Source organism: Haliotis cracherodii, unplaced genomic scaffold (assembly GCF_022045235.1).
Source record: "Haliotis cracherodii isolate W230 unplaced genomic scaffold, xgHalCrac1.p SCAF_12, whole genome shotgun sequence".
NCBI lineage: Eukaryota > Metazoa > Mollusca > Gastropoda > Lepetellida > Haliotidae > Haliotis > Haliotis cracherodii.
The window spans coordinates 19,709,125-19,819,345 of record NW_027266267.1 but is presented as its reverse complement, the minus strand read 5'-3'; the positions used below and the strand labels follow the sequence as shown (position 1 = coordinate 19,819,345).

Here is a 110,221-nt window from a genome sequence, read left to right as displayed (position 1 = left end):
CTAGTTTGACACCAGTGGGTAGAACTCTTGACCCCTTGATGCTGGTCCACCCCGTGGGGATTCCAGGCTGTGGGGATTCCAGACTAGAATAGATCCCCAGCAAAGCATGCTGGTCCACCTCGTGGGGATTCCAGGCTTGTGGGGATTCCAGGCTAGAATAGATCCCCAGCAACGCATGCTGGTCCACCCCGTGGGGATTCCAGGCTGTGGGGATTCCAGGCTAGAATAGATCCCCAGCAACCCATGCTGGTCCACCCCGTGGGGATTCCAGGCTGTGGGGATTTAGGGTTAGAATAGATCCCAAGCAACCTGTGCTGGTCCACCCCGTGGGGATTCTGGGTTAGAATAGATCTCCAGCAACCTGTGCTGGTCCACCCCGTGGGGATTCCGGGTTAGAATAGATCCCCAACAACCTGTGCTGGTCCACCCCATGGGGATTCCAGGCTAGAATAGATCCCCAACAACCTGTGCTGGTCCACCCCTTTGGGATTCCGGGTTAGAATAGATCCCCAACAACCTGTGCTGGTCCACCCCATGGGGATTCCAGGCTAGAATAGATCCCCAACAACATGTGCTGGTCAACCCCGTGGGGATTCCAGGCTAGAATAGATCCCCAACAACCTGTGCTGGTCCACCCTGTGGGGATTCCAGACTAGAATAGATCCTGAGCAACCTTTGCTGGTCCACCCCGTGGGGATTCCAGGCTAGAATAGATCCCCAACAACCTGTGCTGGTCCACCCCATGGGGATTCCAGGCTAGAATAGATCCCCAACAACCTTTGCTGGTCCACCCCTTTGGGATTCCAGGCTAGAATAGATCCCCAACGACCTGTGCTGGTCCACCCCGTGGGGATTCCAGGCTAGAATAGATCCCCAACAACCTGTGCTGGTCCACCCCTTTGGGATTCCAGGCTAGAATAGATCCCCAACAACCTGTGCTGTCCACTCCGTGGGATTTACAGACCGCCGTCCTATAACTGGAATATTGCTGAGTGCGGTGTTAAACAACAAACCAACCAAGCAACCAACATTTCTTAAGTACTGTCAGAAATGTCAGAAAAATGATTTTTGTAGTCTGTGCGTGAGGTCTTCGTCTCAGGACGGGTGTTAGGTGATTACCGCAGGCTTTAGGCCATTTCATACATGCATGACAACACACGAATATATCTTTTGATCATCATTTTACCTGTTTAAGGCTAATCACAGAGTCAGTTAGGATAGGCTTGATTAGGTAGATTGGTGTTATGTTGATGTATGCTATTTTCATAGCCCTATGATTCGTATTTACAGAGCTCCAGATAACGTTTGAGTTTTTACTCTAGGGTGTGGATTTTAATTGGGTTATTACATTTTTAATTTGGTAACCAATAATTTTTCACTCATCTATTCATCACTCTATTGGGTTTTTCCCAAAATTAGTAAACAATATAAGATTTAAAAAAATGATATAATGTTTAATGTATGTAACTGTTCTAAATATATAGGCTTGACTCTTAAATTAGCTCGTAATTGTGTTTTGTAAATTAGCTCCTTTGTATGAATGCTGAATAAGCTTCATTGGGTATTTTCTCGTGCTGTTTTTATATATTTGAGTTTTTCATTTAATGCATGCGTTTTTGTACGCAAGTTTATTGAAAGTAATTGGGTTTTGAATATTTTGATGGGGTATTTTACACAAATACGCTGCTTATCTGTAGCTCTGTATTTTATAAATGATGCCAAGAAAGCATTTCACTAGAATTTACGTCAGTACACCTCCACGCCCAATGACTGCTATTAACTTACTCTTCCCCAGGTACCCATCCAGAGTGTTTGTTGGGGACACGTTCTGCTACTTCGCGGGGATGACATTTGCAGTTGTCGCCATCCTCGGACACTTCAGCAAGACCATGCTGCTCTTCTTTGCCCCCCAAGTCTTCAACTTCATATACTCCGTGCCACAGCTGTTTAAACTGGTGCCCTGTCCTCGACATCGATTACCTAAGTAAGTACTACATGACTTGAGACAGATTTCTTACAGTTGTCAGCTGGTGCCCTACTCGCGACATCGCCTACCTAAGACATCGCTTACCCAAGTAGGTATTATATGCAGCGTTAGAAATTGGCACTAGTCCTGTAGTCCATGCCAAACTGCCCAATGGTAAAGGTATCATAAGGACTAGTAGAAATATGCCCTTTTTAAGTGTTTTGCTATATGTTATCATTATAAGGACTAGTGGACGAAAACTGTTAGTTTCTACCGCTGATATGACTGAGACCGATCTCTGGCAGTCTTTGGGTGGTGCCCTACTCGCGACATCGCCTACCTAAGACATCGCTTACCTAAGTAGGTATTACATGACTGAGACAGATCTCTTTCCTTTATTAACAAATGCTTTACCAACATAGCTTACCTAAGTCGGTATTATGTGACATCAGCACACCCATTGAAACAAATACTCAGATTCATAGGGGACAGAGGGGAAGTGTGTGGGCGTGGTTGCACCACGCCCACACTTCTATTTAGAATACTTACCATGTATATGTTTATAAAATCTATAGATTTTTGTTTATTCTAAGTGTAAACGTATCACAACACCATAGCTAAATCATTTCAAAATATGTTTTCAACCAAAGTAGAAATAAAAAACTTGTGATCCACACTGAGCCATACTGTTTACTAATCAATCAATGAGGACCAACAGATAGGTAGAAACAAATTTAAGTTATATGCCATCATGTCCCTGTATCCATTTGCCCTTCAGATATGACCCAAAGTCTGACAAAGTTGGCATGAGTTACACAACTTTCAAGAAGCGTGACCTTCACCCTGTTGGTGACCTGTGTCTAAAGGTCATGAGGTCATTGTTCCTGGTGGAGGTGAAGGACAGACAGGGGGAGGACGGGGAGTTGATTGAGTGCAACAACCTGACTCTCAATAACCTCATTCTCAAGTTTGTGGGGCCACTGCATGAAAGGACGCTGGTTGTTATAATTCTGTGTTTTCAGGTGAGTACAACTTGACATCTCTCACCACATCCTCCTGAGGCAAGGGCGTTAACTGACTATAAAAGTCCAGTTTCCACCCTTGAGCCTGCTCTAAGACATCTCTCACCACTGCCTCCTGAGGCAAGGGCGTTAACTGACTATAAAAGTCCAGTTTCCACCCTTGAGCCTGCTCTAAGACATCTCTCACCACATCCTCCTTAGGCAAGGGCGTTAACTGACTATAAAAGTCCAGTTTCCACCCTTGAGCCTGCTCTAAGACATCTCTCACCACATCCTCCTGAGGCAAGGGCGTTAACTGACTATAAAAGTCCAGTTTCCACCCTTGAGCCTGCTCTAAGACATCTCTCACCACATCCTCCTGAGGCAAGGGCGTTAACTGACTATAAAAGTCCAGTTTCCACCCTTGAGCCTGCTCTAAGACATCTCTCACCACATCCTCCTGAGGCAAGGGCGTTAACTGACTATAAAAGTCCAGTTTCCACCCTTGATCCTGCTCTAAGACATCTCTCACCACATCCTCCTGAGGCAAGGGCGTTAACTGACTATAAAAGTCCAGTTTCCACCCTTGAGTCTGCTCTAAGACATCTCTCACCACATCCTCCTGAGGCAAGGGCGTTAACTGACTATAAAAGTCCAGTTTCCACCCTTGAGCCTGCTCTAAGACATCTCTCACCACATCCTCCTGAGGCAAGGGCGTTAACTGACTATAAAAGTCCAGTTTCCACCCTTGATCCTGCTCTAAGACATCTCTCACCACATCCTCCTGAGGCAAGGGCGTTAACTGACTATAAAAGTCCAGTTTCCACCCTTGAGCCTGCTTTAAGACATCTCTCACCACATCCTCCTGAGGCAAGGGCGTTAACTGACTATAAAAGTCCAGTTTCCACCCTTGATCCTGCTCTAAGACATCTCTCACCACATCCTCCTGAGGCAAGGGCGTTAACTGACTATAAAAGTCCAGTTTCCACCCTTGAGCCTGCTCTAAGACATCTCTCACCACATCCTCCTGAGGCAAGGGCGTTAACTGACTATAAAAGTCCAGTTTCCACCCTTGAGCCTGCTCTAAGACATCTCTCACCACATCCTCCTGAGGCAAGGGCGTTAACTGACTATAAAAGTCCAGTTTCCACCCTTGTCGAACTAGGCTAGAATTTCCGGGCTCCATTGTAGCGCCACCAGTGGCTATTACGAATTATGTCAAATATTTGTTCCTCCTGTTGACCAATCAGATTCCATCTCTCATATCACTTGCATTTGCTTCATACAACATGACACACCCAGGTAAGATGATCTGATCGATAATCAAGATCTATGCTGTAATATAACAGGACTTACCTTGCGAAGTGCATCAATTCACTTGAGCACCTTGATTGAAAACATGAAAAGATTTGGAAAATATCTGTCGATGCCCAGTTAATGGTTACCATACTTTGAAAATCCTGCGCTTTAAGATCCATGCTGTTTATGAACTTGATATCTAGTTTGTTACGCGATTTTTATGGGACTGTGCGTAGACTCGTTAGTCCAGCCAAACAATTCCAGCTTAGTTCGGGAAAGGTGGAAACTGGACTTTTATAGTCAGTTAACTCCCTTGCCTCGGGAAGATGCTCAAGCCATGACTGATCAGGTAGATACAGAAAATTTAATGATGATGAGTGAGTGAGTGAGTGAGCGAGTTGGGTTTAACGCCGCTTTTAACATTATTCCAGTTATATCACGGTGTGTCAGCTTAATGTGGGAGGAAAGCCCGAGGTGATGCAGGTCTCACACGTTTACCACTTTCGTCGAACCCCACGAGCACGGGTATGGTGCTGACAAACCTAGAAACATAATCGGGGTGAACCGGGATTCGAACCCAAAATCATAGGTTTCTGGCGTGTCCAGGGGATGCAACTCTGCATAGCGAATCGCGGCGCCTTGGACGACTGGGCCCCCTTAATGATGATGTGACATGATTACAAACATTTCTCGCCCACGGGATTTAGTCTGCAAAGTCTGTAACACAGTGGAGGACATTTCCAAATTTGACGCATCAGTGACAAAAATAATGTCTGATGCAATTCCCGATCTTTACTTGACAAAAACAAATCAGTTCAGCAGAACTATTATACAAGAACAAATCAGTCCAGCAGATCTATTATACAAGAACAAATCAGTTCAGCAGATCTATTGTACAAGAACAAATCAGTTCAGCAGATCTATTATACAAGAACAAATCAGTTCAGCAGATCTATTATACAAGAACAAATCAGTTCAGCAGATCTATTGTACAAGAACAAATCAGTTCAGCAGATCTTATGTACAAGAACAAATCAGTTCAGCAGATCTATTGTACAAGAACAAATCAGTTCAGCAGATCTATTGTACAAGAACAAATCAGTTCAGCAGATCTATTGTACAAGAACAAATCAGTTCAGCAGATCTATTGTACAAGAACAAATCAGTTCAGCAGATCTATTATACAAGAACAAATCAGTTCAGCAGATCTATTGTACAAGAACAAATCAGTTCAGCAGATCTTATGTACAAGAACAAATCAGTTCAGCAGATCTATTGTACAAGAACAAATCAGTTCAGCAGATCTATTGTACAAGAACAAATCAGTTCAGCAGATCTATCATACAAGAACAAATCAGTTCAGCAGATCTTATGTACAAGAACAAATCAGTCCAGCAGATCTATTATACAAGAACAAATCAGTCCAGCAGATCTATTATACAAGAACAAATCAGTTCAGCAGATCTATTATACAAGAACAAATCAGTTCAGCAGATCTATTGTACAAGAACAAATCAGTCCAGCAGATCTATTGTACAAGAACAAATCAGTCCAGCAGATCTATTATACAAGAACAAATCAGTTCAGCAGATCTATTATACAAGAACAAATCAGTTCAGCAGATCTATTGTACAAGAACAAATCAGTCCAGCAGATCTATTGTACAAGAACAAATCAGTTCAGCAGATCTATTGTACAAGAACAAATCAGTCCAGCAGATCTATTGTACAAGAACAAATCAGTCCAGCAGATCTATTGTACAAGAACAAATCAGTTCAGCAGATCTATTGTACAAGAACAAATCAGTCCAGCAGATCTATTGTACAAGAACAAATCAGTCCAGCAGATCTATTATACAAGAACAAATCAGTCCAGCAGATCTATTGTACAAGAACAAATCAGTCCAGCAGATCTATTGTACAAGAACAATTTGGTGGGGTCTTGTGGACATTTATTTTGTCATATTTATTGGGTGATTCTTCACTTCCTCACTTTCACGTTGCCATTTTGTTTTCCAGGTAGTTTGCAGCGCAGTTGCATTTCTCATCCGATATCAGCTGTCAAGACTCTTCTATGATTCATGAATCATGCCAGGATTCATCTGTTTTGTTTTGCTTGTTTTGTTAAGCTTTCGAGGAGACTTTTACAACATTCTTTGACTACAACACTGTTGATTATTGTCAATCCTATTTATTGCGACAGTAGTTTATCATAGGGAATCATGCTAAAAATTGTGTTGTCTCATTGCGATGTTCCTCTTTCTCCCTTGGACATATTGTACAAACTTTTCTTTTATCCTTATTATTTGGTTCACAGACTTTTTAAAAAAAAAATATTGGGTTGGTTGTTAAAATAAGAAGTAAGAAAATATATTTTTTTATTATGGTATCGTACACTTGTTTTTGGTGAGGTGAACTAAAATTATTTGAAACTAAAGAAAAATAATTCAAATGGGTCAAAGTTTCCTTCCCTGTTGACTTTTGAATTAAAAAGCTAATTATTCCATTTCATTTGGGTTGACAGGTTCATAACTTATGTAAGATATAGCCATTTTGTCTGGTTTTCATGGTTGAAAGAAATGAGTGTCTGAATGAATTTGGAAATGATTGATAGTGAGAGCATCCACTTGAAGCCTCAGGGTATTATTCTACACTGAGTCAGCCAGGGTGCGGCTCAGCATTGATATTCTGTAATAGATCACATCACTGCAGTGTGGAGAGGAAGATCCAGGAGCTTGAAGATGGGGGATGATGACTGGTGTTGGCATGAGCGTCAGTAATATTAATATTACACATTCGTTAGTCCGACTGATGTGGTTCAGTGATTGTGTTTTGACAACCTGTAGTATGTTTGATCGACAGTTGCTCTTACTGGCTTGTGTGTGTCTCTAAAACAATGCAGTAACTGGGTCAGTTTTACCTCTGGCCACTACAACCTGGTTGACTCATAATTGACTTTCTGATACTTGTAAGATGTGTAAAGATAAACATTTGACAGTGCGTATAATATTTGCGAGCTTGCTCTTCGATGCACTCTTCAGTCTGGGCCCTCTGAGCCCTGTTCCATAAAGCCATCGTAGTAAGTCTCTGTTTAAGTATGGGAGTTACGATCGTTTTAGCACTACGACTGTTGTAAGTCCATGTTTAAGTATGGGAGTTACGATCGTTTTAGCACTACGACTGTCGTAAGTCTCTGTTTAAGTATGGGAGTTACGATCGTTTTAGCACTACGACTGTCGTAAGTCTATGTTTAAGTATGGGAGTTACGATCGTTTTAGCACTACGACTGTCGTAAGTCTCTGTTTAAGTATGGGAGTTACGATCGTTTTAGCACTACGACTGTTGTAAGTCCATGTTTAAGTATGGGAGTTACGATCGCTTTAGCACTACGACTGTTGTAAGTCCATGTTTAAGTATGGGAGTTATGATCGTTTTAGCATTACGACTGTTGTAAGTCCATGTTTAAGTATGGGAGTTACGATCGCTTTAGCACTACGACTGTCGTAAGTCTATGTTTAAGTATGGGAGTTATGATTGCTTTAGCACTACGACTGTTGTAAGTCCATGTTTAAGTATGGGAGTTATGATCGCTTTAGCACTACGACTGTTGTATGTCCATGTTTAAGTATGGGAGTTACGATCGCTTTAGCACTACGACTGTTGTAAGTCCATGTTTAAGTATAGGAGTTACGATCGCTTTAGCACTACGACTGTTGTAAGTCCATGTTTAAGTATGTGTTTTAGAAAATTATTGAAAAACATTTTTTCAGAACACTGTTCACTGGATGTCCTGAAAAAGGATTATTTGACTCCTTGTTATTCTGCCTTGAAGCTGACACCCAATATTTAATTGTCAACCCCTAAAGTCTGAAGAATCCCTATAGATCTAATGTTCATTAGTGTTACATGTTTAAGGGGGCTAGGCTCCCAGAAGATTGATTCAAGTCGGTCAAACACTTCTTTAATGATCTACTTACTCCTATGTAAACTATTTAAAAGACATGCTTTTTTTCCTATGACTATATAGTTTATCTGTCATAGCTGGTGGGTATTGCAACACACAGCCTTCTAATTGTGGGTGTTGTTTAACTTGTTTTGATTAGAATATGTCATAATGATGATGACAGCGACAGTGAGGTGAGTTTGAAGATTCACACACGAGGCTAATTACAGTGTCTGACCAAGACTGAATATTGACTCCAGACTAAGCAGGGCCCCAATCCAAAAGACGATCTCAGTATGGGAGCAAAATTGTCTTAGTGCTAAGATCGTTTTGAGGCATGGGGCCCAGAGCTGCAATTAAATTGATTTTTACAGAGGAATTGGTTTAAAAATGTATCATCAGACATTTGCCAATTTGATCAGTAGTTCATTAAAATATGAAGTCATTCAGAAGAAAGTAATGCAAAATGTCATGAATCAATGAGAGAATTATGAAAACACCAAGTTATTGAATATTGAATCTAGTATGAAGTATAATTTGTGTTTCACATCCTCACTCTACCTAAAGTGTAATTTCAATATAGGTGAGGTTCTGTAGCTGTGGTATTATGGTCACAAATGTCTGGAATAATAAGGTGAGGGGAAATGGGGTTTAACATCGCGTCCAAGATTATTGCACTTAAATAGCGATGTGCATGTACGTGTGTGTGTGTGTCTGCTTGTACTAGTCCGGACTGATGCCAATTTATAGTGCTAGCCCACTGAGATACCATGCAACAGTTTACCATGAATACCCCACTCAGACATAGTATACTGACTCCGAGCCGACCAGTCCTTGTTTTAGCCCCTTAATGCCGAGCGCCAGACAGGGTAACAACAAGTACCATCTTTTAACGTCTTTTGGTATGATGCGGCTGGGGATCGAACCCCGGACCTTCCGCTCTCCTGGCGGACGCTCTACCACTAGACCTCGGAGGCGGTCCTGGAATAATAAGAATGACCATGGCATGTCGAGCATGGTTCTCTCCCCCTGCTTGGATTGTTAAGTTCTTGTGGAAATCCAGCAGAAACAGGATACAGTAACAGGGAAGATGTTTGTGTGTGTGTGTGTGTGTGTGTGTGGTGCGTGCGTGCGTGCGTGGTGTGTGTGTGTGTGCATGAGTGGTGTGTGTCTAGTGTGTGTGTGTGTGTGTGTAGTGTGTGAGAGTAGTGTGCGTCTTGGTGTTGAATAATTCCTGTGATCACAGCTCAAGAGTTTCAGGTGTATCAGGACTCCAGAACAATCAAAAGTAGAAGTAGTTTTATAGTCCTTCCAGAGATTACTGATTTAGATAGTTATGTTTCTGTTGATATTGTGGTAAGCCAGATTGTCTCAGTGATTTCCTTTCCTGTCAATAGGCTGAATTTCATGAAACCTGTTGACAAAATTACAATTACTAGTATGACAACCAATGTTATATATCACAAATATGATGATGATGATGATGATGATGATGATGATGAATTTTATTATTATAAATTTCAGGATAAGCTTAACCCTTAAACAAGTAGATATGTTGGTCGGACGTTACATCATTTTGTCTTTTGGTATATTTGTTGTTGATATTTGTGTTTTTAGATTTATGATTCATAATCGGGACGTATTCAACAATTGTTTTCCACATGATTTCAGTATTTGTGTTCAAGACGGGTGGAAGGTGTATGTTTTATTGTACAGTGCCCTGTTCCACAAAACTCTATGAGGGACTCCCTTACTTTAACATGTAGCAGTTGAATCGCTTCCTCAAATGGCCATATAATGTCACGTGATAGTGTGAAGCATTCATTGGACAGGAGACACAACATTTGTTATGAATGGTGTTACAAGATTGTGATGATGATTTGGTTGATTTGTTATTTAGCACCGCACTGAGCAATATTGCAGCTATATAATAAAGCTATGGAAATAATAAAGAATGGATCACACAGTCCTGTGATTGATATTATGAGCAACAATCCACATCGTCAGGGTATGATGACACGCTATCAACTTGGTCACAGAGCGATCTTAGCGCTAAGATGATCTTAACGCCCATAATTTAACATAGGCTTACGATAGTCTTAGTGCTAAGATCGTTTTGTGCAAGTTGGCCCTGATGACCAGGAGCCCGTTCCGTGAAGCGATCTTAGCGCTACGACTGTCATAGAGCTATGTTAATTTATAGGAGTTATGATCACCTTAGCTCTGTGATCGCTTTGTGGAACAGGGCCCTGTGTATGATGATAATGATGACGATGATGATGATGATGCAAATTCACGTGAGGCCACCTGATCAATTAAGTCAGCTGTCACAGCCCTCAGTAAAGCGATCTCAGCGTTATAATTATCTTAAACTTACGTTTAATTACAGAAGTTATAATCACCTTAGCTCTGTCATTGCTTTGTGGAACAGGGCCCCGTGTACATTGATGATGATGATGATGATGATGATGATGATGATTCAAATTCACGTGAGGCCACCTGATCAATTAAGTCTGCTGTCACGGCCCTCAGTAAAGCGATCTCAGCGTTATAATTATCTTAAACTTACGTTTAATTACAGAAGTTATAATCACCTTAGCTCTGTCATTGCTTTGTGGAACAGGGCCCTGTGTACATTGATGATGATGATGATGATGATGATCTGTCATTGCTTTGTGGAACAGGGCCCTGTGTACATTGATGATGATGATGATGATGATGATGATGATGATGATGTGTTCATTGATGATGATGATGATGATGATGATGATGATGATGGGGATGATGATGATGGAACTTCACATGAGGCATTGCATGTACCACCATTGGTAAGTTTACACAAGGCAAAATAAAAATAAATCTTACTATATATTTCGATGTGAAACAGTTTTTGTTTACCAAGTGACATACTCACAGTATGGTGGTAATATGTGTGTTCCCAGATGTGTAGAGAAAACAGCTGTAAAACTGAAGAATGTTTGTCTTTTAACAGGCAGTGATGCTTGCAGGATTTGACTTTGGAAATGGACAGTTACCATATTTTCTCTCCTAGACATTCCGTTATTCCCGACTGCGAAGGATCCGATCAGTTCACATTATTTTACTGTTTTACTTGTATCTATTTACAGAAGAAAGACGGTAATTGACAGTAAGTCAACAACTGATGTGAGGGTTATGCTATTTTTCAGGGCATTATCATTTGCAGAAGCATTAACTGCCTGACGAAGAAGGGCAGTTGAAAAGACCAAGGGCTTCTGCAAATGATAATGCCCTGAAAAATAGTGTTACCGTTATTATAGCTAAATGGGTGGAACTTGTTTTCAAATAAAAAGAAACAACAATATGGGTTTTGAAACATTTACTGCAATCAACACAAATGTCACAGACCAACATTTACAAATATGGAAACGTCATAGAACAAACCAGATGACGTCACTATAATACGTGACGTCACCTATCCCTATTCTATGACGTCACCTAACAACGGGCGTGATAATGGCCCGTCGTCAAGCAATATGAGGGCATTATCAAGCTACAGTGGCCCGCTCATTTCTGATAACATGCGGGCGGTTTAATGATAATTCTATCCATTTTAGCTATAATGTACAAGACATGCCTGTATGCTGAAGATGTGAAACAATATTTGCCTCTGTACATGTTTTGCTAATAAAAGTAATACAGATTATTCAATTTCTTTCTGCTCCAAGCATTATGTTATTTGAGAAACGGTCGCCTCGGGGGCCTTCAGGTTTCGGAGTTGTGCCCCTTGACATTTCGTGGATCCGAGGATAGTGAGCCCACAAGCGCCTTTTACAGCTCTGTTTGTTTAACGCCACACACAGCAATATTCCAGATTTATGAAGGCAGTCTGTAAATATTCGAGCCGAGTCATACATATGTCATTATTTACATACTTATTATTTACTATACACCGACAAGGTCCACACTACAAACAGACATGCTGTCCTTCATCGCCTCTACAAGTATTACAGCTCTTGTGTATCACGGAGCACCCTGTATACACCGACCATGTCCAAAGTACAGACAGACAAGCTGTCCTTCATCGCCTCTACAAGTACTACAGCTCTTGTGTATCACGGATCGCCCTGTATACACCGACCATGTCCACAGTACAAACAGACAAGCTGTCCTTCATCGCCTCTACAAGTACTACAGCTCTTGTGTATCACGGATCGCCCTGTATACACCGACCATGTCCACAGTACAGACAGACAAGCTGTCCTTCATCGCCTCTACAAGTACTACAGCTCTTGTGTATCACGGATCGCCCTGTATACACCGACCATGTCCACAGTACAGACAGACATGCTGTCCTTCATCGCCTCTACAAGTACTACAGCTCTTGTGTATCACGGATCGCCCTGTATACACCGACCATGTCCACAGTACAGACAGACATGCTGTCCTTCATCGCCTCTACAAGTATTACAGCTCTTGTGTATCACGGATCGCCCTGTATACACCGACCATGTCCACAGTACAGACAGACATGCTGTCCTTCATCGCCTCTACAAGTACTACAGCTCTTGTGTATCACGGATCGCCCTGTATACACCGACCATGTCCACAGTACAGACAGACATGATGTCCTTCAACGCCTCTACAAGTACTACAGCTCCTGTGTTTCACGGATCGCCTTGTATACACCGACAAGGTCCACAGTACAGACAGACATGATGTCCTTCAACGCCTCCACAAGCACCCCACCGTGGCTGTCTTCCCTTCAGCTGTCGCCACTTGTTCAACATGGCGAATGTCCACATCACCGGGCTGCATGGTTGGGACAGCTGGCACCTCTCCACACACACGTAGGGCAGTCCCAGCCTCACCCCCAGCACCTGCAACCCTCCCCCGATATGCTGGGACACGAGGACCAGTGTCCTCTCCGTCACAACCGACCTCTGTCCTCTGTCAGCTGGTCCTCGTCCTCGTCAAGTAGCAGCAACTATAGACACATACAAAATATTTTATTATTATTTTTGGTAAAAAATATTTGTTTAAAATAACTACTTTCAAAATGTTTTTTTTCAATTGTTTGTTTTTAAAGCTAGATACTTTGAAAATGGTGAATGATTCACAGAATATGTGATCTTTATATTGTCTCATTTGTTCGGAACTACACGTTCTTAAACAGGGTGGGGATGGGGTTTGGTGGCTCTTCTCTGCAGACTGTCAATTCGTTATGTAAAATCATTACAAAATTTGACTTTGTAAAATGTATGATCAAACAATGAAGAAGAATTCTCACCTGAAAGTCTGGCCGAGCACAACAGCACCAGGTCCAAATGAACGTGAATATCCCCCTCCGGGTGGACCACCCGTTACCCCAGATATCTGTCATAGTCCTACTCAAGATGACCACCACTGTCCCAAGCACAAGACAATCGTTCATTCCCTGTGCAAGGCACAACATGTGTAGCTTCCCCCTGTTCCTGTCTAACAACTGGTTGAGTATATCAGGGTTAATAGAGGATATGACCCGTGAAGATTCCGGGGTAGAATAGGTCTTCAGCAACCCATGCTTGCCGTAAAGGTGACTATGCTTGTCGTAAAAGGCGACTAACGGGATCGCGTGGTCAGGCTCGCTGACTTGGTTAATGCATGTTATCGATTCCAATTGCGGTGGATCGATGCTCATGATATCGATCACTGGATAGTCTGGTCCAGACTCGATTATTTACAGACCGCCGTCATATAGCTGGAATATTGCTGATTGCGTCGTTAAACAACCAACCAACCAACCAACCAACCAACCAATATAGGATATTATAGCTAAAATGGATAGAATTATCATAAAAGCACCCGCATGTTATGAGAAATGAGCGGGCCACTGTAACTTGATAATGCCCTCATATTACTTGACGACGGGCCATTATCACGCCCGTTGTTAGGTGACGTCATAGGATAGGGATAGGTGACGTAACGTTCAATAGTGACGTCATCTGGTTTGTTCTATGACGTTTCCATATTTGTAAAAGTGGGTCAGTGACATTCGTCTTGATTGCAGTAAATGTTTCAAAATCGACATTGTTGTTTCTTTTTATTTGATAACAAATTCCATCCATTTTAGCTATAATAACGCTAACGCTATTTTTCAGGGCTTTATCATTTGCAGAAGCCCTCGGTCTTTTCAACTGCCCTCCTTCGTCAGGCAGTTAATGGAAGACCTCGGACTTCTGCAAATGATAATGCCCTGAAAAATAGCGTTACCTTTATATTATCATCCAAAACTGGCTCCCACAGGAGATATCGCTTGGATTAGATCAAGTGATATCTACACTGTAGATATCGCTGCAATGAAATTACATCACAATGCTTTGCAGACCATTGTGATGTCACCGGTTACCATGACGTCACAATCAAATGACATCACTAATGGCTCTGCTACTGAATCTGTTGGCAGTACTTTTTACACTGAAGACACTGCTAGTTACTGTCTACAAATTGAAAAAAGTTGGAAAAATGATGTTGGATGATAAATAAAATCTCACCCTCGTGTCTTTTGATATCAAATATATCAACACTCGTTGATAAAAGTGGAAAGAATCCTCGGCAAATCTCGGAGTTTTCCCACTTTTATCAACTCGTGCTGATATATTTGATATCAAAAGACACGAGGGTGTGATTCTCTCTTTGTCAGAACGTTACTGGTAATTGTCTAGGCAGGACCTGACGGATTCTGTACAATGCTTATTTGTGTAGCCACCTTCATTCTCACTTCCTACTACAACACCAGCTCGCACTGTACAACACCAGCGTGCACTGTACAACACCAGCGTGCACTGTACACCATCAGCGTGCACTGTACAACACCGGCGTGCACTGTACAACACCAGTGGGGTCTGTACAACACCAGCGTGCACTGTACAACACCAGCGTGCACTGTACAACACCGGCGTGCACTGTACAACACCGGCGTGCACTGTACAACACCATCGTGCACTGTACAACACCGGCGTGCACTGTACAACACCGGCGTGCACTGTACAACACCATCGTGCACTGTACAACAACGGCGTGCACTGTACAACACCGGCGTGCACTGTACAACACCAGCGTGCACTGTACAACACCGGCGTGCACTGTACAACACCAGCGTGCACTGTACAACACCGGCGTGCACTGTACAACACCGGCGTGCACTGTACAACACCAGCGTGCACTGTACAACACCGGCGTGCACTGTACAACACCATCGTGCACTGTACAACACCGGCGTGCACTGTACAATACCAGCGTGCACTGTACAACACCGGCGTGCACTGTACAACACCAGCGTGCACTGTACAACACCAGCGTGCAGTGTACAACACCAGTGTGCAGTGTACAACACCAGTGTGCACTGTACAACACCAGCGTGCACTGTACAACATCAGCGTGCACTGTACAACACCGGTGTGCAGTGTACAACACCAGCGTGCACTGTACAACATCAGCGTGCACTGTACAACACCAGCGTGCAGTGTACAACACCAGTGTGCACTGTACAACATCAGCGTGCACTGTACAACACCAGCGTGCAGTGTACAACACCAGCATGCACTGTACAACACCAGCGTGCACTGTACAACACCAGTGGGGTCTGTACAATACCAGCGTGCGCTGTATAACACCAGCGTGCACTGTACAACACCAGCGTGCACTGTACAACACCGGCGTGCACTGTACAACACCAGCGTGCACTGTACAACACCAGCGTGCACTGTACAACACCAGCATGCACTGTACAACACCAGCGTGCACTGTACAACACCAGCGGGGTCTGTACAACACCAGCGTGCACTGTACAACACCAGCGTGCACTGTACAACACCAGCGTGCACTGTACAACACCAGCGTGCACTGTACAACACCAGCATGCACTGTACAACACCAGCGTGCACTGTACAACACCAGCGGGGTCTGTACAACAGCAGCGTGCACTGTACAACACCAGCGTGCACTGTACAACACCAGCGTGCACTGTATAACACCAGCGTGCACTGTACAACACCAGCGTGCACTATACAACACCAGCGTGCACTGTACAACACCAGCGGGGTCTGTGTCATGGACCCGTGTGCATCTAACCAGCTGAAAATCTCGCACAGTCACGTTACATCCGTGCCAGATATGACGGACATTCTACCGGATGTTTTTAAGAAATTACGTATTCTGGCGAGAAGTGAAAAGAGGTATGACCGAGGTAAGCTATTGGAATGTGTCTCATGTTGTAAATACGAAGTAGTTTCTCTCAGTAAAACTTTGTTTTGCGTTCATTTGTCATATTGTTCAATGTTCTGAGATCACTATATAAATTATGCCAATCCTTTATGACCTGTTCTTTAAGATATTAGATACAAAGGTTGTACCAATTCTACTTCACGGCGCGGAAATATGGGAGAAGGTAATTTTAAACAACTGGAATCTGTAAAGATAACGGCATGCAAAAGGTTTCTGGGGGTAAAGAAGTCTGCTTCAAATTATGTTGTCCATGGCAAATGGGGCCGCTTCCCCCTTTACATATTAGCAGCTAAACCATTCGTCACCACTCGCCCCTTTCTGTAATGTGCAAGAAGACTCGTCCCCCTATCGATGAACGTTATGTGCGAAAATACGACAAACCAATCAGAATGCGCGTATGATTTCAAGTACTTCGTCAAAGAATCCCTCAGAAATAATATTTGATTTTACATATGTCTTGCATCTAAAAATACACTCAAGACACAGTTAAATGTGTTCAATCATACTGTAATATTCCGCACGTCCCGATGTGCTTTAAATTTCATCTGAAATATATATAATATATGGGGAAATATATGTTAACCATTACGCAACGAGTTGACAATTGTTTTAGGTGTGCCCGTTTGCGCTAAGACGGAAATGGCCACGAGTGGGGCACGAGTCGCTATTCGGCTTGTCCCGGAATAACACGAGTTGGTCACGAATGCAGCTAAACGTGTGAGTTTACAATGGTTTAAGTTATTAGTTATGCCAGACTCCAGACACCCTAGAAACTGTTACAATATGTTAATTCAAAGCGCAAGCCATGGTAAGATGAACTGGACTTCCAAACGTACATCTTTGTTATATCGTTTTGGATTTGGGTATATATGTGAAGATAAAACTGTTACAATTAGAGAATCGTTTATTTCAGAATTGTTGTGAGACGTAAATTGCTTTTGAACAGGACTGTCATTCCTCATAGTCAGACACAGGCCTGGGATCATGAAGAAGTCAGAATAGGTAGTATTCCCAGGAATATAATATGATTCGCACATTTTGACGAAACGTATAAAGGAAATTCATACTTTGTTAACAAATAATAAACATCACACTTTAGAAGGTTGGTTTATTTACAGTATTCCGCGGCGTGACGTCTAAATGACACCAACAAACACGGGTGTGGTGCTGAACAACCACGGATTGTAATCGGGGTGGGTTGAGAACACTGTTAAGTACAGTGAAATATGTGTTATTCGACGTAATAAGCGCCCCGCTCTAATAAGCGCCCACGGCGATATTTGCTAATATATTGGCTAGTGAACAAACCCAATTAGCACCCCTTCCGATTGATCAGTGTACACAGGACTTATTTATTCGCGTATAATACGCACTCATGTGTTATATGCACCCTTAATTATGGGCAAATACATTCTGGAAAAATATATCTGTCGTATATAAACATATCAGGCTGTCAGCATAAGCCACGAAATTTATCTTTTAACTCTGTTTTTTTCACCAGAATTATATTCTAATAAGAGCTCCCTATTTCTAATTTTGAGAGCGCCCTTGGCGCTTATTACGTCGAATACGGTATGTACATACTCGCATAAGAAAGGAAAATAAGCCCTGAATTAACCATTGCGGAAAGTAGTACCAACATAGATATTAATAACATTTGAAAGGAGTTATCAATATATACAATTTAATGATGAAATGCTTCGTTTAGTGTAACACTCGAAGAAGGAAATTCTCTGTGAGTCATATCTGTCATCGAATACCAACGTGAGTCGGTTATCACATCCTTGAAATGTACACTGAAAACACGCCGCTCAGCTGATCGACACACAGCAGGACCTTTTGAGTTGACTCAGTGCCATACAATTGTCACATTGGAAGTTTTGATATCAGCGCAAAACGTATCCCATTTGATGGATCGCTGAGAAGGTCTAGCTTACGATCAATGCACGACTTCATTGACAAGTCTAAATGTTAACACATCATAAAGCGATCAAACACCACGGATCGCCTTGTAATGTCAACAGCGGGATTCACGCAGGGCTTCAACGAAAGCTAGTCACATATGACGGATCCTTGTGTCATGTCTACAGTGGAATTCATTCAAGATTTCAAACAGTACGAGATTACAGCTCTTGTTTGTCACGTAGCGCCCTGTACACACCGATAAGGTCCACAGTACAGACAGACATGATGTCCTTCAACGCCTCTACAAGTATTACAGCTCCTGTGTTTCACGGAGCGCCCTGTATACACCGAGGGTGTCCACAGTACAGACAGACAAGCTGTCCTTCATCGCCTCTACAAGTATTACAGCTCCTCTGTGTCAAAGAGCGCCTTGTATACACCGACCATGTCCACAGTACAGACAGACATGATGTCCTTCAACGCCTCTACAAGTATTACAGCTCCTGTGTTTCACGGAGCGCCCTGTATACACCGCGGGTGTCCACAGTACAGACAGACAAGCTGTCCTTCATCGCCTCTACAAGTATTACAGCTCCTCTGTGTCAAAGAGCGCCTTGTATACACCGACCATGTCCACAGTACAGACAGACATGATGTCCTTCAACGCCTCTACAAGTATTACAGCTCCTGTGTTTCACGGAGCGCCCTGTATACACCGAGGGTGTCCACAGTACAGACATACAAGCTGTCCTTCATCGCCTCTACAAGTACTACAACTCCCGTGTATCACGGAGCGCCCTGTATACACCGACCATGTCCACAGTACAGACAGACATGCTGTCCTTCATCGCCTCTACAAGTATTACAGCTCCTGTGTTTCACGGAGCGCCCTGTTCACACCGACCATGTCCACAGTACAGACAGACATGCTGTCCTTCATCGCCTCTACAAGTATTACAGCTCCTGTGTTTCACGGAGCGCCCTGTATACACCGACAAGGTCCACAGTACAGACAGACATGCTGTCCCTCAACGCCTCTACAAGTATTACAGCTCCTGTGTTTCACGGAGCGCCCTGTATACACCGACAAGGTCCACAGTACAGACAGACATGCTGTCCTTCAACGCCTCCACAAGCACCCCCACCGTGGCTCGTTTTCCCTTCAGCTGTCGCCACTTGTTCAACATGGCGAATGTCTGCATCACCGGGCTGCATGGTTGGGACAGCTGGCACCTCTCCACACACACGTAGGGCAGTCCCAGCCTCACCCCCAGCACCTGCATCCCTCCCCCGATATGCTGGGACACGAGGACCAGTGTCCTCTCCGTCACAACCGACCTGATTTGGTCCTCTGTCAGCTGGTCCTCGTCCTCGTCAAGTAGCAGCAACTATAGACACATACAAAATATTTATAATTATTTTAGGTAAAAAATATTTGTTTTAAAAAACTACCTTCAAAATGGTACACGATTCACAGATTATCTCAAATGATTGTCTTGTCTCAGATGTTAGGGTCTACACTTTCTTAAAGGGGGGCTCTTCTCCATGGTTCCCATGTCGAGATCAAGACCTCATTACTAGTTTCATGTGCTATACTGAAGCATTATCTAGTTGTTGTTGGTTTGTTGTTTAACGCCGCACTCAGCAATATTCCAGCTATATGACGGCGGTCTGTGAATAATCGAGTCTGACCAGACAATCCAGTGATTGATATCATGAGCATCGATCCATGCAATTGGGATTGATGACATGCATCAACCAAGTCAGCGAGTCTGACCACCCGATCCCGTTAGTCGCCTCTTACGACAAGCATAGTCGCCTGTTACGACAAGCATGGGTTGCCGAAGACCTATTCTACCCCGGATCTTCACGGGCCAGAATATCTAGTAGTAATTAGGGAAATCAATAACCGATTGGAGTAAGCATACAATCAAAGTAGGTCAACAGTTACCCCATACCCACAGCACGTCCTGTAGCGATTCTACCAAAGCCTGTCTCCTCAACACTACATGTACATATGGCGGATCAGTCTCGTCTTACAAACAAAGTAAGTCAACAGTTACAACCATTCCCACAGCACGTCTTGTAGAGATTCTACCAAAGCCTGTCTCCTCAACACTACATGTACATATGGCGGATCAGTCTCGTCTTGTCACGAACCTTCACAAATGTAAACGTCTTTTGGTATGACGCGGCCGGGGATCGAACCCCGGACTTTCCGCTCTCCAGGCGGATGCTCTACCACTAGACCAAGGAGGCGGTCTCTAGACAAAAGACCGCCTCCGTGGTCTAGTGGTAGAGCGTGGTCGACCCCCGGCCGCGTCATACCAAAAGACGTCAAGAGATGGTACTTGTTGTTACCCTGTCCATCGCTCGGCAGTAAGGGCCTAAAACAAAGACTGGTCGGCTCGGAGACAGTATACTGTGTCTGAATGGGGTATTCATGTTAAACTGCGGCATGGTATCTCAATGGGCTAGCACTATAAATTGGCATCAGTCCGGACTAGTACAAGCAGCCACACACACACACACACGCGCGCGTGCATGCACGTCGCTATATAAGTGCAATAATCTTGGACGCGACGTTAATCCTAATTTCACCTCACCTCACCTCACCTCACCTCACTCTAGATAAAACGTCAACGCCAGAGAACAACCAGCCTCGTCCATCAAAAACACAAGCCGGATCGGTGCAGTTGGCCAGTGAGTGAGTGAGTGAGTATGGTTTTACGCCGCTTTTAGCAATATTCCAGCAATATCACGGCGGGGGACACCAGAAATGGGCTTCACACATTGTACCCATGTCGGGAATCGAACCCGGGTCTTCGGCGTGACGAGCGAACGCTTTAACCACTAGGCTACCCGACCGCCCCAGTTGGCCAGAGTGCATCTAGTCTGTTAACTGTCTCTCACAGTCACGCAATCTTCCCTACGTGTCTCCTAGCAGCATTTACCATTATTCAGTTATTCGCCACCTCCGTGAGTCAACAGTTACCCTAATACCCACAGCACCTTTCCTATTGCAATTTTACCAAAGCCTGTCTCCTCAACACTAGATGCACATTTGACGGATCAGTCTCGTCTTGTCACGTCCCTTCAGACTATGTTTTCATGATGAGATAAGATGTTATATTATTAAACGAATTGGAATAAATTTGTTGTCAGTTATGGGAAGGAAGGTAATCCTTAGTCTTGCACACGTCCAGGTCTTTGCTATAGCTTTGGTTTGTTTGGTTGTTTTTTTGTTTTGTTTTACGCCGTACTCAGCAATATCCCAGCTATATGACGGCGGTCTGTAAAATAATCGAGTCTGGCCCAGACATTCAATGATTGATATCATGAGCATCGATCAACGCAATTGGGATCGATGACATGCATTAACCAAGTCAGCGAGCCTGACCACCCGATCCCGTTAGTCATATTTTACGACAAGCATAGTCACCTTTTATGGCAAGCATGGGTTGATGAAAACCTATTCTACCCCGGATCTTCACGGGTCCTATGGCTTTGGAAATTTACTCAAAAATATAGGAGATAAATATTTCAAAAGAAGTCAAATGTCACAGGAAACAACTTTCCTCTTCATGTGCACCTGACCATGTATTGATGGATGTCATCCCGATCGGTCTTGTATATAATTACGAACAAGAAAATATTGGTCGACCGATCCGCGCAGTGTATTCAAGTATATTCGACGGATTACTATCTGGAGATTATCAATCTGAAAACAGAGCAGTTCACTGTTTATCAAGTACTGTGTCAGCACTGATTTATTCACGGTGGGGGGAGTTTTATTAGGATAATAGCATAGATTAAAATAACAAAACGTGATACAATTACACACGGGAGTTACGGGACACGGGACAGGATAGGTTCATCTTCACACGCCAAACTCATAGCATACGATGTATAGCGTTTGTCCCCACACACCCAGCAAGTTCGCAACATGATATTGTGTTAAACTGAGACGTTGTCTCCATGTAATCGGGGAAATCATTCGTCGCTTGGCTGACAACGTCTTGAACTTGGAGTAAGCATACAAACAAAGTAAGTTTTTAGTGACATGCATCAAACAAAGTGGGATTTCCAAATGCCCGGAACAAGATTCCCTTTAACGCTGATCAACTTTGAAATCAGTGTAAGTGTCCAATGAGGATCTGTCCCCTCTCATGAATTTACAACTCAAGAGGTCAATGGTAGTGAACAATAACGAATGATGTTGATTTAGTTAAAACCACAAATTAGGAGAGAACAGTTCCCACCTGATAGTCTGGCAGAGCACAGCAGCACCAGGTCCTGATGAACGTCAGGAGTCTCCTCCGGGTGGACCACCCGTTGATCTGGGCAGCGGCCATGGTAGATCTCGAGATACTATCCACTGTCCTAGGCTCAGGTGACTTCCAAATGTCCCAAGCGCACAATGTGTCACTTCTAACTGTGCCTGACAAAATATGTTGATATAACGTCCCAAGTACTAGAAGACTGATCTTCCACCGTTCCAAGAACACGATGTGTCACTTCTAACTGTGCCTGACAAAATATGTTGCTATAACGTCCCAAGTACTAGAAGACTGATCTTCCACCGTTCCAAGAACACGATGTGTCACTTCTAACTGTGCCTGACAAAATGTGTTGCTATAACGTCCCAAGTACTAGAAGACTGATCTTCCACCGTTCCAAGAACACGGTGTGTGTCTGTTCACTGTCGCGGTTCAAATGAGCTAGTTATGACATATGGGTGTTTCATATAGGTGATGCTGTATTTACCAGTAGGCAAAACATGACGGATCATAGTCAACCGTTATTTATGTCGTCACCTTCACATATATTAAAATCCATCAAATCACACGTCGTGAATGAGAATAGTCCTATCATGACGTCATTGTACACCCTCGAACATCAGAAACACAAGCCGGATCGGTGCAGAGGACCAGTGTGGATCTACCCTGTTGACTGTCTCGCACAGTCACGCAATCTTAAGCCCCCCCATAACCCCCCCCCCCCCCCCCCCCCCCGTGTCTCTTGGCAGTATTCACCAGTATTCAGGTATTCGCCACGTCTGTTAGCCAACAGTTACCCCAGTACAGACAGCATCTTTCCCAGACGTCGTCTGTCGCGATTCTACCAAAGTATATTTCCTAAACAACACATGTACACTTGACGGATCAGTCTGGTGTTGTGAAGTCTCTTCAGAAACATGCAGTTCATGTAAATTGTTAAACTATGACGAGATAAGACTTTACCTTATTAAACGAAATGAAATAAATTTATTGTCAGTAATGGGAACTCCTATTGTCTGGAATCAAGGGGAGGTAATTCTTAGCCTTGCACACGTCCAGGTGTTTGCTATTGCTTTTGAAATTTACCAAAACAATATAGGAGATAAATATTTCAAACGTCATATGAAACAAACATCATCTTCATGTGCACCTGATAATCTTTTAAGGGATGTCATCCCGATCGGTCGAGTATATTATTAAGAAATAAGAAAAACTTGGTCGCCCGATTCGCGCAGTGTATTCAAGAATATTCGACGGATTACTACCTGGAGATTTTCAATGTGAAAACAGAGCAGTTCACTATTTGTCAAGTACTGTGTCAGCACTCATTTATTCACGGTGGGTGAAGTTTTATTTAGATAATAGCATAGATTAAATAACAAAACGTGATACAATCACACACGGGAGATGACAAGATACGGTTCATCTTTACACGCCCAACTCACAGCATACGATGTATAGCGTTTGTCCCCACACACCCAGCAAGTTCGCAACATGTTTTTAGTGACATGCATCAAACAAAGTGGGATTTCCAAATGCCCGGAACAAGATTCCCTTTCACGCTGATCCACTTTGAAATCAGTATAAGTGTTCGATGAGGATCTGTTCACAACTCAATAGTTTGTTTGTTTGTTTGTTGTTAAACGCCGTCTTCCAGCTATATGATCGGTCTGTAAGTAATCGAGTCTTGACCAGACAATCCAGTGGTTGACAACATAAGCATCGATCCACGCAATTGGGATACGATGACCTGCATCAACCAAGTCAGCGAGCTGCAAGACCAGACATGTATTTACTTAAACTGTGGGCCTAGATATTTTTTTAAAGAAAAACACCTTGCAAAATGTAACTTTTGTGGCAGACAATTTTCTTTTTTTTCAGCAGCCTGAAGCATCATTATTTTTTTCAAGAATTTTCTAGGACAAAATTTATTTTTTTTCTACAAAATCCCAGTCCTCAGGTCTCAGACGTTTACCACTTGGGTGAAACCCACGAATGCGGGTATTCGCTGACAAACCTAGGAACATAATCGGAGCGAACCGGGATTCGAACCCATAACCATAGGTTTCTGGCGTGCCCAATGAACACAACTCTGCACACTGAATCTCGGCCTTAGACGATCCACAGCTCGTGCACGCCTCAATTGAATTCTCGGGGAATAGCTGGGTGTGTGACGAGATGGCGTTAATCAATAATTCAAGTCACATTAAATACACCACTATACCTGGCCTACAGGTGAAGATGAATTCACGTACGCGTGTACGCGTGCATTAGTTTGGTGAATATCCCACTCAGAGACCGCCTCCGTGGTCTAGTGGTAGAGGGCCGCCCGAAGAGCGGTAGGTACGGAGTTCGATCCCCGGCTGCGTCATAGCAAAAGACGTTAAAAGATGGTACTTCTTCTTACCCTGTCTTACCCTTGGCATTAATTAAATTAAGGGGCTGAAACAAGGACTGGTCGGCTCGGAGTCAGTATACTGTGTCTGAGTGGGGTATTCATGTTAAACTGCGGCATGGTATCTCAGTGAGCTGGGACTACAAATCCGCATCAGACCGGACTAGTACAAGCAGCCAGCCACACACACACACACACACACACACACACACACACACACACACACACACACACACACACACACACACACACACACACACACACACACACACACACACACACACACACACACACACACACACACACACACGTGATTGCACGTCGCTATATAAGTGCAATGATCTTGGACGCGACGTTAAACCCCATGTCACCTCACCTCACCCCACTCAGACATAGTATACTTACTCCTAGCCGACCAGACCTTGTTTTATCCCCTTACAATCCGAGCGTCAGACAGGGTAACAACAAATACTATCCATCGGCGTCTTTTAGTGTGACGCGGCCGGGGATCGAACCACCAAGCTTCAGCTCTCTGAGCGGATTCTATCAACTAGACCACGGGACGGTCCGACAAATCACTGGATACTGTATGATATTAAAAGGCCAACATACAGAATTATGAGATACAGAGTTTAATATTTTTGGATTTAATGATCGACAGGTCGCATCCCTTTGACGTTATGGCATATTGATATATGACATCTTTATCAGGTTTTGGAGACTTGGAGTTTCACAGAACGATCCACTACCTATCCACACCTGGCCACTGAGATGTCGGGGATCAGCTAGGTGTGGCCTGTGTTACCCCGTTGACTTCATCTAGCCTGTAACTCCATAGTGACATGCCCATGGAACAGATAGTTCGTATCATTTTTACACGTGATATTTTGTTGTGATGCAATAGACTTTGAACTTTAAGATGGTGTCAACGTGGTCAATACTTACACCATTGTTTTGTAGTCAATGGCTTTGCATAAAACAATGTTGATGATTACTAGCAGGTTTGCTTCTTTGACAGACTCATGCTGACATATTTGAAGTCACTGTACTCGTGTGTAAAACAATCCTGTATTTTGCAATGGGTTCCGCCTCAGTATTCTCTCCATACCCTACACATGGCACCTCACCCCAATTTCCACAGACCCAGGGTGGGTAACTAAACCCCACCCATGTTAAGTGTTCTTGAAGTTCATTGAAGAAATGCTTACAAAGAAATGTACATTTTTTCCACATTTAATCAAAACTTGTGCACCCCTGCTATTTATAGACCTTGCGAAATAAACAAAGTGTAAAACTGATAGAGCTTGCTTTGGACGAATATATTTGGCAACACCCTGATGATATTTTTTCTACATGTCATTCCAAAGGACTGATAACATACATACATACTCTGATTTTGTTCATGAAAGATGAACACAATTCATTGTTTCCTGTCCTGGAAGCATTAAGAGTCATAGTTATCAATCCGTAATGTACTCATACTCATACATATTCATGTTCATGCTCTGCTTGCATGAAGCTGATTGGTTCATCAAGTCACGTGAACATCCCAGTGGTAATTTAAACACACCCGAGCCTGTCTCACACCAGCCGGAACACACCTCACGAGTGTCAGTCTGAATGCGCCCGGTTCTCAAATAATCAACCTTCTCCTTTAAACGTCAGTAGGCTATATATCGAGAACCTTTGTGCGTAAATTCTGTAACGCTTCTGAACATTTTTGTTCTGTTAGAGAGGAATGGTATATTACTTTTCAAGTAAGATAAAAACATACATTTACCTGACTATTATTAAGAGACGCATATACAGTTTTTATTTATGAAAAAGAACAACATTTGTTCCTATTAAGAACTGAAATTGTTATCAGTTCTGGGTACCCTCGACCACTCACACCCTCATAATTTTGCAGTATACAAGAAGAGTGACTGTTGTTAAACGCCGTATTGAGATATATTCCAGCTATTTGATGTCTGTCTGTGAACATTTGAGTCTGGACCAGACAAACCAGTTTTATGTTCTTTGGAGAAATGACCCCCGCCGTGGGGGTACAATGACACGCCCTGAACCATGTCAGTGAGCCGGACCACCCGATCCATTTTGTTCATGGTGACCTATTCTAATTTATTATATAGGTCCCACGGGGAATCAGTTAAACACAAATGTTTCAAATAATGATCCCTGTCAGACAGCCACACTCAGCGTCACCTTACACAACAGTATACCCCAATCAGCAGTGTACGCACTCAGTGACTGGACTGAAATACAACACAACCGGGTAGGACGTCGCTGATTGGCCTATCTCGTCACGTTATCTCACCAGTCGTATATCACAAAACAGACTGCTTGTAGCAGTCATACCTGACGGATATCATTGATCTCAGAACAGACGTTACACAGTCGCTGGCTGTATATTCTGGCTTTAGAAATCCCCTCATGTTAAGGTAGGTTACAGAAATATTTCCTTCTTCGTCGCCATCTTTGTAAATATACTGTATGAGTCGACAAATCTATATATTATGCCGAGTTTATAACTAGGATTATTATGATGGTTATCGTATATGATGGAAATGTTTGCATTCAATTTGTTTATTTGCTGATTTGAAATGAATGATTCTTTTTTATAATCTCGCCGCAAAAGCTTCTGAAAGATATGCCTATTTGTGTAACATGTTAAATCATTTATCATTTTAAATGTTAAGTGATGACGCAAGTGTATTTATAGATGGGCACTCCAATCCTGTTCTACATGTAAATGTAGTAACATCGGCTGAATCAAGTCTACCAACAAGACGTGTTTAATTGTAGTTATCTAGAACAGAACAAACTCTACTAGGGGCGGTGAATTTTGAATGGGGATCTTATAACATTCATCCTGCGTGAAGTCACTGTCAGTGTTACGCTAGACATTGAACATCGATGTCTTGTCGCGTCTGATGCGGCGTAAGGCAATATGTATCCATGTGATGGACCTTGAACTTTAAGATGGTGTCAACCGTCAATAGTAAATTCTTTGTTTTACAATTAATGGCACTGCATCGACACCCTGGAGACATTTAACATCAAATGTTGATGATCACTAGCAGGTTTGCTTCTTTGACAGACTCATGCTGACATATTTGAAGTCACTGTACTCATGTGTAAAACAATCCTGTATTTTGCAATGGGTTCCGCCTCAGTATTCTCTCCATACCCTACACATGGCACCTCACCCCCATCTGCACAGACCCAGGGTGGGTAACTAAACCCCACCCATGTTAAGTGTTTTTGAAGTTCATTGAAGAAATGCTTACAAAGAAATGTACATTTTTTCCACATTTACTGAAAACTTGTGCACCCCTGATATTTATAGACCTTGCGAAATACGCAAATTTAAAACTGACAGCGACCGTTATGGAAGAATTTGTTTGGCAACACCCAGCTGTAAAGTCCACATCCACTCCAAAGGACTGATAACATACATTCATACACTGATTTTGTTCATGAAAGATAACCAACAAAATACATGTTTTCTTGTCCTTGAATTGTGGATTGATTCGCCTGTTGGACTTTGAACAGGAAACGGAAAAAGTCATAGTTATCAATCCGTAATGTACTCATACTCATAAATATTCATGTTCATGTTCTGCTTGCATGAAGCTGATTGGCTCTTCAAGTCACATGAACACCCCAGCGGTAATATAAACACACCCCAGCCTGTCTCACACCAGCCGGATCACACCTCACGAGTGTCGGTCTGAATGCGCCCGGTTCTCAAGTGGACGTCATTGAAGGTAGGTTGCTTCCACAGAAATTTCTTTGTTTGCTCACTACCCTACATTGGTGTAAAACTTTGTGTTTTAACACATAATCAACCTTTACCTTTAAACGTCAGCGTGCTATATATGTATCGAGAATCTTTGTGCCTAAATTCTATAAAGTTTCTGAACATTTTTGTTGTTAGAGAGGAAAGATACGTTGCTGTTTCAGTAAGATTAAAATGCACACATGCATGACTAGTATAAAGAGACCCCACACACGTTAATTCTATTTTAGAAGAAAAACACATGTACACCTATAAGGAACATACTATTAAGAACATACATAACACTGGTTTACAATATGCAAGTAAACACAACACCTTGACTGGGGATTCTCATACAGAGAGAGGGGCGGTCGGGTAGCCAAGGGGTTAAAGCGTTTGTTCGTCATGCCAAAGACCCGGGTTCGATTCCCGACATGGGTACAATGCGCGAAACCCATTTCTGGTGTCCCCTGCCGTGATGTTGTTGGAATGTTGCTAAAAGTGGCGTAAAACCATACACACTCACTCACTCACACGGACAGATGTTTGGCCTGTAAAATGAAAATCTGATAAGACACATCTTCTTACTTTTGTAGACATAACATCTTTTATAGATTTACATGGATCTAAGGTTGTTGGTTTCTATTTGAATGAGCAGAAATAGTCCGATACTTGGCATAAATCACAATAAGGACGATAGGGTTTAGCAGTCACACTGCATGAAATTTTTATCAGTTTTGGGTACCCTCGAACACCTACACCCTCATTATTTTGCACAATACAAGAAGAGCGTCTGTTGTTTAATGCGGTAATGAGCAATATTCCAGCTATTTGATATCGGTCTGTGAACTTTAGAGTCTGGAACAGACAAACCAGTGATGTGTTTTTTTGAGAATCGACCCACACCGTCGGTGTACAATGACACGTAGTGAAGCAAGTCATCCAGCCTGACCACCCGATCCATTTTGTTGATAGGGACCTATTCTAATTTAACCTGTAGCTCCCACGGGGAAGCAGTTAGACACAAATGTTTCAGATAATGATCACTGTCAGACGCCCACACTCGAAAGAACACTAGGGTGATTCAGCGTCACCTTACACAACAGTATACCCCAATCCGCCGTGCACACACTCAGTGACTGGACTGAAATACAACGCAACCGGGTAGGACGTCGCTGATTGGCCTATCTCGTCACGTGATCTTTATCTCGTAAATCACATAACAGATGGCTTGTGGCAGTCATACCTGACGGATCTCATTGATCTCAGAACATAGACGTTACATAGTCGCTGGCTGTATATTCTGGACTTAGAAATACCCCCTTGTTATGGTAGGTTACAAAAATATTTCCTTCTTGTTCGCCATCTTTGTAAACATACTATATGGTGGCGTCAAATCTTTTTATCATGCCATTTTTAAAACAAGGATTATTGGGGGTTCGCCCCAATTGTGTTTCTAGGTTTGTCAGCACCATCCCCGTCTGAGCTTTCCTCTCACATTAAGCTGACACGCCGTGATATAATTTGGAATACTGTTAAACCCAACTCACTCACAGTTATGCTAGACTTAGAACATCGATATCTTCACATACGTACATTTGACGGATCAGTCGTGTCTTTCAAGCCTGATGCGGCGTAAGGCAATATGTTTCCATGTGATGAACCTTGAACTTTAAGATGGTATCAACTGTCAATAGTAACGACATTGTTTTACAATTAATGGCACTGCATTGTTACCTGGGTGACGTGAGGTGAAATTGGGTTTAACGTCGCGTCCGAGATTATTGCACTTATATAGGGACGTGCATGTACGTCTATCTGTGTGTGTGGCTGCTTGTTCTAGTCCGGACTGATGCCGATTTATAGTGCTAGCCCACTGAGATACCATGCCGCAGTTCAACATGAATACCCCACTCAGACACAGTATACTGACTCCGAGCCGATCAGTCCTTGTTTTAGCCCCCTAATGCCGAGCGCCAGACAGGGTAGCAACAAGTACCATCTTTTAACGTCTTTTGGTATGACGCGGCCGGGGATCGAAGCCCGGACCTTCCGCTCTCCGGGTGGACGCTCTACCACTAGACCACGGAGGTGGTTTGTTACCTGGAGACATTTAACATCAAATGTTGATGATCACTTGCAGGTTTGCTTCTTTGACAGACTCATGCTGACATATTTGAAGTCACTGTACTTGTGTGAAAAACAATCCTGTATTTTGCAATGGGTTCCGCCTCAGTATTCTCTCCTTACCCTACACATGACACCTCAACTCCAACTACACAGACCCAGGGTGGGTAACTAAACCCCACCCATGTTAAGTGTTCTTGAAGTTCATTAAAGAAATGCTTACAAAGTAATGTACATATTTTCCACATTTACTCAAAACTTGTGCACCCCTGACATTTATAGACCTTGCGAAATAGACAAACGTAAAACTGATAGAACTTGCTATGGGTGAATATATTTAGCAACACCCAGATGATATTTTTTCTGCATGTCATTCCAAAGGACTGATAACATACATACATAAGTGATGACGCAAGTGTATTTATAGATGGGGATTTCCAATCCTGATTCTAAATGTAGTAACATCGGCTTTGGTGTTTCCCAGCTTTCTCTCTACCTTAAATCAAGCAGGAAGTCTGTCAAAAAGACGTGTTTTATTGTGCTTATCTAGACCAGAATAAACTCTACTAGTTCACGTTTTCTTCTCCTTGGATTATATATATCCATGCTGTTGCGCTCAGATAAGAAAACAACAGAAAGAATGTCACAGTTAACAATCCGCTAGGTACTCATACTCATAAATATTCATGTTCATACTCGGCTTGCATGAAGCTGATTGGCTCTTCAAGTCATGTGACCATCCCGGTCGCAGTATAAACATAACCTGTGTAGTCCAAACAGAAAGTAAGTCACCAACCGGATCACATCTCACGAGTGTCGGTTTGAATCAACCTTTATCGCTTCAAACGACACTGTGTTATATATCAAGAACCTTTGTGTGTAAATTATATAACGTTTCTGAACATTTTTTTCATCTTTTAAGAGAGGGGAGGTGCGTTACTGTCTATGTGAAACTAATACGTACATATGTGTATCTGTTGAAAAAGAAAAAGAAAACCACATTGTTCCTTTTAAGATAATATTTACACACGTAATTCTCACAAAATGACCATTTGGCGGGGAATTCGAAAAAATATATTTGATAATACATACCTTCATTTATATACGTGAACGGGATCGAATCACCTTTTACGTAATTTAATCATATCAAATAATTAACTATTGACACCATTCACATCCCCACTGACACTTTAGCGATATTTCTTAGTGTGGTCTTTCTAATTAAACAAATGCATGAATTTATTTTCATGGTAAAGCTTTTACAAACTGAAATAAGTTCTTTGATAGAAATACCATAAACATATATGCAAATGAGAATTTATAATTACCTCACAACACTACTGTTGTTCCAATGACCATCTAACATACTCTTTTATAAAATCTAAAATGTAAATGGCTGTACTTAACCCGGGTTTATGATCGATGACATATTCAGACATTCTATATGGGTTCACTTGATTTCAACAGTTTTCAGCTCTGAAGTTGTAAATATTATCATTTTGAACACAAAGATTCAACACAAAACATTTATTTTGGCTCCGTGTTGATGCCTGGCATCAATATTTGGACTGTATTTATTAAGTTTTTGTAAGCCTTAATCAGCATTTCCGGTCTTAAATGCATAACACGTGTACTCCACACCTTCATAACATAACATAAGCTATATCCCTTTATCCCTGTCTGTATTATCTCACATATCTACTATAGGAGCAATCGTGGACCTGTTTGGTACAAGCACGGGCTGAAAAAAATCTTAAAGGGGCACTGATCTAAAACAATTCCCCGGGACTGGTTGTTGCCTTTGTAATTGTTTTTTCCCAGTGAGTACCCGGATGTATAGCAGAAATCTAGACTAGTTCGCGACCTCTGCTGCGCCATTCGTAAGCGCATTAGTCACTTTTATGGGTAGTAATAAGGGTGTATGGTCACATTGATCAACAAAATGAAATATAAATTTCGAGATAATAAGGAAATTAGGTATCTTTGTGGGTAGCATCGTAATGGTGACAAGGTTTGGATAAGTCACTTGCTTGGTAATTTTGCGATTTTCGTTTACACTATTGTGTATATTTTTTTACTGTCAAAATGTGTAACATTTTCAAATTTATTAAACGCCTAAATATTCAGTTATTTTACAAAGTGACTGAAAAACATTTCCATCTATATGATTATGACAACGAATTCCAAACATTTTGATGTTTAATGTCATCACCAAGAGACTGAAAATGTTACGATGACAAGTACATTTCTATGTTGTTTGGCTTCTAATCCTACATTATAATCTGTTGTGATGTTTTTAGGCCCTTTTGATCGTCTTAATCAATTTTAGTCAATCTGGACAGATTTTTCAGTCAAAATGACTGAAATATTTACACATTTTATAAATTGCCTGAGAGAATCACATTTTACAAATTGACGGTAATATATACACGCTTACAAAAGAAAAGACTTGTGAAAACAACGTCTATCGCATATTGAAGAATTTCCCAACCAAGATGTAGAGGAAAAAGAACGAATCGGTTCAATGCTACAGCAAATAAAGGAAATCAAAATGCAAATACCATAACTACAACCTACCAAATGTATGAACATAAATTTTAAGCAGCTTCCTTGTTGGAGGAATTTATCCGTAAATATCCACACAAAGGAACAATATCCTACTCGTCTGCAGCTGTACAAAGAGACTTATTCGATGTCACGTGTCTCTGTAACAATCAAATATTTAAAAAGATATATATCGTTTCGGGATATTGATAACCCGTGTTCGTTTCTCACCTGATCACTTAGATTGTTTCAGGTGTTTCACATAGGTGTCAAGTCTCAATGGTCGGCTGAGAAAGCCCACGTGACAACTATTTTCATTACGTCCACGGTTCCTTTGAGTGATAGATAACAATGAGCAATCAATCAACGTATTATCAGTTAACCCTTTGAACAAAGTATGTTGTTTTTACATCGGCACTTCACGCAATGATACGATCGATTCCCTTTGTTTTCGTAAACCTAGACATGTAAACACTCACTTTTGACATATCCACTGTACAAGATAACAGTGATTAACCAATCGACTATTTGCTGTTAATCCTCTGATGACTAGGAACGATCCGTTGATTTACAAAAAAAGTAAATCAACTGATCATTCACCTCTTGCTGGACTGCCACGTGCATATTACATAACACACATTTCACCTCACTTCAAACCTGGATTTAGATTGAATAATTACCCCAGACACAATAAATGCCAAATGGGAACCTTTGTCAGGTAATCTAAGTGGTGCTACCACTAATTGTATCTGTAATAAATTCATTAACTGAGCATCAAGTGAATGACAACAAATACACAAGTGTAGGGTTATACCAGAAAACGTGGATGACAGCAAGGGGATAGTAATCGTATTATCGACGCAATCCGAAATCCAAAAATGCTTTCACTGCATGGATACTTGTTTTTATTATTAAACTATAACCATCTGGGTTATTTCCAAATGACGACATCCGATGAGCTCCGCCGTTCTTTTTGTCTGTTTGTTTAGGCTGAAGAAATTAATTAACATGCGCCCTTTGTCGAAATCTTTATAGATCACAGTTAAGCAATCCGTGTTCAAAAATGCGTAAAACAAATATTGCCTCTCGCCTCCAAGTTTATTTAGCTGTCCTTGCAGACGGTAGCCCAGTCTCTGGTCACGCTCAGTTGCGTTGCGTATCATCCGGGTACTCACGGGGAAAAAACAATAACAAAGGCAACAACCAGTCCGGGGAATTGCGTTAGATCAGTGCCCCTTTAAGATGTTTCCTCTGTAACATGTTATTTTCCAACACTGTAAGGGGCGGTCGGGTAGCCTAGTGGTTAAAGCGTTCGCTCGTGACGCCGAAGACCCGGGTTCGATTCCCGACATGGGTACAGTGTGTGAAGCCCATTTCTGGTGTCCCCCGCCGTGATATTGTTGGAATATTGCTAAAAGCTAAGACCATACCACTCACTCACTCACTCCAACATTGTACATGTACATGGTTTTTCTGGAAAATTAGTTTTTGACACAAAAAAGCTGTGTCTGTTTAAATTTTAATTAGATGTATCAACCCATAGTGTCTTTTTTTAATTTAACAAAAAATGAAATATAAAAAAAATTCTTTTAAATGAAAGTAACTTCTGAAAAAATCGTTAAACCTGAAAAAGACGCTAAAAGGAACTACAAGTGAAACACACTTTTACACAGCATTTGAACTTGTTTATGCAAATAATGTTGTATCTTGTCCTCAAACATTTATCTCTGCATATTTCTATAAACAACTATATGTATGTATGCACATCTTCCTTCAACACCTTCATATTTATCCACATCCATATTTCAAATACAGTAAACTACGGTTATAACGAACACGCTTATAACGAACTGACGGATATAACGAACTTATTTTTTGCTCCCAACTATTTGCTGTAGTTATGCTGTATATATGCTTATAACGAACTACGGTTATAACGAACTAAAATTAGTAGTCCCTTTGAGTTCGTTATAACCGTACTTTACTGTATGCAACTATTCGGTCAAGAGCCATACATATTATGTGCATGTTCTGTCAGTACACATACGGGGATATGTATTTCATTTGTCAACACCAAAACATGAATATGCACATATGTTCCTTCAACACATGTTCGACCAGTAGCTCCTAAATATGCACATTGTTCTCAGATGCCAGTGATATACCAGCACATTGAGAGGTCCTTCACTACAGAGGAAGTGCTGGGCATTCTCCACAACCCCGACTGGTCCAGAGTTATCCGAGAGCCCCCTGTCAAGCCCCGTGGAGGGCAGGTGTTCCTCTACCACTACACAGAGGAAAGCAAGATAGGTACATCTCCCATATCATGTGTTGATCATGTTTGATCAGGATCAAACGTGTCAGCTAACTTGGATTTAATAAATTTGTCATGTACAGATGATCACCGATGCAATACATGTAACTTCAGTACTCATTGTATTATTGAAATAGATAAGGGATTTCATAAGTGAAATTGAAAACTGCATATTGTATTTTACTGTTCTTGTTGTACTTATGATGTATTGCGAATCAGAGAATTTATGAGAAGGGAACAATTGAATGTTGACTTCCTCTGAGTTGTGTACGAGTTCAGTCAAACAATCTTGCTTCGTGGTACTGAGGCCATGGTCTGGGGAGTGTTATACATTCATTTCTTAGTTTCATAAGCATGATAAATGAACATAGGTCAGCTCGGGGTCATTATTTTGTGTCTGAGTGGGGTATTCATGTTAAACTACGGCATGGCATCTTAGTTGACTAGTGGACTATAACATGGGCATTTGTCCTGACTAGTACAAACAGGCTCTCTCTCTCTCACATCACCTCATTAATTGGACCCGTGAAGATCCGGAGTAGAATAGGTCTTCAGCAACCCATGCTTGCTGTAAAAAGGCGACTATGCTTGTCGTAAGAGGCGACTAACGGGATTGGGTGGTCAGGCTCTTTGACTTGGTTGATGCATGTCGTCGTATCCCAATTGCGTGGATCGATGCTCGAATTTACAGACCGCGGTGTCATATAGCTGGAATATTGCTGAGTGCGGCGTTAAACAACAAATAACAACAAACAGAATTTGTTAACATTTTGATTGTAGAAGAAATAGTTATCTAGATGTTAAGATCTTTTAAATCATTATACACTGGAAATACACATAAAAAGTGATATCATTTCTACAAATTCTACAAAAGTCTTTTGAAATACCTACATTTTTGCTTGTTCCAATAAACAGATCATGTGAGTTTCAACGCAAACGAGAACAAACTATTCTAAACTACGTAGATTTACTTTTAAAAGACAAGGTTCTAGTATTATAGTAGTCTTAAATATAGTGTACGAGTTACTGTTCTACCGTGACTGTACACTGTCTGTAAACATTCAGACAAACACGAAATATCAATAACAAAACATTTCTGTAACCGCATGCAACACACTGTAGTGATACATTCAACCTTTATACAATACTGTTTTCTATAGAATCACTTAGCATATTATTCCTATTTTAATGACTTATGTGTTTATTAAACTCAAACAAAACAGGAGCCTAGTGTGGTAGTCTAGTGGTTGAAGCATCGCTCGTCACGCCAAAGACCCGCGTTCAATTCCCCACATGGGCACAATGACCTGTTCTGGTGTACCCCCCAACCCCCACCCCCTCCCGAGCGCTAAAAGCAGCGTAAAACATCACTCACTCACTCCACAACAAACAAAACAATTCATATAATTATCATAGTTTCTAGCCAAATCCATATTTCAATGTTTGTTCTACTTTCCAGATGACTGGAGATGTGACCAGTATCACTTCAAACACGATGGCCTACGTAAACAGCCAAGAACTAATCCAAAATTCTATAAAAACTTCTTCATAGTCAGAACCAACCATAGCAAAGCGAAGGGAGACAAAAGGTTCAAGAAACATGCGTACATTCTGATTGGAGACCATAAGAACCTTGTGTTGTTCCAGTACCTTGGAGATGAAAGTGTAGCACAGGACCTTCCTCACGGGAACTCAAAGAATGCCTCCTTGCTGTATACACGTCTTTGTCCGTCAGTCATCGAGGCCATCAAGGACATCACCGTCCCTTCAAGGGAGGTGCTGCAGACACTTGAGGAGCAAGCCAGGTCCTCGGCAGTTCCTGAAGTCCATAAACCGCGGTCCTTGTTGCAGATTAGCAACACAAGGAGCCGTGTGAAGAGAAGGTCGAGAACGGGTAAAAAGAAGACGCGAAGAAAAAAGAGAAAGAAGAAAGAAGATCCTGGAACAAAGCATGAAACGGTTGTGAGTCCCTGTCTTGCGACAACGTACCTTCCTGACCGAATTTCCGCTAAGCCCAGTGCGGAAGCTGATGTCACTCTGTCGCCTGATGCCATGTCTCCACAGACCAGAATAGCTGCACTAGCACAACTGTGTGAAAATATCTATCAGGAGAATATGGTCAAGACTTCTAATGAGGAGGCTCAGAATTCAGACAGACTTGTCATTGACAAAGGATACGATCCAGCGGAAGCCATTGACGCAGAGCCATCTGCCCAGACTGGGAATGATGAATCAGGCATCAATAACATGTCAAATCCCAATACAGACACAGAGCTTGAGGTAACAGATACCAGCTTAGTGTTTGAAGTGGGAAGGACAGTGTGTATTCCGTTAGCCAATGAAGACAGAGACAGCAACAGATTAGCTGAAACACACAAAGTGTGTGACATTATTCAAGATAGCGGAATTTCATCAAGTAACATGTTGGTATGTGATGTTCAAAACTCAATAGACTCCGACACGAATTACACAGAGCATGGCGGACTTGGAACTCGTTATACTCCTGTCTGTTCATTGCCTTCAACTGCCGACGCACCCAACAACTTGGAACATCATATTGAAGTCATGGACAGCAACCAACTTCATCGGATCCTGGCATTGGTAAGAGAAACCCTGCAGATGGTTTCTCCTGGTACAGAAACCTGCCTTTCATCAAATACTAAGGTCACATCTACTGCGTCTGTAAATGAGTCGAATGGCGATGTTTCAACATTGCAGCAAGGGGGACCGTGTGCCGTACTTCAACAAGGAACATCACTACCCCACACTGCTGTTTCTCTCATCGCGCAAGTTTCCTCAACATGGGCAACTGACTTCCAAAGCATCAAGCAATCCTTACTACGGTCGGATTCCCTGGGATCTGTGATTCAGACTCACCTTGAACTTCTTGACTTAATTGCTGCTGTTATTGTTGGTGCTTACAAAACCAGCACTGACTGCCTTACTTTTGTCGAGACCCTGAAGAACTACCCATCTCATTTAGAGAGGCATTTGAGCAGGCAGTTGCCAACAGACGTTGTTGACAAGAGCACTAAGTATCGGATCGGTAACTACACCATATCAGGAACTGACATTTTGAGATTAGACGGAAATTCCTGGCTGGATGACAGTGTAAGCGATTTGACAGGCATTTGTTTTCCAAATAATCAACAGTGAGGTTCACAAGCTTAGGTTTAGGCATTATAAGTATAATATGAATCATTATTTATATTCTGAGTGCTTAATAAATGTAATGATTAATTAAAACTTATAGGGCTGTGTTTGACCAGTTTCATTATTCATAGGTGGAATGATGACAACTGTTCCACTGAACGAAACATATTGTTTGTTGAACTCTATCTTTACGCCAAAATTAATTCAATTTTAAGCATATATGAATAACCTGACCCTGCCATCTTTACACTTGCAGGTTATCCATGCGTTTCTCCATCTTCTCAAAAAGCAATACACTGAAGAGAGGCAGCGGGATGTGAAGATACTGGAATGCTTCCAGTATAAACTGTGGGAGAAAGGAAACTATTCTGAATGGCTGTATGGAAAGGTGAGACATACCATTTTACCCGGGAGGCAGACTTCTACGGCTATTGAGGCTGATATGTGAGAAATGTTTTTGTACAGACTAATTCATATTATTACATAACCTGATATGACACTGGAATCCTGCTAGTCTCCATGAAACCAGAGGGACAAAAAATAAATATGTATCTGGTTTAACATGGTAAATCAGGGGTTTTCAGTAACATACTCGTATGATAAAATCAATATATAAATCATCCGGATTAAGGGGGTAACTACCAAGTCATGCTTTTTCACGTTGTTGTTCTTTGTCGTTTAACACCGCACTCTGCAATATTCCAGCTATATGACGTTGGTCTGTAAAAATTCGAGTCTGGATTGGACAATCCAGTGATTGACATCATGATCATCGATCCACGCGATTGGGATATAATGACATGCATCACCCGACCCCGTTATTCGCCTTTCACGACAAGCATAGTTGCTTTTTACGGCAAGCCTGGGTTGCTGAAGACCTTTTCTACCCCGGATCTCACGGATTTCTTCATATGTGATCACATACCATTTCAGGATCAGTTCTCATCATTCGACTGTATTCTTATGCCGATTTGTGTCAGCAATCACTGGGTTCTATTAGCAGCCAATGTATCGAATAGAACAGTGTGTATAATCAACTCCCAAACATCAAGGAACCTTTCCCCACAAGTGACTCAGCACTGGATGTAAGTTGATTGTGTTTTACATCGTACATGTCAGTTGACCACATATACCCCATGTTCTCATTATTGATAAATATGCTTTTAGCCAGCTCTGCATATCATTGTGGTGTTAATTTGCTAAGAAACAATTGCATAACGTATCCAAAATGATTAGATGGTGGTTTCCAGATGTGTGAGTGTTTGAGTAGACACATATGGCTGCAAATCTTTTGGCACTTTATCATAAATGAAATGGTTCACTAAGGCTATGTATTCCTAAAGTATTGTCTACAGTTCCTGTAGTGAATAGCCATATTTGTTCAATTTTACTTTTTTTTAAGAATGTCATTATTTGGTAAAGAGATTAGTATTAGGAGGAAACAGGCTGGTGTTAGCCTGTTAGACAATGTAGTTTTTCCAGTGGGCCAAAAATCCCATCTGATCATTTCGGGCAGGAAGTTTATGCAGTTCCGCAGTCGGACTACAGGAGAAGAGCTGAGTGTATGGAGGCCCCTGCAGCAGCCTGTGTTCCCACAGACCGAGTGCAGCAGCTGTGGAGTGTTTGTGCTGATGGTGAGGATGCATGATATCACTGACACAATCAAATATATGTGACATAGTTCATATGCAATGTTTTGAATAATTTCATATATCATATTGTTATATCAATATTTTTCATTTTTCATGATCACATTGTACATGATCTGACCGAAACTACTGTAATGCTGATTTGAGATAACCTTTCTTTAACATGAGAGAAAAGACCAAAACTTGACGCATGACAATTTATTTATTTTCCCTATCAGTTTGTAATATATACTGTTGCTTGATATCTGCTCAAATTGAGCAGCCCAAGGTCAATGTGTGTGAAGAAGGCGTCACTAAACAACTGCACACGAACACTTTATTTATAATAAAAATTTGACTGGATATATTTTAATAGGATTCTTAGTAACCTCCAATGAAGGTGAAAGTCATCAGGAACCTTATAATCAAAACACCAGGACCTGATAATGTAATGATTAGTGCACTAGCACTTTCTTCTATGTTTCAAATTCATATCAAATGACAGATATTTACGCATTTATATACTTCCGAACAGTATCTTTACATTGTGACACACTTCACATTTGTAAGACCAAATTAAGATCGAAGGTAAAGGGCAATAGACCTGAGATCCCTTTTTGGGTAGCTAGACACATTGCACTTTCTGCTCCAAATTTGTTTTTCCAAAAAACATGTCGTAAAAGTGCTTATTAGTTTGGTATTAATGTAGCAAAATTCTTAATATTTTCTTTTTGAAAGTTCTACAGCATTTAGTGTGTTTGGCTAAATTCCAAGTGATAAAGACTAAGTTGTATGACATAATACTGCAAAACGGATAAAAGATGTTGTGGTCAAACTCATTCATGATTCATATTTCTGGTGGGAAACCTTTAAGGCCTTTTGTGGTGGGGATAGGGCTTTGTTTGTTTTTGCAGGTAATGCAAGCACCAATCTATAGTGTATATATTACAGACACAATAACGTATGTCACACTGCTGATGAAAAGTTTATGTCATGTCGACATATTTTTCTTTGTAACTTGAGAGCAATTAAATATTTCAAGTTCCTATGAAAAAACATTTCCACTCATTCTACCATCTCAAATATGATAGAGATTTAAATGAACATGAACAACTGATAAGTGAGTGAGTGAGTGAGTATGGTTTTACACCGCTTTGAGCAATATTCCAGCATTATCATGGCGGGGGACACCAGAAATGGGCTTCACACATTGTACCCATGTCGGGAATCGAACCCGGGTCTTCGGCGTGACGAGCGAACGCTTTAACCATTAGGCTACCCGACCGCCCCTTCAACTGATAAGTAATATATGTGATGTAACATTATGCCTACGATGTCATGCCGACACCTTTGCTTGAATCATGCAGGCTGCAGAAGCCCTTGTTGCAGGAATCCCTCCTGGCATAATGAGAACTTGCCACGTGGCTATGTACAGGCGCTATGTCAAACAGAGGCTCGTGTCAGCAGCGGAAGTAGTGCAGACCGCAACCATGGAGGACGTCGCCATTGCGGGTATAGATGGAGCCAAACCTGTCGATATGGTGGACATCTCTTCAGAAAGACATATTGATCACTCGCAGGGGTGCGAACAGGAAGACCTGACTGTACCAACTGATGAAGCATTGCAGATTACCACTGAAGCTATCAACTCCACAGAGGTCATGACATATGCTGCTCTGCCTTGTGATCATAGACCAGGTAATGCTCAGGCGGATCTAGCTGAGGGTCAATCTGAGGATGAGGAATCTGGAAAATCAGGATCTGACAGGGAACATGCAGATGACTGTAAAGAGACAATCACAGAAGAGGAAGAGATGATGGATGCCAGTACAGAACATGTCTCAGATGAGGAATGTGACGAGCATGCGGCACTGGGAAAACCTAACACCAGTGTCCTGATTGACTGTACACCACTACCAGGTAGGATTTCTCATTTACTTGGGTGGCATGGGGAAAACCTAACACCAGTGTCCTGATGGACTGTACACCACTACCAGGTAGGTTTTCACATTTACTTGTGTGGCATGGGGAAATCCTAACACCAGTGTCCTGATGGACAGTACACCACTACCAGGTAGGTTTTCACAGTTACTTGTGTGGCATGGGGAAATCCTAACACCAGTGTCCTGATTGACTGTACACCACTACCAGGTAGATTTTCACAGTTACTTGGATGGCATGGGGAAAACCTAACACAAGTGTCCTGATTGACTGTACACCACTACCAGGTACGAATTCACAGTTACATGGGTTCAGTTACTCTTAACATAAAACCTGAAAATGGATTGCTGGGAATCCGATATTGGCTCATGATAAGTTTGGTCTGTTGGCACCATGATAGTTTGTGTAGGTTTCACACAGACACATGTGCATATCCCGAGTCATTTAGAGCTTCCTCCAACATTTCGGGGGCAAGGGGTGACCCAGTGGTCTGAGGCACTGCAATTCACTATTATATGCAGAGTTGTGTTCCTTTGCCATGCAAGAAACCTATGATTGTGGGTCCGAATCCCGGTTCACCTAGCCTAGGGTTCTAGGTTTGTCAGCCATACTTGAGCTCGCGGGTTTCACCAAAGTGGTAACGGCTGTATCACTTCGGGCTTTCCTCCAACATTAAGTAGAATACGGCATTAAACATCCAAGCAGCCTTAAACCAAACTCACTCACTCACTCTTCATACAGTACACTTATAAACTAGTTACTCAGTGGTGTGGTGGTATTTGTTGTAAATGGGTTCGTACTGTACATTAAATATGCCCAGACTTACACTTTTTCTTTGCAGCACTGGCACAATGTGAGGCGATATATCGAAATGAAAGGCTGCATTTCACAGCTCTTACACTGCTTTGTATGGAGAAAGGACGACTGCATTTGTCAGACTTGACCGAGGTCAGTGAATCTTTACAGTCACACATCACATGGTCTTGTCAGTTGTCTGGAGTTGAGGAGCTGAGCCCAGTGCAAGTGAAAACATGTCTACTGGCCTTAAATACTACTGTCGTTACAATTGATGATGATGTTGTTCAATTTAGACAAGAGAAAACGCTATCTCACATAAAAGATATACTCACAAACACTTCTGTTGAATACATGGCGAAAGTAGATCTTGAGTTCATATACCTGCATGTAAAACTTCATCATACGGACGCTTCTATGGATGAAGAGCAAGTATTTACCCTCAGCTTAGATAGGGCAAGACAGAAGGATCTTGCACAACGATTTGCTCAGGAGATAATCAAGCATAATTTTGCTTTTACTTTGTCGCACCAAGCAGCTGGAAAGCACACATTTTGTGTTCAAGTGGCCAGGCTGATAAAGCAATATATGCAGACAGGCAGTATGACAGAATTATTTGCGTCACCTGATATCAAACATGGCGGAAACTTCCTCAACTGGTTGTGTTTTGGTAGAAATGCTGAATTATACAAAGTACTGTGGATGTTTATCCCAGAGGTGGCAAAAGAAGAGTGTTTGATCTACTGCTGCGTGAGTGGTAATTTAGACGTTCTTCAGCTTCTCCTAGAAGACATGGATATCAAGGATGTACTGTCCTTGAAACCAAAGATGCAAGAAGTGGAGGGTATTCATAGCTGTGGGATAAAGACACAAGCTCTTGCAACTCACTACTTGCCAGCCTTACACCTCTCCTCCTACTATGGCCACACAGATATTGTCAAATGTCTTCTTGAGTTGGGATGTGACATCAATGCCCAGCTTCCTGACGAGTTTGATGGGAGAGAGGGTCCTGTACCTCCAGGATCAACCCCAGCTGCAGCTGCCACATCTGGAGGACACACAGCTGTGCTGCAGTGTCTCATTGACCACCATGCTGCTATGAATCTTGTAGATTGTAACAATAACTCCCTCTTGCATTTAGCCTGCAAAGGAGGACATACAGATGCTGTCATGTTACTCATCAGTGAGTGTGATACGTCAGCCAGGAATATCGATGGAAACACACCCCTTCACCTGGCATGTGAGGAGAGAAAACTGAGGGTTGTTGAGGTCCTGCTCAAAACAAATGGAGATGTTACTTTGCTTAACTACCAAGCCTTCACACCTTTTGATATTATTTGCCAGAAGGGATACCTTGATATTGCAATATTAGTGTTAAATGCCACGTCATACCCGCTACCGCATGATGGTTACAATACACCGTTACATGCAGCATGTAGGGGGGGATACACAGAACTTGTGAAAATTTTGTTACGTTACAATTCAAACAGATCAGTTTGTAATAATACATCCCGTATGAATTGTCGTTTTGAGAGTTCCAGACCTTTGATGTTTTCAATGAGTGGCAATGATGTCAAACAAACACCATTTTTTGAGGCCTGTAAGAATGGTCATATTGATATTGTCAGACTGTTGATAGAGAAAGGCGCTGATGTATCTGCTGCTGCTGCTGATGATGATGATGATTGTTACACAGCTCTACATTTGGCCTGTAAGAATGGTCATGTTGATATTGTCAGACTGTTGATAGAGAAAGGCGCTGATGTATCTGCTGCTGCTGCTGCTGTTGCTGCTGATGATGATGATGGTTACACAGCTCTACATTTGGCCTGTAAGAATGGTCATATTGATATTGTCAGACTGTTGATAGAGAAAGGCGCTGATGTATCTGCTGCTGCTGCTGCTATTGCTGCGGCTGATGATGATGGTTACACAGCTCTACATTTGGCCTGTAAGAATGCTCATATTGATATTGTCAGACTGTTGATAGAGAAAGGCGCTGATGTATCTGCTGCTAGCTGTTTTGGTTCCACAGCTCTACATTTGGCCTGTGAGAATGGTCATATTGATATTGTCAGACTGTTGATAGAGAAAGGCGCTGATGTATCTGCTGCTGCTGCTGCTGCTGATGATGATGATGGTTACACAGCTCTACAGTGGGCCTGTGAGAATGGTCATATTGATATTGTCAGACTGTTGATAGAGAAAGGCGCTGATGTATCTGCTGCTAGTTGTTTTGGTTCCACAGCTCTACATTTGGCCTGTGACAATGGTCATGTTGATATTGTCAGACTGTTGATAGAGAAAGGCGCCGATGTATCTCCTGCTGGGAATGGTTACACACCTCTACATTTGGCCTGTGAAAATGGTCATATTGATATTGTCAGACTGTTGATAGAGAAAGGCGCTGATGTATCTGCTGCTGGGAATGGTTACACACCTCTACATTGGGCCTGTGAGAATGGTAATATTGATATTGTCAGACTGTTGATAGAGAAAGGCGCTGATGTATCTGCTGCTGGGAATGGTTACACAGCTCTACATTGGGCCTGTAAGAATGGTCATATTGATATTGTCAGACTGTTGATAGAGAAAGGCGCTGATGTATCTGCTGCTGCTGATGATGACGATGATGGTTACACACCTCTACATTGGGCCTGTGAGAATGGTCATATTGATATTGTCAGACTGTTGATAGAGAAAGGCGCTGATGTATCTGCTACTAATAGGCATGGTAACACACCTCTCTCCCTGGCCTGTGAGAATGGTCATATTTATATTGTCAGACTGTTGATAGAGAAAAGCGCTGATGTATCTGCTACTAATAGGCATGGTTACACACCTCTCACTCTAGCCTGTAAGAATGGTCATATTGATTTTGTCAGACTGTTGATAGAGAAAAGCGCTGATGTATCTGCTACTAATAGGCATGGTGACACACCTCTCTCCTCGGCCTGTGAAAATGGTCATATTGATATTGTCAGACTGTTGATAGAGAAAGGCGCTGATGTATCTGCTACTAATAGGCATGGTAACACACCTCTCTCCCTGGCCTGTGAGAATGGTCATATTGATATTGTCAGACTGTTGATAGAGAAAGGCGCTGATGTATCTGCTACTAATAGGCATGGTTACACACCTCTCTCCCTGGCCTGTGAGAATGGTCATATTGATATTGTCAGACTGTTGATAGAGAAAGGCGCTGATGTATCTGCTACTAATAGGCATGGTGGCACACCTCTCTCCCTGGCCTGTGAGAATGGTCATATTGATATTGTCAAATTGTTTGAGCAAGATATTGTGATGGCCGTAGGAAAATGTAATTCTGCACTTACAGCGCTTGTTTTGAAGAAAACTATTATGGATTTTGTAAACATCTCAACAGAAAGAAACAAGCCATATGCCATTAGTTGTAACACTATTCTTCAGAAATGTTTGAAAACGAACATATGTGTAATTTCTTCAATTTCCAACATGCTCTCGACTCTTAAGCAATATCAAGACAAGATGGTCCTGGTCAAGCTTTTAACTTCAATTTGTAATTGTGAAATAATTAAAAACATGTTAATTAAACTAAAAGTGACTAATTTTCCAGATATATTACATTATGCACTACTTCAAAAAGCTGTTGCCAAGAGTGATGCACATTGTGTATACTTTCTCACAAGAGGTCATGCATTGAGGTCATTTTCAGATAATCAGTTGTTGAACATGATGGTAGAAGCTGTTCAAAACAAACACTTCACTGTGTTTCAAATGTTGCACAATGTCCCACATGTTCATGATTCAAGTGATCAGTTGGTATTCCATGCATGTAAACATGGACAGGTGCAGGTTTGTAATGTTTTGTTGTCATGTGGATCCTGCCACAGTGGCAGATGTTTGATTGCAGCATTCAAAGTGAGGAACGTTGTGCTTGTAGAATTGTTACTTAAATGTGATGTAGACGTGAATGCCTACGATGGTAAGGGAAATTCCTCTCTTCATCTAGCATGTGAACTAGGAGATGACAAGATAGTAAAATTATTGATTGAAAAGGGTCAAAGTGTACATGGAACTAACGCACAGATGGAGACGCCTTTATTTGCTGCAAGTCGACATGGACACGTTGCCGTTGTGAAACTGGTGTTATCGCACGGCGCAGACATAACAAAGACAGACATCGAGGGTAACTCAGTTCTTCATTGTGCATGCCTCTCTGGTGAAGTGGATTTACTTCAGTTGTTTATACATCATATCTCACTTAAAACGAAGCATGTGCTTGGACAAGGGGGACCAGTGTCTCTTAGCCGTGTACTTTATTTTTCAAATAAAAATGGAGAATCGCTTCTCCATGTTGCTTGTAGAAATAAACATAATCAAGCTGTTGAAATACTGTTTCAAAACAAGATGTCAATTTATGCGAAAGATAACAAAGGCAATACGCCTGTTTCAATGACAGAGAAGCAGAAGTCTCTGTTTGTAGTTCTTTGTAACCTTTCTTGCGAGTTACAAGAAAAAGATTCTACTGGAAATACCCTACTACACATTGCTTGTGATAGGGGTTATATCGAATGTGTTGATGTACTATGTAGAAGAGGAGCGAATGTATCAGCTTCCAATAACAAACTGGAGTATGCTGTACATAAGGTTGCGGAGAGCGGTAGTGTGGAAATCATGGACATCCTTTTAGCACATGAAGCCGATATAAATGTGACTGACATTGACAAACAGACCCCTCTCCATCTTGCATGTGCTGAAAATAATTTGGAAATCGTGGAGATTTTGATAAGAAACAAAGCAGATGTAAATGTGTGTGATAAACATCATGTAACCCCCCTACACTTAGCATGCAGAGATGGGTTTACGGAAATTGCTGCTGTGTTGCTAAAGGCATTTGTAGATGATGGAGTAGTTTCTGAGAATAATGTTACACCACTAGTTTGTGCTTGTGAAGGCGGACATATCAATTGTGTCAAACTCTTACTGAGGGCTGGAGCTAATGTAAACGTAACGGGACATCGAGGCAATACTCCATTACATCGAGCTTCTGCTCAGGGCCATGAAAGTGTTGTGAAAGTATTACTTTCATGTGGAGCTGATCCACTGCAAGGAAATATCAATGGTAAACTTCCCCTTCATCATGCAGTTTTATGGGGCCATCTTGGAATAGTCAAAGTACTGATAGACAAATGCAAGTCTTATCTGATGGATTCTTCAAATATGCTCCTTTTGCTCGAATCTGTCTGCTCAAGAGGCTATGTGGAGATACTAAAAAGTCTGATGGAATTCTTTGATCAGTTTTTAATGCCACCCAAGAACATGTTTCATCTAATTAAGACTTCAATCATTTCAAACCACACTGAACTTCTGACTATTCTAGAGGGAAAAGGTTGTAATATTCAACAAAGAGACGACCGTGGATGGAGTATACTGCAAGTGGTGTGTGAATCTGAAGGCATTGATCAAACCTCATTGGACAAAGTTCTTGAATTAGGGTTTGATCTAAGAGAAATTACAGAACATGGGGAATCACTTCTTCACATAGCCTGTAAAATGGATAATATCGAAACAGTAAAGCATTTGATAGAGAAAGGTGCCAATGTTCATTCAAAAGACAATTCAGGTGACACAGTTCTTCATGTGGCATGTGCACACGGATACTTTGATACAGCTACCGTCCTGATTAAGAAGGGGTTGAGCATCAATGAAAAGAACTTGAAAGGCTTAACTTCACTTGACATTGCCATTGCAAATAAACACTATGGAGTGACCTGTTTGTATGATCCCTATTATGCTTTGTCCAACAGTCGACCTAGAATCAGCATGATGTCTCTTCACCACATATGCCGTGACAAAAAACCCCAGCTACTCTACAATTTTGAGATTGTGTTTTCCGAGGTGGACAGTGATGGGAATTCTGCTCTTCACATTTCCTGCTTGGAGGATTCAGATGAAATTGTACAACTGCTTGTAATAGCTGGAGCTTGGTTGAATTTACGAAATACCCTTGGGGAGGCGCCAGTACACGTAGCTTGTCGAGGTACATTTTCTTGTCTCAAAGCTATGACTGATGCAATAGTCAACAGGGATCTTTTAAAGACAGTGGTATCATTGCGAGACAGAAATAACAATACTCCATTGCACACTGTAGCGCATGAACGAAAGTTTGAACATCTATGTTTACTTCTGGAGAAGGGTGCTGATGTTAACTTGGCCAACAACTTTGATCAAACAGCTCTGCACATTGCTTGCTATGTTGGTGATGCGAACATAGTCTTGACATTACTAAACGCAAGAGCTAATATCTTAGCAAAAGATAAATGTGGAAACACACCTCTCCACATCATATGCACAGGAGGTAATCTGTCCTTGTTAAGACTGATAAATCACAATGAAGCAGTGATTGCCACACGAAACTATGAAGGAAGAACACCTCTCCATGAGGCAGTCAACCGTGGATATCATTCCATGATCCTGTACATGATGACTAAGTACTGGCACTTCACCCAGTCCGATCTGTCTGAGGAGGGGCTTCAAGACTTTATTATTAGAATGGGCAGAGAAGACTTTACAAAGTTGTTGATGGGCGAAACGATTTGCCCAGACTCTGAAGGCAATACACCTCTCCACCATGCTGCAGAGACAAAGAGTCTCGTTATTGTAAGGACGTTGATGAGACGAGGATACAGCTGTCAAGCTACAAATGAACTGGGAGAAACACCTCTGTTTAATGCATGCTTAAAAGGAAGTGCAGCTATAGTAGAACTCTTCTTGAAGGAAGGCTCTCCACCATATATCACAAATGACAACAGCATGACGCCACTGCATGTAGCCTGTCAGACAGGACATGTAGATATTGTGGTCCTCTTGTTTGACTATGATCCTGACCTAGGCGCCAGGACTCACCTGGGCCAGACAGTACTTCATCTGGCATGTATGTCCGGGAGTGCAGATGTTGTTGAAGTTTTGCTGAAAGCAGGATCAGATATAAATGCACGGGACAACAATCTAGATACTCCCTTGCATATGGCAGCCATACATGGTAAAGTTGACAGCATCATTCTCCTGGCTAAATGGGGAGCAAGAGATGTACAGTGTAACCAACAGGGTGATTTAGCTCTTCATCATGCGTGTCGTGAAGGTCGTTCTGATGCAGTGAAGACTTTACTGAATATTGACAGTGATGCTTCAGTTTTGAATCATCAAGGTGTATCTCCGGTTATGCTGGCCTGTGATCGAGACTGCGAGTCAATTTTGGAGTTGTTGCTTCAAAGGTTATTGGTTGAGGTGCAGATAGAAAGTGTACAACCAACTGACGACTCTGTCCACGAGAAATATGTCACTAACTTGAACTACTGCCTTTATTGTGCATGTAAACACAATTACCTCCGAATATTGCAGCTTTTAATCAAATACAATGTTGATATTTATCACACATTCACTGACGCTGAGTTAAAGCTCATCAATAGACAAAGCATTGAAGAGTTGTCACAAAGTGAGAACGAACACAGAACATTACAACCAACTGCCCTGCATATAGCCTGCTATAGAGGCCATGCCACCTGCGTAGAAACTCTCATGAGATCAGGTGCCCTCTCTGAATCAAAGACATCCTCTGGAGACACGCCTCTACACGTGGCTTGTATACACGGACATGACGATACAGTGGCATTATTACTCAATAAGGGCATCTCAGCATCCCCTGTTTCTGATAATGGCACAACACCTTTACATTACGCATGCAGGGGTGGGTTTGAAGATGTTGTATCGAGGCTGTTGGCGGCTGGAGCTGACCCTGACGCCGAAGATGGTGATGGGAAAACACCCCTGGCGGTAAGCCGAGGAGGAGGGGTAGCCGACATGTTCCTTAAGAGGTGAGTAGCTTGTGAATAAGGAAAGAGTGAGTGAGTCTGTGATTTTGGTCTAATGCCGCTTTTAACAGTATTCCAGTTATATCACAGCGTGTCAGCTTAATGTGGGAGGAAAGCCCGAAGTGATGCTGGTCTCAGACGTTTACCACTTCGGTGAAACCCACGAGCATGGTGCTGACAAACCTAGAAACATAATCGGGGCGAACCGTGATTCAAACCCACAATCATAGGTTTCTGGCGTGCCCAAAGGACGCAAATCTGCACAGCGAATCGTGGCGCCTGAGACTACTGGGCCACCCGGGCCCCCGAATAAGGAAAGAGAAAGATACGTGTGTGCGTGTTTGCACATGTTTTTGTAATGTCGACTTGGGGTGAAAACCTGACATATCTTAAATACTTCTTGTAAAAAATGTTATTGAGTTAAATATCTATGGGCTTTATTACACTATTTGAATCACCAAATGACCAGCATGACATCATCGTGTGTACTTCACATTCCATATCATTTCCTAGTCATGGAAGTTCACGGAAAAGGGGGAAGGACACATCCCAGGCAGCAGAGATTCCTCCACAGAAGGTGTCGAAGGAATAACTACGGGTATGGTGGTCTTTCTGCTTTTTACAGGAGGGATAGTCACCAGGGGTAGCCCAGCATACGGCAGTGCTTCAGAGAATCATCTTACCGAATAATGAACTTGGCATGTCATGTCCCCATTTGGAGGATTGTTCGTACGTATCTGAAGTTCACTCTCCTGCCACATGTAGACTAATCCTAGAAACTTTTGATAACTTGGGACCGCCCCCGAGGTCTAGTGGTAGAGCGTCTGCCTGGAGAGTAGAAGGTCCGGGGTTCGATCCCCAGCCACGTCATTCCAACAAACGTTAAAAGATGGTACTTGTTGTTACCCTGTCTGGCTCTCGGCATTAAGGGGTTAAAACAAGGACTGGTTGCCTCGGAGTAAGTATACTGTGTCTGAGTGGGGTAGTCATGTTAAACTGCGGCATGGTATCTCAGTGGGCTAGCACTATAAATCGGCATCAGTCCGGACTAGTACAAGCAGCCTCACACACACACATGACGCTATATAAGTGCAATAATCTTGGACGCGACGTTAAACACCTTTTCACCTCACCTTTGATTGATTGGCTTCTTAAACATCCCATTTTACAATGCATCATACATACCTGCTTTATAGTGAGTGAGTTTGACTTTACGCCGCTTTTAGCAATATTCCAGCAATATCACGGCGGGGGACGCCAGAAATGGGCTTCACGCATTGTACCCATGTCGGGAATCGAACCCGGGTCTTCGGCGTGACGACCTGCTTTATAGAAAATCGATGAAACAATTTGAATTTTCAAATCGTACATTGTTTTGTTTCAGGTGGTGGAGGTCATTCTGACCCAGGTGACCCCAGACAAGTGCCAAGTCAAATGATACTTCTGAGATCTGGAGACTCTCAGGGAACAGATGCCGCCTGCCCTGCCCTGATTCCGTCTGTATGTAGAAGGACAGTGCACACTGCAAATGTATTCATGTATGCGAAAATGGTGTTTCAATGGCCAGTTCACCATTTTGGGTAATTATAAGTGTAAATAGATATTCAAACAGATCCAATTGTTGTTGAAGTAAGTGTAAATAGATGTTTAAATGATTGACAACAAATACAATATCTTCTTTGATGGGCATTTAGAAGTTGGGAGTACTGAGTAAGGATAAGAATTTATAGATGAACAACTTCTTTATTACAATTAAGAGCGACGTTTCGGTGTAGGTTCTAACACCGTTATGAAGCAAGTGATATACAGAGGGTGGTTGACAAGTATATATATTGCCTCCTACTTGTATATATACTTGTCGACCACATTCTGTATATCACTTGCTTGATAACGTTGTTAGAACCTACACCGAAACGTCGCTCTCAATTGTAATAAAGACGTTTATCATCCATAAATTCTTATCTTTACTTAACAAATACAATTGTTGTTGATGTAAGTCTAAATAGATATTTAAATGATTGACAACAAATACAATTGTTGTTGATGTATGTGTAAATAGATATTGAAATGTTTGATAACAAATATGCATTTTGTTTATGTGAGTGTAGGTAGATAATCAAATGTTTCGCAACAAATACAAATACCTGAAAGTGTCATTAGATATTACTTTTTTAACAACAAATACGCATTTTGTTTATGTAATTGTAAATAGATGTTATATGTTTGACAACAATTACAGATTTTGTTTATGTAATTGTAAATAGATGTTATATGTTTGACAACAATTACAGATTTTGTTTATGTATTTGTAAATAGATGTTATATGTTTGACAACAATTACAGATTTTGTTTATGTAATTGTAAATAGATGTTATATGTTTGACAACAATTACAGATTGTGTTTATGTAATTGTAAATAGATGTTATATGTTTGACAACAATTACAGATTTTGTTTATATAATTGTAAATAGATGTTATATGTTTGACAACAATTACAGATTGTGTTTATGTAATTGTAAATAGATGTTATATGTTTGACAACAATTACAGATTTGGTTACGTCATTATAAATAGATGTTATATGTTTGACAACAATTACAGATTGTGTTTATGTAATTGTAAATAGATGTTATATGTTTGACAACAATTACAGATTTTGTTGATGAAAATGTAAATAGATGTTAATCTGTGTGGCAACCAAAAAAATTTTTCTTTATGTAAATGCAAATAGATATATTGATGTTTGACAACAAACTCTTTTTTCCCTTGTAAATGTACATAGACATGTAAATGTTTGACAACAAATATTTTGTTTATGTAAATGCAAGTAGATTTCTAACAGATGACAAGAAATGCACATAATGCGTCTATTAGTTTAAAACGATATTAATTTTGTTTATGTAATTGTAAATAGATATAACATATTTGACAAATACATTTTTATACAAATACAAGTTATGATTTTCTTTGTGTATATGTAAATAGATTTATAAATGTTTGACAACAAATGCATAATGTCTTTACCTAAATGTAAATAACCTTTTATGTTTGACAACAAATACAAATTTTGTTTATGTAAGTGTAAATAGATGTTAAACTGTTTGACCTAAAATCAAATCTTCTGTATTTTTAAATGTAAATGGTTTTAATAAAGGTTTTGACAACAAGCTCTTTTATCATATGACATATGTCATATACTCGTTTTTGACAAAAACTATTTTGTTTATGTAAATGCAAACAAATTTCTAACTGCTGACAATAATTACAATATTGTTTTTGTAAGTTTATTAAGATACTAAACTGTTTGACAATAAATACACATTTTGTTTCCAGAAGTGTAAACAGATATTACATATTTGACAACAAACACACATTTTGTTTGTGTTTTGTTGTTTGTTTGCATTCAGCAATATTCCCTAATCTCTATGAAGGCGGTCTATAGATAGTTGAATCTGGACCAGACAATCCAGTGATTGACACGTGTAAATGTAAAAAGATTTATAAATGATTATCAACAAACTCTTTTTCTATGTAAACGTAGATTCAATGTTTGACAACAATTACACATGTTATTTATGTAAGTGTAAATAGATGTTAAACTGTTTGGCAATAAAATAACATTTTTTGTTATGAAATGCAAAAAGATTTATAAATTTTTTACAACAAACGTTTTATACCAAATACACATTTTGTTCATGTAAGGGTAAATAAATATTACGTGTTTGACAACAAATACACATCTTGTTGATGTAAGTGTCAATAGATGTTAAGCTTTTTGGCCACAAAATCAAGTTTCCTTTATGTAAATGTTAACAGATTTATAAATGTGTGATAACAAAATCTTTTCCTCTATGTAAATGTAGATAGATATTTAAATGTTTGACAGCAAATATTTTGTTTATGTCAATGCACAGAGATGTCTAATAGCTGACAAGATATACACATTTTGTTTATGTTAGTTTATAAAGATATTAAAATGTTTGACATCAAATATACGTTGGGTATGACTGGAAGCGGTGTTAAACCCAACTCAGTCATTGACAGCAAATACACAGTTTGTTTATGTAAGTGTAAATATATATCTAAATGATTGACAACAAATACAGTTGTTGTTGATGTACATGTAAATAGATATTGAAATGTTTGACAACCAAAACACATTTCGTTAATGCAAGTATAAATAGATAAATAAAATTATTACAACAAATACAAATTAGTTTATATACATGTAAATAAATGTTTATCGTTTGATAACAAATGCCTATTTTGTTATTGTAGGCATTCATAGATAATTTAATGTTTGACAAGAAATACACATTTTGTTCATGCAAGATTAAATAGAAGCAATATATTTGACAAGAAATACGCATTTTGTTTATGTAAGTATAAGTTAATCTTTAAATGTTGCCAACAAATACATGTTTTGTTATTTGAAATGTATAAAGAAAATTAAATGTTTTACAACAAATACACATTTCTTTTCCAAGTGTAAGTAGATCATATATATATAAATTAAAAACCATACAAAGAATACACATTTTATTCATAAAAGTGGATGTATATGTTCAACTGTTTTGCCACAAAATGATTTTTTGTAGATGTAAATAGATTATAAATGCATGACAAGAAACATTAACCACTATTTTTCTTTTTAAATGTAGATTGATATTCAAATCTTTTACAACAAAATATTTTGTTTATGTAAATAAAAATAGTACCCATGGCTGACAAGAAATACACGATTTGTTTTTGTTACTTTAAAATGATATTAAAATGTTTGACAACTGATACACAGTTTGTTTAAGTAAGTGTAAATAGATAATTTAATGTTTGACAAAGGAATATGTAATTTCTTCATGTAAATATAAAGATATTTGTATGTTTGACAAAAATTACACATTTTGTTTATGTAAGTATAAATAAATGTTAAACTGTTTGGCAACAAAATAAATTTGTGTTTATGGAAATGCAAATTAATGTTTAAATGTTTGACAACAAATTCTTTTTCATTTTTAAATGTAGATAGATATTTAAATGTTTCACAACAGATATTTGTTTATGTACATGCAAGTGGATTTTTGATACCACAATTTCTTACTCTATGTAAATGTAGATAGATATTAAATGTTTGACAGCAAATATTGTTTTATGTAAATGCAAATCGATTTCTAATGGCTGACAAGAAGTACACATTTTGTTCTTGTTTATCTAAATACATATTAAAATGTGTGACAATAATATGAGTGGAATACTGTTAAGAGCAGCATTAAACCTTACTTGATCACTCATTGACAACAAATACACAGTTTGTTCAAGTATATGTAAATAAATATTTAAATGATTAACAACAAATGCAATTGTTGTTGATGTACATGTAAATATATATAGCAATGTTTGACAACAAACACACATTTTGTTTATGTAAGTGTAAATCGATAAATAAAAGTATCACAACACATACAAATTAATTTATGTAAAAGTGAATAAATGTTTAAATATTTGACAACAAATGCATATTATGTTAATGTAAGCGTACAAAGATAATTAAATATTTTATAACATATGCACATTTCGTTCATGAAAGTGTAAATAGAAGTTACATATTTGACAAGAAATACACATTTTGTTTATGTAAGTGTAAATAGATCTTAAACTGTTTGGCCACAAAATCAGATTTTCTTTGTGTAAATGTAAATAGAATTTTATGTTAGACAACAAAACACATTTCGATTGCGTTGGTTTAAATAGATATCGCATGTTAGACAGCAAATACACATTTTGTTAATGTAAATGTAAGTAGATCTTTAAATGTTGAAAACAAATATATATTTTGTTCATTTAAATGTATCAGGATAATTAAATGTTTAACAACAAATACACATTTCTTTTCCAAGTGGAAGTAGATCTTTAATTGTTTGACAACAAATGCATATTTTGTTAATTTAAGTGTATATATAATTAAATGTTTTACAAGAACTACTCATTTTGTTCATGTGAGTGTAAATAGATATAACATGTTTGTCAACGAATACACATTTTGTTCATGTAAGTGTAAATAGAAGTTACATATTTGACAAGAAATACACATTTTGTTTATGTAAATGTAAATAGATCTTAAACTGTTTGGCCAGAAAATCAGATTTTCTTTGTGTAAATGTAAATAGATTTTTATGTTAGACAACAAAACACATTTCGATTGCATTGGTGTAAATAGATATTGCATGTTTGACAGCAAATAAACGTTTTGATTACATATATTTTGTTCCTTTAACTGTATTAAGATAATTAAATGTTTAACACCAAATACACATTTCTTTTCCAAGTGGAAGTAGATCTTTAAATGTTTGACAACAAATACATATTCTGTTAATTTAAATCTAAATATAATCAAATGTTTTACAAGAAATAGACATTTAGTTAAATTAAGTATATATATAATTAAATTTTAAACAACAAATACACATTTTGTTCATGGAAGTGTAAATATATGATCAACTGTTTTGCCACAAAATGTTTTTTTTAGATGTAAATAGATTATGAATGTTTGACAAGACACTCTTTTTTCTATGTATATGTTGAGAGATATTTATACTTTTGACAACAAAATATTTTGTTTATGTAAATAAAAATAGATTTCTAATGGCTGACAAGAAATACACAATTTGTTTATGTTACTTTAATATGATATTAAAATGTTTGATAACTGATACATAGTTTGTTTATGTAAGTGTGAATAGATAATTAAATGTTTGACAAGGAATATGTATTTTCTTCATGTAAATATAAAGATATTTGTATGTTTGACAACAAATATACATTTTGTTTATGTAAGTATAAATGAATGTTAAACTGTTTGGCAACAAAATAAATTTGTGCTTATGGAAATGCAAATAGTTTTATAAATGTTTGAAAACAAATTCTCTTTCATTTTTTAATGTAGATAGATATTTCAATGTTTCACAACAGATATTTGTTTATGTACATGCAAGTGGATTTCTTATGGCTGACAAGAAATACACATTTTGTTTATGTTTGCTTAAAAGATATAAAAATGCTTGACAATAAATACAAATTAGTTTATGTAAATGTAAATATATATTTAAACGTTTGACAACAAATTCTTATTTTATAAATGTAAGTGTGCATAGATGATTAAATGTTTTTCAACAAATACACATTTTGTTTGTGTAACAGTAAATAGATGTCAAATGTTTGGCAACTATATAATATATTATGCGTCAACGCAAATAGATTTTAAATCTTTGATAGCACAATTTCTTATTCTATGTAAATGTAGATAGATATTTAAATGTTTGACAGCAAATATTGTTTTATGTAAATGCAAATAGATTTCTAATGGCTGACAAGAAGTACACATTTTGTTCTTGTTAATTTACAAAAATATTAAAATGTGTGACAATAATATGAGTGGAATACTGTTAAAAGTGGCATTAAACCTTACTCGATCACTCATTGACAACAAATACACAGTTTGTTCAAGTAAGTGTAAATAAATAATTAAATGATTAACAACAAATACAATTATTGTTGATGTACATGTAAATAGATATTGAAATGTTTGACAACAAACTCACATTTTGTTTATGTAAGTGTAAATAGATAAATAACAGTATCACAACACATACAAATTATTTTATGTAAATGTGAATAAATGTTTAAATGTTTGACAACAAATGCATATTATGTTAATGTACGCGTTCATAGATAATTAAATATTTTATAGTGTAAATAGAAGTTACATATTTGACAAGAAATACACATTTTTTTTTATGTATGTGTAAATAGATCTTAAACAGTTTGGCCAGAAAATCAGATTTTCTTTGTGTAAATGTAAATAGATTTTTATGTTAGACTTGTTAATTTAAGTGTTTATATAATTAAATGTTTTACAAGAACTACTCATTTTGTTCATGTAAGTGTAAACAGATATAAAATGTTTGACAACAAATACACATTTTGTTCATGGAAGTGTAAATATATGATCAACTGTTTTGCCACAAAATGTTTTTTTTAGATGTAAATAGATTATGAATGTTTGACAAGACACTCTTTTTTCTATGTATATGTTGAGAGATATTTATACTTTTGACAACAAAATATTTTGTTTATGTAAATAAAAATAGATTTCTAATGGCTGACAAGAAATACACAATTTGTTTATGTTACTTTAATATGATATTAAAATGTTTGATAACTGATACATAGTTTGTTTATGTAAGTGTGAATAGATAATTAAATGTTTGACAAGGAATATGTATTTTCTTCATGTAAATATAAAGATATTTGTATGTTTGACAACAAATATACATTTTGTTTATGTAAGTATAAATGAATGTTAAACTGTTTGGCAACAAAATAAATTTGTGCTTATGGAAATGCAAATAGTTTTATAAATGTTTGAAAACAAATTCTCTTTCATTTTTTAATGTAGATAGATATTTCAATGTTTCACAACAGATATTTGTTTATGTACATGCAAGTGGATTTCTTATGGCTGACAAGAAATACACATTTTGTTTATGTTTGCTTAAAAGATATAAAAATGCTTGACAATAAATACAAATTAGTTTATGTAAATGTAAATATATATTTAAACGTTTGACAACAAATTCTTATTTTATAAATGTAAGTGTGCATAGATGATTAAATGTTTTTCAACAAATACACATTTTGTTTGTGTAACAGTAAATAGATGTCAAATGTTTGGCAACTATATAATATATTATGCGTCAACGCAAATAGATTTTAAATCTTTGATAGCACAATTTCTTATTCTATGTAAATGTAGATAGATATTTAAATGTTTGACAGCAAATATTGTTTTATGTAAATGCAAATAGATTTCTAATGGCTGACAAGAAGTACACATTTTGTTCTTGTTAATTTACAAAAATATTAAAATGTGTGACAATAATATGAGTGGAATACTGTTAAAAGTGGCATTAAACCTTACTCGATCACTCATTGACAACAAATACACAGTTTGTTCAAGTAAGTGTAAATAAATAATTAAATGATTAACAACAAATACAATTATTGTTGATGTACATGTAAATAGATATTGAAATGTTTGACAACAAACTCACATTTTGTTTATGTAAGTGTAAATAGATAAATAACAGTATCACAACACATACAAATTATTTTATGTAAATGTGAATAAATGTTTAAATGTTTGACAACAAATGCATATTATGTTAATGTACGCGTTCATAGATAATTAAATATTTTATAGTGTAAATAGAAGTTACATATTTGACAAGAAATACACATTTTTTTTTATGTATGTGTAAATAGATCTTAAACAGTTTGGCCAGAAAATCAGATTTTCTTTGTGTAAATGTAAATAGATTTTTATGTTAGACTTGTTAATTTAAGTGTTTATATAATTAAATGTTTTACAAGAACTACTCATTTTGTTCATGTAAGTGTAAACAGATATAAAATGTTTGACAACAAATACACATTTTGTTCATGGAAGTGTAAATATATGATCAACTGTTTTGCCACAAAATGTTTTTTTTAGATGTAAATAGATTATGAATGTTTGACAAGACACTCTTTTTCTGTGTATATGTTGAGAGATATTTATACTTTTGACAACAAAATATTTTGTTTATGTAAATAAAAATAGATTTCTAATGGCTGACAAGAAATACACAATTTATATTAAAATGACAACTGAACTGATACACAGTTTGTTTATGTAAGTGTTAATAGATCATTTGTATGTTTGACAAGGAATTTGTATTTTCTTCATGTAAATATAAAGATATTTGTATGTTTGACAAAAAATTCAAATTTTGTTAATGTTAGTGTAAATAGATGTTAATCTTTTTGGCCACATAGAACTTTTGTGTTTATGGAAATGCAAATTAATTTATGAATGTTTGACAACAAATTATTTTTCCTCTGTTAATGTACATAGATATTTAAATGTTTGACAACAATTATTTTTTTATGTACATGCAAATAGATATTGCATGTTTGACAACAAATACGCATTTTGTTTATGTTAGCTCAAAAAGATTTAAAAATGCTTGACAACAAATATAAATTTGTTTATGTAAAGGTAAATAAATATTTAAATGTTTGACCACAAATTCCTATTTTGTTAATGTAAGTGTACAACAAATACACATTTTGTTTGTGTAAGTGTAAATAGATGTTTAATGTTTGGCAGCCATATGATATTTGTTTATGTGAGTGCAAATAGATTTCTAATGGCTGACAAGAAATACACGTTTTATTTATGTAAGAGTATATAGAAATTTAGATGTTTGATGATAAACACACATTTTGTTTGTGTAAATGTAAGTAGACATTTACATCATGCACAACAAATGCATGTTTGTAAATGGATATCAAATGTTTGACAACAAATGCAAATTTCTTTGGTTTATAGTAGGGAAAAAATATATTAAAATGTGTAGAAGCCCAAAGTGATGTATGCAATCAAGGTTCACAACACTGGTGAATCCTGTCGAAGATACACCAATGGGCAGGTCAATGTAATGTCTGTTGTTGGTCATATGTCAATGTGACACACGTTATTGTTGATATGTGAATATGATGAATCATATTGTTTATGTGTTATTGTTATGCATGGTATTGTTTATATGTCATTGTTTTGCATCATATTGTTTATATATCATTGTTATGCATGGTATTTTTTATATGTCATTGTTATGCATGGTATTGTTTATATGTCATTGTTATGCATGGTATTGTTTATATGTCATTAATATGCATGGCATTGTTTATATGTCATTGTTTTGCATCATATTGTTTATATGTCATTGTTTTGCATCATATTGTTTATATGTCATTGTTATGTATGATATTGTGTATATTGAATATGATGAATCATATTGTTTATATGTCATTGTTATGCATGGTACTGTTTATATGTTTATATGTATATTTGTTTATGCACCTGTAAATTGATATGTAAACATTAACAAATAATACAAATTTGTTAATGTTAGTGTAAATAGATATTTAAATATTTGCAAGAAATTCATAAATTTATTTTGTTTATGTAAGTGTAAATAGACAGTACAAGTGTCAATGTATATACATAATATAGTTTAAAGAATTAGTGGGAGAGTTGATAATTGTTTTATTTATCTGATGTGTTTGAATATTTATGTTAGTGATGTTTTCGTTTAAACTTTCGTTCATGTGTATTGCCATAGTTCCAGGAACTCATATGGTGCACGTTGCAACTATTGTATATATGTCAAAGTGTACATGAGTGTATTTAGGTTGGTGAATTTTGGTGCAATAAATTACTATTTGATTTGGTGGTGTTGTGAAGGGGTATCAGTTATAGACGAGAAACATCATGTTGGAAGAACATCTCATAAAACCAGGCTGTAGACATGTATTACTTCTGTGAGGCACATGGACAGGGGTATGTAGACTTGTATCACTTCTGTGAGTCCCATAGACAGGAGTATGTAGACTTGTATCACTTCTGTGAGTCCCATAGACAGGAGTATGTAGACATGTATCACTTCTGTGAGGCACATGGACAGGAGTATGTAGACATGTATCACTTCTGTGAGGCACATGGACAGGGGTATGTAGACATGTATTACTTCTGTGAGGCACATGGACAGGGGTATGTAGACATGTACCACTTCTGTGAGTCACATGGACAGGAGTGTGTAGACATGTATTACTTCTGTGAGTCACATGGACAGGGGTATGTAGACATGTACCACTTCTGTGAGTCACATGGACAGGAGTATGTAGACATGTATTACTTCTGTGAGGCACATGGACAGGAGTATGTAGACATGTATCACTTCTGTGAGTCACATGGACAGGAGTATGTAGACATGTATTACTTCTGTGAGGCACATGGACAGGGGTGTGTAAACATGTATCACTTCTGTGAGGCACATGGACAGGAGTGTGTAGACATGTATTACTTCAGTGAGGCACATGGACAGGAGTATGTAGACATGTATTACTTCTGTGAGTCACATGGACAGGGGTAGTGTAGACATGTATCACTTCTGTGAGTCACATGGACAGGAGTATGTAGACAGGTATCACTTCTGTGAGTCACATGGACAGGGGTATGTAGACATGTATCACTTCTGTGAGGCACATGGACAGGGGTATGTAGACATGTATCACTTCTGTGAGGCACATGGACAGGAGTATGTAGACTTGTATCACTTCTGTGAGGCACATGGACAGGAGTATGTAGACTTGTATCACTTCTGTGAAGCACATAGACAGGAGTATGTAGACATGTATCACTTCAGTGAGGCACATGGACAGGGGTATGTAGACTTGTATCACTTCTGTGAGTCACATGGACAGGAGTATGTAGACATGTATCACTTCTGTGAGTCATATGGACAGGAGTGTGTAGACATGTATTACTTCTGTGAGTCCCATAGACAGGAGTATGTAGACATGTATCACTTCTGTGAGTCATATGGACAGGAGTGTGTAGACATGTATCACTTCTGTGAGTCCCATAGACAGGAGTATGTAGACATGTATCACTTCTGTGAGTCATATGGACAGGAGTATGTAGACATGTATCACTTCTGTGAGTCACATGGACAGGGGTGTGTAGACATGTATTACTTCTGTGAGTCACATGGACAGGGGTATGTAGACATGTATCACTTCTGTGAGTCATATGGACAGGGGTGTGTAGACATGTATTACTTCTGTGAGTCACATGGACAGGGGTATGTAGACATGTACCACTTCTGTGAGTCACATGGACAGGGGTGTGTAGACATGTATCACTTCTGTGAGTCACATGGACAGGAGTATGTAGACATGTATCACTTCTGTGAGTCACATGGACAGGAGTATGTAGACATGTATCACTTCTGTGAGCCACATGGACAGGAGTATGTAGACATGTGTCACTTCTGTGAGCCACATGGACAGGAGTATGTAGACATGTATCACCCTAGTCACCCATCCGACCAACCACCCTAGTCACCCATCCGACCAACCACCCTAGTCACCCATCCGACCAACCACCCTAGTCATCCATCCGCCCAACCACACAAGTCACCCATCCGCCCAACCACCCTAGTCACCCATCCGCCCAACCACCCTAGTCACCCATCCGCCCAACCATCCTAGTCACCCATCCGACCGACCACCCTAGTCATCCATCCGCCCAACCACCCTAGTCATCCATCCGCCCAACCACCCTAGTCACCCATCCGACCAACCACACTAGTCACCCATCCGACCAACCACCCTAGTCACCCATCTGCCCAACCACACTAGTCGGGTCAGTGAGGTTGGTTGGTTGGTCGGTCAGTCGGGTGGCAGGGATGTTCGGTCAGGTGGGTGACTTGTGGTCGGATGTGGAATTGGGCTGGTCGGTCGGATTGATAACTGGGGCAGTCGGTCGGGTGGGTGACTAGACTGGTTGGTTAGATGGATAACTGGGGCAGTCGGTCGGGTGGGTGACTAGACTGGTTGGTTAGATGGATAACTGGGGCAGTCGGTCGGGTGGGTGACTAGACTGGTTGGCCGGATTGATAACTGGGGCAGTCGGTCGGGTGGGTGACTTGGGTGGTCGGTCGGTCTGTGTGACTGGGGTGGTTGGTTGGCTGACTGGGTCGGTCAGTCAATTGGATCACCGGGTCGGTCGGTCGGGTGTGTGACTGGGGTGCTCCAAGGAGTGGATGACAAGGGTGGCCGGTCAGTCGTGTGACAGGGGTGATCTGTCAGGCATATGGACAGGGGTATGTAAACTTGTACCACTTCTGTGAGCCACATGGACAGGGGTATGTAGACTTGTACCACTTCTGTGAGCCACATGGACAGGAGTATGTAGACTTGCATCACTTCTGTGAAGCACATGGACAGGAGTATGTAGACTTGCATCACTTCTGTCAGCCACATGGTCGGTCAGTCGGTCGGTCGGTCGGTCGGTCGGGTGACTGGGGTGATCAGTTCTGTGACAGGGGTGTTCAGTCAGGCCGGTGACTTGTGGTCGAGTGTGTAATTGGGGTGGTCGGTCGGGTGGATAACTGGGGCAGTCGGTTAGGTAGGTGACTGCGTGACTACGGTAGTCTGTCTGTCGGTCGGGTTTTGACTTTGGTGGTCGGTCGGTCGGATGACTGAGGTGGCCGTGCAGGGGACGCGGTAAGAGAGGGGACTAGGGTGGTTAGGTATGTGACTGGGGTTGTCGGTGGGTCTGTGTGACTGGAGTGGTTGGTCAGGTGACTGGGGTGGTTGGTCAGTTGACTGGGGTGGTCTTGTTGTTTACTTGGGTAGTCTGTCAGGTAACTAGGGTGGTTGGTCAGGTGACTGGGGTGATTGGTCAGGTAACTGGGGTTGTCGGTCAGGTAACTGGGGTGGTTGTGTTGTTAACTGGGGTGGTTGTGTTGTTTACTGGTGTGGTCGTGTTGTTTACTGGGGTGTTGGTCAGGTAACTAGGGTGGTTGGTCAGGTGACTGGGATGGTTGGTCAGGTGACTGGGGTGGTTGGTCAGGTGACTGGGATGGCTGGTCAGGTGACTGGGGTGGTTGGTCAGGTGACTGGGGTGGCTGGTCAGGTGACTGGGGTGGTCGGAAAGGTACCTAGGGTGGTTGGTCAGGTGACTGGGTTGGTCAGCCAGGTGATTGGGTGGTTGCGTTGTTGACTGGGTTGTCAGTCAGGTGACGGGTGGTTGGTCAGGTGACTGGGGTGGCTGGTCAGTTGACTGGGGTGGTCGGTAAGATACCTAGGGTGGTAGGTCAGGTGACTGGGGTGGTCGGTCAGGTAACTGGGGTGGTTGGTCAGGTAACAGGGGTGGTTGGTCAGGTGACTGGGGTGGTCGTGCGGATGACCAGGCTGGTCGGTTGGGTGGGTGAACGAGCTGGTAAGTCGGGTGACTGTGTAACTGGGTCTGTCAGATGGATGACTGGGGTGGTCATGTAGGTGGTTGACTGGGGTGGTCGGTCAGATGGGTGACTGGGGTGGTCGGATAGGTAGGTGACGGTTGGTCGGGTAGGTAGGTGACTGGGGTGGTCGGGTAGGTAGGTGACTGGGGTGGTCGGGTAGGTAGGTGACGGGTGGTCGGGTAGGTGGGTGACTGGGGTGGTCGGTCAGATGGGTGACTGGGGTGGTCGGGTAGGTATGTGACTGGGGTGGTCGGGTAGGTAGGTGACGGGTGGTCGGGTAGGTGGGTGACTGGGGTGGTCGGGTAGGTAGGTGACTGGGGTGGTCGGGTAGGTAGGTGACTGGGGTGGTCGGGTAGGTAGGTGACTGGGGTGGTCGGGTAGGTGGGTGACTGGGGTGGTCGGGTAGGTGGGTGACTGGGGTGGTCGGGTAGGTAGGTGACTGGGGTGGTCGGGTAGGTGGGTGACTGGGGTGGTCGGGTAGGTAGGTGACTGGGGTGGTCGGGTAGGTGGGTGACTGGGGTGGTCGGGTAGGTTGGTGACTGGGGTGGTCGGTCAGATGGGTGACTGGGGTGGTCGGGTAGGTTGGTGACTGGGGTGGTCGTTCAGATGGGTGACTGGGGTGGTCGGTCAGGTAGGTGACTGGGGTGGTCGGTCAGATGGGTGACTGGGGTGGTCGGGTAGGTATGTCACTGGGGTGGTCGGGTAGGTGGTTGACTGGAGTAGTCGGTGAGGTGGGTGACTGGGGTGGTCGGGTTGGTGGTTGACTCGTGTAGTCGATCAGGTGGGTGCCTGGGGTGGTCGGTCAGGTAGGTGACTGGGGTGGTCGGTCAGATGGGTGACTGGGGTGGTCGGTCAGGTAGGTGACTGGGGTGGTCGGTCAGATGGGTGACTGGGGTGGTCGGGTAGGTATGTCACTGGGGTGGTCGGGTAGGTGGTTGACTGGAGTAGTCGGTGAGGTGGGTGACTGGGGTGGTCGGGTTGGTGGTTGACTCGTGTAGTCGATCAGGTGGGTGCCTGGGGTGGTCGGGTTGGTGGTAGACTCAAGTAGTCGATCAGGTGGTTGACTGGGGTGGTCGGTCAGACGGGTGACTGGGGTGGTCGGGTAGGTTGTTCTCTGGGGTGGTCGGTCAGATGGGTGACTGGGGTGGTCTGTCAGATTGGTGACGTGGGTGGTCGGTCAGGTAGGTGACTGGGGTGGTCGGTCAGCTTGGTGACTGGAGTGGTCGTTCAGATGGGTGACTGGGGTGGTCGGTCAGAAACGTGACTGGGAAGGTCGGGTGGGTGGTTGACTCGAGTGGTCGGGTTGGTGGTTGACTCGAGTAGTCGATCAGTGGAGTGGTCAGTCAGAAAGGTGACTGGGGTGGTTGGGTGGGTGGTTGACTCGAGTGGTCGGGTTGGTGGTTGACTCGAGTAGTCGATTAGTGGAGTGGTCGGTCAGAAAGGTGACTGGGGTGGTTGGGTTTTTGGTTGACTGGAGTGGTCTGTCAGATGGGTGACTGGAGTGGTCGGGTTGGTGATTGACTCGTGTAGTCGATCAAGTGGATGACTGGGGTGGTCGGGTAGGTGGTTGACTGGGGTGGTCGGTCAGATGGGTGACTGGGGTGGTCAGTCAGATGGGTGACTGGGGTGGTCGGTCAGATGGGTGACTGGGGTGGTCGGTCAGATGGGTGACTGGGGTGGTCGGTCAGATGGGTGACTGGGGTGGTCGGTCAGATGGGTGACTGGGGTGGTCGGTCAGATGGGTGACTGGGGTGGTCGGTCAGATGTGTGACTGGGGTGGTCGGGTTGGTGGTTGACTGGAGTGGTCGGTCACATTGGTGACTGGGGTGGTCGGGTGGGTGGTTGACTGGAGTGGTCGGTCAGGTGGGTGAGTGGGGTGGTCGGGTGGGTGGTTGACCTTGGGTCTTTGTTGGTTGGGTGAGTGGGGTGGCCCATCGGTCAGTGACTGGAGTTGTTGGTCAGATTGGTGACTGGGGTGGTCATGATTTCCCAGCAGGGTTTCCAACTTTGCAATGAAATGTTCTACTTTAAAAGATGTAATTGCATTGAATGAAGCGGTCATAAAATATGCTTGACATGTGCGGTGCCCAACATACACGCTACCTGTCACATGTGAGTTCTTCAGTCAAGCTTCTAAATGGAGTGGTCAGGCAGATTGGTGACTGTGGTGGTCAGCTGAGTAGTTGTTTGGAGTGGTCGTTCAGATGGGTGACTGGAGTGGTCGTTCAGATGGGTAACTGGGGTGTTCTGTCAGATGGGTGACTGGGGTGGTCGTTCAGATGGATTACTGGCGTGGTCTGTCAGCTGGGTGACTGGGGTTGTTGGGTCGGTGATTGACCTGGGGTGGTCGGCCAGCTGGGTGACTAGGGTGGTCGGCCAGCTGGGTGACTGGGGTGGTCGGATGGGTGACTAGGGTGGTCGGATGGGTGACTAGGGTGGTCGGATGGGTGACTGGGGTGGTCGGATGGGTGACTAGGGTGGTCGGATGGGTGACTGGGGTGGTCGGATGCGTGACTAGGGTGGTCGGATGGGTGACTGGGGTGGTCGGATGGGTGACTGGGGTGGTCGGATGAGTGACTGGGGTGGTCGGTCAGCTGGGTGACGAGTGTTCGGATGGGTGACTGGGGTGGTCGGATGGGTGACTGGGGTGGTCGGATGGGTGACTGGGGTGGTCGGATGGGTGACTGGGGTGGTCGGATGGGTGACTGGGGTGGTCGGATGGGTGACTGGGGTGGTCGGATGGGTTGCTGACTCGAGGGGTCGGTCAGATGTAATTGCAAGCTTCTAAATCACAACACGGCTCTATTGTTACAAGGTTTCCCATTGTTTCTGTATGTTATAGACAGACACATAATCATACAGACAGACACAGAAGGCAAACAGACATACATACAGACATACATACAGACAGACATATAGACAGACAGTGTATTCAGTAATTTAAGCCCACCACAGCCCATAGTACAATGCAGATGGTTCATCACATTTGTCTCGTGATGTACATGATTAGATTTTCAATGAGGTTAGACATTTAACAGGCGTTTCAGAGTTTATCAGATTTATCATTTACTGACGGTCTATAAACATTCCCTGCAACATTGGGAGAATTGGATACCTTAATTGAGAATACAGTAAACTACGTTTATAACGAAAACGCTTATAACGAACTGACGGATATTACGAACTGTTTTTTGGTCCCGTCTATTTGCTCTATATGACCTGTATACATGCGGTTAACGAACTACGGTTATAACGAACTAAAATTACTGGTCCCTTTTAGTTCGTAATAGCCGTAGTTTACTGTACTTTTCACATATAAGGTCTGTGTAAACTGGGACACCGCCTTGAAATACATACCAGCTTATCTTAATTTATTTACGGATTTAATGTTTCACTTCTTTAGTTGACTACGGCCATTAATTAACTGGAATATTGCTGAGTGTGGCGTTAAACAACAATAAACAAACAAGCATGCCATATTAAGCGTCCCCATGTCATCATTGTAGCGAAATTAACATAACACCACTTCTAAATGCCACTGGGGGCACGGTGGCCCAGTCGTCTAAGGCGCCGAGATTCACTGTGCAGAGGTGCGTCTCTTGGGCACGCCAGAAACCTATGATTGTGGGTTCGAATCCCGGTTCGCCCCGACTATGTTACTTGGTTTGTCAGCCCCATTCCCGTGCTCGTGGGTTTCACCGAAGTGGTAAACGTCTGAGACCTGCATCACTTCGGGCTTTCCTCCCACATTAAGCTGACACGCCGCGATATAACTGGAATACTGTTAAAAGCGGCGTTAAACCCAACTCACTCACTCACTCTTCATTCTATATGCCACTGTCATTATACAATGTAAACAAAACAAACCCAATGTTTTATTGTTTTATTCAGAAAAAAATCGCATACACTTTATCGTTAAACTTGATACACTTCTTATTCCCAACATAACGTCACTGTTTTATTTATTAGCACTTGCCCTCCTTGCAACACTGGATTGCTGCAGTAGTCCTGGTGTCACTCTGAAGGGGGTGCGGGTGGCCCCGTCGAATAAGGCGCCGATATTCGCTGTTGTTGTTGAACCCAAGCCACTCACTCACTCACTCATGCATCAACCAAGTCAGCGAACCTAACCACCCGATCCCGTTAGTCGCCTTTTACGACAGGCATAGTTGCCGTAAAAAGCGACTATGCTTGTTGTAAGAGGCGACTAACGGGATCGGGTGGTCAGGCTCGCTGACTTGGTTGATGCATGTCATCGATCCCAATTGAGTGGATCGATGCTCATGATGTCAATCACTGGATTGTCTGGTCCAGACCCGATTATTTACAGACCGCCGTCATATAGCTTGAATATTGCTGAGTGCGGCGTTAAACAACAAACAAACAAACAAACAAACACTCACTCACTCAGTCTCACTTTGCATAGATATAGATTTAATATTTTCATTCTCATATTATCCTAGACGTATGACACAAACAGCAATAACATGGAAACAGTATGTCTACAATCGCATTTCCACACATCACAAGTGTTTAAGACATATGGACAAATAACAGTTTACCTGGGTTAGATTATTTTGGGAGTTAAGGGACTCAAAGCCTTTAATTGTAGAGGTACAAGGTTAAAAATGGGGGTCCCAATCTGCAAATTTGGAGTCCCAATCTACAAAAATGGGGGTCCCAGTCTACAAAATGGTGTCGCAGTCTAAAAAATGGGGGTCCCAGTCTACAAAATGGGGTCCCAGTCTACAAAACGGGGGTCCTAATAAACAAGATGGGGGCTCCAGTCTATAAAATCGGGGTCGCAGATTACAAATTGGGAGTCCCAGTCCACAAAATGGGGGTTCCAATAAACAATATGGGATTCATATTCTACACAATGGGGGGTCCTACTAAACAAGATGGGGGTCACAGTCTACGAAATGGGGGTCCTAATAAACAAGATGGGGTTTCCAGTCTATAAAATCGGGGTCGCAGTCTACAAAGTGGGAGTCCCAGTCAACGAAAAAGGGGGTTCCAATAAACAAGATGGGGGTCATAGTCTACACAATGGGGGTCCCATTGGACAAGATGGGGTCCCAGTCCACAAAATAGGGGTCCCAATAAACAACAATGGGGTCCCAGTCTGCAAAACGGGTGTTCCATTAAACAGAATTGGGTTACCAATCTACAAAGGGGGGATCCCAGTCTACAAAATGGGTGTTCCATTGAACACGATGGGGGTCCTAGTCCACAAAATGGGTGTCCCATTAAACAAGATAGAGGTCCCCTCCTACGAAATGGGGGTCTCAATAAACAAGATGGGGGTCACAGTCTACGAAATGGGGGTCCCAAATTAATTTCCTACACCGAATACAGAACGCTAACATTTGCGTAAGAGTGCGCATACCCAGAGGCCATTATCTAAAAATAGATATGGGGTTCCCAACCGTATCCACAAGTGTCACCGGAACACTTCACAGGTGATTAGTACAGTCGGAAAATGGAGCAGGACTTTGAGACAGACGGGTTTTTTCCACGAGCACTTTAAGATAGCACTCGTCTTGAAAATGTTGACAAATTAACAGTCAGGGCTTGTATAAAACACATTCTAAAGGAAGACATGATGTAATAATGTACAGTTCCTCATTATTGCAAAACCTTCCTATTCCGGACGATGGAACATTACACTCTCGATACACCAGCCAGGTTGTATCCGGAGCTCGCTTATATACCGGATTGGGCTTGCTGACCCCAAAATAATAGTTGATAATTTATTATTCTAAGACTCATAGGATTGACGACGTCAAGTCACGTGATACCGAAATTGAAACAGAGCAAGAGGCATTCATGATAGTCCGTGCCATTCAGACTGTTTCAGAACGACTTGCATTCGGAATCGATCGCATGCTAGTCCTCGAGATAAGTATGTGATGTCACACTTAAACGATTGAATGTGACTGAAATATGACTCAGATGTTTTTCATCACGTATAGAGTTAATCCAAATCGCATTGGCCAAATGTTCATGCGATGGGTTGACACATGTCTCTGGTATTCGTTACTCGAATTACCCTTCACATCATTTTTATCGAGCACGGGTATGCGGTGGCACAGTCTTCATAACATTAAAAACCGCAACAGTCATCTCCCCTTATGACCTTGACCTTAAACTTGAAAAACGTGGCGTCTGACGTTGTTTGAGGGCCACAGCACACACATCCAATGATCAATATTAAACACACACATGTCTTGTGTCGCAGGTCGCAACGTTAAAACGCTCCACGATTTTCTTAAAACGCATTCTGTAGATAATTGACGGAATACAACGTTTATAGCCGATCATGCAGCGTTGTCTTCCGTCGGCACTTCCGCCGGAACTTGCACCTCCTCCTCCACGGTGACGACGGGACCGCTACGTCTGAGGAAGGCGACGATGCAGGTGGAGATGAAGGAGACGACGTACATAGACCCCGCCATCATGAACGGCGACGTGAACGACCCAGTCACATCGTACAGCTTACCTGGAACATATAACAAGCACAATCTACATCAAGGGAGGTTTGCGTGCTGCGCATTGATTGGCTGACGTTCATCCATCAATGCTCTCGACACTCCCTATTTGGGGATTGGGTGTTGTCTACTTTGATCAAAGGATATTGAGTTCTTCCTGGCTGAAATAATGTCGACAACAATTAATGTACATTTAGAAAGACTAAGACTAAGCATGTCAATAAGTGTATATATACCTATGTTGTTTAGCCCTATCCATCAATTACTTGATAAAGGTGTTAGGATCTACACCGAAACGTCGCACTAATTGTAATAAAGAAGTTGTTCATCCATAGAACTCGTCTTACTTCATCACTCCAACTTCTAAATGCCACTGAAAGAAGTTAATGTACATTTGTTTGTTGTTTTACGCTTCACTCGGCAATATTCCTGCAATATGACGGCGATCTGTAAAAAATCGAGTCTGGACCAGATAAACCAGTGATTGACATCATGAACATCGATCCACGCAATTGGGATCGATGACATGCATCAACCAAGTCAGCGAGCCTGACTACCCGATCCCGTTAGTCGCCTTTTATGACAAGCATAGTCACCTTTTACGGCAAGCATGGGTTACTGAAGACCTATTCTACGCCGAATCTTCACGGGTCACAAGAGGATATGACATTAATTTATAGGAACTAATCTCGGATGTGTGATAGTTCCAATTGTTCCCTAATCAGCAAATTAGCTGCGAGGTGAGGTGAGGTGAGGTGAAGTGGAGTTTAACGTTACAAATGCGTGCGTGCGTGCGTGCGTGCGTGCGTGCGTGCGTGCATGAGTTAGTGCGTGCGTGCGTGTCTGCTTGTACTCGTTCGGACTAAAGCCGATTTTATAGCGCTAGCTCACTGATATACCATGCTGCAGTTTAAGCATGAATACCCTACTCAGACACAGTATACTGACTCCGAGCCGACCAGTCCTTCGTTTAGCCCTTTAATGCCGAGCGCCAGACAGGGTAACAAGAGGTACCTTCTTTTAACATCATTTGGTAAGACGCGACCGGGGATCGAACCCCCGACCGTACACTCTCCCACTAGACCACGGAGGCGGTCATTTTATCTGCGAAGATAATTTGGCCCTGTCATTTGTAAATAATTATTTCTACTATCGGGTTGGTTGGTTGGTTTGATGTTTAACGCCGCACTCAGCAATATTCCAGCTATATGACGACAAGCATAGTCACCTTTTACGGCAAGCATGGGTTGCTGAAGACCTCTACTATCAGGACATGCTAAGAAGGTGTTTCTTGCCGAAGACAGGAATTTTGTATAAGAACCTCAAAAGCAACATATGTGTTACATGGGTTGGAACATGTCAGCCAAGATTCTGCATTGCTTTCATTGTGATCAGAAAATCATTTGTCTCTCTTGCGGGTGTGCAGCAAGTTTTCATAAACAGTAATAATAATAAGTGCATTTATAATGCACCAGATTCCACTCTTCAAGTGCTACACTATTATTACCCCGGGCAATGGATCAGTGAGCACTCGATTTTCTTTCTCAGCTCCCTGAGGAGTTTACAACCCAAGCTGCCTGTGAGGCGCTAGAAGGGTAACAGGCACATATTACCCTCATCTTACCGGGTATCCACTCACTGCTGGGTGAGCAGGAGCACACGTCGAACACATTCTCTTGCCTTTAAACACACCGAATGTGGTACATGTGCTTCAGTGTGGGGCTGGACCGAAGCCCTAAACACTCTCAGGTGTCAAACTACTTAACGTGGTCACCCATCCAAGGACTCTCCGCGACCGACGTTGCTTAACTTCACTTGATTTTAGATCTCTGCGCTGTGCACAGGGCCAAAGTAGATAATTTATTTGGACCAAAATCTTTTAGGTGTGTAATAATGCAGCCTGTACCTTACCTTTTCAATAAATAATAATTTAGAATTATTTCTACTTTAATACTTGTGTTGAGAGTTTTCATTTTGTGCAAATGGCTGAAACTGAAATATTATTATGTTAGGGCGAGTAACATAATGTGTATGACGTGCATTTAGACTGCGTACAGATGCGTTTGACTCGGAGAGTAGAACACAAGAGATGCACTAGACAGGGACAATAGAACAAGAGAGATGTACTAGACTGGGATAATAGAACAAAAGAGATGCACTAGACTGGGATAATAGAACAAAAGAAATGTACTAGACAGGGATAATAGAACAATAGAGATGTTCTAGACAGGGACAATAGAACAAAAGAGATGTACTAGACAGGGATAATAGAACAAAAGAGATGTACTAGACAAGGACAATAGAACAATAGAGATGCACTGGACTGGGGCAATAGAACAAAAGAGATGTACTAGACAGGGATAATAGAACAATGGAGATGTTCTAGACAGGGATAATAGAACAAAAGAGATGTACCAGACAGGAATAATAGAACAAAAGAGATGTACTAGACAGGGATAATAGAACAAAAGAGATGTACTAGACAGGGATAATAGAACAAAAGAGATGTACTAGACAGGGATAATAGAACAAAAGAGATGTACTAGACAGGGATAATAGAACAATAGAGATGTTCTAGACAGGGATAATAGAACAAAAGAGATGTACCAGACAGGGATAATAGAACAAAAGAGATGTACCAGACAGGGATAATAGAACAAAAGAGATGTACTAGACAGGGATAATAGAACAAAAGAGATGTACTAGACAAGGACAATAGAACAATAGAGATGCACTGGACTGGGGCAATAGAACAAAAGAGATGTACTAGACAGGGATAATAGAACAATGGAGATGTTCTAGACAGGGATAATAGAACAAAAGAGATGTACCAGACAGGAATAATAGAACAAAAGAGATGTACTAGACAGGGATAATAGAACAAAAGAGATGTACTAGACAGGGATAATAGAACAAAAGAGATGTACTAGACAGGGATAATAGAACAAAAGAGATGTACTAGACAGGGATAATAGAACAATAGAGATGTTCTAGACAGGGATAATAGAACAAAAGAGATGTACCAGACAGGGATAATAGAACAAAAGAGATGTACCAGACAGGGATAATAGAACAAAAGAGATGTACTAGACAGGGATAATAGAACAATAGAGATGTTCTAGACAGGGACAATAGAACAAAAGAGATGCACTAGACAGGGATAATAGAACAAAAGAGATGTACTAGACAGGGATAATAGAACAAAAGAGATGTACTAGACAGGGATAATAGAACAAAAGAGATGTACTAGACTGGGACAATAGAACAAAAGAGATGTACTAGACTGGGACAATAGAACAAAAGAGATGCACTAGACAGGGATAATAGAACAAAAGAGATGTACTAGACAGGGACAATAGAACAAAAGAGATGTACTTGACAGGGACAATAGAACAAAAGAGATGTACTAGACAGGGATAATAGAACAAAAGAGATGTACTAGACAAGGACAATAGAACAATAGAGATGCACTGGACTGGGGCAATAGAACAAAAGAGATGTACCAGACAGGAATAATAGAACAAAAGAGATGTACTAGACAGGGACAATAGAACAATAGAGATGTACTAGACAGGGATAATAGAACAAAAGAGATGCACTAGACTGGAGCAATAGAACAATAGGGATGCACTAGACTGGGACAATAGAACAATAGAGATGCACTAGACTGGAGCAATAGAACAATAGGGATGCACTAGACTGGGACAATAGAACAATAGAGATGCACTAGACTGGAGCAATAGAACAATAGGGATGCACTGGACAAGGACAATAGAACAATATAGATGCACAGGGCAGGGACAATGGAACAATAGAGATGTACTAGACGGGGGCAATAGAACAAAAGAGATGTACTAGACAGGAATAATAGAACAAAACAGATGTACTAGACAGGGATAATAGAACAAAAGAGATGTACTAGACAGGAACAATAGAACAATAGAGATGCACTAGACTGGGGCAATAGAACAATAGGGATGCACTGGACAAGGACAATAAAACAATATAGATGCACTGGGCAGGGACAATGGAACAATAGAGATGTACTAGACTGGGGCAATAGAACAAAAGAGATGTACTAGACGGGAATAATAGAACAAAAGAGATGTACTGGACAGGGATAATAGAACAAAAGAGATGCACTGGACTGGGGCAATAGAACAATTGAGATGCACTGGACAAGGACAATAGAACAATATAGATGCACTAGACAGGGATAATAGAACAATAGGGATGCACTAGACAGGGACAATAGAACAATAGAGATGCACTAGAATGGGGCAACAGAACAATAGAAATATACTAGACAGGAATAATAAAACAAAAGAAATGTACCAGACAGGGATAATAGAACAAAAGAGATGCACTAGACTGGAGCAATAGAACGATAGAGATGCACTAGACAGGGACAATAGAACAACAATAGGGATGCACTAGACAGGGACAATAGAACAATAGAGGAATGTAGATGCACAAGTTAGAGCAATAATTGGATACAGTTGAACTATACATGGACAATAGAACAATAGCGACTGTAGTAACAAATGGCACAAGTTGACTCCCACCCAGACCCAGCCACCCTGCCACATTCTAATTCTACAGCCGTGGGGTGTCCACACAATATACAGTGTTAAGAGCTGCCCAGCCGACGATAACTACTTTATTTCAAACTAGATGGTCTATCTAACTGGGTCCTGTTGTCTGTCTAAGACGGGACGTCGGATTTGGTAAGGACAGTTGAACTCAACAGATGGGCACGTCAGACGTTTTTGGACAACAGCTAGAGATATGAAACCGCGGTCACTGACCGGGTATGTCATGGTGTCACGTGACCCAATGGATGTCATGACAGCACGTGCCACGGAAATTTACCGCAAGGTGTACAAGATTATGGTGGAATGTCAGTCTGATAGAGACTGGGCCATCTATAATCATCAGATAGAGTTCGACAGGGCATCAGGTCAACCTGATAAACCCCGGCCCTTGAATACCGTGCAGCGTGGCCTCGTTACGAACAGGCTATTGTCCTATCTGGGCACTAAGAAGCTGAATATATTCGAGCATTTGGCAGTCATAGCAGGTTGCTCAAACACCCAAGTGTTAGTGTGTGTACTTGAAGATCACGATGAAGATCGGTCTAAGATTTTCAGCAACCCAGTATTTCATATACAGACATTATTACGTCTTAGGCGAGACTGTACAAAGGTTTTATATATCCTGATACTCCCGATGTTGAAGATGATTGGGAGAATGGCAGCTCTTCAAATACTAGTATAACCTTAACTAGCCATCCAACATACATATTCAAAATCAATTCATCCTCGATTATCCAGTGTATTATTACAGGTTAACGAGGTGAAGCTGACGTCACTTCCGAAACGAAGCTACTGTTGGTTGTTTTCGTATTTACTTGTTAATTTTTGGAATGCCATCGATCGGGAAGCAATAATACGGTAGATAACCGAGGATAGTGGTCACTGGGGCTTGTTTTGTTTTTTTATCTGTGTGAAGTGCTTATATTTGTTTGTTCGTTGTTTAACTGTTTAACCCAGCAATATTCCAGCCCTTTGACGGCGGTCTGTAATAAGCGTGTTGGACCAGGCAAACCAATGATTGGCATTATGAGCATCGATCCACGCAATTAGCATACGATGACATGCATTAACCAAGATAGCGAACCTGACCACCCGATCCCGTTAGTCGCCTCTCACGACAAGCATGGGATGCTGAAAACAAATCCTCCCGGGATCGTCATAGGTCCTCTGTGAAGTGCTTGTTATGAGTGGTAATCGAGGATATTTGTCTTTTTTTGTCAAATGTTTATCTCTTTGAGTGACCTACTTTCCTGAGTTTATATTTTCCTGAATGGCGCAGCCTCGAGTGAAAATGTCAACTCTGTAGGCCCTAAGCTGACAAATGTCAACTCTGTAGGCCCCAAGGTGACAAATGTCAACTCTGTAAGCCCCAAGGTGACAAATGTCAACTCTGTTGGCCCCAAGGTGGCAAATGTCAACTCTGTTTACCCCAAGGTGGCAAATGTTAACTCCGTAGGCCCCAAGGTGGCAAATGTTAACTCCGTAGGCCCCAAGGTGACAAATGTCAACTCCGTAGGCCCCAAGGTGACAAATGTCAACTCCGTAGGCCCCAAGGTGACAAATGTCAACTCTGTTGGCCCCAAGGTGACAAATGTCAACTCTGTAGGCCCTAAGGTGACAAATGTCAACTCTGTAGGCCCCAAGGTGACAAATGTCAACTCCGTAGGCCCCAAGGTGACAAATGTCAACTCCGTAGGCCCCAAGGTGACAAATGTCAACTCTGTTGGCCCCAAGGTGGCAAATGTCAACTCTGTAGGCCCCAAGGTGACAAATGTCAACTCTGTTGGCCCCAAGGTGACAAATATCAACTCTGTAGGCCCCAAGGTGACAAATGTCAACTCCGTAGGCCCTAAGGTGACAAATGTCAACTCTGTAGGCCCCAAGGTGACAAATGTCAACTCTGTAGGCCCCAAGGTGACAAATGTCAACTCCGTAGGCCCCGAGGTGACAAATGTCAACTCCGTAGGCCCCGAGGTGACAAATGTCAACTCTGTTGGCCCCAAGGTGGCAAATGTTAACTCCGTAGGCCCCGAGGTGACAAATGTCAACTCTGTAGGCCCCAAGGTGACAAATGTCAACTCCGTAGGCCCCAAGGTGACAAATGTCAACTCTGTTGGTCCCGAGGTGGCAAATGTCAACTCCGTAGGCCCCAAGGTGACAAATGTCAACTCTGTTGGCCCCAAGGTGACAAATGTCAACTCCGTAGGCCCTAAGGTGACAAATGTCAACTCCGTAGGCCCCAAGGTGACAAATGTCAACTCCGTAGGCCCCGAGGTGACAAATGTCAACTCTGTTGGCCCCAAGGTGGCAAATGTTAACTCCGTAGGCCCCAAGGTGACAAATGTCAACTCTGTAGGCCCCAAGGTGACAAATGTTAACTCTGTTGGCCCTAAGGTGACAAATGACAATATTGATTATAGTGTTTCTTGGTTTTCCTGATCTTACTCTGAACACTGTGTCACTGCATAAAATAGACTGTAAAAAGCGCAGGAATGAAGTGTCCTTTCACTCAAGTGAAGTATCGTTTTTATGGGTGGGGTGGGGTGGGGTGGGGTGGGGTGGATATTCCGGGGGTCCGCTCCCTTTGAAGATGCTGGATACGCCTTTGTTGGGAGATTTGGGGGCGACCTGAGATGTATGGTCATAGATTCAGATAATGCCCGCTTTCACAGAAGAGTTATCTTCCCTTGTTTAAACTTACTGCCAAGGTTGTAAGTTATTAGGTGACTTAAGTATCTGACACCACGACATCATTAGTAACACCCTCGCAGTTAAACCTCAGACAGATTATCTCGAGACTGGGTCACAGATATTAGAGGTCAATGACCCAGGTTAACAGGTGGGGATTTATTAATCAGGGTACACTGTCGGGGCAAATATTGGACTAACCCGGAATATTTGTGTACATAACTCTCAGAACTAGGATCCTGTGTCACGTGACATATTGTGCCGTCTCGACAAGAATCCAAAAGGACAACATGAGCATAAGTGGCTCTATGTGTGTCAAGTGTTTAGACGTTTTAAAATGACTAAATAGAGTGAGGTGATATGGGGTTTAACGCCGCTTTCAAGATGATTACACGAATATGCTTAGTTTGTAAAAGATATCCCACTCAAACACAGTATACTGACTACAAGCCGGCCAGTCCTTGTTTTGTCATCTTAATGCCGAGCGCCAGGCACGGTAACAACAAGTACCATCTTTTGGTGTGACGCTGCCAGGGACCCAACCAAGACCTTTCGCTCTACGGGCAGACTCTCTATCAACTAGACCACGCTAGGATTGTACTAAGTCGGTGTCAAGAATAGTCACGATCATCTTAGCTAGGTTGTCCTAAGTCAATCTTGAAGTATTGTCACGATCACCTTAGCGCCAGGATTTACTGAGTCAGTGTTAAAGTATTGTCACGATCACCTTAGCGCTAGGATTGACTGAGTCAGTGTTAAAGTATTGTCACGATCACCTTAGCGCTAGAATTTACTGAGTCAGTGTTAAAGTATTGTCATGATCACCTTAGCGCTAGGATTTACTGAGTCAGTGTTAAGGTATTGTCACGATCACCTTAGCGCTAGGATTTACTGAGTCAGTGTTAAAGTATTGTCACGATCACCTTAGCACTAGGATTTACTGAGTCAGTGTTAAAGTATTGTTACGATCATCTTAGCGCTACGACTCACTGAGTCAGTATTAAGGTATTGTCACGATCATCTTAGCGCTAGGATTTACTGAGTCAGTGTTAAAGTATTGTTACGATCATCTTAGAGTAAGGATTGTCCTAAGTCAATGTTAAGACTTGTCACGATCACCATAGCGTTAGGATCGCTTGTCAGTGGCAGGGCGGGCGGTCGGGTAGCCTCGTGGTTAAAGCGTGGGTACAATGTGTGAAGCCAATTTCTGGTGTCCCCCGCCGTGATATTGCTGGAATATTGCTAAAAGCGGCGAAAAAACCATACTCACTTCACTCACTCACTCAGTGGCAGGGCAGATTTCTCTCGTCTTTTTTTAAAGGAGTACCTTCAGGCTTTGGCTTTTGTGTGAGTGAGTAGATAGGCGGGCGAGTTAGTGAGCGAATTTACGTTTAACGCCGCATCAGCAATAGTGAGTGAGTGAGTGAGTGAGTTTGGTTTTACGCCACTTTTAGCAATATTCCAGCAATATCACGGCGGGGGACACCAGAAATGGGCTTCACACATTGTACCCATGTCGGGAATCGAACCCGGGTCTTCGGCGTGACGAGCGAACGCTTTAACCACTGGGCTACCCGACCGCCCCCCGCATCAGCAATAACGCAACAAGAACAAACTGGACATTCCAAATTGATATCCACATGGATAGTAGAGGGGGAGGTAGATATCATATTAAATAGTTAAATAAATGATGAAAACCATGTCAGTTCAACTATATGAAGTGCAATATTTGCTAAATTAGCTCGACAATGAACAAACAGACCTGATATAGACTGACGGAAAAAAGAAAGTATACACATGGAAATTGGATTCGACCACAAAATTAAAAACGATATCAAAACGTTACAAGGCTGAAGTCAGTACAGCACCGCAGACTTGTACAAAACACAATCACGATACCCCATCAAATACACTACAACCGTATAACTATTTCCTGTTTGTTTAATGTTCGGGTAGCCTAGTGGTTGAAGCGTTCGCTCGTCACGCCGAAGACCCGGGTTCGATTCCCGACATGGGTACAATGTGTGAAGCCCGTTTCTGGTGTCCCCCGCCGTGATATTGCTGGAATATTGCTAAAAGCGGCGTAAAACCATATTCACTCACTCACTAATGTTCAGCCAAACATTGGTGTATACTACGTTTATAACGAAGACTTTTATAACGAACTGACCGATATAACGAACATATGTTTTAGTCCACGCCATTTGTTATATATATGTTGTATATACGCTTATTACGAACTTCGGATTTTACGAACTAAAATTAGTGGTGAGCTCGTTATAACCGTAGTTTATTGTACTTTCGTTGCCCGACAGTTTAGATGAAGTTTGGTGACTTGGCGTGAAACAACATTCATTTCACGCCCAGATATTAGCACAGACTTGTTGCAGTGCATGAGTGAGTGAGTGAGTGAGTTGGGTTTAACGCCGCTTTTAACAGTATTCCAGTTATATCGCGGCGTGTCAGCTTAATGTGGGAGGAAAGCCTGAAGTGATGCAGGTCTCAGACGTTTACCACTTCGGTGAAACCCACGAGCACGGGTATGGTGCTGACAAACCTAGAAACATAATCGGGGCGAACCGGGATTCGAACCCACAATCATAGGTTTCTGGCGTGCCCAAGGGACGCAACTCTGGGCCACCCGTGCCCCCCCCCCCCCCATGAGTGAGTGAAGCTGTGTGAATGAATAACAAATAATTCAGGAATTTCGTCATAATGTGTAGTGATCAGTGATAAGATGGCGTAACGCTAAAAGAACCCAGCATCCAGCGCTTTGTATGGAAGATCAGTGAATGAGTGAGTGAGTTGGGTTAAACGCTACTTTGAACGGAATTTAAGTTGGACCGGAAGAAAAGCTGAAGTGATGCAGGTCCCAGACGTTTACTACGAACACAGGTATGGTTCTAACAAACCTCAGGACATAATCAGGGCGAACTGTGTTTTGAACCCACGATCACAGGATTCTGCGACGCCTAAGGGACGCAACTCTGCACATCGAAAATGCTGGCTGACGCAGATAAGGAATATAGAGGACCAGGTGTAAGGGCATTATAATCAGACACGTGTTGATTATATATATTCAGTCGAGTAACATATTATGTTGTCATGGCGATTGTTTATTGCTATTTTTGGTGAAAACGTCAAATCACAACTCCCTGTTACAAACATGTGAACGTCAGACAACGTATAGACCCTAAAATACAGCTAAGGTATACGGTTAAACAAAAATACTTCAATTAGGAACCCTCAAGACTCTCAATTCTAGGGTAGGGCAAAGAAGGAGATGGTGTAGGCTACTGGGGCTGTTAAAGGGGAAGTGTACACGCAAAAATCACTTTCTTTCTTTTTCTAAACAAAACGCAATTTTAGAATTAGTTAGTATCTGTGTTTGAAAATATACACTCATTTTTTTTCACAGTGAAAGTAGGAAGCTCACAATAGTGTGAAAGTGATATGCCGTTATGAGGCCTTCGTTTTACGAGCGAAATAGGCCTGAGTTATCCCCCTTAGATTATGACGTAATTGGTGCCAATTCAACTGGGTGCCTGTCTATTCTCAACGCAAAAGATATCAAGGACCAGTTTGCGGTAAAACAACATGGTTTACGACACACTGCGGCGCAGTGGTGACTCAGCATAACACAATTCTGGCTTGCATCTGAGATGCTAGAATCACAAAACTGTACCTACACCACGTGAAGCGGCTCTAACAAAGCATGATGACGTCATAATGTTTATCAATTGGCACCAATGACGTCATATTGCAAGGGACATAAGCCATGGTGTTTTTGTTATGGAAATAGAACACTTGGTAAATGTGAAAAATATAAATCGTTTTAGTGCAAAAAATATGTTAATTAAATATGATGTTTTTTATATTTTTGTCTATGACACTTCTATGTTAACACTTTTAATGTGGAAAAAGTACAAGAAAAAAAGGTTCATTTCCGTGTGAACTTGCCCTTTAAGGGAACTAGAGGCTGGTTGTTTTATGAAATACATGCTGGGGGGTCTGAGACGTGAAGACGTCAGAAGACCTCGTTATGTTTGATTATGACGGCACAGTGTTCGTGGTGCCTCTGGAGTTGGCATTAAAACCTACAGTACTTTGAATTAAAGCCTATGTTGCCTGTATATTTCATAGTCCTTCATTTCAACTGCGCCAAATATTTAGACCCAACCACATCGCCGACTATTGTAGAGACGATTGTGGCATCTGTGTCAGGTACTCGCGAACTATTGTAAAGACAATCGTGACGCATGTGTCTTGCTACAGAACAGGTGCCCACGAACTATTGCAGGGAAGATTTGAAGGCTGTGTTGGTACCAAACAGGTGCTCGCGAACTATTGCAGGGAAGATTTGAAGGCTCTGTTGGTACTCAACAGGTGCTCGCGAACTATTGCAGGGAAGATTTGAAGGCTGTATTGGTACTAAACAGGTGCTCGCGAACTATTGCAGGGACGATTGTGAAGGCAATGAGACCGGCAATTGGAGGGAAGACTGTGAAGGCCACGCACCGAATACTACCAATATTCACTGGCACTGGGAGGCAAGACTGTGGAGGCCATGCCCCGAATTCTACCAATACTCACCGCCGATGGGAGGAAAGACTGTGAAGGCCATGCCCCGAATACTACCAACACTCACTGCCGATGGGAGGGAAGACTGTGAAGGCCATGCACCGAATGCTACCAATACGCACTGACAATGGGAGGAAAGACTGTGAAGGCCATACGCCGAATACTACCAATACTCACCGCCGATGGGAGGAAAGACTGTGAAGGCCATGCACCGAATACTACCAATACTCACTGACAATGGGAGGAAAGACTGTGAAGGCCATACGCCGAATACTACCAATACTCACTGACAATGGGAGGAAAGACTGTGAAGGCCATACGCCGAATACTACCAATACTAACCGCCGATGGGAGGAAAGACTGTGAAGGCCATGCACTGAATACTACCAATACTCACCCCCGATGGGAGGGAAGACTGTGAAGGCCATGCACTGAATACTACCAATACTCACCGCCGATGGCGGGATAGACTGTGAAGGCCATGCACTGAATACTACCAATACTCACCGCCGATGGGAGGGAAGACTGTGAAGGCCATGCACTGAATACTACCAACACTCATCTCCGATGGGGGGATAGACTGTGAAGGCCATGCACTGAATACTACCAATACTCACCGCCGATGGGAGGGAAGACTGTGAAGGCCATGCACTGAATACTACCAACACTCATCTCCGATGGGGGGATAGACTGTGAAGGCCATACGCCGAATACTACCAATAATAACCGCCGATGGGAGGAAAGACTGTGAAGGCCATGCACTGAATACTACCAATACTCACCCCCGATGGGAGGGAAGACTGTGAAGGCCATGCACTGAATACTACCAATACTCACCGCCGATGGGAGGGAAGACTGTGAAGGCCATGCACTGAATACTACCAACACTCATCTCCGATGGGGGGATAGACTGTGAAGGCCATGCACTGAATACTACCAATACTCACTGACAATGGGAGGGAAGACTGTGAAGGCCATGCACTGAATACTACCAATACTCACTGACAATGGGAGGAAAGACTGTGAAGGCCATACGCCGAATACTACCAATACTCACTGACAATGGGAGGAAAGACTGTGAAGGCCATACGCCGAATACTACCAATACTAACCGCCGATTGGAGGGAAGACTGTGAAGGCCATGCACTGAATACTACCAATACTCACCCCCGATGGGAGGAAAGACTGTGAAGGCCATGCACTGAATACTACCAATACTCACTGACAATGGGAGGAAAGACTGTGAAGGCCATACGCCGAATACTACCAATACTCACTGACAATGAGAGGAAAGACTGTGAAGGCCATACGCCGAATACTACCAATACTAACCGCCGATTGGAGGGAAGACTGTGAAGGCCATGCACTGAATACTACCAATACTCACCGACGATGGGAGGGAAGACTGTGAAGGCCACGCACTGTATACTACCAACACTCACCACCGATGGGAGGGAAGACTGTGAAGGCCACGCACTGAATACTACCAACACTCACCGCCGATGGGAGGGTTAAGACTGTGAAGGCCATGCACCGAATACTACGAATACTCACCGCCAATGGGAGGGAAGACTGTGAAGGCCATTCCCTGGAACATTGCCACCATGCCGAAGGAGGAGGTCAGGTACTCAATACCAAGATTGTCTGCCAGAACGATCGTCCGCATTGACACCGCCACAGCTGAAACAAGGGAATTAGTATGGCGGTGGATAACCAATGTGAAAACAGTGCTTAAGGATTCTAGCTGGTAGGGTTATTGTGTGCTGTGCACAACACTAATTGAAGTGTATGAAAAGTGCCTTAAACTAAACTGAAGCGATGCAAAACGAGAATCGTCGACAAAAAGTGAAATCGGTACATCTCCACGTTATATATCCAACAATAAGTTAATTTCTGTTTTTACAAGAATGTTGTGAAAAGTTCCTGTGTGTATATTTCAGCTTATCGATAGTTTGGCAAATTCAATAAAAAACATTCATATTTCTATCTATTTGGGCATATCTTAGAATTTTCAATGCAGGTTATCATGGGTGAGTGTTGGTTTTGACCCACAAAAAGCCCGAGACGCCCGCACAGCAGGCCTATATAGGTGTTGTGGGTGAGGTATTGTGTCTGGACTCACCCATACACAGCCCGAAGACGCCCGCACAGCAGGCCTATATGTGTGTTGTGTGTGAGGTATTGTGTCTTGACTCACCCATACACAGCCCGAAGACGCCCGCACAGCAGGCCTATATGTGTGTTGTGGGTGAGGTATATTGTTTGGACTCACCCATACACAGCCCGAAGACGCCCATACAGCAGGCCTATATGGGTGTTGTGGGTGAGGTATTGTGTCTTGACTCACCCATACACATCCCGAAGACGCCCGCACAGCAGGCCTATATAGGTGTTGTGTGTGAGGTATTGTGTCTTGACTCACCCATACACAGCCCGAAGACGCCCGCACAGCAGGCTAGGAGGGCAAAACTATTGCACCACGGCAGGACGAAGTTGACAGCTGAGGCGACGATGAGTGCGATGATGTAGGTGACGATGCTGCGCACGTTGAAAAAGTCGGTGATGAAGCCGGCGCAGATGCGGCCGATGGTGTTAGTGATGCCGACGATGGAGATGAGGAAGGCGGCCTGGGATCTGTCCAGGCCGATGGAGACGGCGTAGTCGGGGACATACGTGAGCGGCACGGACTGCACTGGAGGAGGCAAGGACGACGGTCAGTTTGTCATAATGTAGATTAAGTCAATGTCTTTACACAGAGAAAATGCAATAAAGACTATGTTTCCTTTGCCTCCACCAAGGAATGTATCGCTCACTGGACATGTGGCATAACTTTGTCTGGAAAAATAATCCCAACCCCCTCCCTGAATAGTGCCTAGTCTAGTACACTAAATGACCATATGTACAAGATGTCCCTGTACCTACCTGACCATATGTACAAGATGTGCAAGGATGTACCTACCTGACCATATGTACAAGATGTCCCTGTACCTACCTGACCATATGTACAAGGTGTCCCTGTACCTACCTGACCATATGTACAAGATGTGCAAGGATGTACCTACCTGACCATATGTACAAGATGTCCCTGTACCTACCTGACCATATGTACAAGATGTGCAAGGATGTACCTACCTGTCCACATTGTGAAGGTGATGAGGAGCAGCAGGAAGACCGGCTTCTTGAACAGGTGCGTGCCCAGTGTGTACTTGAGACGTGCAAACCAGCCCTTCTTGAAGCGGCACCTCTCGTCAATACTCTCAATCTCCTCCACTTCCATATCCTGGGTCATCTCGGCGAGAAACTGCGACAACGTCCGGCAGTGCTGGAACTGCTGTAGGTGACGTATGCTGCCCGAGTAGAAGATATCCTTCCGCAGGATCGGCTTCGAGAGTCCTCGCTTGATTTTCTCCGCCTGGAAGTCGTCTAGCGAGTTCTTCATCGCGATGTTGTGGCTGCTTTTGTGTAAACGCTCTAAGGGAACTGCTACGTGCAAACGACTGATGTTCTCCGCGCTCTTCGTCATCCTTGCTGTGGTATTCTGTCTCAGGTTGGACGGATCAATGGGTAGTAAAACATCCGGCTTTGCATCACGGTACTTCTTGCTGAGGAGGGGTTTCAAACATTCGTAAATATCCTCCTTGGATTTGACGCTCTCATTCTCCTCGCCGGAACCCCCATAACCGCTACTTCCGCCGGCGTCCTTATCTCTTTCGAACTTCTGGCGCAGCTTCTGTTCAACAAACGGCCGGAACAAGAAGCCGCATACCACACAGTTCAGAACGAAGCCGGACAAGATGAGAACCGTCCCCCTCCAGTCGTACGCATGAAGAAGTCTGTCACATATATGTGCGTATGCGAAGGTTCCAACACCGGAACCACTGGTAGCTATGCCCGTTGCAATGGCACGTTTCTTATTGAAATAAAGTCCAACAATGATTATGGCCGGGAGGAAGACCATACTAAAACCAATACCTGCGGACAAAAAACATATCGACATATGATGCCTGCAGGCAAAATCTCATGGAGCAAGGTTATAATAATAATAAAAGATATAAGGTTACCATACCTGTTGACAATAAAGACATGGAGCAACGTGATAATAATAATAATAATAATAATAATAATAATAATAATAATAATAATAATAATAATAAAGATATAGGGTTATCATACCCGCAGACAATAAAGACACTGATTTATAATACCTGCGAACAATGTAAATATAGATTTATACTACCTACGTACGATAAAGATACCTACAATACCTACCCCTTATAACACAATATGTAGGGATGCTGAATCTCACTACGTGGTGATGTTGTGAGACCTACCCCTATAACACAGTACGTGGTAATGTTGTAAGACCTACCCCTATAACACAGTACGTGGTGATGTGAGACCTACCCCTATAACACAGTACGTGGTAATGTGAGACCTACCCCTATAACACAGTATATGGTGATGTGAGACCTACCCCTATAACACAGTACGTGGTAATGTTGTAAGACCTACCCCCTATAACACAGTATGTGGTGATGTGAGACCTACCCCTATAACACTGTACGTGGTGATGTGAGACCTACCCCTATAACACTGTACGTGGTGATGTGAGACCTACCCCTATAACACAGTACGTGGTGATGTGAGACCTACCCCTATAACACTGTACGTGGTGATGTGAGACCTACCCCTATAACACAGTACGTGGTGATGTGAGACCTACCCCTATAACACAGTACGTGGTAATGTTGTGAGACCTACTCCTATAACACAGTGCTTGGTGATGTGAGAACTACCCCTATAACACTGTACGTGGTGATGTGAGACCTACCCCTATAACACAGTACGTGGTAATGTTGTGAGACCTACTCCTATAACACAGTGCTTGGTGATGTGAGAACTACCCCTATAACACTGTACGTGGTGATGTGAGACCTACCCCTATAACACAGTGCTTGGTGATGTGAGAAATACCCCTATAACACAGTACGTGGTAATGTTGTGAGACCTACCCCTATAACACAGTGCTTGGTGATGTGAGAACTACCCCTATAACACAGTACGTGGTAATGTTTTAAGACCTACCCCTATAACACAGTACTTGGTGATGTGAGACCTACCCCTATAACACAGTACGTGGTAATGTTTTAAGACCTACTCCTATAACACAGTACGTGGTGATGTGAGACCTACCCCTATAACACAGTACGTGGTGATGTGAGACCTACCCCTATAACACAGTACGTGGTAATGTTGTGAGACCTACCCCTATAACACAGTGCGTGGTGATATTGTGAGACCTACCCCTATAACACAGTACTTGGTGATGTTGTGAGACCTACCCCTATAACACAGTACGTGGTGATGGGAGACCTACCCCTATAACACTCTACGTGGAGATATTGTGAGACCTACCCCTATAACACAGTACGTGGTGATGTTGTAAGACCTACCCCCTATAACACAGTGTGTGGTAATGTTTTAAGACCTACCCCTATAACACAGTACGTGGTGATGTTGTAAGACCTACCCCCTATAACACAGTGTGTGGTAATGTTTTAAGACCTACCCCTATAACACAGTACGTGGTGATGTTGTAAGACCTACCCCTATAACACAGTACGTGGTGATGTGAGACCTACCCCTATAACACAGTACGTGGTGATGTTGTGAGACCTACCCCCTATAACACAGTACGTGGTGATGTGAGACCTACCCCTATAACACTGTCCGTGGTAATGTTTTAAGACCTACCCCTATTACACAGTACGTGGTGATGTGAGACCTACCCCTATAACACTGTACGTGGTAATGTTTTAAGACCTACCCCTATAACACAGTACGTGGTGATGTGAGACCTACCCCTATAACACTGTACGTGGTAATGTTTTAAGACCTACCCCTATAAAACTGTACGTGGTAATGTTTTAAGACCTACCCCTATAACACAGTACGTGGTAATGTTTTAAGACCTACCCCTATAACACAGTACGTGGTGATGTGAGACCTACCCCTATAACACAGTACGTGGTAATTGTTGTAAGACCTACCCCTATAACACAGTACTTGATGATGTGAGACCTACCCCTATAACACAGTAAGTGGTAATTGTTGTAAGACCTACCCCTATAACACAGTACTTGATGATGTGAGACCTACCCCTATAACACAGTACGTGGTAATGTTGTAAGACCTACCCCTATAACACAGTACGTGGTGATATTGTGAGACCTACCCCCTATAACACAGTACTTGATGATGTTGTGAGACCTACCCCCTATAACACAGTACTTGATGATGTTGTGAGACCTACCCCCTATAACACAGTACTTGATGATGTTGTGACACCTACCCCTATAACACAGTACGTGATGATGTTGTGAGACCTACCCCCTATAACACAGTACTTGATGATGTTGTGAGACCTACCCCTATAACACAGTACGTGATGATGTTGTGAGACCTACCCCTATAACACAGTACGTGATGATGTTGTGAGACCTACCCCCTATAACACAGTACGTGGTGATATTGTGAGACCTACCGCTATAACACAGTACGTGGTAATGTTGTAAGACCTACCCCTATAACACTGTACTTGGTGATGTTGTGAGATCTACCCCCTATAACAAAGTACGTGGTGATGTGAGACCTACCCCTATAACACAGTACTTGGTGATGTGGTGAGACCTACCCCTATAACACAGTACTTGGTGATATTGTGAGACCTACCGCTATAACACAGTACGTGGTAATGTTGTAAGACCTACCCCTATAACACTGTACTTGGTGATGTTGTGAGATCTACCCCTATAACACAGTACGTGGTGATGTTGTGAGACCTACCCCTATAACACTGTACGTGATGATGTTGTGACATCTACCCCCTATAACAAAGTACGTGGTGATGTGAGACCTACCCCTATAACACAGTACTTGGTGATGTGGTGAGACCTACCCCTATAACACAGTACTTGGTGATATTGTGAGACCTACCCCTATAACACAGTACGTGGTGATGTGAGACCTACCCCCTATAACACAGTACTTGGTGATGTTGTGAGACCTACCCCTATAACAAAGTACGTGGTGATGTGAGACCTACCCCTATAACACAGTACTTGGTGATGTTGTGAGACCTACCCCTATAACACAGTACTTGATGATGTTGTGAGACCTACCCCCTATAACACAGTACTTGGTGATGTTGTGAGACCTACCCCCTATAACGCCGTACGTGATGATGTTGTAAGACCTACCCCTATAACACAGTACTTGATGATGTTGTGAGACCTACCCCCTATAACGCCGTACGTGATGATGAGTGTTTCTACGTTGGGGGCGAACATGCTGGTGACGAAGCCTAAGGTTGATAACAGTGTGCCGAATATGGTGACCTGGCGACAGCTGAATCGCCGCAGCAGAAAACTTACCAGTGGACCTGAAAATACACAGTGTTACTACACAACACACAACACTACCTGGATACAAAGTGTCATAACATGCAACACTACCTGGATACACAGTGTCATAACACACAACACAACCTGGATACACAGTGTCACAACATGCAACACTACCTGTACGATGAAAATACACAGTGTTACTACACAGTGTCAGAACATGCAACACTACCTGGATACAGAACTTACTACACAGTGGTACTACACAGTGTCATAACATGCAACGCTACTTGGTTACAGAACTTACACAGTGTCTTAACATGCAACGCTACCTGGATACAGAACTTACAGTGTTAATACACACTGGATACAGAACTTACACAGTGTTACTACACCCTGTATACAGAACTCACCGATGTTACTACACCCTGAATACAGAACTTACACAGTGTTACTACACCTTCGATACAGAACTTACACAGTGTAACTACACCCTGAATACAGAACTTACACAGTGTTACTACACCTTCGATACAGAACTTACACAGTGTAACTACACCCTGAATACAGAACTTACACAGTGTTAATACACCTTCGATACAGAACTTACACAGTGTAACTACACCCTGAATACAGAACTTACACAGTGTTAATACACCTTCGATACAGAACTCACACAGTGTTACTACACCCTGGATACAGAACTTACACAGTGTTACTACACCCTGGATACAGAACTCACACAGTGTTACTACACCCTGAATACAGAACTCACACAGTGTTACTACACCCTGGATACAGAACTTACACAGTGTTACTACACCCTGGATACAGAACTCACACAGTGTTACTACAGCCTGGATACAGAACTTACACAGTGTTACTACACCCTGGATACAGAACTTACACAGTGTTACTACACCCTGGATACAGAACTCACACAGTGTTACTACACCCTGGATACAGAACTTACACAGTGTTACTACACCCTGAATACAGAACTCACACAGTGTTACTACACCCTGGATACAGAACTCACACAGTGTTACTACACCCTGGATACAGAACTCACACAGTGTTACTACACCCTGGATACAGAACTCACACAGTGTTACTACACCCTGGTTACAGAACTTACACATTGTTACTACACCTTCGATACAGAACTTACACAGTGTTACTACACCCTGGATACACAACGTACACAGTGTTACTACACACTGGATACAGAACTCACACAGTGTTACTACACCCTGGATACAGAACTCACACAGTGTTACTACACCCTGGATACAGAACTTACACAGTGTTACTACACCCTGAATACAGAACTTACACAGTGTTACTACACCCTGGATACAGAACTCACACAGTGTTACTACACCCTGGATACACAACGTACACAGTGTTACTACACACTGGATACAGAACTCACACAGTGTTACTACACCCTGGATACAGAACTCACACAGTGTTACTACACCCTGGATACAGAACTTACACAGTGTTACTACACCCTGAATACAGAACTTACACAGTGTTACTACACCCTGGATACAGAACTCACACAGTGTTACTACACCCTGGATACAGAACTTACACAGTGTTACTACACCCTGGATACAGAACTCACACAGTGTTACTACACACTGGATACAGAACCCACACAGTGTTACTACACCCTTGATACAGAACTCACACAGTGTTACTACACCTTCGATACACAACTCACACGGTGTTACTACACCCTGGATACAGAACTTACACAGTGTTACTACACCCTGGATACAGAACTTACACAGTGTTACCACACATACACACGGGATGCCTAGACTGAAAGTCTATGAAACATGTCTGTAGAACTATTACAAATGGGTACATACGGGTTCTACATAAAGATTCTACATATGGGTTCCACAAACGGGCTCTACATACGGGTACTTACCCATCAGCATGCTCATTCCAAGCAAAGTAGATCCAACCCAGGCGGTTTTAGATTTCGATTCTCCAAAGTAGTCCAAGAGTTCCAGCATTATAACTCCGAACGAAAACATAGTTCCATCCAAAATAAAGTTTATCATGAAGGAAGCAAAACACACCACCCACCCCCAGCCTCCGTCCGGTATAATGTCATCATGAGAGTCAGGCTGGCTCGTCTCGGGGTCGGGGCTAGCTTCCGACGTAGGCTTAGCCCCGTTCTCGACTTTAGAAGCCATTCCGTTCTTCATGCTTCGTTTGATGATTATTCTCTCACTGATTCGTGCACCCGGTCCACATGACAGAGAGATCAGCGGATCAAAACACTGGACGATGTTACATGGTACCTGCAAATGACACAACAGATATTCAAATATAGGAGTATGTTTATAAGGAATGTTTTGCATGTCTATAGAGTCTGTCACTTATTAACACGTGGATGTGCCAGGTATTGGTCCTCATACATAATCGTGACGTCACCCTGGAGCAGCATGACGTTATCGTGACGTCATTCTCAAGCCGCGTGACGTTATAGTGGCGTCACCCGAGCGCCACATGACGTTATTATTCATTACATACAGACGGAAACACGAAACCATATAATAACTCACTCCCCTCTAGAAACATACCAGTAAATTATCCTCATACAAGGTTCCTATCTACGTATGCATGAACCCCCGTGAAGATCCGGGTTGGAATAGGTATTCAGCATCCCATGTTTGTCAACCGTGAAGATCAGGGTTAGAATAGGTATTCAGCATCCCATGCTTGTCCCCCGTGAAGATCTGGATTAGAATAGGTCTTCAGAATCCCATGCTTGTGCCCCGTGAAGATCTGGGGTAGAAAAGGTCTTCAGCAACCCATGCTTGTCCCCCGTGAAGATCAGGGTTAGAATAGGTCTTCATCAACCCATGCTTGTCGTAAGAGGCAACACACGGGACCGGGTGGTCAGGCTCGCTGACTTGGTTGATGCATATCATCGTATTCCATTTGCGTGGATTGAAGCTCATGATGTGAATCACTGAATTGTCTGGTCCAGTCTCGATTATTTACATACTGCCGCCATATACCTGGAATATTGCTGAATGAGGCGTAAACAACAAACAAACAAAACAAACGTAAGTGGGAGTTGCATACACATCTCTGTATGTATCAACGTCTACAACGACGAGAGCGATGTCAGTGCCGTGCATGACGCTTCGGATGCTACATGTATAGGTGGAAAATGCAGTAGACAGCACCCGTCACGCTTCAGTGCGTTTTGTGTTTCACTACATCCATAAGGGGGTGCCCGCTTTCATCCTGGGTTCGTCTACAGTGTTATCATAACAAAGTTATGCACCAGTGCTCACAGAGTAATAAGCTGACCCCTTCGGAAACATAGTGAACCAGTCCGTATAGAATAAGGGCGAGTTGAATATATTTATTATCCACAATGGCTCATTACAACATATCACAACATAGTCAACAAGCAATAATTCTCATATCTGACATCTCAGCAAACTAAGCGAAACATGTGTTCTGTACGGCAGCAGATGAATAAATACTACATAATAAGTAAAGCTACGGTTATAACTCAAATGGACCACTAATCTAAGTTCGTTATAACTGTAGTTCGTTACAAGCATACATACAACATACATACGGGGGAAAAAAATAAGTTCGTAATATCCGTCAGTTCGTTATAAGCATGTTTACTGTATCAACCTATTCCTGAAAAATCACACTGAGTGTTCTGTACTGTTCAACAATTCAACCACAGAATGAATAAAACCGTTATATACCTTCAGTTATAATAAGTTACTAAAACCAGGTCTCCTGGTGATTAATTTACTAAAAAGGGGTAGATACGCTTCTTAATAATGAGTGTTTATTGTAAACAAATGATTCACATTATTTAGTATTAAGCTACTCCAGAGCATGCGTTCTTACATTATTGGGGTTTTTAAAAAAAATAATTGTATTATGCCACAACGACTGTAGTCGAACAGTCTGTAGATATAAATAGATGAAGGCGAAAGAACGTCTTAAGCCATGCAACGTGTGCATTGCTTAACCCCCGCCCTCAATGCGCCAGTGCGTCAAGCTTCACGCCAATTCGTCCCCACCTCTGACGTCATATCAAGTTATATTGTAATAATCACGTACAATGTAATATCATAAGGTAACTTGTTTGTTTTTTGTTTTTTGTTTATCGCCGCACTCGAATATTCCAGCTATATGAGTGTCGTATACCCTGTACCCTGTACCCCGACCCTGTACCGTATGTCCTTTACTCCTACCCTGTACCCTGTTTTCTACCCTGTGCCCCTACCCTGTACCCTACACTGTACCCCTACCCTGTGCCCCGACCCTGTACCGTATGTCCTTTACTCCAACCCTGTACCCTGTACCCCTATCCTGTACCCCGTACCCCTACCCTGTGCCCCGACACTGTACCGTATGTCCTTTACTCCTACCCTGTACCCTGTTTTCTACCCTGTACCCCTACCCTGTGCCCCGACCCTGTACCGTATGTCCTTTACTCCTACCCTGTACCCTGTTTTCTACCCTGTACCCCTACCCTGTGCCCCGACCCTGTACCGTATGTCCTTTACTCCTACCCTGTACCCTGTTTTCTACCCTGTGCCCCTACCCTGTACCCCTACCCTGTGCCCCGACCCTGTACCGTATGTCCTTTACTCCTACCCTGTACCCTGTTTTCTACCCTGTACCCCTACCCTGTACCGTATGTTCTTTACCCCTACCATGTACCCCTACCCTGTATCCCTACCCTGTACCCCGTACCCCTACCCTGTGCCCTACCCTGTACCGTATGTTCTTTACCCCTACCCTGTGCGCTGTACCCCTACCCTGTGCCCCTACCCTGTACCCTTACCCTGTGCCCCTACCCTGTACCCCTACCCTGTACGCTGTACCCCTACCCTGTGCCCTACCCTGTACCGTATGTTCTTTACCCCTACCCTGTGCCCCTACCCGGTACCCCTACCCTGTGCCCTTTATCCCTACCCATACCCTGAACCCTGTGTCCCTTGACACTGGGTGCAATAGTGACTAAGTTTTTTGTATCAGGGGCGCACAGTACACCAAAGCACAAACAGACAGTTGTCCTCTGAACAACCCATGAATCACTGTGTTCAATATGTGCTTTAAACAAGCATGTGTGGCAATCAAACCCCTATTTAGTGTCATTCAGCTAAACACACGGTTCACTGGACGAAAAACGATGTTCCAGTTTGACGACATCAGCAGTCGCTGTATACGCTGACGTCATGATAAACCCCATTATGTACTCGCGCTCAATCCGGACAAAACCCGTCTGCGCTAGAAAATGTCACCGACAACCAGTTGCATCCGCGCTTCTCATTGTGAGCAACGATAAATTACATTCACTGCTACCATCAACAAGCAATTGCCATCTCTTTTTCTAAATAATTACCGACTTATACTACGTCAGAAATGGAAACGACTTTATGCATGCTGTGTATGCGATAGAGCTTCTAACATGCCCCTCTGTCATTATAACTGACTGGGGGGCTGGATTCGCTGTGCAGAGTTGCGTCCCTTTGGCACGCCAGGAACCTATGATTGTGGGTTCGAATCCCGGTTCGACCCGATTATGTTTCCAGGTTTATCAGCACCATACCCGTGCTCGTTGGTTTCATTGAAGTGGTAAACGTCTGAGACCTGTATCACTTCGGGCTTTCCTCCCACATTAAGCTGACACGCCGCGATATAACTGGAATGCTGTTAAAAGCGGCGTTAAACCCAACTCATTCTCTCACTCACTCACTCACTCACTTACTTTAACAGTGTCATATCCTTGTTTCACGACGCTTTTATCACGGCGGGGGACACCAGAAATGGGTTTCACACATTGTACCCATGGCAGGAACAGAACCCGGGTCGTCGGCGTGACGAGCGAACGCTTTAACCACTAGGCTACCCGACCGCCCCCGTGCCCATAGTGTTGTCACTCACCCTCACAAAAGTTGGAATCCATCTTTCACTTTATGAAATACAACCATTGTCCCTTTTCAACTGTGCAAAATTAATTACTAAAATTTAAAAGAAAATTGTATTTTAACTGACTTACAAAAACCTTCCATCCGTCAAATCTCCGATCCTTTCAGTCACTATCGCAACTCAACGAAGGAGGCACACGATATAGTGACGTCAAAGATGACGTCATAGGTCAATACTAGTGTTGGTTAAATACCCCTTTTGTAAACAAACGTCGTAATACCCAGTCAAGGACCCTACAGTCGACATGCGTGTAGTGATACATTCAGTGAACACGTGAATATGCTGACTATGGAAAACTCGTAATCAGTAGCACCGGAGTCAGGTCAAGGGTCAAGGTTAGTGGTCACAGGGGTTAGATGGGTAGGAGATATATATGGATACACGAGGGTATTGTGAAGAAAACGCGCTGATAACGGTCAGGGGTCAAACTATTGCATTACGTGTACGAACCATGATACAAACATAATGCTTAAGAAATGGCTGTTTTTATATAGACTTTATCGAATTTGGGCCACATCTGGCCCAGTGGACTAAGATACCGTAAATCGTTGGCACACTCGTAACTCGTAACCATACTTGAACAACGACTTACGACAGTCGTAGCTCCAAGACGATCGTAACTCCCATACTTTAATATAGACTTACGACAGTCGTAGCTCCAAGACGATCGTAACTCCCATACTTAAATATAGACTTACGACAGTCGTAGCTCCAAGACGATCGTAACTCCCATACTTTAATATAGACTTACGACAGTCGTAGCTCCAAGGAGATCGTAACTCCCATACTTTAATATGGACTTACGACAGTCGTAGCTCCAAGACGAGCGTAACTCCCATGCTTTAATATAGACTTACCACAGTTGAGCTCCAAGACGATCGTAACTCCCATACTTTAATATAGACTTACGACAGTCGTAGCTCTAAGACGATCGTAACTCCCATGCTTTAATATAGACTTACGACAGTCGTAGCTCTAAGACGATCGTAACTCCCAACTTAGGGTGCAACACGGTGAGGTGAGGTGAGGTGAGGTGAGGTGTCGAGGTGAGGTGGTGAGGTGGTGAGGTGAGGTTAAATGGGGCTTAACGCCGCTCTCAAGATTATTGCATTTATATATTGATGTGCATGCACGTGTGTGTGTGGCTGCTTGAACTAGTCCGGACTAATGCCGATTTATAGTGCTAGCAAACTGAGATACCATGCCGCAAAAATATAATCATAATACGTTCACTGATGACTAGTATTTAGTGTACGATAGAGCTCCAGAAAAGCTGTGTGTTTGCATAAAATACGCAAAATATATCTACAAACCATCACCGAATTCATTTTGAGTTGCTGAAAAAGTTTTAAGACCCAGTAGAATATCAACACTGCGTAATTAACCAAAATAGTTATTTTCCACTGGCAAAGGTGTATTTCTTTACAAATCTTTATGTACTGATCGAATGCAGGCATTACGTATATCAGAACTCGTATTCGAATACTGCCCCGCTTATTGAAACAGATCGTACATGCATTTAGAAGTTACCTGAAACAAAACATTAAACAGAATTACTGGTATTTAACTGCAGTAAAAATACATTGGCTACCAAGAGAAAACTACCAATACCCAAAGTGAACGAATGCAAGTGAGGAAATACTCAATAGTCCAAAACCCGTGAAGATCCGGGGTAGAATAGGTCTTCAGCAACCCATGCTTTCCATAAAGGCGACTATGTTTGTCGTAAGAGGCGACAAACGAGATTGGGTGGTCAGGCTCGCTGACTAGGTGGATGCTTGTCATCGATCCCAATTGCGTGGATCGATGCCCATGATGTGAATCACTGGATTGTCTGGTCCAGACTCGATTAATTCACAGACCGCCGTCACATAGCTGGAATACTGCTGAGTGCGGCGTTAAACAACAGACTAACAATAAGTCAAACAAGGATCTAGAGTCCAGCTCTACGCGAGTCCACTACGGACGAATACTGTTTGGATAACTCAGAAGCAGCGTCAGTCCCGACGGCGTCCGGATAACAAGTGTCCGGAATAACGAAACATTCGCACGAATAATGCTCTTCGTTTGTGAAAACGTCATAAAACAATCATCGCTTGTAAGGTTGTCATGGCAAACGAAATCCATGCTAACAGGATCCGGATTTGGATTAACGGGATCCGGACTAATTTGATTTGGATTAATGGGATCCGTCATGACGAAATAAGGACTAGAGGGATTTGGATTAACGGGAAATGGGCATTAGGATCCGGACTGGCGAGATTCGGATTAACGGGAAATGAGCACCGTGATCCGGGCTAGAGTGATTTGGATTAACGGGATCCTTCCGGACTTGTTGGATTTGGATTAAAGGGAGCCGTTTGTGACAGGACCAGGACTAGTGGGATTTGGATAAACGGGAAAGGAGCATCATGATCCGTCCAGCGAGATTCGGATTTACGGGACCCGTGCGGACTGAAGGGACTTGGATTAACGGGAAATGAGCACCATGATCCGGGCTAGCGGGATTTGGATTAACCGTATCCTTCCAGACTAGCGGGATTTGGATTAACGGGATCCTTCCGGACTACTGGGATTTGGATTAACGGGAAATGATCACCATGATCCAGACAAGTGGAATTCGTATTAATGGGATCCGTCCTGACTAGTGGGATTTATATAATTGTGAAAAGGGCATTCGAATCCAGACTAGAGGGATTCAGATTAACGGAATCGGTCCTGACGGGAGGGTCATTTATGTGTTCCGGGATCCTAAGATCGTGGGATCGAATCCACATACAAACAGACATACACACACCTTCATTTGTAAGCATCACATGCTCGTGAGTTTCACAAACACTGTGTCCGTCACACATCAACAGGACTCACAGTGAAAAACTGACATGTATTTCGAAGCGGCATAAAACACAAGTCTCTCAATTGGCGAAAACTGGTTTGGCTGGGTTCTGTCTATTATAAGACTATGTAAGTGATGTTCCAATGAGTGAGGAAAAGCAAATAAGAGATATATTTCTATATATAATATGAGTGGAAATGTTAAAACGCTTAAAGTAATATTCAAGCATTACCCTGATAGTGTACACCGAGAATAGGCGGCATCCATTGTATTTACATGAGGACTCGAACCCGGATTGGATTGAGGAGCGAACCTTTAACAACTGGTTACTTAACATTTCCAGAAGTTTAAGATACAAGAAAAACTCACGGACAGCACCTCATTTCTACACAGACTAAGAAAGCGTGGACCTCGGCGACGATGCTCTTCTATAATGGGTGGCCTAACCACACCAACGACTACAACGACAACGCAAAAATCAAGACCAGAATTTTCGAGTTTGCGGTGGAATGTCGCTACAATGTACGCAGTAGTCGACAATATCAACACGGATGCTCAGTCAGGGCCGCGTTCCATCAGCCCTGAATAGAATCACGTCTTGCCTTGCAGTGGTGGTGATGTCAGACTACAGACTTAGTGCTGCCATATGGCGAGAACTGGGTCACCAGGTCACACACATATGCAGCCATATGTCTCGAGTGAGTGAAATCCGCTGACATCTACTCTTATTAAAATCATATCTTGGCGCTTGATACCGTGACACTAAGACACTAAAACAGTGAGTGAGTGAGTGAGTTTTGGCTTTACGCCGCTTTTAGCAATATTCCAGCATTATCACGGCGGGGGACACCAGAAATGCACTAAAACAGATCACGCCAGAACGACCTTTCATCCGACCAATCAAAGCGTCGCCTTCGAGCTCGTGAATTTGACGGTCCGAAACATTCGTGATCAACTCGTGTTATTCCGGGACAAGCCGAATAGCGACTCGTGCCCCTCTCATGGCCATTTTGTGCGACCGGGTTCCGTCTTAGCGCAAACGGGCATACCTAAAACCATTGTCAACTCGTTGCGTAATGGTTCACATATATTTCCCCATATATTATATATATTTCAGATGCAATTTAAAGCACATCGGGACGTGCGGAATTATACAGTGTGATTGAACACATTTAACTGTGTCTTGGGTATATTTTTAGATGCAGGACATATGTAAAATCAAAAATTATTTCTGAGGGATTCTTTGATGAAGAACTTGAAATCATACGCGCATTCTGATTGGTTTCTCGTATTTTCGCACATAACATTCATCGATAGGGGGACGAGTCTTCTTGCAGGTTACGGAAAGGGGCGAGTGGTGACGAATGGGTCCGAAAGTATTTCCTATTCTTGCAACCTCGAAAACGTCAACACGGGACATTCCGAATGACAGTTACGGACTGTACGACAGATTCCGAATGCTAGACATCGTCTATCTTTCTCCCTAATGGTAAGTACTGCCATACAATCTCTAGACATTCCAGAATTTTCTTTTGTTCAGTTTTCAAATATTGAATCGATAACTTTGTCAAAATATTTTTCCAAGCGTAGTCTGGAATGGAAGTCGCCATTTTGAAACTAGTGTCGTAAAGCTCACGAGAAAGCTGTTTTCTGATTGGCTCGTGATGATTTCCTGGAAGTCATTTCATTGGTCGGTGAAAATTGGCGAAAAGTCAATCTGTCGCGACCGGTAATGGGATGTCCTCAGATCTTTGGTGTGACGGTAGCGAGCACTGAGGTTTGAGTTTGGTGAGATTGATTGACACACATTTTAACAGCATCTTAGCGACGACGTTCATCACCTGGTGACAGCCGCGGACACTAGTAATAAGCTAACAGTCCAAGGATCATTATCAAACCCACGATAATCAGATACTGGCACGGCTAATATAGTGCGGCCGTTCCGTGACAAATATAGGGTTAGTTGTGCATTTTTTTTAACTTGGCACAGTTGTAGGTAATAGCATTCGAAATATTTTCAGATATGGGGCCAGCCAAAAAATCCAATATGATAATGTTATTTATTTTTCAGATGTAGTGTTGGGTAAATACTTTTTTCATGATATAGTTAGGTTGCGCGTCAAGTTCATACAAGATATACTAGAATTTCATTTCTCCATGGCGGCCATTTTGGGTTTGGCGGCTACATTGGATTTTTTTGGGTTGACCCATATCTGAAAATAGTTGGAATGTCATTACCCGTAACTGTGCAAAGTTTCGTGCTTTTTTTCATGAATTGCACAAGGTTTCACGAAACGGCTGCACAGTAGAGGACGCACCGCGATTTGCGGACCCTTGCCACTTTTTTAATAATTCTTCTTTTAATTTGATTACCGTTTTTCCTCTAAAAGATACCGGGTCAAGTCACAATTTGACGAATAAAGGTCGGGTCTCACACCGGGTTGAATAAATCAATACATAAATATTGCCCATAGCTCCATACCAAAATACGTTAAAAGATGGTACTTGTTGTTACCCTGCCTGGCGCTCGGCATTGAGGGACGGAAACATGGACTGGTCGGCTCGGTGTCTAGTATACTGTGTCTGAGTGGGGTATTCATGTTAATCTGCGGCATGGTATCTCAGTGTGCTAGCACTTTAAGTCGGCATGAATCATGACTAGTACAAGCAGCCACACACACACACACACACCATGCACGTCGCTATATAAGGGCAATACTCTTGAACACGACGTTAAACCCCATTTTACCCCACCTAACAATAACTCCATAAAAGTCACCGGTCTCAAACATAAAAGAATGGCGTGAAACAGCAAAATATCTTCAAAGAATGTTCACTGCGCGAAATGGTTCCTGTAACTGGTAAATATGTACGCATTTGACGGTTTTATGATATATCAAGCCCTTATCAATAAACCATTGTCTTCTAGCAGATATGCTTATTTTGACTCAATACAACACCTACCTATCGTTAACCTAATATGGCCAGCGCCTAATATGGTCAAGGTCTACATGGCAACGGGGAATTTACTGGAATACTGGCTGAAATTTTCCATGGACAGTTTACATCTCGATAAGATTACCCTGGGTCACCAGACGCCCGTGGGTCAATACCCGTACACAACTCCAGCAATGTATACGATGGCCTCTAACCATTACAGCATCGAAACACGGGCTGATGCATTAGTTGAGGTAGATATACGCTCAAACAGTGAACCAAATGCTTTTTGTATTCTCTAAAAGAATACACAATGCCATTTAGAAAGCGGTCAAATGTAACAAATGTTATACTTGGGATAACACGTTCTTAGTAAATTACAGATTCTTGTACCTTTTAAGATTGGGTCCCATCTGACCGAACAGACACTGTCGAGTGAGGCACCTAATCGCCAGCACACACAGCGATCTCACCCACTCTGCCATCGAGGCTACCAGTAGTATTTTTTAACAGATAGATATTTATCCAACTTTTTGAGTAAGCAGACAAAGAAAACCTATTTGGGCGACTTTAATCACTATTCTCCGACTGTCAGTTCGCAGTTCGCTTTAAATGTTTGAACGGCGTGAGAGAATTAAGCTCAGTTATTCTCTGTACCCCACACCTTAAACAAAGATGGTTGATGACCCCTCGTGCAGACACAGCGTCTTGCGGTGCAAAATAAACCTTCTAACCAATGCCTCTCAACAAAACAACCGACAATAAACACACTGGTTTCTGAGGTTCATAATCAACTCAAAAACAAACAAAGATTTACACTTTACATTCTAAACAACATGATGGACGGCCCACAAGACTGGGACAGCACAGAATATTTATACTTCACAAATGGGATTGACTTTCATGTTGTCTAAAGCTGATAACGAAGAGATACTGTAATGGATTTCTGATATGCCAAAAGGGGCACGGGTGGCCCAGTCGTCTAAGGCGCCGCGATTCGCTGTGCAGAGTTGCGTCCCTTGGGCACGCCAGAAACCTATGATTGTGGGTTCGAATCCCGGTTCGCCCCGATTATGTTTCTAGGTTTGTCAGCACCATACCCGTGCTCGTGGGTTTCACCGAAGTGGTAAACGTCTGAGACCTGCATCGCTTTGGGCTTTCCTCCCACATTAAGCTGACACGCCGCGATATGACTGGAATACTGTTAAAACGCGGCGTTAAACCCAACTCACTCACTCATATGCCAATAGATCATTCCATCCAGTGGGTGAAGGGTTTCATAAGCTTTGTGGAACTTCCGACGTGATGAGCCAGGGGAGTTATGGTTAGGATAGGTCCCCTGGATCATATTGATTGCCGTACGAGACGACTGTACTGATCTGTTGGATGGACTTGGTGACATGGTAGATTGCGCGCCAGACACGATTATTTCCACCCGCCTCCGGAATATTGCTGACTTCGGCGTTAAACAATAAACAAACAAAATACTATAGAACAACATTACCGAGACAGAGCCCCGTCACTGTCGACGCACCTTGTAAGCTTAGTTAAGTTTTAGAATCAATATTTGATACATCCCTCTCAAAGGATTAGTAGCCCGTAGGTATTACGTCCTAGCACGGCGCTAGGTCACCGTGCTGCTGCTAGAGATTGAAATGAAGACTGGTTTTATCGGCACAATGCGCCAATCCTATAACGCATTAACAATTAATGAACGACTCAGATAAAACACCCGGACTCGCCTTGTTGCTTATCAAAACATCTCGCTTCTAGCGTCAGTTAACCGTTTATTCACAGAAAATGTCTTTGACAACGATGATAGAATGTTTCTGGGGTGTGATTGAAACAAGAAATACCTTGTTGCATCATCCAGTGGTATAAAGTGGTAATTTTTTTGGGGGGAAGGACTCGTGCCATGATAACATCCCATGCGAGCATATGTCATGGGCGGATACAGCATCCCCCCTTTTTATTTCGAAAAAAAATCTTTATTTCTGTAAAAATTACCACCAAAGACAATAAATAAATCTTAATTGTGCACCCCCCTTTTAAAAAAAGCTGTATCCGCCCATGATATATGGAGTAAAAAATGATATCTCACGCTTTCACACACCCCTAGAAAAATTCACAGAAACTTAAAGAAATTGTTCAACCTCATTAAAAGTGATATTAAAAAGATATACAAAATTATTTCTCATTTTTTCGATTCCAGTTTTGTAGTAACCTTACCTTGACGCTAGGGTTCTCACGTTATCCGCTCCTGCAGTCTGATACTATCTGAGCAGACGACACTGCTCACACAGTCCTACCTCCACGTGCACTATATATAGCCAATCAGCTGTTAGCTTGTGGCCGGTCAAGGAACGGTCGGCCATATGGGCCTATGGACGACAGCTGATACCATGTACCAACCTGTCATGCATATTCCTATATCGGCTATGATCTGGTCTGTCTGTATAAATGGCTTTGGCTTTTACATATATTTAAATTGCTGTGGTACAAAATCTAGCTGTTTATTTAACAATGACTGAAGAACATTAAAATGCAGTCCACTATGAAATCATACGTACACAGTGAAAGTTGTTTTGTTGTTGTAGTCTACTATGAATAATCATACGCGCGTAGTGAATGGGTTTTTTTAAATCTCCAAGGCATGTGTAGTCGCCTACGACGTCGCTACACTCCAGTTGTTTCCTCGTTTCACCAAATCTGAAAATTGTGACGTCGGTTGCTTGTTACCACATGTACGGCCAGGCCCTCGACAACGCGGTCATAGCGCTTCGACAACCGTAACTTCCATACTTAAACATAGGCTTACATCAGTCATTGCGCTAAGACGATCGTAACTCCCATACTTAAACATCGGCTTACAACAGTCATTGCGCTAAGACGATCGTAACTTCCATACTTAAACATCGGCTTACAACAGTCATTGCGCTAAGACGATCGAAACTTCCATACTTAAACATCGGCTTACAACAGTCATTGCGCGAAGACGAGCGTAACTTCCATACTTAAACATCGGCTTACAACAGTCATTGCGCTAAGACGATCGTAACTCCCATACTTAAACATCGGCTTACAACAGTCATTGCGCTAAGACGATCGTAACTTCCATACTTAAACATCGGCTTACAACAGTCTCTGCGCTAAGACGATCGTAACTCCCATACTTAAACATCGGCTTACATCAGTCACTGCGCTAAGGCGAGCGTAACTTCCATACTTAAACATCGGCTTACAACAGTCACTGCGCTAAGACGATCGTAACTTCCATACTTAAACATCGGCTTACAACAGTCACTGCGCTAAGGAGAGCGTAACTTTAATACTTTGACAGATTTACGGCAGTCGTGGCTCTAAGACGATCGTAACCCCCCTACTTGAACATAGACTTACGACAGTCGTAGCGCTAAGACGATCTTACTCCCATAACTTTCATAACATGGACTTACGTCAGTCGTAGCGCTTAGACGATCTAACTCCCATACTTTCATAACGTGGACTTACGACGGTCGTAGCGCTAAGACGATCTTACTCCCATACTTTCATAACGTGGACTTACGACGGTCGTAGCGCTAAGACGATCTTACTCCCATACTTTCATAACGTGGACTTACGACGGTCGTAGCGCTAAGACGATCTCACTCCCATGCTTTCATAACGTGGACTTACGACGGTCGTAGCGCTAAGACGATCTAACTCCCATACTTTCATAACATGGACTTACAACAGTCGTAGAGCTAAGACGATCATAACTCCCCTACTTGAACATAAACTTACGACAGTAGAAGCGCTACGACCCCTTTGTGAAACAGGGCACAGGGTCTGGAGATGGTGAACATCCGAAGTGCGGCCGCCGCTACCGGGTCCGATGTAGGATCTCTCTCGCATCTCTGGTGTAGGATCTCTCTCACATCTCTGGTGTAGGATCACACTCACATCTGTGGAGTAGGATCTCTCTCACATCTCCGGCGAAGGATCTATCGCATCTCCGGTGTAGAATCTGTCTCATATCTCTGGCGTAGGATCTCTCTCACATCTCTGGTGTAGGATCTCTCTCACATGTCCGGTGTAGGATCTCTCTCGCATTCCTGGTGTAGGATCTCTCTTATATCTCTGGTGTATCACCTCTCTTACATCTCTGGTGTAGGATCTCTCTCACATCTCCGGCGTAGGATCTCTCTCTCATTTCCTGTGTAGGATCTCTCTCGCATCTCTAGTGTGGGATCTATCTCGCATCTCTGGTGAAGGATCTCTCTCGCATCTCTGGTGTAGGATCTCTCTTACATCTGTGGTGAAGGATATCTCTTACATCTCTGTGTAGGATCTCTCTCTCTCATTTCCGGTGGAGGATCTCTCTCGCATCTCTAGTGTGGGATCTATCTCGCATCTCTGGTGAAGGATCTGTCTCGCATCTGTGGTGTAGGATCTCTCTTACATCTGTGGTGAAGGATCTCTCTTACATCTCTGTGTAGGATCTCTCACATCTGTGGTGTAGGATCTCTCTCGCATCTCTAGTGTGGGATCTATCTCGCATCTCTGGTGAAGGATCTTTCTTCGCATTTCCGGTGTAGGATCTCTCTCGCATTTCCGGTGTAGGGTCTCTCTCACATATCCGATGTAGGATGTCTGACACATCTTTAGTATAGGATCCCGCCTGTGATGTAGGATCTCTGACAGCCGCCCCCCCCCCCCCCCCCCCCCCCCCCCCCTCCCGAGGGACAGTGCTGGGTATGTTGTATTCAAAAACAGTTGTGTGTTTTCTCTGTGTCAGGAGTCACCTACCTTAGAGTACAGTTATCAACGGCCTACATTTTTTAACCCCAACCGGCAGGTCAAACGTGCTTTCTGACCTTATCTGATACTATTCAGGTTTTTTTTTTATTGCGTATCAGTCCTGTTGTGTTGATTTGAGTTATTGTCACTCACTCACTCTTTCTCTTTGATTATCAGTTTTTGATGATGTCATGGAAATAGCTGGGACGCCACCTCCCACAAGCCACAGCCCAGCCTACCCCACCCCACCCCACCGCACCCCACCCCACACCGCCCTCCCTCCTCTGAGATAATTTGGTGTTGGAGGGATATCAGTTTATTCCCTTATCAATCTGTACATCCCTTATCAACGCCACCCTTTACCTTGGAGGTCGTAGGGACAGACAGGACCAGCCGACTTACTGATATTTGTTCCGTGGCTGAGTCCTACTTCTGATAGGTCACCCAACTGGTCACTCCGGATGTCGTCGACCCCAGTGACGTCACAGGGTATTCTGGGCCACCCTCTTCCCCACATTGTTTCTCCACAATGAGGTCACAGCTGGAGGGAGGTGAAATGTGGTCAGGATAAGGATTAGTGCACTTATACAGCGTGGTATGTGTGTCTGAAATTGTGTGTGTCTGTATGTGTGTGTGTATGTATGTGTGTCTGTGTGTGTGTGTGTTTATGTATGTGTGTCTGTATGTATGTGTCAGTATGTGTGTCTGTATGTGTGTCTGTATGTGTGTGTCTGTAATTGTGTGTCTGTATATGTGTGTCTGTATGTATGTGTCTGTATGTGTGTGTATATGTGTGTGTCTGTATGTATGTGTCTGTATGTGTGTGTGTCTGTAGGTGTGTGTATATGTGTCTGTATGTATGTGTCTCTATGTGTGTATGTGTCTGTATGTGTGTGTGTATGTGTGTGTGTGTCTGTATATGTGTCTGTATGTGTGTGTCTGCATGTGTGTCTGTATGTGTGGATATGTGTGTGTGTGTGTGTGTCTGTAATTTCTGTGTGTATATATGTGTGTCTGTATGTGTGTCTGTATATATGTGTGTCTGTATGTGTATGTGTGTGTGTCTGTATGTGTATGTCTGCATGTGTGTCTGTATGTGTGTGTCTGTATGTGTATATGTGTGTGTCTGAAATTGTGAGTGTCTGTATGTGTGTGTCTCTATGTGTGTCTGTATATGAGTGTGTCTGTATATGTATGTCTGCATGTGTCTGTAATTGTGTGTGTCTGTATATGTGTGTGTCTGTACGTGTGTCTGTAGGTGTGTGTCTGTATATGTGTGTGTCTGAAATTGTGAGTGTCTATATATGTGTGTCTCTATGTGTGTCTGTATGTGTGTGTCTGTTTGTGTGTCTGTATGTGTATGTCTGCATGTGTGTCTGTAATTGTGTGTGTCTGTATATGTGTGTGTCTGAAATTGTGAGCGTCTGTATGTGTGTGTGTCTGTAAATGTGTGTGTCTGTAGGTGTATATGTGTGTGTCTGAAATTGTGAGTGTCTGTATGTGTGTGTATTTGTGTGTGTCGGTATGTGTGTCGGTATGTGTCTGTGTGTCTGCATGCGTATGTGTCTATATTTGTCTGCGTATGTATGTATGTATCTGCGTGTATGTATGTATGTATGTATGTGTGTGTGTGTGTGTGTGTGTGTGTGTGTGTGTGTGTGTGTGTGTGTGTGTGTGTGTGTGTGTGTGTGTGTGTGTGTGTGTGTCGTGTGGGACACATGCTGCCTTGTTTACATATACCGTGTGGGACACATGCTGCCTTGTTTACATATACCATGTGAGACACATGCTGCCTTGTTTACATATACCGTGTGGGACACATGCTGCCTTGTT

At 42.1% G+C, this 110,221-nt stretch overlaps 3 protein-coding genes across 3 annotated transcripts in view; 2 read left to right on the top strand and 1 right to left on the bottom strand.

Moving 5' to 3' along the window:
- Positions 1–7,358, top strand: part of LOC139457633 (UDP-N-acetylglucosamine--dolichyl-phosphate N-acetylglucosaminephosphotransferase-like) — a 21,731-nt gene extending 14,373 nt beyond the window's left edge. The window contains exons 6-8 of the mRNA XM_071238988.1: positions 1,796–1,984; positions 2,745–2,988; positions 6,285–7,358. Of these exons, the coding sequence (XP_071095089.1) occupies positions 1,796–1,984; positions 2,745–2,988; positions 6,285–6,350 (499 nt within the window). The 3' untranslated portion in view covers positions 6,351–7,358. The remainder of the gene's footprint in view (positions 1–1,795; positions 1,985–2,744; positions 2,989–6,284) is intronic.
- A 28,276-nt stretch (positions 7,359–35,634) lies between these two features.
- On the top strand, positions 35,635–52,898 carry LOC139458236 (uncharacterized). Its single transcript, XM_071239603.1, has 9 exons — positions 35,635–35,794; positions 37,258–38,909; positions 39,208–39,339; positions 39,885–40,036; positions 40,468–40,585; positions 41,947–42,499; positions 43,362–51,171; positions 51,682–51,766; positions 52,553–52,898. Exons 1-8 carry the CDS (start codon positions 35,635–35,637, stop codon positions 51,758–51,760), a joined length of 10,656 nt encoding a protein of 3,551 aa, XP_071095704.1. The 3' UTR covers positions 51,761–51,766; positions 52,553–52,898.
- A 19,043-nt stretch (positions 52,899–71,941) lies between these two features.
- On the bottom strand, positions 71,942–94,144 carry LOC139458231 (monocarboxylate transporter 12-like). Its single transcript, XM_071239599.1, has 6 exons — positions 93,779–94,144; positions 91,728–91,871; positions 87,563–88,402; positions 86,853–87,122; positions 85,985–86,110; positions 71,942–72,577 (listed from the first exon to the last, which is right to left on the bottom strand). The coding sequence occupies exons 1-6, from the start codon at positions 94,059–94,061 to the stop codon at positions 72,396–72,398; spliced, it is 1,845 nt and encodes a 614-aa protein (XP_071095700.1). The 5' UTR covers positions 94,062–94,144; the 3' UTR covers positions 71,942–72,395.
- Positions 94,145–110,221: the final 16,077 nt, after the last annotated feature.

Bases quoted from the DNA above. Each gene is read 5' to 3' on its own strand.
- LOC139458236 (XM_071239603.1), top strand. From the start codon at position 35,635: ATGCCAGTGATATACCAGCACATTGAGAGGTCCTTCACTACAGAGGAA. The intron at 38,910-39,207 runs GTAAGCGATTTG...TTACACTTGCAG, and splicing joins ATTCCTGGCTGGATGACAGT to GTTATCCATGCGTTTCTCCA. The intron at 40,037-40,467 runs GTAAGTTGATTG...CATTTCGGGCAG, and splicing joins CAAGTGACTCAGCACTGGAT to GAAGTTTATGCAGTTCCGCA.
- LOC139458231 (XM_071239599.1), bottom strand. From the start codon at position 94,061: ATGAAGAACGGAATGGCTTCTAAAGTCGAGAACGGGGCTAAGCCTACG. The intron at 87,123-87,562 runs GTAGGTACATCC...TGCCTCCTCCAG, and splicing joins CACCTTCACAATGTGGACAG to TGCAGTCCGTGCCGCTCACG. The intron at 72,578-85,984 runs GTGAGTATTCGT...TATATGTTCCAG, and splicing joins AGTCTTCCCTCCCATTGGCG to GTAAGCTGTACGATGTGACT.